The sequence below is a fragment of the Buteo buteo genome, chromosome 15 (genome assembly GCF_964188355.1).
Source record: "Buteo buteo chromosome 15, bButBut1.hap1.1, whole genome shotgun sequence".
In the NCBI taxonomy this organism is placed as follows: domain Eukaryota; kingdom Metazoa; phylum Chordata; class Aves; order Accipitriformes; family Accipitridae; genus Buteo; species Buteo buteo.
The window spans coordinates 30,465,743-30,583,032 of record NC_134185.1 but is presented as its reverse complement, the minus strand read 5'-3'; the positions used below and the strand labels follow the sequence as shown (position 1 = coordinate 30,583,032).

At 43.8% G+C, this 117,290-nt stretch overlaps 1 protein-coding gene across 5 annotated transcripts; it reads right to left on the bottom strand.

Moving 5' to 3' along the window:
• Positions 1 to 18,666: 18,666 nt before the first annotated feature.
• Positions 18,667 to 81,580, bottom strand: RSPO3 (R-spondin 3). Of its 5 annotated transcripts, none has more exons than XM_075046898.1 (6): positions 81,468 to 81,580; positions 45,768 to 45,959; positions 44,150 to 44,296; positions 41,536 to 41,733; positions 21,161 to 21,318; positions 18,667 to 19,718 (listed from the first exon to the last, which is right to left on the bottom strand). In XM_075046898.1, exons 2-6 carry the CDS (start codon positions 45,847 to 45,849, stop codon positions 19,584 to 19,586), a joined length of 720 nt encoding a protein of 239 aa, XP_074902999.1. In that variant the 5' UTR covers positions 45,850 to 45,959; positions 81,468 to 81,580; the 3' UTR covers positions 18,667 to 19,583. The 5 variants fall into 5 exon arrangements, with proteins under 5 accessions (XP_074902999.1, XP_074902996.1, XP_074903000.1 ...); XM_075046895.1 differs by having other exon boundaries at positions 81,258 to 81,523; XM_075046899.1 differs by lacking the exon at positions 81,468 to 81,580 and adding an exon at positions 80,930 to 81,145.
• Positions 81,581 to 117,290: the final 35,710 nt, after the last annotated feature.

Sequence of the window (117,290 nt, the reverse complement as noted above, 5' to 3'; positions counted from 1 at the left end):
ACTTTGCTGTTTGGTGGTTTGTGTTTTTTGCACTCCCTTGGTCTCTCTATGCTTAGACTCTGTGGCTTTCTGGGTGAGAGACCCTTTCATTATGGTGGGCAGTATCATCTGAAGTTTTCATAACAGTTTCTCCCAGTGTCACCAATTTCCACAGTAGCATGAAACATAGCGGAGAAAGACTTGGTGTGCAGGGCTCTCTTCTGCACAACTTCACCCCGCTGTGCCTTTGCTCCCCTCGGTCTTCTCCCCAGAGTTTGGCAGGGTAGTGCTGTTGGCTGGTGTGTCCTTTCTACCCCAGTAGTGGAGAGAATAAAGTGGGATGAAACAGATCTCAGGAGGTAAGGGAGTGAGGACTGGAGCCGTGCTGTGCGTTGTGTAGTCCCCCAGTGCTGCACCTAGGCAGCAAATGAGGAGAAGAGAGTCTCAGACACGCAGCGCTATCCTCCATTACAATCTCCATGGCAGAATGGGAGCCCTCCCAAAGCAGGTCTCAGTTTCCAACCTTGGGGAACACATCAATTTTTGTAGTACTTAAGACCAGCAAGAGAAAATGTTTTTTGAAGGTGTATAGAGCTATGCTACAGAAAAGTGAGAATAAGTAGCTATGGCACCCAAAAGAAGCGTTCGTCTTGGCTGTGTAGTGTGGCAGCGTCTCTTTGTTTCTTGAATGAGGAATAACAACATGATGTAAAGAAAATAACTGGGGTAAATGTTCCCGTTTGAAGTCTAGTCTCTTTCTCTGTACCCTCGCATCTCCCAGTGAGATGCCTATGACGGCTGATGTTACAGAGAATGCAGGATTAGGTCAGACTTGTAATGTGCTTTTCAGCTACGCAGTTGAAGTAGTACTGCTTCTTAATAGTTTTTGAATTTTTAAATGCCAATAACGTAGACTAAATAAAGGTCTGTGAGAAGGAGTTTCTTTCTATGGCTTCACCAGACTTTTCTCCATAAAGAAGGAAAAGAAGATGGAGTTGTTATGACAAAATCTTAGAAGGAAATGAATGTCAATCAATGCTTAAATAATTATTATAATTGCAATTTTAATGACTGTCACCTCTAAGAGCCACACAGGGTGGGACAGTTAATGCAAAGGTGATGTTGCAGATGGAAACATACAGATGTATCACTTGCTTTTGCATCTGTTTTATAAAGTGTTCTCAGGCAATGTGACAGCATAGCACAGAAAAGTGCATTTCTTAGTGGCATGAACTCTGAGCCGATAGGAGTTCACTGAGGATTTGAGGCGCGCATTAATCAGTAACGCTGCACTGCCTGTTATCTCTTAGAGTTTAATTAACAAATTCAGTGAAGGGAAATAGCATCCATAAGCACTGATAAAGGGGTGTTCAGCATAGCTTGCAAAATAACCATCTGAACGTTAATAAAGTCAAAAGTTCATCGTTCCCCCTCACAGTTACCCACACAGCCCCCAAACCAGAACTTATGCACAACCTTATATTTTGCAAGTAGTTTCATTAGATCCAGCAGGATAGACTGCCCAAATGAATATCTGTGTGTGTTTAACTGCCCACTGCCGTGCAATCTGCTTGGCTTGGCCCAGGGCACGTATGAAAGGTTTTATGCCTTCTCCTATAGCAGGGAACAGTGAAGAATTGGAAAACGTAAGAGTGCAATTAACCCCTGTGTAGATCTTCTCCAAGGGGAAGAGAGGGACAACTCTACATCCTGGTTGAGTTCGCTGACAAACGAGTTTAGAAATGGCATGAGCAGGCTGCCCTGCGAGCACCATTTATCAGGAAGAGGTGCTCCAGTAGAAGATAAATGACTTGTAGTCTCGAGAGAAGGGATGCATTCTCTGCAGCCCAGAGTGCAATACCCTTCTGTACGCCTAATGCCTTAACTTCGGCCGTTTCCTGCTCATCCCGTTAGCTCTAGTAGTCCTAATTGTTCTGATGGAGTGCCCATCAGCTCTGTGGATTTCACAGGATGACAAAAATTAGCTGCAGCAACACTGTATTCCCTCTCTGGACCCAAAGGAAGAGAGCAGGCAAAAGAAGGTGGAAAGCAGTGGAAGGAAAGTTCACAAAAGGATTACGGTACCTGTGGGATCCCAAATTCTAATCTCTGCTCTGGCATAAACTTTACCACACCAGTAGTCAACTTATCTACCTGTGAGATGGATTATAATACTTACCAGTTTCACAGGGGCCTTGTGAGGATTCGTTAGTTACAATCCTTTGAAGATGGAAAGTACAAAGTGGTAGTATTCTGCTGACACCATAATCCTCTGCAGGTTCATAATTGTCTTCAGGGGACCCTCTGAGGAAAGAGTTGTTTCCTAACTGTGGTTACTTACCATTTATTGTCTGCTATGTATGCTTGAGTTTATATCTGCTTGGATTTTCTTTACTGCATTTTTTTTTCTCTTTAGTTCAGTTGATAGGATCTCAAGATGAAATTAATTTCTTCAGTTTGTGGTGATGCTACCCTGGGGACGGCTACACCGGAGCCTTAGCCTCTGTGTACATCAGTTCATAATTACTGGTCTCACTGGAATTTAACTGAGATAGAGTGTGCTATTCCAGGGCTTCTTGTTGTGGGAATTAGGTCTCTTGGTACATCTGCAGTGTTAGCTTGGAGTTTGTTTGTGGTTTAGGTCTGTTTTAATAATACTGAAAAGCTTCTGATGTATTAATGCATCATTAATTTGCAAGAAAGCGTATTTTTTTAAAGGGCTAAGGTAAGCAGATTAGGCATTTCATTATTTTATTCTAAGTTCTCACATGAGCTGCGATTTTAGAAGTGTTCTAATTATGTGGAGCATTGAAAGCTGGGGGAAAGAAAAATGGAATAAGGTGTTCTTGTTTCTTGACTTCCAGCGGTGCTGATAAAAGCCGTGAGGGGTTCCTATCAGAAACAGGCGAGGAGTCTCAGTTCACCACCCTTCCTGATTTTGAGTAGGATGTTACTTCAGTCTTAGTTCTGGCCCCTGTTCTTGCTGGGTAGCACTTAACTCTATAATTAGTTTCACTGATTTCAGTTAATTCATTCAGATGCACGATGATCACTTGTTCCACTGTTGTTGTCCTCTTTGCAAGGGAGTTGTCATAAGCTTCTTCAAATTCAGATAAAGAAAATGGCTACACAATTTCCATTAACTTTGAAATGAGCTCTGAAAAATCTCTTCTGCACGTCTCCATTTTGTGTCACCATTCAGCACCGCTGACTTTAGCTGTGTATTGGGTAATGCCACAGGGACACACTCACAGCCAGCATAGCTCAGTGCCATTCTGTGGAGTTCAGCAGACTTTCAGCTGCTCACATCAGCTCTGAATAATGTGAAGCCTTTAAACTACAGAGCGTGTGAACGGCAAGATGACTAGGCTGCATCCATCCCTGGTATAAATTCTTGGATTTATACGAGGGCTGAATTTATGGTATCTATTTACCTGGGGGCTCAAAGCTGCCCCCGTTATTAATTTTGAGCAGGATGCTGCAACTACGTTATTCCACTGATCATGGATTAAATTAATTGCTATTGTAAGAACATGTAACTCCTTGAGTTCCAGTGAAGTGACACTGGGTTACTCCTGCCGCAGATTCATTCATATGGTTTCATCCGAGGCTCTAACACAATTGGATAGTGAAACAAAGTTGAATCAGACTGTAGTGTTTTAAAGAGTGAGCAGGCTAGAAGAGGTAATCAGATATGGATGAATGAATGAACTTACTTCTGATTCATATTATGGATTCCACAAGGCTATAGATTTCAAAGATTAAGCAGTACATTTTATAGGAGGCATAGCACGCTTGCTTTGAGAGAAGATGATGAATGGACCACCTGCACTTTCATTTGCATTTCCATAGCATGGAAGGTATTTATGGGTTTTTAAGGAACGAGTGCAGTTGTATACATCCTTACGTATACAGTTGTAGATGCTTCATGCTTTGTGTTGTGTGGCAAAATTTCTGTGATACTCAGGCACAGCAAAGTAGATATTCTGTGTAGGTTAAGGTAAATTAGCACTGGTGGTTTTGGTTCAGCTTGATGTGATGTCGACTAATGGTGTTGATGGAGCAATTCTTTGCATTGTCTAGCTTATACCTCATCACTCCCACTTCAGTTTCAAGTTTGCTGTAAAATTGCATCAGGAGGGATAAATTACAGAACTCTGCAGGAGGAGCAGAAAGCTTTGCCAGCTCTGCAGAGGAGTATTTGGGACTCACGTTATCTGGACAGGTGTGGTGGACAGTTTGGGATTGCTGGGTACGTGCAGAAGCTGGATATTTCTGCTGAAAAGTTTAGCAGCGGTATGGTTACTTATTCTATAGTTTTACCTGGTATCATCAGGCTTCATTCTTCAGTGAGGTGTATGGTATCTATCATCATTCGTCTTAGATTAGCTGAAAAGCTGCTGAATCTTCTTTAGGAGCCCAGATTCTGTGGCGTTTTTTCATTAAGATTATCTCCAGCAATGGGATAGAAAGCTCTTATAGCTAAAATAAGGGTGTGAGAGAGCCTGCATCTTTACACAGAACAAGAATTTATGAAGGAACATTCTTTAACTGGTCACCCAGCTAAGAGGCGGTAGCAGTCAAGATCTCTATGGTAAATATGAAAGCTCGTATTGGAGAGACGCCTGGGATGATAGTAGACTGAGAAGGGTAGAGAAGGGAGGACTCATATTTTAAACTCATTTAAAATTGTTAACTTGGTTTTGACTAGACACACAGTCCAGTTATGACAGCTTAAGAGCTGATGCTCTTAGTTGAGTGCCCATGACTGTCTTTGTATAAACTTTTAAACCAGAAGGAAGTAGCTCAAAGCTAGGTCACACTGGGTGAGATTCAATAAGAGTCTTCAACACACTTCAGCCTCTATATATAGGTGTCTATAGATATGCCACTCATTTAAGTCTATGGAGATGTAGGTAGGATTCAGGTGCCCATGTACAGGTGTCTCGTGCCTCTTGAGATGCTGTAGGGTTTCTGAGCAGGGCCTTTGGGATACCCGTGTCCCTTTGCAGAGGTAGCTGGACTCCAGGCAGGCTGTCCCGGGGCATCTCGGATGGCACTCCATGCGTTCAGGCAGCTGCACTGAGCTCCCAGGCAGTACAGTCAGAAGAGTCTCTGGATCAATTCAGTTTACCCTAAAGTAGACATCAGAGGTGGGAAACAGTTGCTGTGACATCTAATGCTGTTTCAGAGAGTAGGTGAGACCCATGCATCATTCCAGATATGACACAGGCCCTACAGGAGACCCATGCCGTTTTTGAAGTGCTGTTTGGAAGTCAGATGGGATATAATGGGGAATGTAAAATGGCCCTGGGCACCTGCCTTTGGGCAACTGAATCACCCTCCAGGCTCCACTGGCTGGATTCACCAATTCTCCAAGAGGACTTTAGACACCCAACCTGTGCAGACACCTCCACGGGGATGGTGAAAATTAGGCATGCTCATCTCAGACCGAACCTCATCCTCTCCCTCAGAGCTGAAACAGACAGGTCATGCACAGAAGCTGCCTCGGCCAATGGGTTGTGCTCCAGTAAGTCACCAACTCCTGCTCCTGAGACTGCCCTTTCTTGCTGGGAATTACGCTTGCCCATGCCCAAGTACATGCGTGCTGGTAGAAGCCAAAAGTCTTCAGGGCAGCTGTGAGCAAAAGAGAGGCTGTTGCTAACAGGGCTAGTAGCTGCTGCGCTCGTCAAGGCTGCCAAGGATTTTTTGCCCTGATGGCAGATGCTGAAGGATTGATTGCATCACATGAGCTTACACTTGTGATCTTTTTCATATATAATGAGCTGTATATAAAAATTTCTGCTGCATGATGGCAGTGAGGGGGCTGTACAACGTATACAAAGGACACCACAAAGTTTTCATCTTTCCACTGTCCATCTGTGGATAGTAAGGTGGAATAACACCATATGAGAATAATTACCATAATATTCTTTAACAATGGAAGTCTTGCTGATAGTTGAACATATTTAAATTAGGAGATGCCGTTTCTCATGATGCAGTGAAAGACAGTATTGTTAACTACCAGCACCCATAACTTTACAGGTAATTGCAGCTATGTATGAGCCATGCTCTTGTTTGATTAAATTGGTTTACCCAATAATTGAAGGCTTATTGTAATATAATTGTAATTGTAATATACTGTGTTATTTCTGAACAATAGAGAAGTAAAGGCTAAAGGGTATCCAGTGGAACAAACTACCTCCTGCATGCAAATAAATTATCCAGTTGCTGTTATAAACAAGAAGAATTGTGTTCTGCCAGAATTGCAACAAAGAAATCATTATCTGTCTGGCCTGTGTGTTGAAGAACAATAATCTGTATTTCCAAAATTAAAACCATAATTAAGCTATTATTATGAGTCCACAACGCAAGAATGAAGAAAATGATAGTGTTAGGCCCCTCTGAGTCTCAGATCCCCAATTAGCAACCCCTGAATCAGTGGTTCAAGTTTTTCCCACATAAGGATTGCTTTGCCTGACTCCGTCGGGTATGGAGGCATCACCCCATGGGCCAGCTGAGTGACTGTAATGCTTCTCTCATCACCCACCTGCCAAGCAGAACATTGCCAGGAAAGAAAAAGTCCAGTTGGGATGTACTTCAAATACCCTGGGAGGTGACTTAGGCTCTGTTAGTTCCTGGAAAGCAGAAAACTATACAGCAGCCCTCTAACTAGTAAACAGCGGTCACAGATATGTTTTTTTGAGCTAATAAAAATAGGCTGAAATCACTTCTCATGCCATTCTTCAGGGTTGCATTTCACTGTTCTTTGGGTGTGGCTGGGAGTCTTAGTCTTGGTCATTGTGTCTAAATAGAATAATGGAAAATAGAGTAAAAAAAGACAAAGGTGGTCTTTCAAGGTTTCTACCACAAAGCAGGCCCTCTAAATTACACTTGAGAATATACAGGTGTGTGTATGTATGGATTTGTCCACATTGTTATTATCATGAGATGTTAAGGCCTAGATCTTCATAAATCTTATGTTTCATGTGTGTTATTAATGTGTCATTGAATTTAAAAAGACAACAATTGTTTAGATCATCTGGATGCAGTGACAAATAGTAAAAGTTAGTAAGAAGTCCCTTGGTAGGTCTTCAGTGTTGTCTAAGCTTCTATAGACAATAAATGAGTGAGAATGCTGTAGCTAAGGAATTTGCTACATTATCTAAGATGGCTGATGGTGAAAAACAACTTCAAATTTTGAAATACAAAACTGCAGTGAGTCAGAAAATATAGAGAACAATGTTAACATGACTCACTCACATCTCATCTCCAGGTTTAAGGCTGAAACTGTTTGAGCAAAGAGTTTGGAAACCCCTGCATGGGTAGGATCAAAACAAAAGCAAGATGACTGTTTTTTTTTTTATTTTTGTAATAGAAACTTTGAGGGAAAAACATGATCCAGAGCAAGTAGTAAAGAAGTTCCAGGTAAAATATATTTTACCAGCATATTATCACCAAATTTTCTATCCCATCTGTTAGTCATGTAGCTTCCTTCTTCCTCGGTACTTCCTCCAGCCAAAGAGCTGATAAATATTGAGCTGGGACACTGGCTCTCTCCTGTAATTCATATCCTTCAGTTATGATGTAAGGAAATGTCTTTTGGCAGAGGGTGCATTGCTGGGAAGTTGGTTGTGCTATAGAAGTTGTAAGCTTTTCAAGAGTGCTGTGAAAAGTCAGTGATGGCTCAAGTTCATAAACACGTCCATCCCTCAGCTCCGCTGCCTCAGATTAACACTGTACATTGCCAACATTTATAAGCCTTCGCAGCGAATTGTGAACACAGCCTTGAAAACAGAAACTAGGCTCTTTTTTGCCTCCTGTGGTGCCTTTTAAATGGATTCTTTATCCGCTGCCTTCCTCAAAACTGCTCCTTACTTGTGCATAGATCTGCTCTCCAGCCACAGCCCTTTCTGCCCTGCACACCCGTGTTTTGCCGGTGAGCATACGTAACACTGCTCAGTCACTGAAGCCACCCACGTATCCAAGAGAACTTGAAACGTGTTTGTTTTTTTCAAGTAGGTTTTCCTTTACTTCCTGGCTATGTGATCCTAATTGCTTTAGCATGCCTGGCCTAAACTGGGACAGTCGCACGGTAGGAATGCCACTCTGCTCCCAGCTCTGCTCCAAACTGGGACACTCAGCTGTGAACCCAGCTGTCTACTAGCCAAGTGAAATGTCCTGGATCTTGGTATTTGGAGTAGAGGTGTCTCCCTGTCCCTTTGCATGTGTTTCTTTGACTTCCAGATCACAACATATGCGTGAAATGACATACCTGCTTGGGTGGACGTAGGCATTGATGCACACAGCTGGGGATTCAGTCCCAAAATTTGCTTTTTAATTCTGACTGCATTAGATAGATAGCTCTTTGCTCTGCTCTCTGAGGATCCCTGTACGGACCTTGTTTTCAGGATACACTCTGGGGGTGGGGGGCTATCTGAATATTGGGAAGTGCCATATGTGACAGGGAACGAAGGAGTTGAATTTCTAATCTAGCTCCAAGGCTTTCAAGAAATCCAGGACAGTCCTTCATTTTCATTAATTTTAGATATAATATATATATATGGATATCTTAAGATGGCAGAATCAACAGTTCTCAAAATCTCATCTGTCTACCTAAAGAGGGACTACTGGGGTGGTGCGGCATTGCCATACCCTGTTGGCTCCTCCGCCAAGCAGCACCAGGGGGGTTGCACACAGAACTGGGTGCCCAGGGTTGCTGGTGGAGCGGTGATATCGGTGTGCTCCCTCTCTTGTCTCTTCCATTACGCTGATGCTGGCTGGAGCGACCTGCAGTGCTCAGCTGCCTTCTGCGCACAAGCCCAGGCTGGAGAAGCTTTCCCTGAGCTAGGCAGGGTTGCAGCATGGGTGGCACAAGGTATGGGCAGTTCAGGTCCTTTGGTCATTAACAGGGTCCTCCAGAGACTGCTTTCCTGTTGCTCAATGTGGGAGTAGGCTAGTGTGTAATGTTAGACGGGGCTCTGCTCTTCCAAGCAGTGTTCTTCAGGTGCGACGTAAAGCTGCAATCCTGGCTGCTAACAGGTACCACCGATCCCGTGGGACATATTCGGTATAGAAATAGTACTGTCCTACCAAGGATTTAAGAAATCAGAAGTTGTTTGTCTGCGCCCCTCCTCCCCCCAAAATCATGAAGATGAACTAAAAATTTTAAGTTTACAAAGTAAAACAAGCCGCTCAATGAGCAGCAAAAATAAAGAAGCCAGTTTTCCTGTGGATTTGTGTCTTCAGGCCCCAGCCCCTTTTTCCCCCAGTGACCCTGCCTCTGGTGCATGCTCCCCACAGCACCCTTGCAGACAGGTCTAGAAGTCTGTACCTGCTGACTGGCGGCCCAGGATCTGTCTGTTGAACGCCTACCTTGTACAAACTTAATTTTCTTGGATTTTTTTTTTTTTATTTCTTCCAAATCAGGGTGAAACTGGCCAGCAAGCAGAAAAGTTGCTGGGGCAGCTAGCTGCCAGACGGCCAGCATGACAGCACAGGTTTTGTTCCTCTAAGAAAGATGATAAACTTTATGTTTTGTATTTGTCTTCTGAATATGGAGACTCCAGTGTTTGTGTTACTGGGAAACAAGGAGGGTAAATTTTGTTCAGAAAAGAATAGGAAAGGTGTTATTCTTGTCTAAAAGTATGAATATGGGAGGTAGGAATGCAAGCACTGCGTATCCTGAGAAAGGGTAAAATTATGAACTGGCTGCAGATGGGATGGAAGGGATATTTTGGTTTTACCTACCTATATTTCTCAGTGTGCTTGCCACGTGCTGGGGGTTTTTTTTCCTACCTGCCCTCAGTGAGTGTTATTTTTATTATATCCAGAAAGGGGGAAATTTATCCATATAAAGAATTCCTTAGTTCTGTTTCCTTCAGCTGATTCCTATTTGTGGCCATACCCCTCTCATCCCCGGCAGTGTTGCTGTATGTCTATTATCTGCTTCATAGATACAGTTAGGTGTGGGAACAATTTTCTGGAGATCATTGTTCTGGCGCTTTGACCATTCTCAGTGCTTTTGCCTGAATTATTTCTAGTTAGACCACCTCTTTCTTGAACCGTGGTACTTTAAGGGGACACTGTACTTCAACTGAGACTTCTAGCAGTACTGCGTAGAACAGAAGAATTGCTTCATGTATATTACAGGCTATATTCCTGTGTGTGTGTCGCAGTGTGATGTTTGCTTTCTTTGTGAAATCCTGACACTCTCTGCATTCAGCTGTGAATTACCACTGCTGCCTAAGGGGCCTTTTCTTATGACTCTCTGAATTTGTATATACCTGCCTTTGTGTAGTGCTCTGCATTCTCCCCTTTGAATTTCATCTTGCTGCTTCACAGAAACCCATGGGAACCTTCTCAGCCTTTGGCTGCAGCCTTCTGAGAGACTTGTTCTTGTGCTTAGCTGAGCAAAGAGACTGTGTGAGCCTCAGACCTGCTTCAGCAGAGCTCGTGCAAGGGAACACGTGTTTGTGCCGACAGCTTTATATGGAATTATAAGTCACTGTTATTGCTTACACAAAAAATGATATGTGAAGACACCTTGACTACAGATCTGTGTCACTGTATTAAAAAATCAAGTTAAAAGCTGTTTAAGAAAATACTCAGTGGTGTCCGTGCATCCTCTAAATAAGTCACTTTATCTAGATGTTTTGCATTGCCTGTTGCCTTATAGCAAGCCAAGAATGCCTGCTTTTCAAATTAATATTTAAATTCTTTATGACACTATCAACTATTTTTCAAAACACAGCAGTTATTGCTCTCCCCCAGGGGGAGGCAGCTGAAGGATGATGAGGATGCTTCTGCAGCTCCCACTCATAGCAATAAATAATACAATGCAGGGTGCTGCTAGTGTGATTTTTTATGAAGTAACGTTTCAGTAAAAGCTGGTTACAAAACACACTAAGTATGATTTATAGGCCTGAAATTATGACTATCCAGCATTCCTAAGTGATGACTTACTTATTCTTGTAGTCAGAAGACAAAGCTTTCTATATTGAAAAATAGCTGATACCTCTTTAATTACAGCTTAGGTACAATGTGGACATTGTGCTTTTTAACCACCCACTGACAGTCACTAAAGTGCAGTGGACCTGCATTTCCTAATGTATGAAATTGCTCCTAGGATTCTGCAGGACCCATGAGAAAATTGCAAAGAATTCTTACTTATCCCTGAGCAAATGTGTCTCGGCTGAATAAAACTTCTAGTCTTTCTAAAGGCTTCATTCTTAAGCTCTTATATTGAGATGACCCCCTAAGGGTGTACCAGAATCTCAGCTTAAGGTGCCCAGCTGCCTTTCAAATGCTCCCTTTTAATTGTCATTCTTATCTTTCCCCTGGGATTATTTTTGAAAATGTAAGTCTCAGGGTGCACATGCTTAAGAAATTATCTTATGTTGACATTTCTCCCTTGTATAAAAAAGCAAAACAAACCAAAACAAGAAATTGATCTCAAGCAAGATTTCCACTACCATGAGAATACTTGGTTCTCTTTTCTCCTTCCCTCTAAGCAGCGAGCACAATATGCCTAGACTTCAGTAATGCATTAGGCACAGCAAACGTAAGGTCGTAGGAAAAAGGATAAGAAAAGAAACCACAGATGAGAGATGCTAATTACATCATTTGATGCACTACTGGAGATCAGATAATGCTGGTAAGGTAAAAGGACTCATAAAGAGTAGAATATGTACTTGTACTTAAGATGAACTGGAGAACTATCACCAAAAGATACTACTCCAAAGAGGATTTGTCAAGATGGAAAATAGCGAGTGGCTCAGCCCTCACTATTCATTACCAATAACGTAAACAACTTCATTAACATTCAGAAAGACTGTGCAGTTATTACAGATTCCATTAGGAGTTGAGCTCAGCATCTGTGGTGAGGAGAATGATACAGAAATAACATGGTGTATTACAAACATGTAGAAATGGGCTGAGCCTGTAGCCCAAGAGGTCAGGCTGTGCCTTTGGGACTCGTTTCAGGGATGACTACAAGAGGCTAAGATGCATGCATGCTCCCTCCCAGGCTTTGAAGTTGTTTAAAACTGTAATGGTGCCTCATCTAATGTCTTCCCTTTTTCAGAGGGGTTTGATCCAAAATCCAGTCTTCACCAGTCCTTCCATCCCCGGCCCCAATGCACATACACATGCACGTGGGGCTTCCAAATCATGCGACCCTGTTCTCAGCCAAACTGGGTTAGTTATCCTACGTATGGCCCATCCACTGAACAGAAGGCAGGGGCTGGTGGGTAGACGCGTGTTTCAGAAAGAAGTAGCTAGAATCTGGAAAAAATAGAAGCTCATCTCACTCTAGGAATAGTCAGTCACTCTTCAATGGAAGTGAGACACTGGAAGAGCAGTAGTGTCTCAGATACTTGTAGTGAATAGCATGGCAGCAAGGTGTAAGCATCTGACGTAGAGGCATCGTCACCCAAAGTGACAGCATTGTGCACTTCAGCCACTGTTCAGGAAATCTCCTGGTTTAAAAACAGAGTGAGTGACAACTCCTTGCCCAGCTATTCAGTCTCTTGCTTGCAAAACCAGATGCTCTCCTATCAGCTAGTTGAGGATTAACAGTGGGGAGAAAGGGGTGGTAAAAGGATGACCTTGGTTTTATTTATTATTTTGGACATTACCTTTCCAATAACTAGCAGGGGTACACTAATATCTGTCAGTGTCATGTGGAGATAATTTACCCATTTTTAGTCCCCTCCTGCTGTCTGAAATTGTAAATCCTGTTGCCAGAGAACAGAATTATTAGACTAGCTGTATGACAGATTTCATTGTCATTTACTCACTGGAGGTTTGTTTTATGAACAAAGCATCACAGTGAAATATAACTTTATCACTTTGAAGTATGCTTTTGCTGTAAGATGTTTTTCAAAGTTTGTACCATTGTTCAACTTTGACAGCAGAATAAAACAATGTGTCATTTCTTATAAAAAAGGAACATACCCTTGAGCAAATTATGTTGATTTGCCTAAGAAATTTTATCCACATTTTCCTTTTTCATAGAAGAAAAGAAGACTTTCATAGAAGTCTTTTATAGACTGATGTGTATTTATAAAGTGCATTGATAATATAGTAAGGATCAAACCATTTGTGAAATGGTACTTTGTGCTATAGCATAAAGTTGAAAGGGGGACTGCCCTCCTGTTTTTCAGTCAAAAACCCCCAACAATCAAAACCCAATATCACAAAAGCAGTTCCTTAATCTCAGCTCCGGGAAAATACCTGTTTGACTAGTGCAAGATTCATTGCTGTACGGGCTCCCCCTGGGTAATGGCTGTACGAACATCTATAGAACTTCATTAACCTGCTTAGCTGTAAGTACGCTGGAGTAGACTATGAATGAGCAGAGATTATTTCAGGCATAGATTAAATAATAGTGACAGTATCTTTTTCAGCTTCTTGCTTACTTGCAGCCAGCCATCCCTCTGTTCCCATCTTTGCATTAATTTGTCTCTTCTCTGGCTTCCTCCTAGAGGCACATCAAGAATTAAATAAATTGAAACCTATTGGTTTCATTCTGGGATCATTTATCCTAGTGCTTTATTCCCATTATACAAGAAAAAGCAGTTGCTTTTGCTAGTTTAATTTTGTTCATGTCACCCTTTTGAAGATGGTGGGCCAGCCGACAACTCTTTTCCTTCCTATCCCTGTTATATTGCATCCTATTTTTGTGGTACCTGCAGATTTTCTTCTGCCTCCACAGTGCTGATTACAGAAAAAGTTGTGCTGCCAATTTTATGTGAGAAAGACTGCTTACCCTCCTTTGCCCAGGCTGAGCCTCCTTGATTACAAGCGAGTCTGGTAGTGAGACAGTTTGGTTTGAATTTGCTTCATAGCCTTCATAAGAAGAAAAAACTGAAGTAAGATAAGCAAGGGAAAGGTGTGAAGAGAAGGAAAAAGAGGAGACTCAAAAGTCAAATGCACTCAGTTTGCCACTCAGGTAGCAGTTAGGTTTGTCAGTGAGAATATCCAAGATGGATTAGAAGAAGGAGAGAATGGACATAGTGAAGAAGGAAGGGGGAGGAAAGGAGACTTAGATGGAATGTGGAGAAGACAGGAGGAGAAAGCAAGAATAAAGGTGAATCAGAGACTGCTCTTTCCTCCTATGTGTGACCACAGTGACCAGAGCTTCAAAACTTCAGCTGGAGACAGAAAATTCAGAAGATACGTGTACCTAACTGAAGAAAAGCCAGTCAGAAAGGAGAATGGTTAATGACCCCAAACCAAATGCATATACAGCGTCTATGTGAGCTAAGCAGGACAGAGTAATTGAGACATACGCACAGTGTAAGTGCAGACCTGCGTGTGCACTGAGAGAGGAAGGTGGAGATTACTGTACCTGTTATTAACCTTTCCCTGAACAGCCCAGATTGGATGAGGTAAGGTTGAGATGGAAACAGAGCCACAAGGTGCTGAAATACGTCTTGAGACTTCTAGGAAATACTTAGTAAATTCTAAAAAGCAGCACCACATGGCCAATTTAAAAAATCTTTAAAGGTCCATTTTCTTGCTGACATACTCATGATCATTCTCAGACAGCCTTATATCTAAAAAAATGTTTAACAAATGTTCCTCAGGCAAGGATGCACTTCCAAACAGCCTTCTGCAGGAGTGCAGAGAGTTGATTTTTAAGAAATTGAATGACTGTCTTGTGTATGAGGGATTGATATGGACATTATTAGTACTCTGAAATGCTCTAGAGAACACTATCAACAAAAATTTGATCTACCCATGGAAAACCAGGAATTTCTGTGCCAATCAATGGGTACTCTTTGTTTCTCAAAGGCAATTGCAATTAGCATTCTGGGTCTGAAAAAGCAGGCCTAAATCCCCTAGGAATATCAGTGCTAAGTTAGGAAAGATGTAGGGAACAGACGGGTTATTATAATGGTGAACAAACATGTTGACTGAACTTCTCTTTAAATTATGCCAGTTTATCACAAAATAGTAGGAAAAATCTAATCCACTGTTAACAAGAGGCCATATGGGAGAATTATATGAGGATGCGTAACTGCAGAGTACACTTGCTGCGTAAGAGTGCAAGATCTTTACTGTGTAAGCTTTGTGCTAAGGAATGGCAATGAAGCAGCAGATCTGAGCCTGAAAATGTGACAGCACTGCCCAAGCCCTCCCTGTTGGACTTAGGCAAGCCTGAAACTGCAGCTTCAGCTGCCGCTTGCCGAATGTCACTGCGAAGAGTGGCTCCCGTGATCAGCTATTATGTCATGCCGTGCAGATATTTTTGTTCGAATTCTTGCAGCTTCATGTGAACGATGCGAATGAGACCCAGTGCTGTCTCTGAAAATAACAATGCATAGCAATTAAGTACAAGAGTCATGGTACATTCATGCTGCATCATAAAGTTCAGCCTTCACTAAGTTTCAGAGCCTAAAACCACAGAAACAAAAAATAAATGATGGTGACTCATGAGGGCTACAGAGGAATACTTCTGAATTAGTAACAATATTCATGTGCTGCTTTCCCATCAGCTTATCAACCACAAGTATCCAGAGGCAGTTGGTAGAGGGTATGACACAAGACATTCATTGTGGGGGATGACTGGTGATGGTGATGGTCCCATTCTGCTGATGGGTCCTTCTGCTGCCACTTTACTACAGGGTACAGCAAAACCTGTCATTTACTCAGTGCATTGGTCAGCCTGACAAATCTGCTCTGGTGGCTCAGAATAAAGCCGCTGGGACAATTTCAATGCAGGGTTCAGCAGTTCAGAGCTTAAACTGTTGATGATACCTTAACACTGGATTCCTTTATTCAGGTCTTCACTAACATGGAGCCAAGTGAGAGAATAAGCTACAGCTTGGTCAGACAGATCTGAAGCTGGGTCGTAACAGTTGCTTTCTTGCATTTTTCTACCTCTTTGTTATTGATTGTAATTCCCTGAGCACCTTAACTGTCAGAAATAGCACCTCATTTGTGTATATCTACTGACCATAACTGATATTAGTATTTTATTCCAGAACTGTTCTTTAATAATTAACACACTATGAATTTGGCTGACAATTAACACTTATTCAGTTTAGCTCCCATTTTCAGAAACATTGTTCATAACCCTGCTCTGTTCATAATCCTCCTCTGGAAATTACTTAAAATTGACTCTTAAGGTTTTGAGGTATTTTGTAATGGGGAAGTAATTGTTAGGAAAGAATTTTCACACAAATTTAGTCACACCTACTTGCAGTACTTAATCAGATCCTCTCCAGTAAGGTCATAAGAGTCCCCATTAGCTCTTACTCAGCACGTAAGATCATTGACTCCCGATTTTACATATTTATTGCTGGATGGGCGAGAAGTGTCACTGCAATATATATTTGATCTACAAAGGTCCATATTCTTCTTCAGTTTCTTGGGAGTTCCAATGGAGTAGTTCACGTACCATCAGGGTAGTCTACATTCAGTGCCAGGATTGGAGCAACTTTTAGTTGCCCAGATGAGCTGGGTGTGCTTTTTAGTGCTTCACCATGGCTACAGGAAATATTATCAAACATTATCCTGTGTGGGAGGGAACAATATGACAGCATCTTCCTTGATCATTTCCAGGAAAAGCTGTATCATGTTTTTTCAGGTACTATTGCTATGAATTATTACTGCCACGAGCCAAATTCCTTTTACATTTTTTTCCCTTGCTGAAAAGTGACAGTATTCCAAGTCCTGCTCTTGGTAAGACAAACCGTCTCTCTTGTCACTGCCACTTGCGTAAGCAGGGAGGGACATGCTGGAGTTTGTAATAAAGGTTTATGTGGCAGTGTATAACAAAGCTCACATTCTCTTCTTTTCCTTTCACCCACTTTTTTTCCTTCAATCTGTAGCTCTTGAACTACTTGATGCTGCTTTTCCAGTCTTCTGTCTATCTTTGCCAGATAAATGGCATTCCTTTGACTCCTCCAAGTGTTGTAGTAGAGAATATGAGATCAGGGACGTTCTGGGTTTAGCTCCTTGTTTTGCTTTTTCCTCTTTTTAATTTCCCTCTGAACACTCTTGTTCATTTTTATGGTTTTTGCTTGTGCTTTTATTAAGAGCTGCCTTCCATCTGACACCCCCCCCCCCCTTGCCATTTAACTCCTATACTTAATCAAGACAGAGAAAAGACTCAATCCTACTGGTTAGTTTTAAGAGTTGTGGACAAAGCTTTCCTGGGTTCAGTTATCCATGTGGTCCAGCTGGTGGTCTAGTTTGCTGAATCCAACTAGAGATACTTCATCTGGCCAACAACCTGTCCCTGGAGGAAATAAATTGAACAGTAGATCCTTCCCAAGCAGCTGAACATCCCTGTCTGCCCACCAGCACCCCGGACAGATGGGTGACTGCAGCTGCAAGAGAGGGTTTGAAGCAGTGAGTGTTGCTTTCTGTTGTGATGCCAACCCCTCTCAGCCCAGAACTGCTGCTTGCACCTCATTTTTTGGTACTAACCTCTGAGTCTGGCAGCCCCAGGATTTCTCCCTTCCTCTCTGTGCCTCCCTTCAGCATCACCCAGAGCCTCAGTGCTGAGCACAGGTCCTGCACCCTCCACTTCTCTGAGACCAGCTTCTCCTCAGTCGCTGCTGCCAAGAAGGTGGGAAGCTGTGGGTGGAGGAAGATGACTGCTGCTGCCAGGATCAGTAATGGGAGACTGAGACCAGCTCACTCTGGAGGAGGGTGTACGCAAGTTATGTGATAGAGCTGGGAGCCCACAGATAGCCACCCCCACTCCAGTTTCCCTCTGTTAGGTGCCTCTCACAGGCATTCAGTACACCCTGCTTTTCTCTCTTACCCATTCAGACATACATGAGTATGATGCTCATCTCCGTAAAATTTAGCCATTAGCGTTTAGCTCTTCTCACCAGCAATAATATAGTATATGTCTATAATCAGGGACTGGTTACAGAAAGTTTTGACTAATTCTCCTGAAAGTTGGAGGCAAGCTGTAGGAGCCTTAAACACCCATGTTATTAGACTACTGTATCTATACGAGTATCATTAAGAGATAAAGCTCTTACAAAGCAAAATGTAGGAAACTGTCCTGCATCGCTGTCTGGATGATTAGGATATTCCTGCAAAAGTCACTGAAGCCTGTCACTCAGGCTTCCTCAGCCTGACAGACAGGCTTCAGTGTTGTGCAGAGCCTTTTTTAAGGTCAAACTCACTTTGAAAAACAGAAATAGAGAATAGGGACGGGAACTGGCTGGGAAGGCTTGCCTGCCACGTTTTCTAGTCCATGCACCACACTGGGCAGGCTGCTATCCCTAGGCCAACTGCCCTTGAGGAAAGCACGGCAACAAAACATATGCTATGAAGCATGTTGGTTCCTCAATGTATTTCTGTAAAGGGTAAATCCATTTCTGAGCAACGAGTCAGTGTATAGCATAGCCTGACTTGTGGGTCACTCTAGCCACTAATATAGTCAGAATGGTGCCAACAGGTTTGGTTTGTCCTCTGGGCAGTGGAGATTTCCACCTCTGCTGGTCAGAGAGAAGAACTAGAACAAGAATTTAAGTAAAATTGGACAGAAGTTTGTAATTTCTGTCCTTCGGTAGATTTATTGTTGTGGATACTCTTCCACTAGATGCACATTGTGGGTGTAAGTTGTGTCCTCTTCTGTCTGTGAAGCTATGAAATGATTCCCGCCCCCAGTAGAAAAGGTGACACCATCACTGTGAAAAACACATGCTTACATGATCTATTTTTCTGGGTTTTATTAACTCAACATTGTCTCCTACAAATACGATTTGTCATTCACCAGAAGATTTGAAATGTAGATTTAAGTTACACATAGGTATAAAAAGCATAAAACAGCACACACGGTACCACTGTTTAGACCAGAAAACATCGTGTTGTCCCACAGGTAAGAGTGCTATTCAAGCTCAGCTCTGTCACCTTCTGCCTCAGGGATTCAGTCTTCAAAGCTGCAGATGCTTCTGCTTCTTTTCCCTCAGGTTGTGAAGCCCTGCCGGCTTTCCCCTGGTGTTTCTCACCTGCGTCTGGAGCGTGGACCAGGGAACCACAGGGCAATCCTGTCCTGGTCCACCAAAGGTTATAAAACCTTGGGTTCCTACTGGCTCTTCAGAAACGTTTTCCTCCTTCTCTTAAAATTTATGTACAATATATGAAGGGATACAATTTGCCTCTTTGATTTAGACATATCTCTTGCCTCATACTTAAACAATAGCTTGAAAAATATTTTACAAAGAAAAAGAACATTGTTCATCTGAATGTCATTCATTATTATATTGCTATATTTTATACCCTATTATTAATATATACAAAATTTCTTAATTGCCTTTTACAGATGCATGGAAGCATATAATATAACAGTTTTAAAGTATCCCATTTTTAGATTTTTTTTTTCTTGGCTCATGTCAATCTTTTTAATAAACTATGGTTGCTTGGAGAATATAGGAAGTATTTGGAATGTTGTTTAAAGTTTAATAATAACTGGTAGCATTGTCCATTTGCGGCCTGAACGGTTGGAGCACCTGTCAGGGCGATCTGGTAGAGATAGCAGCATCATAAGACTTAAACAATCATGGAGGGCTGTTAATGTGCAGTGTCGATGGGTGCCAGGTTCTGTTCTTTATTTGGGGCTTTTCTTTTCTTCAGCTGTGTTTTGTTGCTGTTTTCCCTCTGTTCTCGGTTTTGTCTTCGGGCTGCTCGCCCTTTGTTTTCCTGTCTTGTCTCCTTGCTTTCATCTTTGTTGGACTTTTTTCTTTTCTCCTCCCTATTTTTTTTCCCTGCAATAAAAATGATGGCACATTAGAAGATTTGCTCAGCCTATTGCAATTTCTGACTCCCTCACTTTGCCATAGCCTGTAAAACCGGCCCTGGATTAGCACTTCTCATTAGAAGCTGGACACTAGTACTAGTGTTTACAAATGTCCAACTCTTCATCAAACTACTAAATTTGGCCACTGGACTAGCAGTCTGACTCTGAGCAAAGAGCCAAGAACTCCCTGGGGAGTCCCGGTGCTTTAGAGCTGGTACAAATATGTCACACGCTCATAGCCTGTTTCCCACAGACAGGGCACGGCTCCATGTGCTCCACCAAAACACAACTGGTTGGGGGACATCTATGACTGAAGCCAGGTAGCATTAACTATTGACTGGTCTAAATTGGGCTGGGACCCAGAGCATATGGTGAGAGGAAATTAGCCATCATGTTACTCCCCTTCATTGCCAATGCTCAGCATCTACATCTTTTAAAAATCCCTCTCCCCTCCCTTAACCCCCACCACAGCCACATCCCAGGAGATTCTTGGTATTGCAATATGAATCCCATGACAAAGTCTCAGCTCCAGCACAGGTATGTGACCCTCTTCAGAATAAAAAGTGGTGTCCCAAGGCTCAAGTCAAGCTTTAGACCATCATTACAAAATTAGGTATTCAAGTACTTTATGCTTTAAATACTTAGAAAGGTAAAATGTTAAGGATTTTGTTACTGCTACAGACCTCTCCAATAAAGCTTCCTGTCCCCTTAGGAACATTAAAACTTTGTGTATTGGCTGTGGAGATGATATCAGATAGTGCATTTATTCTTGGATATAAGGAAGAAATTCTTTACACTGAGTGTGGTTTGACACTGGAACAGATTGTCCAGAGAAGTTGTGGATGTCCCATCTCTGGCAGTGTTCAAGGCCAGGTTGGATGGGGCTTTGAGCAACCTGGTCTGGTGGAAGGTGTCCCTGCCCATAGCAGGGCGGTTGGAACTAGATGATCTTCAAAGGTCCCTTCCAACCCAAACCATTCTGTGATTCTATGGTTCTATTCCTTCTACTTGCTTTACAAACCAATGTAGGTATGACATTGCATCAAACTTGTATGTATGCAGAAGCCTAAAACAGATTAGATTTGTTCTCTGTGGAACTGGTTCATCTACTGAGCTATGCAGCTGAAATTCACCCGTGGTTAGATGAATCCCAGTGAAGTCTTCAAAAGCAACCTCACTTGAGATTTTTGTCATACAATGTCATACTGACCTGTATGCCTCCTTACATGGAGAAATTTCTGGACAAGTATTGAAAAGCATCTGCCCAAACTCTGTTTTATGCTATCCTGGTAATGATACTAACAAAAATAATCTATCCCTCTTTGTTACAGAAAAAATACTTCTTGCTTTTAAATAGCAACAGAGATAATCCAGGCTTTCCTACACTAATGTTGGGGGAGTTACACAAACCTGGCAATAGCTCTTGCTGTTGAGGGTGCTGAATGCAATGAATTGTGTCCATTCCAGACTCAAACCCAGAGCTGGGAGTTTTTGGTGCCTCGGTGGGCTCTGTGGGAGTAGGTCACAGTGGGGGAGCAGGTGCAGGGGCAGCATCTTGGCTCTGAGAACTGATGACCATCCAAGTAGATCAGATAAAGGAAGAGAGATTCAGAGGAGGTGAAGAGAAGGCAGAAAGCAAGGAGTAAGACTAAAATGTAAGGATATGCTGTATCCTCTTCTTGTTGTGTAGCTCTATGGGCTTATTTTACAGCTTCTCCATTCCTTACCATCACAGTCCGAGATCGCAGAGCAAGGGAAGTTTTAGATACAAGTGTTAAGTCAAGTAGGAGCAAACATCTGCCTTTCTCATCTGTTGTTTCTGAAACATGCAGTAAAGCTTTAAATGTAAAACGGCACCTCAGTTTTTAGGTAACCAGTCAGAGACTACCCCAATATATGCCCACATACCTGCAGAATCTCTCTCTGAATTTGGCAATACCATCTAAGATGCCCAGAGGAGACCTGCAGCATGGGCTTGCGAGGCTCAGCAAGAGCTACCACCACTGGGAGAACTGGGAGAGCTCCATGCAGAAGCGAGCCTGCATCTTACCCCACTGTAATGCTGTCTCTGTACTAATGGATAAATGAGAGTATGGAATTTCGTTCCTGTGATTTGTAAATACAGTTGGCCCAAGATGAAATGTTATTTGAATGGAAACTGTCCAGACATTCAGTGTTTGACATTGTTCACTTGATGATTAGCCAAAATCCTTCAGCTGTGACTTTCTAGCCACAATTCTTTAAGTAAGTTGGAATGACATTTAATGGTTTCCCTTCTAGTCTTGAATCAAGATGTATGCATTTATATGTATGTCTGCAAAGATACTAAGAATACACTATCTCTGTCTAGCTAGAGACTTATCTAGGCATGGCTTTGCTGTTTCTGTTTTAATCAGACTGGTGTCATTATAAGGGACAAGGAAAACTGATCTCTGGAAAGAACTTAAAACTCCATCCTAATTCTCTTCTGCTCTGAGGATAACTAGTTTGGAGTCTTCTGTGCAATTTTATACACGGTTTAATGCCATCATCTGCATGCTGTTGCTATTTGTGAAAGGAACTGCCCTCTAGACCTGTGCTGTTCTGGTAATGCCATAAAGCATAGAAGGGTCATCTTTGTCCAGGCTGGTTGCTGAGCTCCTTTCACCACTATTTTGGCGGTGGTTTTTATATGACAATATAATGCTACTTCCAGTCAGTCCTTGGTTCAGTTTAGACCCAAGGGAAGATTCTACCAGTAATTATCTGCTAGCATTGGGGGATAGCTGGAGCCAAATTCTTGCATGCATCTCTCCCCCTGTTCATATCCCTGCACTCTTCTTCCCAGAGTTTTGTTCCTGAATATTTTTTCTTCTTCTTACTACCTGCTGAAGCCCACTTCATAACAGCACGTTGAGCTGGACACCAGAAGTTGTGGAAATTCATTGGAAATTTGGGCATTTGGCTATCTGTGAAATGGAAAGTGCAAAAATGACGTGGGCCATTATGTTTACAACTTCACCTCTGAACTACTTTGCATTTGAAGAAGAGGAGGCAAGGCCAGCACTCAGACTGAAGCTCACCGACGATGTAACTTAGGAGAAAACGCTCTCCTGAAACTTCCGTTTCCCTCGTGAGGAATGTCGTTGTTAGAAAATCCTTCACGCGTTTGAACATGCAACTTCTCACGCCTCCCTCTCTCTCTCTCTCTCTCGGTGTTTTTTCACGGGGCTGTACCGCACTCACACGCCGGCCCCCCCCAGCCCCAGCCCCGCCCCGGGAAGCGAGCGCCGGGGCCGCCCGCTAGGGGGCGCCGCAGTGCCGCGGCAGGCGCGGGCGTGCGCGGGAGCCGGCGGGGGGAGCCCGGCGGGCGGAGGAGGGTTTTTTTTGGGGGGGGGGAGGCCGGCGGCCCCTCTGCCCTGGGCGGGGGGGGAAACAAACGGCTCCGCATGCGTGGAGGTTTCCTCCTCCTTAGGCTGGAGCTGGTTTTTCGGGAGTTAGCGAGGAGAGTTTCCTGTCCAATTCCCGTCCTCCGCGCTTCTTCTGCCGTTGTGCCTTCTCTCTGCGCTTTATGATAAACCTTTTTTTTTTTGTATGCCAGGAAGAGGATAGAAAAAAAGGCAGCGTGTTGTGCCACAACATGGGAATATTGTTGTTTCCTGATGGGTTATAGAATTCTCTTACAGTGGTGACTAAAGCTACTAACGTTTATGTCCTCTTAAAGGATTCAATAAAACCTTTCAAAATTTAAAAAAAAAAAAGAAAACAGAGGGTAAGTCTTTTTAAATAGGAGATAGTCAAACATTTTCCAAGAGAATGTTTTCCTCATGAAGATGTGGATTCATGAGATTCTAATAGTTCTGTGAAGTAATTATTTGGCATTAAAATAGCTTCTATTCCAGAACCAAAACTGTACAGCCAACTGTTCTGGAAGAATTAGTCTGTAGGCACTGTCCAGTGAATTTTTTTGTGGATAAGGGATACTTCACTACTTCTAATAATAGCGACTTTGTATATTGAAGAAAGTCTACAGACATGCTATAATTTCGAGAAGTGCAGTAGTTCAAATTAAATGCAGACATGAAATTAATTCGGAGAACAGTATAATGACACGTCAAATCAGCTTAAACGTGCTGAGTTCTTGTTAATCTAATTTATAGCCCCTGGTCAAAGAAATCCCTGCGTCAGTATTTATGCAATCCATGTCTGAATACATCTTTAAGTATGCAAGCCAGAGTATTTCGGAGAAGTCTTTGCATTATCGCATCAGATGTGGTGTTTCCACTAGACCTGTAGCTGTATTTTATGGATTAAAGGCAGGAAGGGTTGGTGGTGACTTGGGAGAACTTGGTACTTAAGGGTACCATGTGAGAGAGAGTTACTTACTGAAAAAATCACAGCTGACCTGGATTAACTACTGCAGGTTCCAGATTTCATCTACTTTAGGCATTGTCACTTATTCCCACCCTATTATATGCAGCTGTAATTACTACAGGGAACTCAGAGCAGCGTATTTGTTCACTTGTCCCTTCTGTGGGCACTGAAACCCCAAACCACGGTAGGAAGGCATAAAACCTGACTCTGCAAACTGCTTCACTTTGGTGGGGGAGCTGTCACAGGGTAGGTCTCATGGAAAACCCTAGAGGGATGAGAGTCTGGTGTCAAGCATTTGGGATGATCGTATTTCTTTTGGAGAGATCACTCCCACAGAGAAATTTACCCTGGGAGAGCAGAAGGGGCAAGAGGAGTCACTGAACAGTGCCTGGCGGGTTTGCAGCCACCGACGTAATTGGCCCCTATCTGGGAGGGTCCTGGCACTTCTACTGTGCATGTCACCACGGACCACAAAATCCTCCCCACTACACTGTAGTAAGCTGAAGAGCTATAATAAAAGACCACAAGCCACAGCTGTAACGTGCCACAGTGTTCTTTGACACCCCTCACAGCCTCGGCTGACCTCTCAGCGCTTTCCTAGCTCCTGGAGCACTGTCAGCACTGGTGCTCCAGTACCAGTACCCCAATACCTCCGAAACCCATGAGGTACGGGGATATAACTTGGGGGGTAAGTGCCACCACTCTGTGTCGCCCTCCTTCCCACCTATCTACACCCTTCTCAGAGACTTTTTCTACTCAGTCTGTCACCCTTTCCTCATGATGCGACCTGGACAACAGCAGCATGACAAGTACTGGGCGAAGAGACCAGTAAGAGGAGTGTGCCCCAGGCTCTAAACCCACTTACTACAGCACCATCTACAATACAGTCGTGTTATATTATGCAAACAAGTAGATCACTCTCATTTTCCAGAAGAATGACACATTTTTTTTTCTGGAACACGGGCTGTAGCATGTACTTACACTGCTTGCCAAGATAACAATCCTCCAAACCCCCAACTACCCAGTGATGCAAAGGACATTCTCCTTTCATTCACAAGCCATTAGTGGCTGATTCATCTGGTACGTCTTTTGAAGTTTAAACAGCATAACTTTCTTATCAGCAATCATTGTTTTCCTAGTCAGAGTGGCCCTATTTTATAATCACTAGATTTTCAGGTGACCGGAGTGGTGAGGGTCAACAACTTCAGAATTACCTAGGTGCTACATGGCTCAGTGCATTTCCTGGCCTTACTTTTGAAGATGCACCAACTGCTGAAGTGAATATGGGTAAAAATTTTAAAGGCCCTAAAGTCCAAAGGCATTCAAGGAGCAATTAATTTGGCCAAACCTAGGTTCTCCTGCCATTGAGATGCCTGAGGACAGCCTACCTGGCTGCCACATACCAGTCCAGATGGATACAGGTCTTAAGGCGTGTGTCACATCCACAGTCTTATATAGTGATCTTAGATAACTCAAGATACCGCAAATGATACCGACACTTACGGTTGAGCAACTGCATTAGGGGACTGAGTGACTAGCTCATACTTATGTGCCCTATCTCCTATTGAAAATGGAAATACTTCTCTAGATGTAGACTCTAGGAGCCTGAAACCTACAGAAGTCTTGCTACAAGATTTAGGATCCTTGAGCTTCATTTGCCTCTGAAAATAGGATCTGGACTACTAGATTGCATTCACTTGAAAAATGTTCTTATGTATGTTGTGTGTGCTAGCCTGTCCTTACAAGAAGAGGACAAGGCTGAGGCAGGCATGTTAGGGGGAACGAGAGAGTTGTGTCTAAATACAAGAAGAGATCAGGCCTGTGCAACAGCCATTTGCATAAAGCAGGCAGAGAGGAAAGAGAGGAGGCTGAGCAGATCAGCTATATTGAGACAGGAGATGTCAGGCTCTGCTGCTGTAGCAGATAAAAAGCAAGTAGTATCCCGTTAAGTGTATGGGAGGCAGGAAGGGATCATTCCTGCTTTGGGCTGCTTGGGAAATGACACTGCTACGCTCCTGAGCTCATAAACAAGGCTTATGGAAAGACCCTGTCTTAACTGTCTTGTGATCACCTCTTTGCAATAGAAATGGGTTGGATCTGCCTTTCCTGTGCCATAGAAAAGACATTGCCAGTTCCTGAAAATACAAGAATATCCTCCGATCAAAGCAGCAGCCAGAGGAGGAGGATTTCTATAATGAGTTCTGTTTGCTGTTTGCGGAGACATTTACTGCTGTCTCTTCAAACCAGAGCCTGTGGGGATTTATTTTCTTTGCACTTGTCTGTTGGGACTAAGGGAATTTGTTAGCAGCCTTGTTTTAATCAGGACTAATGTTGTGCTAACAACAGCAATTTTATAATTACATAACAGTTTTCATCTTATAAGAACCCACAGCTTATAAACCCTGAACACAGCTTCCAAAGACAGGAAAGTAATGGCTATTTAGCAGAGCAGAAAACCACTCTGCATTGCTTAGGATGGGAAGTGATATACTTCACGCTGGTATTTAGGAAAGTGACATTTTCTTGCTGAGCTTGCTTTGAGATTTTTAATGGTGGCTTCTGAATGGGATTTGATTTTGACAGCTCTCCTAAAAGTGGCAAAAAGGTAGATGAGTGTCTAAATCCACCTTATAAGCCTCTTTTAAGACTAATAGAATCAGATACCAATACAAAGATTAGTGACAGTAGCAACTGGTACACCAAAACCCTTTACCCTGTTGTTCGAGCATCAGGATATTGGCAGAAATCTATAATAGCTTGTTTTCCTTTTAGGCATCAATAATCCAAGCCCTCCCATTAGCCCGGATTGAGGTCATAAATATAGTCCTTTTTAGAGACTTAGTTCAGCTGGTGCAGGCTTTTGAGCAAACCAGAAATAAAAATGTGATGCTGCATTATGTCAGACCCGCATGTTTAGTCTGCCTCTCTAGAAATAATCAAGAAAAGTTATACATGATAAGAGACAGATGCTAGTGCCTCAGCAGACATTTGAACTCTTTCTAGTACAATAGTAAAAAGGAGAAAACACCCAAAGAAACTTGTTTCTTTAGTACTCAAATTTGTACTTGGAGTGCTCTGAAGGGAGGGATAAACAAGAAAAGACGTTTTCCTTGGCTTTACTTAAACCGAGCGCATTAATGTAACCTGCCAGTTCAGAAGATGCTGATATGACCCCAATGTTTGGATGCATCCGTAAGAATGCCTTTTTCCCTAAGTGACCGTGGCTTGGATCTGGGCTATACAGATGACTGAGTACCGATCCTGGAGGGGATTTGCGAGTGCCGACTCCAACACTTGGGCCAGGCCAGCAGTTCCTGCCACGGTACTAGACACCAGGGCCAGGGAACCCGGGCGTCTTCCACTGTTTCATTTGCTGGGGTAGGTGCAGCTCTATGCTCCCTCTGGAGCCCCCTCCTTACATCTCCTTAAGTTTCCTGATGTGCCAGGAAGGTAAAGGAAGACGAGGAGTCAACAGGATGCACCTCTGGCCCTGCTCTGCACGGTTCACTTCTCCCCTCCGCCCTAAGCGTGGTTTGTTTGCATTCCCACCTGGGGTGACACCGGTGCTGACAGGTAGACGGGAGCCCCTGCGCATCCCACAGGTAACCCAGGCCAGCCTGATGGATGGATCAGCCGGTCGGCTGTAGCAGGGGGACAGCAGCCCCTGATGGATCCACTCAGCAAAACCATCAGCCCAGAGCCAGGGTGCTATTACTTAAATTCGCCAGAAGCCCGATTCTGCCCTCTGTTGTACTTGCTCAAACACTCAGAGGTCACCAAGGTTGGTCTCTGGTGTAAATGAAGGGAGAACTTGCTTTCAAGGATACTTTTCAAAACAAGGTGTTGAAAAATGACTGTTTCTTTCTGTTCTGTGTCTCCAGTGTGTGTGTACTATTTCAGCTGGCCAAAGCATTGATCCTCCCCTCTCTAGGTAGTGCCAATATTTCCAAATACATTTTCATGCTGATTAAAATGACAGGTCAGGTTTCTAAATTTCATACAGATCAGGGACTCCAAAGGTCCCCTTTCAAAAAGGGTGACATGACATTTCACTTTGGCCATCTCCATATGTTTCTGAAGAGATTTTCTCACCTACTGAGAGGATACCTGGCAGTTCACCAGGTAGAGAGCAACTTGTAGAGAAGGGAATTGGGATCACCAAGACTCTTGGGCTGCCTTTGAAAAAGGCTTGGGAAATTTTTATGCCAAAGTGATTCAGAGCTTAGCCCTAGGAAGCTCGGGGAACTCAGGTGACCAGGATGCTGTCAAAGGGATGTCAGGTTTTCAGGCTTTCGAGTCCTTGTCAGCCTGCTGGGTGGGTTGCCAAAGGCCAACCCAACGCACAAGCCGGCAGGATACTAGACAGAAGCGTAACACAAAGGCAAAGTTGTTTCAAAACCTGCCTACTCTCCACTGGGGCTTCATTGAAATCAGCAAGTTTCTGGGAAATGTGATGACTTTGGTAATCTGGTATTTTCCATTCCTTTGGAAAATTCAGCCCTATAAAATATTAAAAAAAGATTTCTAAGTAGGGGTCATGAAGGACATGCATGAAAAAAACTTGAATGCAAATGTTTTAACACTGCCCGTAAGTTTTCAATTTAAAATGAATCACACATAGAAATTGTCCATGTAAATTTTATCCAGTCTGTCTTGTCTTCTTTTTTTTTTTTTTTCTCAAGAATGTGATAAGTTTATTCTTTTGAAATCCCTCTGGGAACAAACTGTGCATTTAGAGCTGTTTGTAGTAACACAGGCTTTGCACACTGAAGTGTGCAAAGCACCCGGCTTTATGAGTAGCTTGAATTGGAATGTGAAAAATGAGTATGCCATGTGACAGTGCATCACTGCAGCTCACTTGAATTAGTATACTTTATAAACTGACCACCATGCCATTCAGATCGGATATGAATGGGTCGCATGGCCCAAAGGTTAGAGGAGATGCAGCCTCTCATGTCAGAGGGCCATCAAGTGCTAAGGAAAGTCTGTAACCCCTTAGCCACCCCACTGGGAGATCTGCCCTGCATCCTACAATGGCAGTTCAGCAGAACTTGCTGTAGGCATGGGGTTTTTTTCTGCTTGGTGCCTGGCTGGTGTCATAAGAGTGCTACAGCAGTGCTGGTAAATTGGTGATGAAGCTTTACACTTGCAGGTGTGCCTGTGGGGTGTGCACAGCCCATATGGCAGGGCTGGTTACAGGAGCTAAATTGTAGGGCTGCAAAAAGGTTCTAGGGAACCCGAAGCAAAAGTTCAGCAAGTGATATTTTCTGTGCTATGATGTATTGCAAGAAGTCAGGACCTTCTCTAGCCTCTGAAAACTGGGACTGTGGGGACCAGCAGTGTCTCTTTCCAGCTGCCTCCTACCTCCAGATGAAGCAGCCCACTGTACACTAGTCAACTAATAGGTTCGTGCTTCACTTTAAAACTAACTAATCACTTTCCTGCCCACTCCAAGAACCTTTACCTTAGTCAAAAGGAGAAACTGCTCACTATTTCTACAGATCTGAGAGCCACCTGCTTTTGCTAGCAACTCCTTAGGCACTCTTTCAGAACATCTGAGACCAACCTTGTAGCCACTAAAACCAATAATATTTTGCAAGCGTCTGGAATGGCATGCTCAGAAACACTTTATAGACTGTCATACAGAAGTGTAGAAATCTCATGGGCAAGAAAACAACAAACAGTTGGTGCACACATACTGTAGTAAGATACTAAAAGGAGCAGGATGCTTTGTCCAGAGAATCCAGACCAAATAGACCCTGACTCCAACCTCAACCAGAGACTCCAAGAAGTTACTTAAAATTGTTCGTGTACTTTTGAAAGTGTTACTTAAGATGTCTCTATGTCAGGGAAGATAATTTATGTGCTCTGAAAGAGTTAGTTGCTTTCAGTTAGAAAACAGAGATTCCATCAACCTTAAGCATGTAGTATTCAGAGGGATTCACAGAGACTCTTCCATCTCCATATTGCATCTTCCACTGTGTCACATTTAAACTTAAGAGATTTATCCATCATAGCTTTTGTTTAATTTAAGACTACTGGGGAAAAAAAATCCAGCAACATAAAATATTCTGTGGCTGGGAATGTGATCCTTTGTCACAGTGACGAACCTTTTTTTTCTTTATAATACAGTCTTCATATGACTTCCTTAGGTTCCGCAACTGTAAAATGGAGATAAGAGTTCCTTAATTTTGGTAAGTGCTTTGGGATCTGTGGATAAAACCCACTACTCCTGCAAATCAGAGCCACTGAAGTGGACAGAGAGTCCTCCTTACTTCAGTTAATGTTTTGAAGGACCAAACATCATGCTTCAATCAAATACGGAGCTCAGGATCCTTCTTTACAGAGTATTGTTTCCTTGCTCATGCTTGAATGTAGCAGGGGCTGGATCACCCACTGGCGTTCCCTCCCACCACCCACATCCGTACAAGAAATAAAGTCACTTCTTCTGCATTTAAACTAAATCCTTCTGGTTTAGCAATGCACATTTCTACTTAAGCAATAAACATCTGTCGTCTGCCATTCATTAATATTAATTATAAATGGTCACTAGCTCATGGGATCCAAGTCCACCAGCTGAGATTTTTCCAACTTTGACCTTGTTAGGGTTTGTATAAAAAGTGTTCAGAAGGGTCCTTCGAAGCTCGAAGCCAACAAGAAGTGCAATTTGCAGAGTACAGCGTTTAGATTATGCACTTAGAACAAGGGCCGTCAGAAGGGGTGATGGGGAGCAGGGGAGGGAGGGAAGGAGGGAATACAGAGCCTGAAACAGCGTTCCTTTAAATGCTTAAGAGTTTTAGACCTTTCTGCAGACTAATGACAGGGAGAGGCATTGTCCATAATGAAACTGGCCCATCCATTAAACATTACTGTAAATGAAAGGTTGCATGAATTAAAGGTTGTTCATCTCATGTTTCAGGAATGTAGCTGTGTTTCATGTCCGAAGCCTGTTTTCCTTTTAAATGGAGTTCTTCAGATGACAAATGAGAGAGAGAATTTCAGAAAGCAAATGGGCAGAAGTAAATACACGCTTAGGAACAAAGCAGAGACATAACTGTAGCTGTAAATCTTTATACTGGGGCTACTGTTTGCCATAGATATTGGGGAGGATTAGATTAGATTTGAGAAATTTCATTACTGGGTCATTTTGCTTGTAAACCAAAAAAACAATAGAAAAATCCCTGCAGTTAATTGTTAAATTCTAGCTTACTATCACCTGTATATGCATTGCTCATGGACCGCTGGTTAATTCTTTTGCTACTATTTTGGATTTCAAGGAACTAAAAAAAGAAAATTTAGGAAATGCAGTGTGGCCACTGCATCTTTAAATGATAAATATTGTGAGGGGGTTTCTCTCCTTTAATTTCTTGCTACTGCAAAATTGCTTCAACAAATATTACTGAAAAATAATATTTGTTTGCATCAATCCTTAAAATTAGCTCATTTTTTTTCAGGCCTAAGCATACAGCATTATACTCCTTGTGGGCCACATCTTCATCTGCTCTTAAAATATTCATAGCTTCATTGGCAGAGAGGTGCTAGCTTACATCTCTGGTGAATTAGTGTAACAAGTTCACTGAAATTTTCTGTAAGAAAATCCAGCCCTATACTCTTCCTATAACATGATTCAAAGCTGCCGAATGCAAAGAGGAACATGAACAGATATCTCAGCAATGCAAATGACTAAACTGGACAAAATGAAAGTTGGTTTCAGTTCTTTGACTCAGGCCCAAATAAAAGTCTGAGCTTGGTAGAGACAGCAGGAGGCCTTATACTGATGTCAATGGACAGAGATACTTGGACTTGTGCTCTGTAAATGTGCAGCACGCTCTCTCTCTCTGTGGAAGTCTTACAGAAAGCAATAAGCAAGAAAAGATTTTGTGGAAATTTTGTAGCAATTTTAGAAACGCTTATCAAAGCATTATATAGTCCCTTACTAGGCTATGAAGCTGCACTACTATACTTAGACTGTCTCTGATAGATGTTTGTCTAACCTCCTTAAAAATCTTCCATGGCAGAGATTCCCACAACCTCTCTCCTGATCTTTACAATCCCTGATAATAACAGTGGATGTTATCATCTCATTGGGAATGTTCTGAAGCTCCTTTGGACCTTTACAAAGGAAAGTTATGGCAGCGAGTGTTTTCTTTTTCAAAGTTAGGAGGTTGGAAGAGGGCTGGGAGGTGGCAGCCTAAGCAGACCAAAGGCTACATCAGGTGTCAGAGCTGGCAGGGAGAGTGAGCTGAGAAGAGACAACAAGGCTGGAGATGCAGAGACCTGGGTGGGGAAAAGCAAACATAGCTGCCTGGGTGGGGAAGAACAGGCAAATATCCAGAAAGATGAGGAGAAACAGCAGCCCAAAAGCGCTCCTTTGTTTTCACTTTGTTACAAAAGAATGCTGAGAAATCCCTTCGTTACGGCTAGGTCCAAAGTACTCTGAAGTCAGTGGGATTTCAGTGGGTCTTGGATCAGGCCCTTTAAAAGAGGGGCAGCTGTAACACAGTGATGACTGAGTGCCATTGCTGTCCACGGCTGGCAGTGTTATAACAGCATTGCTATACATGGAAGTGTTCCACAGCCCAGGATTTAGCTGATTAAACAGTGCTGCATGTGTCACCATTAGACTTGAAACATCCACTGCCTGATTTACTCTGTAGCTCACATACCCCAAATATTTTGCATTCTTGGACTAAATTTGATAGATGTGCCAGCAAACTTCTCTCTTGCATTTTTTCTTCTTTCCAGGGCACATGGGCCAAAATATTGAGGGGTTTAGATCTCCAGGTGGCAAGGGCCGGGTGAGCCCTGCTCTCAGCAGCCACTTCCCTTCACCTTTACTTTGTGGCAATATTGCCCAAAAGTGAGAAAACAGCTTGCCATGGTCTTCTGGAGAGTCAAGAGAAAAAAGTTGTCAAGATACCTTGCTGTGGCACACAGCCTGGAAGAGGCTCATTTCCTTTTCCAGCCGCGATAAAGGTGTCCCTCCCTCAGAAAGAGGTCCTTAAAGCACTAGAAGTTGGGGCAAGGACTTTGGAAGCATCAACTGCGAGAAGTGATAGAAAGACGGGTGTGGAGAGAAAGACGGGTACGTGAGGATGTGCAGGCAGAGCAAGGAATTGATATGGGGTTAAGAGAGAATGATACTCTGCTCTTTCGCACGTGGTCCCTGCCCTGCGCCGAGAGGGGAGAGGAGCCACGGTTTCCTATGTGCATCTCCCTGAAACTTGACAATGTGAAGTCGCTGAAGGTGAAGGTGCCATGGAGAAGTCAAGTACAGCTGTACCAGGGAAGAAGGCCAGAGACCAGGCAGACTCCTGCTTGACTGCAGAGCGTAACTGGTAGTTTGTTTTAGGACTCTGACCCTGCAAGAGCTGTCCCTCTTCCCCAGTCAAATCCGTGATGGAGGGGATAGCCCCAGCTAATTTGGATGCAAGCCAGAAGGTGGCCCTTGGCCTCGGCCAAGGAGCGGAGCTTTGCCTGCTTTTCTTCAGCAGCATAGACATAGCTGCGGATCTTGCCTTCTAAAGCTGGAGCTGCTCCTCTCAATCCCAAACATGTTTATTCAAGAGGGAAGATTTTAGGCAGGTGCTGGGAATTTGGTGCTGGATGAATACCTGATAGGCACTTTGGCAGGGGAAGGAAGAGGGGTTTGTGAGAGGTTTCTATTCCCTCCTGTTTTTCCTACAGAGCTTGGGTATCTAAAAGATAGTCAGCCAGCCAATTCTGGAGCACAAGGAGACATCAGAAGGGAAGATCAGAATGAGAAAAAGAGCTGATTTCTATCCCTTATTTGGTTTAGTGATCTGAGGAGAACAGCTCTCACAGCCTTCACATTTTAATAGAAGAATGCAATCATTTTTTTTCTGATTCACTTCCCTTATGAGAGCAATTGACCACATGCTTCTTTCTCAGCTTTGACACCGTTCCTGTTAATACGAGGTTGATGCTGTGTACCAGCAGTGTGTCCGGCACATTTTTTATAGCATGCTCCAGAGGACCTCAGGGCAGCTGAGCAACCTCCCCTCTGCTCCCAGGCCAGGGAGGAGATGGAAGGCAGCAAGAGAGAAGCTGGCAGCAGGAGAGGAGAACATCTGAGGAGCAGAGACAGCATCAGCCCAGCACCCTGCAAGGCTAAAACCAAATTTTGATACCTGAGGGTCTGACAGGTTGGTGTATAGCCACAGCCATTTTCAGCCTGGCTGTTCATTGAGATGCATATTATTCAGAGAATACAACCTTGGCATGGTACACATGCACACAGTGTGTGCATACGTGTATAGTACCACATGTGCAGAGACACACAGCGTGTCTGTATTACCTGCCTGCATGGTTGATACGTGTCTGTCAGAACTGGGAGGTATGATGAGAATTTAATGCTCACACTAACACAAACAAAGGTACTTGTAGCAAAATGCAATATTACTATTAATTAGTTCAGATTTTAAGGTCTCAGTTTGCAGGTAGCAACCTAATAAGACTCTCAAAACTGCCTGTGATTAAATATTGAAAATGCTATGATTAAAGTTTAAAAATGGCTTTTTCCAACCTTTTCAGCCCTTGAATTGTATAGCCAGTACATCCTCTACTATTAGCTATTTTGGATTCACAAATCGCTCCGACTCATATCAGTTCTATTTTTCCTCTCTTAACGCTTCTCAGCCAGATCTCTTTTCTAGATCATGCCCCTGTCCCTGTGCTCTCCGTGCCCTGCCTCGCTCAAGGTATTCCTGGGACGCCATTTCAATTCATGTTCCAACTAGTGGATTCCCGGTCTCAACAGCCTTACTCTTGGGGGCTGGAAATGTGTTAAAGTTAAAGAGTCAAAACCCCTGCAAGGAAAGGAAATGAGAGGTCCTCTTGGCAGCAACAAACAGAAAATAAACAACCAAACTCTTCACAAGACAGATTCCTCAATTATAGTAACTTGGGCTCACAAAGGCCAGAGTTATGACCCATTGGCGTATGCAGTATGTAAACACGGGGATGCAGTAATTAGCTTTGTGTTCATTTTGAGGCTTCAGAAGTCCTGTGACCTGCCATGGAGTAAGGTCATTAACCATAACCACACTGGTGACCTTCACACAGGACACCCCATGTCTCACAGTTATACGAGCGAACTGTGCACTGTGATGTCTCCCTGGCTCACATGCTCTAGCCCTCTTGTTTTAAATGCCACTGAGCTATACGTGCGGGAGAGGATGTGACTTTTGGGACGAACTGTGATTGGAATATCTTACTTTCCCACATAGCAATGCTTAGGACTTAAATGTGATTAAGTAAAAATACTCAGTACCAAAAATACCCAGATTTTCCCTCAATTCCCTTTTTTTTTTTTTTTAAGTCAGAACAATTTGTTTAAAAATAATACACTCAGGAATTATTGGGCTGGTGTGGGCCTCCATTGCCCTAGGAAGAGACTTTTATCTTTGGTGTGTGGAGTGTGTAGGGACAGACTATTCATAGCTTGTTCTGTAAAGGGTAATTCACCTTTGAATAAGCAGGTGTACAGCCATTACTAGGTGCTTACCAACAAACACAATAAAACACTGCTCTAACCTTGATTTTGCCAACACTAAATGAAATTAGTATTGGGAATGAGTATTTTTCAACTCTACTTTTTGTTTTACTGACTCATGAATCCCCTGAAACACGCTATCTTGCTTACAGAGTCAGCCTGGGTGAACCTTGGTTTAGATTTTGCAGTGTTGCAAAATCACTACCGTGCAGATGGAGAAAATGCACCCTTTAATTTAAAAGTTAGTGGGTAAAAATCCAGATCACTCATACTAGGCTGTCCTTAACAGTCATTGGAAAGAAACAGGCACTTTCAGGAGGCAAATTATTTTGCCCTTCTTAGAATCCATCTTACAGTGTCATGCATCCTCCTCCCCAGGTGCAGTTTTAACCCCTCCAATAAAACGACCTTGCTTTGACAAAAACAACTAATTTTTAGCTGTCCAGCTTATGTGCAGTGAATCCCGTCATGCTCTTGCCAGGCCTATGGAGGCTCAGTGAAGTCCCAGTTTGTCACTCCTTGTCTGAATTCTCAGATAGCAGACCTCTCTCCATGACAATCGCATCCATGTCAAATTCAGATTGTCCAGTGTGACAACAGAGCTCAACAAAATGCACAAGGAACTGTTCCAGAGGCCTGGCAGTCCAGAGTTTTGGGGGAAAAATAGGTATTACCACATGAATAAACAGATTGATGTGGCACATACCTATGCAAGTCTTAAGTGGCTACATAGGAGTTTCTGTGGGTCGTGAAGATCATGAGACCCTGATTTTCTGTGCCGTGATTCAAAACCTATACAAAGAAGTGTTGAAACTCCCACTGATTTCAAACGGTTTCCTTCGCTACTGTACTCCCACATACCTTTTAAAATGTAATGCAACTTACACATCTTTTAATTTAGTAGGGGGTCTCTTCTTTTACTTTCTCCGTTTTGCCTGGGACAGCTTAGCTGACTGTTAATGAAATTAGTGCACTAATGAAATTAGTGATCTCAAATGGAGATCAATTGCAGAAACTTTTCTTTGGGAGAAGGACTAAAGGGACAGCTTAGTTCAGACTCCAGAGCCCTCTGTGCTCCCTTGTTACATGGATCCATATGGCATCAGAGCATGTGCATTAGAGTGGGTAACTCAGTGAGATTAAGTTAAGTGAGTGAAATTAGTTTATTGCCTAATATTTTAAGTTTGTTAGTATTAAGTTACATTGTGTTCAGCTAAAGTAAATTCTTGATTAATGGCTTGGGATTTTTAGCTGAGTGGTGGGTTTGGAAATCTGATGGATACCTGATAGGATTCCTTCCTCACACCATAGCCAACAGAAGACATTTTCAGCCATGATCTAATTAATATGTTTGAAGCATTATGCAGACATATAGCAATAAAGGGGGGAGGAACTAGTTCAAAGAAACAGCAGAGATCACCTGAGTCTCAGTTCTCTCAGCTATTCAGATCAAACCTGGTTTTTTATATTCACATGTACGCAGTTCAGGATAGAAGCATTTCTTTTACTTTATTTCCCCCAAATATATACATTTCCTCATTAAAACTGCTCAACAACAAATCCCGTTCCCTCGGTTCCCTTCTGTTCACCAGTCTGCATCTGGAATTCAGCTCCTCATCAGAAAGACACTGCTTTCTCTCTTATTCTTGTACACTAAAAAGAAATCACAGCATAATGTCTGAATTCTCCTTACAGCACAAACCATTAACTGACAAGCTACCTTGCCTCCAGGGGCTTGCAGTCTTGTGAATTTTGACTACAATTACCCCTCTTCCTTTCATAATGGTATCCTGCTTTCAGATTCTACAAGGTGACAACTCCTACACTCCACAGTGAAAAAGAAATATGCCGTTCTACATTCATCCCACTGTGTCTTCATGTCTAATGCTTGAATTTTTGCCTGTCAGGAACAGGAACTTTCTTTGGTCTGTGTTTGCATGGAACTGGATGCAGTTAACATTAGTTCTCTCCTTTGAACATCTAAATGCCACCAGCATGCAAATGAATCAATATATGAACAAGCAACAACTGAAAAGTATTATTTATTTGTTTACAACAATACAGCTGTGTAACCAATGTAGCCAATCTATTGGCATGCCTAATACCCAGCTTTCTAAGATGTCTTCCTTGTTCATAACTACGCACTTCATCTTTTGGTGAGCTTTTTTAGTCTCTTCAAACTGATCAGAACATGTTCTCTGAAAGCACTTAAAACTGTCTGCTCTCTGGGGGGTTTAGTTGGGTCTCAACAGAAAGTCATATGGTGAATGTTCTCTTCTTGGCAGAATTACTCATGCATGAAAACATGCAATTCCTTCCCCACAAATGCTTTTGTATGCAATTCCGATATTTGTCTTTTGGCCAGTAAAAGTCAATCATCTCACAGATTTGCAGATAGCAGTCCAAAGCGACTTGTGTTTAGCCAGAGCACATTTATTAAGGCAGAGAAATAATATTGATGGATAATGCGCAGTGTTTGAAGAGCTCTGCAAGTTATGCTTTTCCAGTATATCTATTTGCCATTTGCCATTAATGGACATGGCTACATGAAACAAGTGACTCTCAACATATGTCTGTCAGTGAAAGGTAGGAGCCAACAAGATGTTAAGTGTGGGAAGATAAAAGTAACAGTGCACTGCACTGGGGGAGCAAGACAAAAAGTGTGAGGGAAGGAAAGGAAGAAGAAGAAACTGGAACTTAAAATCATATAGCCATGCATACTAAAAAGAATTCACCATCATGGGACTAAAAGAGGATAATTATGACGTAAATTACAGTGAGGTTTGGATGGGACTGAACCTATAAAAGGAGCCTGTATGTAAAACACATGGAAATTACCACCTCAGAACACACTGGGATCAACTAATTTAGTGCTAAAATGAGTAAAAAGAACATTTTAGATTAGTCGGGCTATTTGTATCCTCATTATTCCCATTTGTTTGCATTCATCCTGAAAATATTAGCACCTTCTCTCAGTAAAACTTCATTTTATAGCCAGTGAGGGAAAAAAAAGTTGTAATAGATCTCACCAGCTCTAATGACACACCAGCAGATGGAAACAAAAAAAAACCCCAGCCCTTTTCATCCATTTTATCTTGCTTTGTGTAGCCGTTCCAGAAACATGTCCTTGCTTCTGTGCGATAGCAGCAACTTAACTGACTAACATCCTGTCTCTGACCTCAACTTCTTGAGCAAAGTCGTTGAGGCATCTGTGATGAGCATACCCCGTCATCATGTGGTCTTTGCCCTAACTCCCTTGGCCACAGACATCTATTCAACATGGAATCAGCAGAGGCTGACCAAGCTAACTCTCTCTCCATGGCCATGGAGAAAAGATTAGCAGCAGTGTTGGTAACTGCTGGGTCTGCTGCTAGACTTCAAATGCCAGTGCCGTGAAAGCTAAACTCCAAGGCAATGCCTGAGAGGCAGTGGGGAGTCGTACAATACAGAAGAGCATTTTCAATATTTCTTAACAGTAAATACAAACTTATTTACTTTCCCTTTCCCAAAGTGTTTTTTGTTGTTACCTCCTTCTGCACTCTCTGACTGGATGTAGCTAGCCATAAGAACAGAGCCTGGCTTAGTTTCTCATGCAATTATTCTGTTGTTCAAATGGGAACAGAAGTTTCTCTCTGTTTAATAAGGGACAGTGGCAGCAGGGAAGATAAGTTGCCTGGAGATTAAGTGGGAAAGCTTCATCTCCCCATTCCAGTAGGAACAGAAGGAAAACTTTTAGCTTATTTCCCAGTTTCCTGGCTTGTCACCATAATCCATACCTTAAAGCTATTTTAACCTAATGTTTTGTGTGTGAATTTCCTCAGTTTTATTAAGAATTATCTTTTTAAAAAAGTTTTAAATCCATTTCCCTGGGAAGGTGTATGAAAGTGAATGGGACAGACTTTTGGGGATACTGAGGAGTATATAGTGGTGGATTTCAGAACACTAAAAAAAAATGGCTCACAGACATAGACACACAAATCCCAAGGGCACAGGTAGAGTTCGAACATAGGTTCCATCTGCCTGCATTGGTTTCGAAGGAATTGTCTACTGAGTGTAGAACGGGCTAGAATATAATCTGTGACTTGCTCAAAAGGAGGAAAAAACACACCTTTATGCACATTGCAGAAAAAAAAAAGAAAAAGATTCATGACTGTGAACGAATTCTTGTGGTGTGCAGTATTTTTCAAGTATGGTTTGGCTCAGATCCCATAAAATAAGAATTGACAGTAAAATACGTGAGTAGTTTCTTCTAAAGTACTTACTACACAGGAATGGCAGGCATTTCTCAAAGAGAAATGTCTTGTCCAATCTGAAGAGACTGCCAAATTGCCATAAGCAAAAACACAACATCATTATCACCTCAGAAAAAAATAGCTTCACGGTTCCAGAACTGCAGTTCAGCCCTATATTTTCAGCTCTGGCAAAATAAGCTTTGGTACAAAACAAACCCAAGGACTCTTCCCCAAGTTACAATGGGCTAATGAGAGGCTGTGCTTCAAGTTGTGGCACTGTGCAGGAGCAGAAGCAACCATGGACATTTTGGACGTAGATAAGGGAATCTGGAAATAGCTTGCCTTGACTGCTCCCCTGAGGCAGATATACCTCTCTACCTCTTGAAGGCATTGCCTGACACAAGGAGGAGGAGATGACATCTACCCCATGGGTTCCCATAAATCAGTAGATCTAACCAGTTCTTGGGGGGGGGGGCACCTGTAGCTATCTGGTTCATAAGATCCTCCTTCTAATGTTATTTCCTTTCTCAGGGGAACCAGCCAACCTTCAAAAAGGATTACAAGCTCCAAACCCCTTTAATGTTTCTATAAGTAATCTGCAGCAACCCTAGCGATCATTTAACAAGGAAACGGTAGGTTACTACTTGGTACCAGCAGCTCATGCTGGCTCACAGATGTTTATACAGGGGGGCAGCCGCTCCACGTGTTCCACTCATCCTCAAAAGGGGTGAAACCTTGCTTTTGAGTTGGTAGGGAAGGGGGAAATAGAAGGTATGGGGAAATGGGAAGGATGGGGAAAATGGGAGGGATGGGGAAAAGGAAATATTCCATCGATGCTCCTGTGCCAACCAGAGTAACTGCACCAGGGGCAGAGGAAGTAACTTCCCTGCTGCAAGACGGGCAGAAAAGGGAACAATGGAACAACAGTCTTTACTGGGTGGAATTGGTATAAATTATTATTTCACAGACTTCTTAAGCATCTCGCATTCTTAACATGTGGGATGTCCTTCACTAGGTGCTGTGATGGGGAATAAGTCCAACAAGCTGGCTCACATGGAGGGGTGGTTCTGCTGGCGCTCTTGCTTATTGGGTGAAACCAAGTGGAGTTTCCCTTGGCTGCCACGCAGTGTTGTGGCCTTTCTCCCACACTGGGACTCCATGAGCCAGATGCAGATGGCAGGATCAGGCCACGTCGTTCAGCCAGAGCTAGTAGAAAGAGTTCAGGGTGGGAGAGAGGCCACAGTGCTGCAGTTGCAAGAGTTATGGTCTTACCTGTAGGGAAGCACAAAATAGGAATTGGTTTGGAGGAATCCCATGGCTGAACCATGAAACTTGGCTGCCTGATACCCAACAAACAACTCCCATCATGACAGGTTTTACAATGGATCTTTTTGTTCTGTTCTCCACATGCAACCCCTCATCTTGGCAGCTCTTTCAGCAGAACTGAGAGAGAATGTGCCTTCCCATCCAGCCCACCCTGTCCTCTCTAGATCACGCAAAGCACATTTTTTGAGCAGCGTTAGGACTTTATTTACTCCAGGCAAGGGCACAGTTGTCTCCAGCCCAAAGAACACCACATCAATGGGAGCTTTGGTGAAGTCTGCAATCGAGGCCTGGGAATTCAGATGCAAGTTATTAAACAAGCACAATACCAATCTCATATTATGATGATGATAACATAGTACCTTTTCCTTCCTTCTGACATCTCTTTCTCTGTACAATACATTTTCTGCTCTCGCTTGTAGCTGGGCAAGGATTGCCCCTTGCTGACGGATGCTGTACGATCTCTCTGACCCTTACTTCATTTCCTCTTTTGAAACCACATGTTTTTCCTTTCTTTGTGCAAGGGCTCCATGGACTCCACTCACTAGCTTCACAGTGCACTGCAACAAACATAGGACAAGCTGAGCCTGGCCAATATCTTTTTGTATACACAATGCATGTGGTACATTAATTTCATTATGCATCAGCCAAAAGGTGGCAAAAATTAATGCAATTAATCAGGATTTGCAGCAGTGAATTGACAGAAATTGGACTGCTGAGGATATACTGCACAAAAAATGTCAAATAATTACGTCAGTTACTATTTTGTACTCGCTATTTCATAATTCCATTCCTGAATGGGACAACAACAACACAATTGGTCTCAATGGAATCAGTTACTGGGGCTTGTTCTGAGGTTGCTTTGGTTTTCTGGAGGTATAAATCCTTGTAGCTTCAGTGGAATTAAACTTTGGTCATCCCTATGTGAAAGGAGAGTGAAGTCATTGGGTCAAGCTGCTGCAGCTGGTCTCAAAGGTATTGAATTTGGAAATCAATAGAGTGATAAAGGACCAACTGATATCAAAAGGCATTACATTAACAATCAAGTATCTTCGGTGATCTGATGCTTAGTTTTCAGCTTAAATAGTGAAAGAGCCATCATCTGTAGCATATACAAGCTGTAAGCAGGCAAAGCAGAGGAGAATTTGGGTTGGCGGGGCAGGGGGGTGCAAGCTTTTCAGAAAAGTGCAGGTTATGGTTTCTAAACCACAGTGATATGAATGGGCATCCTGTACTACTGGGAACTCAAAAGGTGTGCAGCTGGACACCTGTCCAAACAGTGTAGACAAAAATGGGAGTAACCTTGGAAGCTTGACAACATGCTCTTAATAACTATCCTTCTTTGGTGCCATCTCCTCAGTATCCTTCTCTTGATAAAAAATAGTAAACATTTATATTTACTTTATGTTCACATGTGCTTAAGACTATAAACCACCGCTGAAGGAGGAAAGACTTCCAGCCCTTCTATAAGAAGGAATTTGTAAGTCAACATTTTTCCAGCTCCAGAATTTACTTCCAAATTTTTCAAAACCTAAAAATATAACTGATCTCAGGCAATCTCTGAGCCTTCCTCCAGTGAATTGTCATGTGGGTCATTTTGTTTTTCATATTACACTGGAGCCCTCCTGTTAAAATAATTGGCCTTCACGTGCACAAAAAGGTTCTGTTTTTCCTCCGTAGCTTTAAATGGCTTTTCCTAGTTGAGACTGACTCATTGTTAAAGCAGCTAAGTCTACAGCACTTGGAAACAGCCATCAAGAAACAAAAACGACTCCTTGAATTTCTTTCAAAGATGAAAGTCTTTGCTTGAAAATAAAACCATAAAAACCATCACTACCACCTGAACTAATATACATTTGAGAAGGAAAATGCCAAACTACTGTACACTATTTTTATTCCTGTGTTACTTCCCCTCCAAAACACGTGATGCCAAGGAGAGCTATGTGCATGATACTGTGGGGGAGGAGATTTCCATCATGGCCAGGCTGTGCCTAAGTGCTCCCTGGTTGCTGGTGGCTGAAGAGGTTACGGCTTCCACCGCAGTTCACAGCCCTCAGCCACCACAATTCACAGCCGGCGGACTAAAATAAGCTGAACCTTGCCGCAGCTTCGGCGTGCCCATGGCAGGGGATGTCAACTGCAGCAGCCCGGAGGCAAATATATCACTCGTTCTGCTTTCAGCTGGAGGGGTGGCAGAGGGATGGAGCAGACAGTTAGGTGTGGTGACCTCCAAAATCGCCCCAGCTTGAATAATTGGAGCTTATGAGTCAGAGGCTGGAAAGATACAAAAGCAGGTCTCTTCTCTGCAGCCAGTGAGTCACAGGACCAGTGTTGCCAATCTCATTCCTTCAGTGACAGTGCCATGCTCTTTGCTGTTTTATTTTAATCCTCAGTTTCTGGAGTCAGGTGATTAAGCACATATACCGTTTGGGGGTTTGGAGGATTGGTGGGGGGCTTGTTGTTTTTTTTTTCCTTAGTGTTTTAGTTTCTAGTCTTCACCTTTGTGAAGGTAAGGTTCAAAATGTTGACACACACATGCTTTGAAGGCTCAGGTAGTACAAAGGAGCTAAAGCAAAGCAGTTAGTATTTTAATCTTTCAACTACATGTAGGGTCTGGCTCAGGATTTTTGAACCTTTGATGTTAGCTGTGCTGCATAACACCGTAACAGAGCAAGTAAGAGATGGATGTCATTCTACCTCAGGGCAGACCAAACAGGCCGTATTTCCGGAGGCAGAATTGCCCTTAGTGTCAAGGCTGTGTTTGTGGGGCACAGCCGAGCTTGTGCCTCTTATGAAATGGCAGACTTGGGAAATACCTTGACTTTGTTGTGCCGGGGAATAAATTTTGTGATGCAGAACATTTCCATGTTAAGTTGCACTTCCCTCATGGTGTAACCGATCTTGCAACTCATGCTCTCCTTAGATCCCCCATCCCCTCTGAGAAATCCGGGCAGGACACAGGGGGACCAGACTTACCGATGCTAGTGCACTCCATCGTGTGATTGTTGGCTTCCAGCCCATCAGGGCACTTTTCAAGGCACTTTCCACTGTATAAGTAAAACCCACTTTTACACTTTGTGCAGAAGTTTCTGGTGAAGCAGGTATCACAGTCAGCTTTACATTCTGAAATGCAAACAGTAAACAATGTTGTCGCTCTTTGCCACAAAACGCCATGGGCTCTTTCACATATACCAGAATAACACAATTCTAGCAATGTTAAACAATCTTCAAAGGAAGCAAATTATATTTAGATCTTCCTGGCCTGTACACACAGTAAGGCCAGCCACAAGTGACCTTGGCATGAGTGAGGATTTAATAGGGATGGCCTGACGCTGAATGGCCTCACACTGCTTGTCTTGCAGACCTATGCAAACAGAAGACAGAGCACAGCACATCAGAATAACAATATACTGCTTCTGCCCTACACTGACACAGCATAGGTACTAATTAACCCCAGAGGGCACAGGTACTGGGCCAGTTCCGCACTATCTATCTCCGTTCATCCAGGAGAAATAAAAATATGCCAGAATTTAGAATCTGCTTAAGACTGTTTTGCATCAAGATCTTTTTCTTTTTTTTAAATGACTCCCTGATGTTCAATCAGAGGTCCTGTAGTATTTCATGAATTCTCTACATGACTACCCAAATTGGCATTAGTGGTATATTTCCCAGTTCTCAGATATTTTTAAATGAAATACATAAAAACTTGTGTATGGCACAGACCATGTCTGATATGCAAGGCCACACACGGCTAAAAAGTGAGCAAATACTTTACAGTGTCAAGTTACTCTGTAGGACTTTACTCTGGGGTCCGTTCATTAAATAACTTTTATTACCAGGTAGAAACTGGGAGAGTTGCTTGGCCGTCGCTCTTATGTTTTTATATCACCTGTGGGATTAAAAACAGTGAATTCAACAACAAAAAGAGGAGTGGGGAGGACAATGTGATCTTTTCCAGTTCATTTATGGTTCAAAATACATAGTGGGCTCAAAATGTGGCCTGAGCGGTAAAGAATACAGTTGGGTTCTCCATCTCCCAGCCTGGAGGCAACAGGAATCAGTAACTTCCCCAAATCAGGCTGAAACCTGGCCAGCTGCTACAGGCATTGAGAGGGCTACACTGAGGGTGAGACAAGCTATCAAGAGACCAGGGCAAACCCCATCTCCAAAGAACGCCACCTGCCCTCTTCTCTCGTTGTCGCAGGGGTGAGGAGGGTAAGGGCAGCGCGTTAAACCGTTCCAGCCACCGAGATTCAGCTCTTCGGAGCTGCCGCCGCTCCCTCTTGCTGCTGGAGGGCAGCGCCTGGTGCCCACCGGGGCTTGCCTTTCACATGGGGGTGTAGAGGAGGAGACCACCGCCTGGGTCCTCGGCAGTCATTCATGCAGAGCTGGGATCCCTGAGCTTTAGGCTGTTTCGTGATCTTTCCCCTTAACTTCTTGCTCGGGCTAGTATTTACTGCGCTACTATAAAAGAACTGAGCAAAGAAAGACATGGCCTGTCCATCTGCTTCGCTGTTGGCTCGACTGCTAAGGGAACACAGCATTCAAGAGAGAACAAACAAATCCATGTGCTTCCCCTTTTCCCAGCACTTACTTGCACACTTATTAATGTCGGGATACCGTGTCCCATAGTATCCGCTTGGACACGAGGAAAGACATACTCCAATCTGTTTCATGCCAATCCTCTCCAGAACAAAAAAGAGCCTGGGCTTACATGACAGGCATCCGTTGTAGTCAGAACATGTAGCACACCCTCCTTGGCAACCCTGGCTCACATTAGGATGCACTGAGAAGACAAGCATTAAAAAAAAGAACAAAAACAGTGAGGGAACAAGATATTAGACAAGACCATGAAATAATGGCTCCTCTGTACTTGGAAGGGTGGACCATCCACCTCTCTGACAGCTCTTAAAGATTGCTTCATTTTTTCTCGTGTCTCTTATGACCTGACATTTCATTTCAGCGATTATTTCATCTGCATAAAAATGAGAAGCTCAGCTGATGTGCTCACATCTTGCAGAAATAGCTAACAGCAAATTGTAGTTGAAATAGATTTTATGGAGCAGCAGCATCCTAGAGAACAGTTATTTTTCTTCTAGTTATTTTCAGTGGTTTTCTGCCTTGTATGCACTTGGCTCAGCAGATAAATACATGTTCACTTATCTTTGCTTTTCCTAGCTGGATCATTAAAAATCAACCTAGTGTATAATTTCCTTCATTGACTAAATACCATTTGATTGAGTTCTGCTGTGCAGGAATATGCCCTGGTAAGATCTGATGCTAATTTGCCTTAATAAAAAGACAGAGGAGAGCCATCCTTCTCACCCTCCTTCTTTCCCTGGAATGTTCTCCCTGGCATGTTTTTAATCTCTAACAATTACAACCTGATGTTCAGACTTAACTGTGGCATTTACCCTGCTCCAGACCCAGCATGGAGCATAGGTAGGATTATATTTGCCTTTCAATTGAATTGTTCTAATTCTTCAGACAAGGAAGGGAAAACTTATTACACTCACTGCTTAAGATTATTCAGTTCTTTTTTAGGGGCTTGGAGGTAGCAGAAAAGAGGATGCTATTGCAGACTCTCTTTTCAGTAGCAGACATTAATCAGTGTATTACTTCTCAGTACTTTAGGGGTTGTTACCTACTTTTACTTCCTTCTCGGTTGCATTCTGAAATAGGAGTTGGATCTGAAAAATAATTAAGCATCAAATAACTCCAGACCCTGTGTCCCCTGTTTTTTGGCCTTCTCTTGTGTGAAAGACCCAGGCATTTTTCTGAGTGTAAGCTTTCATCTCTCAACCTGAGATGTCTGGTTATATTTCGTCTGTAAGAGAAATCCAGTCCTTGTTCACATTTGTAAATCCTATTTGTGAATACTAGTGGCTTCCTGTTCTGCCTTCTCTTTAGGCCAGTGATAATTTTATAAATATGCACGTGCCATACTTTGATTGCCTATTTTAGTGTTTTGATTCTATTTTTGTCTGCAGACACTGCTAAATAGCTTGCATACACAGTGAACTTGCTTTTGTCAGCTCCTTTCTGTAGATCCCTTGGAGGCAGACCAGAAGCCCCTATGACTCCATGGCTTACAGGTTGAAAGCCACCGCTCTCTTCTAGCTGAGGGGAGTTTGCCTGGTGACAGGGAAGTTCAGGAATACCTCTGTACTTTACTCCTTTCCAGTTTTGGCAGAAAAGACATGGCCCGTGAATGGGAAAAGCACTCCTCTATGCTCTGAGGTTTCGATGACCAGTCCCACAATCTGAGAAACCTCAAAGGGAGTTCAAGTTCATTTTTGCTCTTTCATTAATAGAATGAGCAATGAGGGTTGTTTCTCTCAGCAGGGCTGACCACATAGGAGAAGAGCAAATTTTGGCCCTGCTGCGGACAAATGATTTCAAAGAGAATATAAGAACCCAATTCTCTGTGCCCCCAGTGGCACTCGCTTTGTAGAACAACCTGGAGGAAGGTGGTTTTACTACCAAGACACACCACTACTATGAGAATAAATGGCATTCTGCTTATTGGGAAGCTGCAGCCCCCATTCAGTTATCAGACTTGCTTTCACTGGAACCTCAAAATGCTGAGTGCTCAATAAGTATAACATATTTTTTTCTGAGAAGATTCCAAAGATACAGAGTATATTGACTTTGAAATTAAAAGCCTGAAAAATTGGCTTTCTTTTTAAAGTTAAGTAAATTAAAATGTCCTTGTCTGTCTCTCCCCTGTCTTGTGGCTCTCGTATGAAGCTGCTTTCAAAGGCAGATGCAGTAATGTGATCTAAGAAGCTGACATTATTTAAAAACTATCCATGACTTTCCTTCATTAAGTCTGACAGAGGGAAGAAAAAGCAGCTGAAGTACAAAATAATTGTCATCAAAGCTGCTATATAAAATATGGATGATCGCTTTTGACGGGAAACATATTATGTGTGAGCACCTGTGACACGTCATTATGAATAGATTCTCTTGACAGAGAAAACATTATGTGCAACTGCTCTGAGGTCAAGCTGCGTGTGCGAGCCCTTGAGACAGGCAATACTTCATTACCGAAAGATGATAATTCTCTATAGCTAAGATCCATTACATGGCCAATTTCCATCTCCCTTTTAACTCCAGAAGTATTAAGTATAAAATAAAGTGTACTTCTAGCCATTTTCATAATTTCTGCCTCCTTTCATGCATCCCAGATACATTTCATACAACTAACTCGGCAAAAAAAGAAAGCCTGTAGTTCCGAAAGGAGAATCGTATTGTCAGTATTATGGAGCAAGGAATAAGTTAAAATATGTAAGTCAAGCTCCATTTGAAGGCTGATTTAATGCCATGTTATAACTCAACTTGTGAATCAAAACAAGCTCCTGTTCTTGGAAATGCATAGAGCAAAAGTCTCATTGAAAAGTCAGAATTGACATTTTAAATGAAGACAGACTTTTTTTCTCTTAAAAGCTATTACAAGGATCCTTTTTTGATTGTCCCCTATTGTGCTTGGCATTTCTTTGAGCCCTGTATCTGTGTAATGAAACTGTCTCTCATTGTGCTTGTTCTGAATGCTCGGTAGAACCTTATTCTGGCTCAGGCAAGAAGCAAAGCAGGGATAGGCGAGTGCTCCAGAAATTGGTGCTTCTTGAGAGCACAGCACTGGGCTTTGTCACTGAACCTGGGAGAAAATAAAAGGTGGAGGAAAAATACTTGTGTGTAGAAAATGAGATAGCATGTTTGAAATAAGGCATCTCCAAACTCCAGCTGAAGATCTCGTTCTCGTTCCCTCTCAGCCTCCTCCCTCTCTGGTTCAGATCCAGGCACTTGTCTGATCCCTGCCATGCAGGGGCCGGTCCCTCCCTTCCTGCAGAGGCCAAGTGGGGTAGAAGGATTCCAGAAGGAAATGGGGCAAACTCAGGCTCTGAAACATCTCTCTGCCACAGAGAGGGAACTTATCACTGCTGGGTACAGAACTGGCCCTTACTATTCCTCTCTCACTGCAGCAAGATTAGTTAGTGCCTGCAGATCTCAAGCGCTTCGGCAACTGCACGCCATACCCATGAGGAAGCAACCAGAAGTTTTACCTCTTTTTTTCTCCCATATCAAATACTGTGAGCTCAGAGTTTTAAGTGATGTGCCGCAACAAGCTGGGAACATAAACCCCATCTGGTGAAATCTGGCCGCGGTACACCCCGTGTAAGCATTGCTTCAAATTTCTAAACCTGGGTCAACAGTAGAAATGGGTAAGTAATGTATATCCACTTTAAGAAACACTTTGAAGTCTACAGGTGAAAGAGCACTAGGAGAGCGCAGACCACTCCTGTTAGCCCCAAGTTTTAGATGTGGTAAGAGGGACAAAGAGAGGTCCGGTCTCTTGGCAGAGGGGCAGGCCCTGTGGCCTCCTGGGTTAGGCACTGGCTGCAGAACCAGGAGGTCTGGGCTTTAGCGTTGCAAATAGGTGCAAGAAATGCTCTTTCTTGTAACCACTTGGTCTTTGGTGCAACCTGCTCCATTATAAAGACAAATAAAATGAAATAGAAAAAATTCTCCACAACCCTCAGAACTGATTTCGATGAGGATAAAGGATTCTATGCATGGGCTGTTAGGAGCAGTGTCTGCCATTAGAGATGACCCTACTAGCCGTCAAGCAGTCTGCCCTCTTGTATTCAAACACTCTTTGAGCACAGCGAAATCCTAGACTCCCAAGGATGGAAAATACAACACAGCAATGGTCAAAAGCAAGTGGTGGGAGCACAGAGACCCACAGACAAGTTCTTCCCCATCTCTTACACGAGCGTCAGCCAGGCCTGCTGACTCATCAGGTACAAAGTATGTGTGTGCAGGCACGTGACTGGCTTTAGGTCCAGAATCCATCCCTCCGTTTTTCCTTTTATAAAACCTAAATACTGGAGATCAGAGAAGACACTAAGTTAATCTTGAACTATTCTCTTCCCCTGCCTGGCTTTAATCCCTTTTTGGCTTGGAGGCCTTTTTTTGTGCAAACTGTTTGTCCAGATATTAGTTTTAAGCCTCATTAGCAAATGAAATCACTGGGGATTTTCCTTTCTTAGAATATTTTCCAAAGCCCTGCTCTGGAAACAATGAGTTGTGGTCTCTCTGTTAAAAATAGAAAGTTAGGGACAAGGAGCTGAATTTGAGTCTGAACTTTCAATGATGAGACAATAGGAGATTTTGATGGCATGCAGCAAATAAATTCTAAAACCTTTGCAATGAAAATTTTCTATCAGCTTTACTTTATATATAGATTAAAATTTATGGGATCAAAAAATGAAAATAAGAAAATGCAGGAGGGATCCAGGTGGGCATGTGTTCTGACAGCCAAAGGAAAAGCTCAGAGTAGAAGAATAGTCTTTGCCCATTTGCGGCAGCTGAGATGCACTGTCTCATCACCAATCTTCAATGACAAGATGTCCGTTTAGAGGCTTGCTCTTGAAATGGATGTGCTAGACAAATGAAATCCATGCCTGTTAGAGACCTGCTGCTGCTCCTGGTTTCTTGGGCTTGTGCGTTCTCACAGGAAATATTTTCACAGCAGAACTGCTCTGGAATTTGGCCTCCCCAGTTGGGCTGCCCCTCGCTGCGAGACCCAGGACCTACCTCGGCGTTACCCACCCTGCGGCATCCACACGGGCACCAGCCCTTGTGCTGGGGGGAATTTGGGATGGGATATTACGGTTTTTCCTGTCGCTTAATCGCTCCGTGCATTCACTGGTGTTCATTTCTCTGTCTCTCGCCTAGTGCGAAGTAGCTGCCTGTGGCAGTGGCCTGAAAACAATACTTCATGTAAAGCAGAGCTACTCTTAATCATGCGGACCATCCTTTAGGCAAACACAAACAGCATTTGGCAGTGAGCTCTTCTAATGAGAAAGTCATTAAGGAATTCAGTTTGCAAACCACAGCGTATTTCCTCAGACTCTTTCTTGGACAGCATTTCTCTGTGTGGAAATGCGTTAGAAGCGGAACAGACAATGGTGGGGCGAGAACACTGAACCAACGTGTAGGCAACGTGCAGTGAGGAGCAAGGAGAAAGCCCACGAGTGGTGGGACAGCACGGGGACAGCGTGTACACATGGGTTTGATAAGTTTGTATTATCACTGCTAAATAGATTGCCAGCCTGGGCCAAGGTGAAACCTGAGCTCAATCTTGCAGGCTAAGCTCTGCTTGATTACTTGGCCTTAAATCACCCACAGGGAGGGAAGGGACTTGATGTGTCGGGATGGGGCAGCCGCTGGGTTCTGCGGGAAAGATAGACCCAGACGTGGCAATTGCTACATTGGATTGGCCATAAGTTTTCTGGGATGCAACCAAACCAGTAGTGATAGCTGAGGAATGTGGACTCTCTGTCCAGCCTCCCCTGGATCTACAGGAGTCTGAGGCGGCCTTGAAAGGAGAGGCAGCTGCAAAAGGAGCAAAGAGGAAAAACCAGTCTAAAAGTCAACTGTTAAAGGCTTTACATATTCTGTTTCTTTTTGTGATTTGTGCTTCACAAATACTTAAAGTTTTTTTTAAGAGGATGGCAACTCCTCCAGAGATTTGCCTGACTTCAATTTTACTTGAGAGCATTGCTGCCTTCTATGGCACAAAACACATAACAAAGAAGATCCTCAAGTGTCCTCCTGTGTTTTGAAGGAAAAAGATCCCATAAGGACTGAAAAAAAGTTTCCTCGAACATCTGCCTAGCTTGACAAAATATCTTCCTCCTCAAGAGGCACTTCCCATCTGAGGGAAAAGAAACCAACCTATTTTGTTCACCAAGTATCAACAGTTCTAAAGAGCAACAGAAACATAAATATGGGACTGTCCCAGTCTCAGGGAGTATCTGTAACCGTTTTGTAGTGATGTCTACGAGCAAGGAGGCCATCAGCCCAAATGGCCAAGATCTCACTGGGGAATGCCTCATCATTATTAAATACATGTCTGGCAAAGCAATCCTGGAAATTAAGTATACTGGCTGCCAGAACACATTTCCCCTGAATTTGGTTAGAAAGAGCATCAACAGGCTGAAAAATCTCACCAGGGGTGCAGAGTTTTATGCAGTCTCCTAGCATCTTCAGCACAACAGAAATCAGCCACAGCAACCACAAATGGCTCCTTCTCATTCCAGAGAGTTTTGTAAATAAACTGAAAAATTCTTTTCATGGAGGAGAAGGGAAATTGACTTTTTTTTTCCCACGTACTATGGAGCACCACCAAAATTCAGGGATCCAGGAAGTTTAACCAGTATAGAAACCAAAGAGGATCCCTGAGGCAAGTTGCCTTAAGCACTCTGGTAGTGATGGTAAAGGTAGGACCAGGTCATGCAATACGTTCTCACATCAAGTTCTAAATCCTATAAGCAACTACAGATCTTACTTTTAGAGTCAGCTATATTTGTTTCCAAATACCCAGCCATCAAGACTATACATTTTGAATCTTCTCTAAAAATGGAAAGCTGAATTACATTATCTCCTCCTTATTGTCTAGGTAGGAAGACCTGTTCTAGAAGCAAAAGTATGGGATCTATAAAGAGTAGCAACCTAATAGTTGTATAGTCAACGTGTCATGACACTTGTCAGACTCAGCTACTTGCAAATAAAGCATCTGTGCTGAGATGAAAAAAGGAGGCCTGAGTTTTGGAAAGAGGATATATTTGATGCACATATGTTTAGATTATTTTAACACTCTAATCCTGCAAGATGCCGTCATGAAGATCCCCAGTTGATTTTACTCTGTTCATATGCACACAGAACTCTAAAAACAAAGTTGTCAACATCACTGTGACTCCCGTGACTCCCAGTCTTTTCCCGACAAGACGCATACTTCCATCAAGTAAAAAAGCACAGCTGTATATTGCACATGCTCATTCTTTGAAGTATGCAGTCTTTCTGCTTGATTTTCTGCTTGATGCTAGTGTTCCATCTGTCGTTCATGTATTTCTAACAAAACTCATTGGTGCTCAGGTTGTCCTGGTGGCAGCAGAGCCTGCCCCCCCCCCCCCCCCCATTTGCTTCTCCTGTTTTGTTCCTTTAATGTACTGGAGACTTTTATTGTTGCGTATTACACAGATGCTCGTGTACTTCCAAGCTGTATAAGGATCACTCAGCTCATACTGTCAACATTACACAACTACAGTAGCATTTGCAAGTTTCTTGTTTCCCACAGGGTCTTTTGAGACTAGAGTTTTTCTCTCAAAGTTTTGTTTCAGAAACCACAGAAAGAACAGCAGGATGTAACAGATTTTACTTTCCATGCTGGGGACTAGGGAGAAGGGTTTAGACAGCAAAAGCCTGTAATCCCATGTTGAAGCTATGATTTTCTACTACCATGTTTACAGCATTAAAAAATTAATAAGCCAGACAGCAAGCCAGCCCACTGCCTTGGCATTGTTCAGATGTGCCTTTGGTCAATTATTTAATATCCTCCCAATTTTGTATATTTTCCTAAATGGAACTGATCAAAAGTTTGTACTGAATGAAATAATTTTTTCTGTGTAATGATTAAATTCATACCATACTGAAGCTAACTAAAAGCCCCAAAGTATGTTGTTTGCAGTGGAACTGTTCTGGACTGATGCCTGCAAACATTGAAGCATAACCTGTCTCTTTAAATGCAAGTGTCACATCAAGATTTGAACTCAGAGTATAGATACTAAGGAGTAGCACAGTGCTGGAAGGTCTCTAAAAATTATTTTCTACTATTTGTAACAAGGAGAAACTCTGATCTCAAATTTTTGTAAAGGAAAAAGGGTAAATTCTCCAGGCTGACTGGAGCATGCATCTGTCAGTGACACAAAATACTGTCCAAAATTCCAGGTTTAAATTAATGATTAAAATACTAGTCTTAGTGACTGCGTCTCTGCGGTAGTTCTGTGCAGTGATGAATATGCCATCAACTCTCAGCAAATGATGACCCAACTATTTTCACCTTTCCCTCATGCCACTGGCACCCATGCCAGTCTAAAAAAAAGAAGTCAAAGTTTTTTGAGAGCAAAGCGTGAACAGTATGATATGAAATTGAATTCAACTCTGATGGAAAACAGACAAGAGGCTTCATCACCAGTCAGCTTGGACTCACTGACAGAAGTCCTGGCCCACCAAAGCCAATGGCAAAACTCCTGCGAAGAGGCGGGGGTGAGGATTTCACTTATTTGTTAATTGACGTTAGGGTAGTCCATGGTTTGGAGTGCAGTTATCTGATTTTTAGAGGGCAGTGTGATTGGATGGCCTGTTTTGATTGGAGTTAAGTAACAGGACGAGCAAGATTTAAGTAGGCATCTGATTCTTGAGAAACTGACTCAGTTCAACAGCTCCGCGTGCCTGGCTCTTCTTGTGAAGTAACTATGAATGGCACGTAGTTAGGGCTTGTTTCATCATCCCTTCTGTGCACTGCCCTCCCTTTGAAGTCTGAGCCTTCCCCTCCCAACCGGCTTCGCTGCCTCACATGCTGACCCACATGAAAGAAATTTAGCGCTCGCACCAAGCATCATTCACTTCCCCAAAACCGTAATACATCTAACATCACTGCAGTGATACACAGCAGGCAGTTTACAGTCGAGCTAAAACCATGCTAGGAAGTATTTGAGCTGAATTATTGGGGTGCTGGTGATGAAATCAAGGCTATCATCCATTTTGTACTTAAGCAGGGATACAGTTAATTTTTCATGTGATGGGGTACCACCACTTCTCTGAGGATTTGTGCACCAATCAGCTCAGCTGATTGCAAGAGAAAATGAATTAAAATGAATTAAAACTGCTTGGGGTTGGGTGTTTTTTTTAATGTAATATCTGTAAAAGTACGTTCTTCATCCCAAACCAAATTAACAGTATAACACTGACGCATCAAACTTTCCAGATAGTTATATTAATTGAAAACTTATGCACAAGCTGTATTTGAAAATAGAAGTTGCAGACTGTGCGAGGTTGTTAGTGACTGTTGTAGCCAGTGGTTGCACAGACGCGCAGGTAAAAGGCAGGCAGCGCCGTTACGACCGCAGCAGTCAGTAAGCCAGTCGATCACGGCTTTCCCTCTAAACCTAGTTTGCCTGCAGCAATCCTATGGTGTGCATTAGTGGCACTAAGAGGTCCAGGCGGAGGCCAAACCGCCCCGTTGTCCCCTTGCTGCCACCTCTGGCGGAGGAGACACCCACCGCGGATGCTGGGTCAAGGGCGGATGAAGGCAGGTTCCCTCTCACCCGCTTTCACCCACGCTCTTCCCAACAAGAGGAGCCCCATGGCCACCCACCTCCCTTGCAATCTAAGGCTGAAAGCTGCCAGGCTGCTCCAGCCTCTTGAGGATGCCCTGGAGAGGATGTGCAGCAACTGGGAAATCAGTTTAATTGATTAAAGGTCCCTGTGACTGTTTTGCTCTGCTCTGATTTCTGCCTATAAGGATCACACCTATAGGGCATGACGGGAATGCTATTTCGTAAGGATTTTCAAGAGTGGGATGCATGCGAAATTGCCATAAAATGCAAAAATTTATGAAATATTCCACAAAAGGTTAAAAGATAATCTGTTTCACTTTGTTGGGAATACTTGGTTTCAGTTATTTGAAAAAAAAATTGACAAAATTATGTCAAAGCTTTTTTACAAAAAATTTCTAGAACTTCAATTTAAAAGAAAAAAGGAAATTCTAAAGTAAAAAATTAAATAAACAGAGGCCACCTATTGACAATGCTAGGTAAAGAAAAACAAACAAAGTTACATAATTGTGTAGAAACCCAAGAATTAAATAGCTAGGAAATGTAAGGTTAATGTTATGAGTGTTATTAAACATTTTATAATAAGAACTGTAAAGCCAAAGGTTCTGAATCCACTTTAATGTTTTTCTACAACAGCAAAAAAATATGAAAAAAAGTGCCTTATGTGTCTTTAAAACCTGTTTAACCTAACCTGAAGACAAAAACTTTTGGAAAGATTCATAGTTAATCTATAAATTATAACTTTTAGGAATGACTGATTTTTATTTGTCTGATATATTATTTAATTTTACTGTTGCACATCCAAAGTGATATCTGACACTTTTTATTCACAATTGAACAAGTGGTCTTAAAAATATACTTTTGCTAAGGTATTTCACCAATAACAATAGTAGGAGTCACATAATTTAGGCTGGATCACAGCAGCATCCTGAGGGCACATGTTTAACCTTACACTGCACGTGCAAGTACAATTTGTGAGACATCTCTTCCTACCCAATCTGCTGCACAACAAAATGATCCATTTGCTGTTTCGTGGCCTGAGAGAGCTGCTTTGTCGGGTGTCGGATGCCTTAGCCAGCTTGCAAAATATCCTTGGCACTTTGCAACAGTGCTCCGTTGAAGAACATTTTTCTAATAACTACAATAATGAGGAAGAGGACTGTTCAGTTCTGTTTTGTCATGCTGTAAAATAATGAAATTAAGCTGATGCAGAATAAATGATAGAAATAGAACCCGTTACTGCAAATAGAACCATCTAATATAAGCTATACCAACAATTAGTTAGGCTTCGGTGAAAACCAAACATCCCCTAGATATTAGAAAAACATGAAATCACAGCAGTTATTTTTAAAGCATCCAATATGATGAATATTTGGCAGCTTGACTGGTGGCTAGTGGCTTGCGGCACCACGTTGGGCTGCCATGAGACAGGGCTCGGATATGAGATGACCGCAACAACACCACTCCAAATGCCGGGCTGCTGCGGCAAAAATTGTGATAAAAAATGACACAAGCAGATGCCAAAATGGAATAAGTGAAAGGAAAGGTTGAACTGTGCCCTAGCATGCAAACATCCTTCATAACTGAATCCTTGACCTCATAGAGTTGCATGAAGCAAGCCAAGCAATTTGCTGTCACAGAGAGGTAGCAGTTCCCCACAAGGACATGCCCCCAGTGACAGCAAGCAAAATTGTAAATATAGGGGATGCTGTCCTGGGGTAGACTGATGGACCCGGTCATCAAGCTGTAATCTGTAGACCACCAGAGGTCTGCATAATGTTAGAAATGAGGAAAAACGATCATGATGGCATTGGTTCCTCACCCCCAAAGCAAACATATACACAGTCCAGTACAGATAAAAAAGAAACAAACGGTGTGGAAGAAAATAAAAGCAATAGGTGGACTCTCAACATCTAGTTACTTTGTCTTTCCCTATATGTGAACCCCAGCTAACAGCACCACTGGGTAACGTGCTTTTGGAGAAAGCTAGGGGTTCTTGGATTTGAAGGTTGGTGAAGTTGCCTGCTTATGGTCCCCTTCTAGTGTTGGAAAGTTAAAAGTATTAGCATTCACATTTTCAAACCCAGGGCCTCCAGTGAGACAACTAATCTCCTGCTTCATTCCTATGTACATAACCAGATTTTCAGAGTGCCTGTGGAAGATGCAAGATGGTCAGTGGTCTGAAAATGCAGCTATTTATTTGGGAGTCCAATCAAAGGATTGCTGGTTTGCTTCTAGAGCCAAACTTAGAAGTTTTGGCCTTGTCATCTTTGGGTTTCAATTTCTTCATCTGCAAAGGAGAAATGATACCTATCTCTTAGGATTGTTGAGGTGTTTAATTCATGGATGTTTACAGTATGTCCTCAGCTTTGGCCGAAATTCCTGGCTTCTTTGCACATGCAAGACTTCATGTGCAATTCTGTTCCTGGCACTGCATTAAACCTTGCTTTATATGGGATTCTCTCATATACATCAGACTGTTATGAACACAACTACTGAGTCATGGGTGCAAGTGTGGTAACAATTTATTGTAGTCACTCGTACAACCTTTCCATGCACAGATTTCAAAGGCGGACTGAGACAAGTTGAGAAGCCAGTTCTTTTAACTTTCTGATTTCTGCTCTGTGACTGAAGAGATTAGATTATTGGAAAACATGCTATTAGCACTGGCTTGCAGCCAAAGGGTCTGCTATGCATTCTGCAAGGGGTGCTGTACTTGCTGTAAATTAAGGAAAAGAACTGGGTAAGTTACTCCAGCGAGGAATGTTCCCTTTGGGAATTGTCCACAGCAAACGAGAGCTGTGGTTGGTGAGCAAAGAGCAACAGGGAGAAGAAAAATAACAAAAAAGGTCAGAAATTTCAGGGAAATAAAAGGCCCCTTTTCTCCTCTATCCTGAGCACCAAGTTAACAAGCTTTAATGTTTGTTGATCCCTTTTATGCTACTTTCTGCATACCCAGACCCAATTGAAAAAACCCCCGAACAATTACTGTGTAAGCCCATGCTTAAATTTCTCCCCATTCGAAAAAGTACATCAGCATATGGTTACCTTCACACATGTGTTACAGACCCCTTGACTTCAATTAGACTTAAATACCTGATTAAAATTAAGGACACATTCTTGAATAGAGGCTCTTGTGCTTGGAGCAGACACATATCTTCCTGAAGTAGGCAAAGGCCTAACTCTTAACATACTACCTTTGAAAATAACGCCTTCAGCTTCTCAGCCGTTAACTAATTCAAAGTTTAAACTATTTTTCATTTTTTTAACTTTTCAATATTTTTAGGTTATTTTGTAGTAGAGAAAATAAAATATCAAATATTTTCAACACAATGACTTATGTTTTCATGGTGTTCCACAGAGCGCAGCCATTATTCTTTTCTCCTTTTTTTAAAAGATTAAAAAAATAAATTGTCTTCCCTCATTCTGCAGAGAAAAGCATAGCTATGTGAATTCAAAAGGCTTATGAAAGGCTTTTGGTACTACTTTAATTTATTAACTTTTTAAAATTAATGTTCGTGCATTTTAAATCACTGCCATTATATTTGGGAGTAAGATTCCTACCATGCCTGGAGTTAGCAACTCCATTAGCTTGGAGTTACCTGTTTCTTTGTGTCTCAGCAGTAGACCCAACACAGATGATAATTTCATTGCTTTTTTAATATAAAGATTTTCAACTCTGAGATTATTAAATAATTTTATAAGGGGCTACTAAACTATATCCTGATAGGAAGGAAAACATGTTGCTTTGATTTCATTAAGAATCAAACTGGTGTCCTATAAAAGAGAGACTCAAAGTCCGTTCATTAATCTCTAAAGTATCTTTTTCAGCTTAAATCTGCTGTTTACTATGTAATACTTTCCATACCAACAGCATATGTAACACTCCATATGGAAAAAAGCCAGTACAACAAAGGTGTTCTCACAGAAAATTAGAAAGAGGTGTTCAAAGGGAAGCCAAGTGAAAAGGAGGCCAAATGATCCGGGAAAATGATTGCAAAGTTTTTCATGGACATGTGAAAAGGCGAATAAATATAATTATTGCAAACTGTATTGTGATTTCAACCATCATTAAAAAACCCCAAGAACACAATATAATCAAATAGCAACAGCAGCAGTAACAGTAAAACTCCGAATATACGTGCAGTTCTGTAGGACCTTTCACCTTGTGGTCCTCAAGGCACTTCATAGCAATCAAGCAAGATGCAGCTCCATGACGTAAGGAAATGCTTTAGGGGTCATATTACCTTTCTCTTAGGTGACTGCAGCAGCTCTTTAACAACACACGTTTGGAGAAGAAAGGGAATGCACCACTTGTTTGATAGCTGCCATAACCAGTCTGAACTGAGACGTTTGGGGAACCTCTAGCTCTGAAATTGTGTCTCTTACCAGCAAACCCAGCATGGTTGCTATCAGCCTTATTCTGCTCTATGTTGCAAGGAGGAGGCGTAGCCATCCCAATGCCCGTGCTGAAACAATAGTTCAGTACTAGGGATTCAGAAGGGTCAGCACATCATCTCACTGCTGTTTTCTCCCCCCGAAGATACCCAAGATTTGAAGCGCCTGGACGCTACGTAATGCCTGAGAGCTGCTGGTGGCAGTTGGGGCACAGCCATGAGGGCAAGTGGCACTGGGGTGTCTTCATGGTCTTCATGGTCTTCAGTTCCGTCAGGAGCACAGTTGCTCGGTCACAATGCAGGAACAGCACTGTGGTAGACCCTGCTCCAATGCTTCTGTTATGACTTTATAAGCAAAGAACAGCTCCATGGAATTTTAACACTAGAAGAGTTACACTGGCATGGAACAGGGCAGAGATCAGATACATTAAAGCCTTGGTCATGCCTGTTCTTAGAGATAAAAAAAAATAGTAAAAACTGCATCTAGCTTTGTGGAGTGTTTTCTCCAAAACCAGCCTTGCCTGAGGTGCACTCTACAACAGCACCTCTTTTTCAGAGAAAAAAAGTCAGTCTGTAATTAAGTGTTCCCCCTAAAATAACAGATGCTATAAAGCTATCTGCTACTGGAAGTAAAAATACAATGATCAATGGTTGCAAATGGGCATCAGTGAGTCTCAACTGCATTATCCAAGATAAATTTCAGAAAGCCTTGGTAGTTACATCATTGCAACAGTCTGGGGGAGGCAGTAGAATCTCAGTCCCATGTATCCTTCAAATAAGAGGTCAGACACCTTTCTAAAAGCATGCTGTAGTTTAACCATAAATTATCGTGCCCAAGAAAGCAACCATTGAGTGGGTCCTACAGTTTTTGCTAGGCACCTTCAGACATCCCTTGCCGCTGCACCCCTGGCTAGGGGCTGAGCGTGCTGGCGAGCCAGCTGTTTGTTAGCATTTTGCCTTAAGATAGCATCAGCAATACCATCATTTTCTTACTTGCAGTGAGTTGTATTATGGTCATCAATCTGATTCCGATGACATAAAAAAAAGAGAATTAAATAATTGTGGATAAAAGCAAATAAAATTGCCATATTTTTAATATAGGGTGATGATCCAATATTTTCTTTGTGATTTGAGAACTACTTGCTTCACAGGAGTTTTCAGAAATAAAATAAACTTCAGTTTCCTTAAAACAAACTCCACATTGTTGCCTTATGAACAAAATTGGATTTTTATGTCTCATGAGGTTTCAATGTAGCATATCTGCTGGATGAGGCATCAGTGTAAGCAAACAGATGGTAGGAGACTTGTTGATTTTACCACGATATATTTGTGCAGAATAGAGAAGGGGAAAATCTCAAGAAAGTATCCTTTTGATTTCACATGATTTTCTCTTCCTGTGTCTTAGCCACTTGTCTAATGCAGTTTAACATTCATATGAAATTACTGGCAAAACAAAAGAAAATTAACAGTATCTTTTCATTTTTTAAAACCTAAATATGTATCTAAAATTCTTCAGCAATATGGACTCTTCCTCAGTTTGTTTATTTCTTATAGCAGAGGAAATTAAGACAGCACTAATAAATTAGTATTTTAAAGAGGATGTAAAGACGGAATGTTGTTTCATGTAAAAATGGAGTGGAATAATGGAATACTTCTCCTCTTTCAAAAAACAGAAGGAATAAAAAGCCAAGTTATTCACTGTTCCTGTCTTTCCTAACTACAGCATACATTCCACTTTGTTTTTTCAAACCAGCATCTGGGAGGAGATTTTAAGGTGCTGTCTTACACGGAACTTGGAGACACCATTACCTTAACCAGCAGATTCCCTCAGCCAGCATGGCTGTGAACAAAAGAAGAAAAATTACTTTTATTATTATAGCCTCTCTTTTTATACTTTTCTTTTATCCCCATTGCACTGTGGCTCCTGCTCTGGAAGTGTAGGGCTGGATCCCTGCTCCTGCTGATCCCGGGGTATGCATTCACCTCTGGGCTAAGTGGCTGGAAAGTGCTTCTATTCTCAATCAGCAGTTTCACACTCAAATTGCATGTGCCTATGCTGTAACTGACCATATGGCAATAGAATAGGAAATTTTGAGAAACGATTGTTTTCATCGTGATTGTTGCATTGTAAGATAAGAGGGAACGCCTCACAGCATCACAAACTTGAGGGGAAATGACGTCCCAGCAATCCCCCTGAAATGATGTATAATTAAAATGTCTGCTGCACTTGAACATTCAGGCATGGCTCCAGAGTAGGAATTAAGAGCTCTGGAGGTTCAGTTCCCTTTCAACTACATTTTAGCACCTCTGAAAGATTTTTATCTAATTTTAAAAATGAAGGTGCCTGCACTTAGGGACCATCTTCCCCAGTTGTAGGCACTGAAGGTTTGGACGTCCATGATTGACGCAGATGTCCAGGCTCCTCAAGCCTCAACATGGGTCTTACTGGGTTTAACTCTTCTATGGACAGAGAGGGAGAGATCCTCTGGGCTTGGGGACACCAGACTTTGTAGTCATTGGAGGCAAACAGACGCTTCCAGGGCTCAGTCCATCTGAACTATCTTAAACCTCTGCCTAAGGATGGGATGGCCTGGGAATTGCCATGCTAGTCCAATGACTAGCTCACTTGTTGGTGTTTATTCTTTCAATGCCTGCAGTCAAGGGAGATGGTCAGATTATTTATTTGGATCAAATGTCACTGCTCTGTAAAAATCAACAGAGCCCTGCCAAATTATCCAGTGGACAATTTGTTCCTTGAGGTACGTAAGAGGTCTGACCACCTGGAATTCAGCAACATTTGCAAGTAAGTGATCTGTGTGTCTTAAAATGAGATCACTGCTCTTGGCTGGTCTTAGAAGATAACTCATCTGCCTCCTTTTCACTTTTTGAAAAATTATGACAATGCCCTCTTGCAAATCTGTCAAGAGGATTAATATGAGAAATGAACTGGTCTTTGTACAGGTTTTGAAAGGTGCATTCTCGCTGCTGCTTATTATTATTTTAAGGTGAATACAGTCGCTTAGGGGAGTTTTGTGCAGAACAACTCCAGTTGCTCTCAGGTATCCAAGCCCACTAGCTTAGGAACACTCTGTACTAGTTTCTCCTCTTCCTTGAAGAGCCCATCTAGTCTGCCCCTCTGCAGCTTTTCTAGAGCATGAGCATCTCTTCTGCCTGACTTCCTGAAGCTCCCGTATATGCACACATGGAAGTACAGAAGAACATAAATTGCCTTGCATCCTACCTGACATTCATCATCCTTGCCACTGTCAGAAGCTCAGGACAGCTCCTCACCCTCTCCTCCTGCTGGCTACTGGCTCTAGAGGTAGAAAAGTGGCAGCACCTGGCAGCCTATAAACAAGTGCAGAAAGACCAAGGTCTAAAGAAGACTTCACAGCTTTCTGTCTCCTGCTTTTGGACACAAATGTCGTGTGGTGCAAGGCCAGACCCAGACCGTAGCCGTCGTTCTCTGGCAGATGGCTACTGACTTCAGCCAAACATCAGAGCTGGCCCTCCCTCAGCAGCACTTCGAAAAATGCACGGCACCTGCTGGAGTCAGGCACACCTCTGCCTACACTTCGAGTCTGCCTGGTGCTCGGGAACTGGTACTAACAACATGTTACTTCATTTGTGCTGGGTACCAGTTGACCATGCAGAGGGGAAGCTGGAGCACATACTACCTTCTTCACTCTTGACACCAGCCCAAGATCTGAACTAGTGACGAGGCTGTTAGTAACTTCTTTTGCCACCTCCCTTTCTGTTTAACTTGCTGAGGCCTGCTTCAGCTGATCACAAGCATTGTATCTTCCCCTTCTCTTTCTCCGGGAAACCCACAGCACCAAACTTTACCTCAACAAGTTTCATCCTTCTTCCCTGCTGTGACACTGAAGCCAACAACTCCATGAGCCACCAGGATGAGTGATGGGAGTACCCAACAAGTCAGCATGTTCCTGCTCACCAGCTCATACCCAACTCTCCCAGTTGCCCAGCTTGCTTTTATTTGTTTCTTCAGTAAAGATCTGAACTCACATACAGAAAACGTTGACTCTAAGTTTGAGAAGTCAGATGTGGCGATGAAACCGAAATGAAAGGATGAACACAGATAACTCCTTGAGACTATCCAGACATTTTCTTTAAGGTAGCAGGACAGGAAAGGAGAAGGAGGCTGCCAGTTTCAAAAATTAGATATGATGCTAAGAGGTCTGCCTTACGTGCATTATTTCTGAGTACCGAATATTACCCCCCCAGAAAAGCATCACGAGTGACCTGGATAAGCCCCAGGCCTTTTTGCTTGCAGGAGCTAACCAGTGCAAGGTGGACACTGGAGCCAAGTCTTGTGATCCATTTTTTACCCCTTCTGTATTGGAACCAGCACACTCTACTTACTCCAAACTGACAATAAATAATGTAATTAAAATGCAAAAAAATCAGTATCACCAACCTTTGTTGGGATAGAAAGTTCTGCTATGGTATGCACATGCATAGGCATATACCTGCTGTCCACTGTGTTCCTAGAATATCACGTATTTTTTCAGCAAAGAAATTGGCTAGTGTATAGATGCATTTATACATCTTCATTCATCTCAGTTTGTTGTAAATATGGCCTTTTTTATCCTCAGAATTGAGTCCACTGGAAGGTGACTTCTGTCAGCATTACTTCTTAAGCATCTCATCGTCAGCCCCAGAACATTGTTAGCGTTCATCCCTTCTCTGCTACTAATATCACACTGCACAGTGAACATTTAAGACACTGTATAGTCAGGATAATTTTAGAATACAATAAAAGTTACAAATTCCACCAGAGCAGTGCTTGTCTTTTCACCTATAACACATGACGATTCTTGATACATTTTGGGGTGGGAGGGGGCCTTGGGGTTTTGGTGTGGTTTTTTTTTTATATTTTGGGGGCAGACCAGGAAAAGGCAAAGATGTCCAAACTGGGACTCTGAGTACTTTTGCAGCCTGATAGAGATCATTTAAAATACCTTGGTCAGGATAGTGCACTCTACCCATTGCTGTCTAGAAGATTTGCAAGCATGGTGCACACATTACAGAATGCTGTCTCTGCACTGATTATTTATAATGATAACACACTGACACTCGAATTACACTGTGTTCTGGCTGCTGCCTTCCATCTTGCCCTTTCTTACAAGCAGCCTAGGGGTAGAACTTTCATACGCGTTTGTAAAGTGCCTATTGCTGCAAACATTAATAAGAGCTATCACTTCGGAGCAGTTACTTACACTTTGTTTAATCTCTAATGGATTCTTCTAAATATTTGCAGTAGAACAGTTGTCAGACCAAATGCTGGAAATTACTGGCAACTTCCCAGCAGACAAAAAGGAAAGGAAAGGAAAGGAAAGGAAAGGAAAGGAAAGGAAAGGAAAGGAAAGGAAAGGAAAGGAAAGGAAAGGAAAGGAAAGGAAAGGAAAGGAAAGGAAAGGAAAGGAAAGGAAAGGAAAGGAAAGGCGAAAGGAAAGGAAAGGCAAGAGGAAAGGAAAGGAAAGGAAAGGAAAGGAAAGGAAAGGAAAGGAAAGGAAAGGAAAGGAAAGAGGAAAGGAAAGGAAAGGAAAGGAAAGGAAAGGAAAGGAAAGGAAAGGAAAGGAAAGGAAAGGAAAGGAAAGGAAAGGAAAGGAAAGGAAAGGAAAGGAAAGGAAAGAGGAAAGGAAAGGAAAGGAAAGGGGAAAGGAGAGGAAAGGAAAGGAAAGGAAAGGAAAGGAAAGGAAAGGAAAGGAAAGGAAAGGAAAGGAAAGGAAAGGAAAGGAAAGGAAAGGAAAGGAAAGGAAAGGAAAGGAAAGGAAAGGAAAGGAAAGGAAAGGAAAGGAAAGGAAAGGGAAAAGAAAAGAAAGGAAAGGAAAGGAAAGGAAAGGAAAGGAAAGGAAAGGAAAGGGAGGAGAGAAGAGAAGAGAAGAGAAGAGAAGAGAAGAGAAGAGAAGAGAAGAGAAGAGAAGAGAAGAGAAGAGAAGAGAAGAGAAGAGAAGAGAAGAGGAACCCACTCATTGCATTCTTCTGTGGGGTTTTAGTAAGTCAGGTTCTGCATTCTGTAACTTGGTGGCACTAAGCAAGGATAGTCCAGAGAATTGTGCACGCACCGGCCTCGAGTTGTGCTTCAGCCACATAGAACTGCCTCTATTCTTGCTTATCTTGAGGGAAGTGACTGTTTGCTTTGCAGACCCTGAAATAAATAAACTGTCTGGAAGGGCAGCAGCTGCTGCAAGAGGTGGAGGAGCTCCCAAGTGTATGGGGGTGCCAGCATAGGGCACGGTGCTCTTTGCTGTTGTTTGCACTGTGCCCTGCACTTGGGCAGCCTCTTGGCTGTTAGATCTGGAGCCTGCAGTATTCCCCTGTTGTTGTATCTCCCCGGCACAGGCTGACTGCAGGCATACAGACTATAAAAAAAAAAAAAAAGAAATCTAAGCCCGTGAGGCTGAAAGCAAGCCTTTGGTGGGCTTCATCTCCACAGCCTCTGAAGTTGCCTTGGCTCTGATGTGCAAGATGTGCGTGAAGGAGGTGTGGAGGAGGAACAAGAGGGTGGGCAGCGGTGGGAGACTGTGGCTCCTGGGAGGAAACTGCGTGCCAGCAGCAGCTGGCTGGCAGATCACCCACCAGGTTATCCAGCTGTGCCCAACCAGTGGGGGGACGGTGGCTGCATCGCTGCTTTACAGCTGGCAGAGGTGCCGGCTGGCCCATGGGAGGGGGACCTGGGACAGGAGACGCTTGTCTGGCTTGCTGTCTCCCACTGTGACACAGCAGGTCTGTACTTACACAAAAAGGCTTCAGGGATTGTTGTCTTGCTTTGGAAAAATTTCCACTGATTTGAAGCCGAGAGCTTTGCCTGAATAAGGATCTGTGAATTTATCCAGATATAGAAGTTTTCTGTAGTATTTGCTATTGTAAGGGCCTGTCATAATTTTGAGAGATGTGTGTGTGTGTGTGCATGTGTATGTGTGTGAATGCATGCGCGAGAGGGAGAGAAATCTCACTGCCTAAAACTGTTCTGCCAAGATAAACTTTGGAGCATTTTATAAATTAACTCTGCTCTATGTGTTTATTTTTCTTTTGGAGATTCTAAAAGGAGACTGTTCAACTCATCTTATTAGGGGCAGCATATTTTTTTAAAGAGAAAAATAAGTTCCTGCTCTGCACTGGAAAGTATTTGCTATTTTCAGCTAAAAGTATTCTTTCCTCCTGACCCGGCATATTAGATAAGATTTATATTTCTGACCTGACATTAGGTAGTTAAGATTTATTCTTCTATATTAACTTTACTGAGCTTGCAAGCTATTCATTTACAGCATAGGGAATATATTTATGGCAGAAGCAAAGAAAGTTCACTACAAAGTAGTAAAATATGTTATTAGGAGTGTCCCGTAGACTGATGAAAATTGTGAGTACCCTTGCAGCTGGCTCCCTTCTGGCTCTTTTTTCCTTCTTTGTTATTTCAACTTTAAAACTTGAATTTGAAGTCAGTTGCAATGGTGAATAACTTAAAAGAGTCCAGATGATTCTAATATAGCCACATATATATATGTATGTATATGCTGTGATTGAGAGGTGCAGGGAAGGGGATAACAAGTGACTTGAATTCTCTCCACGTTCTGCTGGCAGTGACCCAGGCATAAGTAACGCTGGCCCTCGCTCTCCTGCCAGTATAAATCAGGAGGAACTCCACTGAGGTATAAAGCTGGTGTGTGAGTGAGAGCTGAATCAGATCTAGAGCTTTCCTCTATCCAAAGGTGTGGGCCTGGGCAATCCGTTAATGTCCAATTGACTTAAAGAGGGGAACCGCAGACTATGATGGAAACCTGGAAGCACTTCAAGCCTCTATAGACAGAAAGTTGGAAAGTCAAAGGCCTCCTATTGAAATCGGTGACAAAACCTCCCGTTAACTTCAATAGGAACAGAATCAGGCCCTAGAAATGGCTGGAAGCCAAAGAACTGGATGGCTCAAGAAATAGGTAATAGGAGCTGATGACTTTCACCAATAAATCACCAATGCAAACCTGGCCGTGCTCAGTTTAGACTCAAAATTGCTTTCATCTGATGTTTGTTTGAAACTGTATGCATTGTAAAACCTTCAAGAAGAACTGGCAGTCGTGATAGCTGTCTCAGCAAGAGGCCGGCAGCTGGCCGGGGTGTGGTATCTCCTCCGTCCCCATGTCATCGGAGGGAGTCCATCTTAAAGAGACGCAAGAAGCACTGGCCTGCCTATAGAGAGAGCAGTGCTTGGGCTCTGCTGTTAACCAGCGGTTTTCTATTTCAGAAACTGTCAGACTAACTCTGTAAATCCACTTAGACTGAATATATTGGGGGAGGGGGTTATGGCTTCACAGCAAGCCAAGAGGAGGAGTAGCTATTTCCATTTGTAGACATTATTCAACTGCTGTCACAAGAGAGAATAGAGATGTGCAGAGCTTTGAGGAATTAAATGTGTCAGAGAAAGGGCTTGGCATAGGGAAGGTTAGAACCATCAGGCATTACGAAAGCTGGGAATTGCTTATAGAGTGCAGCAAGCAGTGCTGTGCATTGTGGTTCGGCTGATGAACTCCGCTGCCCATCTCTTCTGCGGCACCACATCGCTCCGCAGCTGAGGAGGGGGATTTCGTAAGTTGTACTATATGGAGGCCAGTTGCCCTGCCATGTATCGTGGCACTCCCTGACAAAGTTGTGGGGAAATGGAAAGCAATACAGAGGGGACTTTCCTCCCCCCAATATTTTTGCAAACAGTGAACTTTTTCTGCCAGTCCCTGAAGGGCCCTGCGCTACTCCTTGGAGAGCAGTAGACAAACTGGGTGAATATTTTGGTATCTGTGCTTGGTGAAACAGCCATAGCCATGTTTGATGTCAACTGACACATTCCGAATAGTTCACCACTTTCCAAACTCCACCTTTCATATTCTTGTATTAGATAGACCTCAGGGCTATGTACTCTATTACAGTATGCAAACTTCTCCAGCTCCTTCCTTACTTCTACCAGGCCACATCTGACAAAGGCTCCAAGGATTCACATCTTTTTGTATATGCAGAGATTCATAGTTTGTTTTTACAAGCTGTCTTTGTAAATCAAAGAAGCTGTTCACTGCTTCTTTTCTCTCACCAACAAACCCACCGCTATCATCAAGTCATCACACCACAGCTCAAGGGTGTCCATTCTCTTTCCACCATTTCTCCTCAAAATCCTGGGCTCAGAACCGTAAGTTGCAGTAACTTGTGGCTTGGCATCAAAAGGGAAAAGTATGCCAAGGAGGAAACTTGCTTATATATACAAGTAGGGGAGTGAGGGAGAGGGAACACTAAGGGAGTGTTCCTTTGAGGTGACACTAAGGAAGAACAGGAATTGATAGGATGATAAGAAAAAAAAATATTTAAAAAATTCATTTGACAAAAGGCACATTATCATATACCCTGCCTAACATTGTTACATGTGAATTCTGGTGTGTCTGCTCTGGTTCACTATATTCACCTGCTAGTTATTGTTTCCAGCAGGCTTGGGTTGGATCCAGGCATCTTATGGCTGGTTAGGAGGAGTTGTACCATGCCTGTATTATATCAGGCAGGTAAATGGAGCTGGTCTAGGGTTCCTTTACCACTTGCTGCTTCAGAAAATGCAGCATTTTGGGTCTATCCCTGTGCTCACTGATTTAACTACTCTGATTTGGTGTATGTTCTCACTCTGCGAATTACTGCAGTCGCTACTTTGAGAAATAGTGCCTGAGTCCAATACCTGTAGGAAGAGAGGGAAGAGGGAAGCTTGACAACTGTAACTGAGCGGATGGCAAAAGTAGGAGAAAGCTCACAAGTACACAGTGCCGGGCAGGGTGAATAAGTACAGCATGGGGAAAGCAGTAAAAGCATCCCTCCCCCACTTCTAAGTGGTAAATTGCAGCTGTTCTCTGACAAAAGACGCTGGAATACCCTCACACCCTTTACCAGCACCTCGCAAAGAGAAGTGCAGATTGCATTGTTGCTCCTTTTCTTGGTAAGCAAGAACAAAAATCCCCCACCAACTGTCATGTTTTTTTAATAGCCTGTATAAACATTTAGGCTGGATTCTGAGCACATGCAAATTTTATGCTGGCAGAGCTCTGTGAGTTATTTGCTTCCTGACATGAGTTGTAACGAGAAGCAGAATCAATCCCTTAACCTTTATGAGATGTTTATTCTGCCTAAACCAACTCCCATTAAAAACAATGCAGAGGCTCTAATGGAAAGCCTCGTGTTAATCCAGCATGTGCCTAATGATCATGATGTTTCTGTTTGTTGATAAAAGAGGGGAATATTAACTCTCCTTGCCGGTTCCTCAGCAGAGCTGGAGGTCCACGCACGCACCCGTACGCACGGACGTCCCCCCAGGAAGGTCAGCAGTGGTGCTGCTGGGTGGTCATGGCGGCAAGGAAAGACTCTTCTTCTCTAGCATCACCGATTTCCTCTGCCCAGACCCCAGCCTAAGGAACATCATTTTCCTCCTCAGTGGCTGAGTAAAATTTCCAGCCTAGCGATACATGTCATAGTGAAAAGCCAGAAAGGTTTTGCCTGTACACATCCAAAAAGGGAAGGGTCAATATAACTTTCTGGTATAGTTTTAAGCATGCTAGGCTCAACAGAAAGAGAAGAGGGTCCCCTACCAAGCCTCCCGTGCAATTTTTTTTTTTTTAATTTAGTGTTACCTTTAGCTTATATAAAACTAATGATTTTGTTTTCTGTGACCAAACAGACCATAAGAACGGTGGGGGAAGAGATGGAGATTTCAGACAAACCAAAACGCTTTGTGTGGCTTGAAACAAAACTTCTTCTGTCTGGGGCTATCAGTATCCTTTTTAGCTATATTCTAAGACAATTTTGAAGTGAAAATACTTCAAGAACACATCAAGACCTTTAATTCTTGCTTGTATCTATGTGAATTTGTGTGTATGTATGTGAATGTGTATATACAGATATAGATATGAATGTGTAGGGGAGAAGGGAGAGATGACTAAATGTATAAGCATTTATATTGGGTTTATTTATTATTTATATGCCTGTTATTTATATTTTTATATTTTATAAAATATTATTATGTTTTCCATTAAAATTATGAATTTTGTCAATATTTTGTGAATGGTTTTAAACACCACCCTGCACTTTTTTTGTAGGTTTACAGTTTTCTGACACTTTTGTCGAGCATTATATATGCTGATGGTCAAAAAGGTCTTTTTAGCAGATCATGGGCACAGACTGTGTAAAGCAGTTTTTCCAACTCTAGGACTACAGCTGTAGGCTTAGGGGTTCCAGGGGATGAAGTACATAAGCCAGAGGAAGCTTATGTAGGAGTCAGGGAGTATGAGATGGAAGATTCTCCTCCTGAATAAGCTCTCTTATATGCAGTACTGCAATTTCTGTGGCTCATCTCTTTTGGACAAGATGTGCCCAAGGCCTCTGCATACTTCCAGATGAAAAACACAGGCCCTTTTTGGTGCACACAGCAGTAACCACAGTGGGTCATGGAACCGGGGTGGAAGGCTCGACCAGCAAGTTCCATAGATGAATAACCTATTTTTCAAAAATTTATGCAAGGCTTCAGAAAGAATTATGGATTGACTTTCATAATGCTTGGTGGTCTTTTAGTGGTAGATATGGTTAGAATCCTCCTTTTTTACATAATCAACGAAGCATGGAAATAAAAGACTACTCTTTTGATTAATCTATTTTATCTGGACTCAGGTGTGATTTATACTGATGAAGAAATGAACTTCTCTGCTCACTGGGTAGCTGGGCAATGATGTGATTTCAGAAAGAGGTGAATAGCAGCCTGTCCTCATCTCGAAAGGGTACAGTTTACAGTTTCCTTCATGGCCAGCCAGATTCTGGCAAATAGGAATAAGACCCTCCAACCCCGGTGACTCCCCACCCACTGCTTCTAACGTCCATAAAGCTTGGAAAGACTTGCGTTCATCAGAATATCCAGCCACAATATGTAGATAAATTGTAAAAGAAAGCCTATGTGAAACCTCCTGCTTAATTTTCACGTCCATGGAATGATTGCACCCACTTTGACCTCTAAGACACCACACAACCATAATATATGTCACCACTTGTTATATTATTTCCTGAAATACACTAAACTCAGAGTTAGTCAGCTAACAGCTTACTTGTTCTAAGACACGCATTTGAAAGAAGCTGGAGGTTTAAAGCGTGATTAGTATCTTGGTGAATTACTCAGATGAAAGAACATGATATCCAGTTATGGAAGAGAATAAGCATTCTCAAATCATACTGATTTTGTAAGTTGTTAGCAGAAATAAATTATGCCAACAGAGAAAGGGAAATATTTTTGCCCACAATCTGTCCAGAGGAACTTTTTTTTAGGTTTACCTGTTTCTCAAAACGACTTTGGTCTTTTCTTTAGAAATAATGTATGACCTAAGCAGCCACGTGGAGGTCCTCTTGCTGACATTCACTCACAACTGAATCCTACTGATAAATTCTTACACCACTGAAGCTTCCCCTCGATGGGTAGCTTAAAGAGCACCTTCATTCCTACAACCAGGGCCTTGGGCTTAAAAATGCTTGTCCAGGACACAGCACAAGTTATAAATTCTACACTCTTGTACAGAATTCTGCTTTTGCTTTTAATACACCCTCAACTCTGAAGCTCCTTGATTGCTCAACTCTTCATAAAACATAAACACAAAAGATGGATGTGTGACTTCATTTTGGACTGCAAAACAGAAGCTGGTATTTTTCAAAAGACCAAATGTTGTAATTTATTTACCTTTCATGCCTTCAAGATCTTGTCTGTTAGATTTTATGACATCTGTGGCCATCGTGCCCAGCACAAGGAGGTCTCATCTTAGTTGACTATTTTCAGGTCTATGTTATACTAAAACTTTCTGCAATCTTCCTCCATCCCTGTGTATTTGCTAAATACACACACTTAACAACTTCGGACTCCCATGTTAAAAAAATATCCTTTGGTCCCACTTGGTTCTATTTTGGAGGGGTAATTCTTCACTCGACAGTGTAACATAAAGTAAAGTAAAACCAGCAACTCCTTATTCAGTGGCATAGAAAAAAGTGAAATTAATTATGAACATTCTAGGAAAAGGAAACAAAGTTATGAAACACTTGCCGACGCTGGTGTTTGTAATCTTCATGAATAAGCAATGCAATAATGCTGGGCAAGTGTGCGTGGGAGGCACACTCTGAAGAAACTGGCTGTTTTCCTCTCTGACCAGTTGAGCTGTTATGAATAAAAAATGCTGTTGCTAAAGAAACCTGTAATAAATCCTGTTGGGAGTATTACATGTGCTGATAACATACATAAACTTTGTAAACATATTAAAGTGTCAGGTTTTAGTAGCTCTGGTTCATGTGGATGTTTGTAAATGTTAGTCGAGAAATGCAACTGAAATCTTGTTCCACCAGCTGGTTGCTCCTACGTTCCTGGTTCACACGAGAGCCTTCTCTTCCTTCTCCTCGGAACAGATCCTTGCTTTGTGGAGGAGATGAGGAAAAAGGGCTCAAGCCCTAACTCTGCTGTAGCTTCCCACCAAAACACTATTACTGGAGAAGCTGCGCACCCGGTGAGTTATTTGGAGAGAAGTGGAGTGGATGAGCTGGTGCTTGATAAAGGATTTATGCTACTCTGAACATCCCTGCTTTGTGTAGCGATGCCCTCCATTGACGCCTCCATCAAAGTACAGTTGGAAGCCCTCGGCCAGGCATCTAAGTTGTCTTTCGGTAGGTGGGAAGAGTTGAGTGCCCCCAAAAGGGATTGACGAAAACCAGCACGCTGAACAAGGGATACTCAGCCTAGTCACAGGGAAATGCTGGGGTCAGAAGCTGTCTCAAATCCTGGCTGTCCAGGGACTTTAGGTGCCCTGGCACTGCTCCCCAGCCCTGCAAGCCAATATATTTTTTAACAAAAGAAAGGACACCTCACTCTTTTCTTTTGAAACACACCAAGAAGGCAGCAGCCGCCTTGCTGCCCTTAATGTATCCAAAACCTCAGCAGCTAAAGTATTCGGCCAGGAATTGAAAATCTAAGTTAAATTAGTTCTTCTGTCGAGCATGACTCTAGCCTGTGTTGACCTGCTCTAATAAACTGGCCGTTTATCCCCTGGATTTGCATGTGAATCTCGGGTCATTTGCTTGCGCCCATTTCAGTGAACACAGAAGAGGGTGTATGGGAGCAGGCGTGCGCGCAACTGTATTCCAGTGTCAGTAAGCGATCGCCTGTTTTATTATTTGTTGTGATTGATTTATTGCCTTTTTTGCCCAGGGTTTCTTTAAGAGAAAATCTCTGAGTCTCTGCAGAAGGGACCCGAGCTCAGAAGCTGCCCCTGCCAGGTGGACGCTCGCTGTCAGGAAGCTGAAGTCTCATGTGAGAAATGACAAAACATCTGAGAAGTGCCCATGCGTCAAGGGTGAGGTGGCAATTAAGCAGGGCTTTGAAGGTGAGGGACGCAGGTGTTTAAATCCTGCCCCAGACACACCTTAGGCACCTAAGTCCCGTTCTTGGATGTGAGCCTTGCTGTGTCTGCCCTTGCACTTTACAGGAAGCCGCAGGAATCACACATCGTTGCTATTCCAACACCCGTCAATGAGCTCCTGTTTTATTTTACAGTGCCCCCAAAATCTGCTCTACCCTGCAGGAAATATCAAACGTCTGAAATCCCATCTAGGACCTTTCAAGTTTAAACATGAAATGTGTCAGGACGTAAAACTGACACGACACACAACAAGAAGCTTGAAAGGAGAAAGTTTATAGCAGCGCACTACCAGGACTTGGTGTAGACCTGTGGTTCGGGGTTTTACTTCCATTTAAAAGCATCACTGTACACATTCCTTTATGTTCGTCCCCCTAATTACTCTGTTGTGTGAAGCCGAGGTATTGGCTCAAGGCTGGGGTGCTGCTCGGAGCGGGCGGGAGCTGGGTGCCGTTGCGGCAGCCAGAGGTGAGATTCCCCTTCACGGCTCTCCTGGCTCAGCTCCGGTCCCCAGAGCTGAGTTCTTCCCTAGCAGCACTGGAGGGAGATAAGTTTTGTGGCTCCTTTGCTTCAGTGGGTGCTATTTTTGACTGCATGAGTAAATAACAGGAACGTTTTAAAATGCATGGTCTATAGCTCATAATTTAGAAATCGGCACACACAAAAATGTTTACTAGTCAGCTATCGTATAACCATAGTACAATCATTCCTTCTTTTTAAGTAGCGTTGCTCATCGCACTGCTCACTGCTAACAACAAAAATGGGGTTAAAGTAATCACTAATAAAATCTGTTGGATTTCATTATGACAAAGGTTCCAATAAGTAATCATTTTGCTATCGCCAGAAACCCAGTTATTCAATTATTTATAAAAAAGTTGTAGCTCTTCTCTTTTTTTTTTTTTTTGAGAGCCATAACATGTTTTGCATGAATAAATATTCTCTGAATATTTTTATCCGCGGCATTGTCTGTGGTAATAGCAGACAGACAGACTTTTGTATAAAAAAGTACATGGTTTCAGCTGCCTTTTGTCATCAGATAAGATTGCTTTGTTCTGAATTACTTTGGTAAAAAATTGGCAAAGCCATTTTGAGTAGTTCAGACTCCAAAATTAGAAATGAGACAAAAATATTATTTTTTTATTAGCTTTTATATCTCCTCCACCAGGCTTTCGCAACTTTTAATTTAATTTCAGGAGCGAACGGGACAATTTACTGCTGGGGAAAAAACTTCTTAAGGATCTCCATAGTTTTAATGGATGAGTTTTCCTAGTAGTGACTGTCTGTAAATGATTGAATATACAATGATAGACAGCTTATTAATGTTAGCGATAAACAGCAGTGGTCAAGCCAGCACACTAGCTTTATTAACCAGAAAGCAAGATGAGCACGCTAAGCAAGAGATAATGAGTAAGTCTGATTTTTAAGTCCTAGCTCAGATTTTATTAGGCGTAACTTCCATTATCTTCAGTGAAAAATTTACAGTAAGAAGAAGCAGCAGACTGGAGATTTGCAAAAGCTTGATACACTAATAACAAAGCTTAAAAGAAGAAATTAATCTCAGAGTTAACTTTATTGACTTCAGTTGGCTCAATAGGTCAAAGTAGTAAAATAGCTGTTCTTTTCATATGCCTAAGAGATTGCCTCCCAGGCAGGCTATATATCATAGTTCTGAAAGGTACAAAGCATTGTTTTTTCCTATATAGGAGTCGTACGTATTTGGATCATGCAATTTTGCAAGTACTCTAGCATAGGAATTCTTCCAAACTCAAAATGTTTCCTGAGGTCCTGCAGAAAAAAAGCCCTCTCCAGCTCCAGTGAAGTCCATGGGACTTTCTCCACTGAAAGCAAAGGAGGCAGGTTCAAGCTCTAAAACCATCTCATTAATAAAAGCAGTATTTTATTCTGCCTGCAAAGAGAAATAGGAGTGTTTATATATTTGCTGATATACCATCCTACATCGAGGTCTTTGAGAAGTTGTGGTAATGTATGCATTTACAGTTTAACATGAATTTTATATAGTATAAGAAATGTCATCATCAGCTGAAAGAAACAAAATTTGAAATTATCACCCTTTCAGATATCAGGTATGAAATGGGAACTGGTCTGTAATGTCCTTTAGTCTCTTGGGATAATAACATGTATCTTTCCACATGCAGCTGGTATACTTCAAGCACAGATCTACATGCACAGAGAGTTATAAAAAACCCAACGCAAGCAGGCTACCCCTATAATACTAGTAACGCTTTCAGCAACGGGAAGTGATTTTCTAGTATTTCATTATTTCAGATATGCTTACAACGAAATACATTCGCAGTTTATGAAAATACCATGAAAAAGTTCTCCATCTGCTTTTGTTTCTAATGACTGCAACAGGAATTTCACAGTCTATTTCGAAACAAACGGGAACTCATCCGAAAATGAGGAATATAGTTTTGTTGCAAAAAAGATGCACTTGTCACTGGGAAAGTATTCACCCTGACAAGGCTAATAGGAAAACATCACAGAAAAAAAAATTATCAGCCGTATACAAACACTTTGAACAAGAACTAACACTGAATAATTTAATCCCACCCAAGGACAGATTCAGCTTACTTGATGGCTGCTTGCTTGGCTAACTTCTGCTTTAAATTATTGCAAAAAAATTGGTAACACCACCTATATTATATATAGAATATGTAGCATTACCATCCCTGCCATGCCAACTCTAAACATACATGTAGATATCAGTAAGAAATATATTGATGGTGAGCTATTAAAAAAATTGCTTCCAAAATGCAGTGTTATTTTAACTAACAAGCAACTCCTCTTTTCTTGTTGACATTTTACCTCCATGTGAACAACACCTTCCACAAGGGTATAAAAAAACTGAAGACATAATTTTACCAGTGTGTGTTTTGTCAGTTCTTTCCTGTTTTGTTTTACTTTATATAGCTGTGTTTTCATACGGACTGTTGCGCATCTGCTTAGTTTTGAATTCAGCAGTAGTTGCATGCAAACCAAGCGGGAGAGGCAGAGCATTTGCAGAGTGGAGCCCTCCCCTCGTGACTGTGACCAGAAGCAGACGCTGGAAGATCTGCAGTCCCGCATCAACAGAGGAACCGACGGAGGAGCGACTGAAGGAACGAACGAACACACACACGCACGCCAGGGTATCACAAAAGTGCCGTTGCAGTGAAAGGCAGGAGGCGACTGCCCACGTCAGATACTGATGGGCTACCGATGATATACATCATGGTAGCTCTACATCCAAATGGCTGTTCCACTAAGTCATACCGATAGTTTTACTCCCAGACGTAGGAGTTGTGGTACAAATGCAGAATTTTCTATCACTTTGCTTACTCTAGCGACTTCCAAATTTAGTCTGTGGCTCACTGGTAGTCAACAGGGTCATGGCAAATGCTCTGCTAGTCATTCACAGACCCGCAGCAAATAATGCTTCATTTCCGTCTGCTAAAAGGTCAATGGGAAAGGTGCATATCTGTCAGTACTAAGTTTTGAGGGTTGGTGGTGGCCTGCAGAGCCAAAATATTTTGGAACTATTGACTTAATCTTACTTTTTTCTAAGCAAACTGTAATCACTGGCAGATACATAGAATTTCTTATTTATTGGTATGCTAGTCTATACTCAGCTGCATTTTAATCTCTCTTGTAGGACCTGAACAAGCAACTTAATTTGTTAATTGCTCTTATCAGAATAAAATCACAAATCTCTTTGCTAATGATATGTTTGCTTTTGAACTTTTATTGATCTTGTGCTATGTCTAGTTATGGTCCCGATCCTCTGCCTGCCCTCCATTGCTGACTTCAGAGGAGTTTTGCCTCTGCACAGCCAACTACGCATTTACTACTGATCATGAGACAGAAATTTAGGATGCTCAAACTAGAAACTTCAGTAGGAGTTTGGGGAGTGAAAGGACTGCAGACCAGACTTTTCTCCTAGTAAAGATTACTTTGTTAATAGGTACAAAACAAGTAATGCTTCAGGGCCAGGTCCTTCTGACGGGGTAAATTAACAAAGAAACTTTGATTTATACCTGCTGAGAGTGTGGCCCAGCACATTCTGAATTAGTCAGATCAGGCTTTGTTATTCCTTTACCTTAAAATGTGGGAGTCAACGATGTAATACATAGAATGGGGGACTCGGGTATTAAACAAATGAAGTAACATGGGCTTGCTGACTGCTCAACGGCAAGTGGTTTGTGCTGTATTTAAAAATGCATAGGTTAAATGGAAATTTGAAAACACTTCCCTAGCAACGGGCTTAGGACTTCTGCTTAAAGGAGACTATCTGGGTGAAAGAAACACAAATCCAGAGAGTCTTCCATGTTGTAGATGAATTTGACAGGTGTCTTCTTTATCCGCACACGATCATTTTTTTCGAGTTCCAGTATTCACTAATAGCAAATCATAGATTTTTAAAGCCGAAATGATCAGTGCAGGTGGTGACCGTAACCTCTTTTATAATAACTTCCATAAACGCTCACGCTCTAATTTTTCCCTCGCACCAAATCTCCACTAGTTACACCAAAGCACGTTGTACGACGCCAAAGCACGTTGTACCACCACCACCAAAGCACGTTATACAACCACCACCACCGAAGCACATCGTACAACCACGCTGTACAACACCAAAGCACGTTGTACAACCGCCACCAAACCACGTTGTACAACCACCACCAAACCACGTTGTACAACCGCCACCCAAGCATGCTGTACAACCACCACCCAAGCACGCTGTACAACACCAAAGCCCGTTTCACAACCAGCCCTCGGCCGGCGGACGTCGCACGCCGTGTCCAGGTGAGGCGTTCCGACCGTTGTTCGCCTTCGCTGCCAAAACCATGAGCCAGATTTCCCTTCTGACCCTTTCTAGCCGGGATCTTTCAGCCACTTGTTGCGCTGTGGATTTAACTCAACTCTTGCACCTTAACCAAAAAAACTTGGAGCAAGTCCTCGTACCTCCACCGCGCTGTACCAGCCGGCTCGCTGTTTGCCGCCAACGCTTCCACCTCGTTTTTTCCCGACAATTCCGCCCGCGGAGCGAGGTTGCCCGAGCCGGACCTCGGTGGGCCGGCGCTGGCGTGAGGACCCCACGCTGGCAAACGGCGCCTGCCCTGCGCCCAACCCCCCCCCCGAACCGAGCCGAACCGAGCCGGGCCGGGCCGAGCCGAGCACCTGCCGCCGCGGGCTGCCCGCCGCGGCACAGGACAGCAGAGGTCGCCGCCGGCCCGGCGCTGGCCCGGCGCGGCGCACAGCAGGTACCGGAGCAAGGAGCGGGTGGATGGGGGGACCCGCTCCGCGACCCTCTCCCACGGGCGGGATGGGTGGGTGGGGGTCCTGCTCCCTCGCACGCCACCACCTCACCCCCGCTGTGCCCCCCCCGACCCGCGGAGGAGCCGGGTGGGCAGCCGCGGCTCGTGGGCTCCGCGCCTGCCAGGGGTTAAAGGAGTGGGTGGGAAGCGATGGAGGCTGCGGAGCCCTCCCTTGCCAAGGATAATAAATCGGATGCCCTGACATGTTTGACTTAGCCCTTAGTGCTCCCTCCGCTGCGCGGCCGTGGGGATGGGAGGGCGGGAGCCCCGGGCTCTCCCGTCCCCGGCTCCGCTTTAGGGGCACTTCAGGTGAATCGGACCTTGTGTGCGGGAGGCAAACCCTACAAAGGAGGCTTTCAAGGGCTAGCCGTGCCAAGCAGGGGAAGGGAGCGAGCGCTGAGCAAAAAAAAAAATTAAAAAAAAAAATTAAAATAACAGCACCCCCCCCTCCGTCCCCTCCCCGAGGAAGCAACTCAGTTACTTCTTGCTGATCAAATGCAGGCTGCCGCGTTTGGTGACATCCCCTCGGTATCTGGGCGGCTGTCGGGGACAGAGGACAGGCAGGAGCAGCCCCTCCGCGGTAGGTGCGCAGAAAATTCCTCCTGCCCCAGAAACGGCGGCGGGGCCGGTGCGGGCGGGCTGCCCAAACGGGACCCGGCCCCCCCCCCCCGCCGCATCCCTCCACCGGCGGCGGCTCTGCCCGGCGGCCCTGCCGGGGACCGGGGACGGGGGTGTCACGGCGGAGCCGGGTGCTCGGCGCTGCCCGGCGGAGCCCCGCGCAGAAGCCGGAGCCCACCCGCCCGTGGCAGCGCCCCGAGACCTGGACAGCGCCTTCCCGGGGCGGGGAGGGGGGGGACACGGACTGGGGGCTGCCTCGCTTTTCTTCCTGCCCCGGTGCCGGGGGGGGTCTCCTTGGCTCTGGTCTCCCATCGCTCCCCAAGGAGGGGCTGCCAGCCTCCCCCCCCCCAATCCCCGGGTACTGGTCCTGGCCCCCCGGCCCTCCCGGCTCCCTCCTGCCGCCACCCGGGAAGCAGGCGGCATCGGTCAGGGGCTGGCTGAGTCGGAAGGGACGAACTCCCTTCATCCCATGGGATTTAAAAAAAAAAAAAAATCAAACCTAAAAAACCCGGGGCCGGTGCCCACGGATGACCAAGGGGCTTCCCGCACGGTGCCACCGACGTGCCCGGGGGCGAGGGGAGGCTGGAAACCAGCGGGCCGGGCAGAGCCGCGACACCCCCGGCCCCCCAGCCCGCATCGCCGGGCGCCAGGCTTCACCCAGAGAGATAAGGTGTCCTGCTGGGTCCTGGGGTGGGGGCTTCTCTCTCTCCGCCCTCCCCCAGGTTGCTAACCGGTGCCCGGGATGGAGAAAGGCGCTTAGGGCATCGCGGCAAAAAGTTACCTGTCGTGGCATCGCGCTTTCCCTTTAGGGAGTGGAAAGAGCTAGGAAAGGACGTTCCCCTTTAGCAGACATTAAGATATAAAGGAGCAGACGCAGGTCTTCCCGGAGCCAGCTCTGCTCATCCCGGTGAGGTGAGAGAGAAGAGCAGAAACAGATGAAAAATCGCCTTCATCCCTCCAACTCAAGGAAACCGCCTGCAACGCGGGCGCGGAACTTACTTCCCAGCGCGCTCGCCCAGGCGCCGGGGGGCACAAGAACCCCCCGGACAGGTGAGGAGCACCACGAGAGGAAGCAGAAGTTATCAAAGTATAAATCTCTTCGCACTTACTTCTTCCCTGTCGCCGTACCCTGGAGGCGTGCTGGCTGCCAATGTATTCCATAAAGTTCAAAGTGATAAAAAACCAAGAAATCAGTCGCAATTGCATAGTAACCCTTTGAGAGTTCGACTTCTCCTTTTCCTTCTTTTTTTCTTTCCTTTAAAAAAAAAAAATAACCCGGGGTGGTAGACGGCAAGGGATGAACACAGCAGCAGAAATACCTGCACTGAGATCCAAGGCTGGGCTTGGCTGGCTTGATGGCTTTTGCCTTTTTTTTTTTTTTTTCCTCCTTTCCTTTTTTTTTTTTTTTTTTTTTCTTCTCCCTTCCCCTCCGCTTTTCCTATTGCACTTTCCAACCGTCCGCCCCGCTACCTGCCGCAAACCTCAGAGGGGAGTCAGGAGCGGAGAGGAGCCGAGCAGCCGCCGCCGGGGTCCATGCCGGCCCGGGGACCGGCAGCATGTTGCGGGGGGGGGATGGCCGGGGGTGCGGACGGCGGATCGCCGTGTGTGCGCCGGGCGGGCGAGGTGCCGACAGGACGGATGGATGGATGGCGGTGGGAGAGGAGTGTGCGGAGGGCGGGAGCACCGGGGGGGGGGGCAGGAGGAGGACCCAGCCCCGCCGCCGCTCCGGAGCAGCCGCCTTCTGCGCTGCGGGCACCGCCGGGCGCAGGTGGGCTGGGTCCGTGTCCCCCCCCCCCCCGTTCCCTTCTTCCCCACCATCACCCCCCCACCGTCACCCCCTCCGGCTCTCCGGGAGCCCCCCCAGCTCCCCAGGGGAGAGACCCCGGGGCGGAGCAGGGAGGGAGGAGGGAGCCCCAGGGCCCCGGTCCGGCGGGGGGAGGCTGGGCGAGCCCCCCCTCGGGGCAGCGAGAGCCCCAGCATCCTCCAGCGGCGGGGACGGGCACGGCGGGGGGGGTGTTTCTCCGTGGGGAGGAGTCCCCCCCACTTTGCCGGTGTGCTCGGTCCCTTCCCCGCTGAGGGGGGGCACAGCGCAGCCCCCCCACCCCCTTGCCTGAATCCGCCTCCCCCCCCCAAGCCCTGCTCAAAATGGAGTTGGGGAGACGGGAGGGGGCTGAGGGGTCTCCAGCCTCTCCCTCTCTCTCTCTCCTCGGGATTTTCTCCGTTGTTGCCTTTCCCCCCGGGACAGGGATTTTCCGGGACGGGGCAGAGCAAAGCCGCTTGTCCCGTCGGGGCCGGGGTCCTCCCCACGGCCGGCTGGCAGCGGGGGGGGGTGCGGGGCAGAGCTGAGCCCAACTGAGCCGGGCCGAGCCGGGCCACAGCGCCCGGGGGTGCCGGCATCCCCCTCCCCACCGGCGGCGGGACCCCCCCAGAGCCCCGGCAGCAAAAGCACAGCGGCCTGTTTGACAGAGGGGGATGGCCTTTTCTTTCTCCGGCAAGGGTTTCTTATTTTTTGGTTTTTTTTTTTTTTTTTTTTTTTTTGGTGAGGGGGACGCACAGGCTAGAAAGGGGGAGATGAGGCTGATTGAGGGGAAGAAGTGCGACTTCACCGAACCTTCCTTGCTTCGCTTCTTATCTCGGTGGCTGTCGCTGGGATGAGAGAGAAAGGCGGATAAAGCGGCGCTGATCGCATCAGGAACCTCAGGCGGTGTGAGGAGCAGCCGCTCTATTTGTAACTGTTTTCCTCGGTCTCTCCCCCCGCTGCCCCTCTCAGAGCTGTTAAATATCTGTACCATAAAATGTGGGGGATTTAAAGGTCTGTGGGAGGCTCCCTTTGAAAAGGACTCTGGGGAAAGTCTTTCTAATCCAGGATACTTGAGCCGGATGGGGTGGGATTGCCAGAGAGGCATAAAATAAAAGTCATTCGGCAGACAAGGCGAGGGGCTACGCCGACATGGAGAAAGCACATTCGTCTCAGCGTTTTGGTTTGTTTTGTTGGTGATTGAGACTTCTCGTGAGCTTGTGCATGTGTGGATATTTCTGAGCGAGCCGGGCGAGTGGCATAAACAAACACGGCTGCGGAGAAAGGATGGGACACGCGTGTGCGCCAACCTGCAGCCAGCCGGCCAGCTCGCTCGAGCAGCGTTAGCACCAGTGGGCAGAGAAAGCATGTCAAAAAATAAACGGTCCGCGAGAAGCATAAGGAAAACATTAAACAAATGGGGAGTGCACTCCCTCTCCTTGCCCTGACAAAGCACGGCTGAGAAACTCCGCTCGCTGCCTCTCCAGCCTCTTCCCTTCCATGTGTCCCCGCTACGGCGGGGATGTGTGGGGCAGAGGTGTCCGGAGACGGTCCCGGGGACCCCATGGGTCACCCAAGAGCCTCGGCAAAACCGACTCGTGGGGTGCGTGCCGACTGGGGGGGCAAGCAGGACAGGGTACGCGTGAGTGACCGGCGGCAGGGGGGGGAAAGGTTGCTTATTTGTGGTGGAAGAGGGGCAGAGGCATAGACCGGGGAGAAAACAAAAGCTGTGCCTTGACTCGAGATGGGATCTGACGAGAGGCAGGGCGAGAGGATGCCGGAGACCCAGGTTACCCCCCCAAAACAGCTCTGTTGGGGGGGCTGTGGGTGGAAAAACACCCAACAATAACAAGCCCAACCCATAAACAGTTACTGCCGCTCTGCGATAAAAGGAGAAGATTTATATTGCTGAAATGTGTGGAAGGAGCTTGTTCCAGAGCAAAACTCTGGCGTGCAATTCCCTGTTTATGTCGCTCATCCCGATGAGATATCGGTGGCAAAGTTCAGGCTGACATCAGCCCTCGGGAGGCCGAGCCGGCCGGGCTGGGCTGCGCAGCTGCGCGTGGGCCTGCGGCCGGTGGACCGCCGGCACTGGGGGGATCGGGCTCCTCGGGGGGGATCGGGATCGCAAAAAAACCCTCCTCTCGCCAGGCCCCAGGGACGTGAGGAGCGAGCCAGCGGCGGCGTATGCGGCCGAGGGAGCTGGACGTAGTATTTCCTTGCCACTGAAGCTAGATGAATCAGAAACGGCTCCCGGGGGGGTTTTGTGCGCCTCTCTGTTTTGGGGTTTATTACAGAGGGTGGGGAGGGGGAGAGTGGCTGATAGTCCGTGTTTTTGCCCGAAAGTCAAAGATGTCGGAGGCCTCTGTTTTGCTGGACTGCATTAAAACCAGCAGCAGGAGCCTGTAAAATCAGCTAGGTATTGTTTTGGTTGTTTTTTTTTTTTTTTTCTTCAATAATCCTTTAGGTCAAAGAGGAATAGTGTGTGGTGGTTTTGCTATTGCAACTCCTGCCCAGCGGTTTCTCTGTGCAACTTTCCATAGCTAGAAAATGTTAATTTTGGTTTCTGAATAGCTAATAAATTGGGGGAAGAGAAGGTGGCCCCAAGATGCTCAGATGATATCCAAAATAAGATAATAATGTTCAATTAATAGCTGATGTTGTGCATGCTTAAAATTGCACTCTGGTCATAAAAACTAGCCGTGTGAACAGGACAGCTGAATGCTAACCCTTTGTCATTCTTCTCTAGACTGGAAATAGTTTGTGTAAGTGAACAAAAGGGTCACTGATTTGCCTTTTCAACTTGGGAAACACAGTAAAGAAATAAAGGCCTTGCATTACTTCTGATACATAACTTGAAAATGAAGCATGCTATGTGCAATATGACATCCTTATTTTTCAGGTGCTGCTCTGGCTGGAGATGACATAGGTCAGACCACGACGGAGGAGGTATCACGGTAGCATCCCCACGGACCGGGGTCAGTAGTGTCTGCTGAAGGGAGCAGGCTTAGAGGACTGGAGCAGGCATCCCGAGTAAAGGTTGCACAATCCAACACATCTACTGTTTGTTAAACACCAACGATATTCTTGGCACTGCACGGGGCCCCAAATCATGGCAGTCTTTGCCCCAGATTTTTCTTTTCCTTTACAAACTAAGAAGTGAGCACAGAGTGGGCAAGGCATGCAGAGAGGCACAAATATGTAAGAAATTACCCAACACACACACACACACATATATATGTAAGTATGTGTGTGTGTCTGTATTACTATTCTTTTCTGTATTTCCCAATCTGACAGTTGTTACATTTCTCTGTGTTTCCTAACATAACCTGTTTGTTCTTAGCTGTATTGCATTTAGGAGGTTAACCTTCTGTAACATCACGAGCATTCTCAAAAGCTGTTAATACCACAAACAGAAGATTATAATTGCATAGTCCAAATAAACCAAAAGAAGGGAGTGAGGAGAAATCCTTTACACACAGTAAGTTGAAACTATGAGAGTATGTGTACGTTTTAAAAAATAAAATGCTTCCTAAAGATCCAGTCCCGGTATCTTTAATAATGTCTTTATGCTTCAGGTATTTAAAAGACGTAATGGCAGAACATTAACAAAATGTGCAGTAAGGAACAATCCTAGACTGGCAACAAATAGACTAGATGACCTAATTGCTTTTTCCCATCTCCGACTTGTGCAATTCTGTCATTGTAATAAATCCCAGTGTAATCAAAGTCTGCAGGATCAGGCCCTAAATTAGCATGTCGGTCGGGACTATCCCTCAGCCTGGGCCAGGTCCAAAGCCTGCTGCTGTCAGCTTGACCCTTCATCAGTCCGAGAGAGGTTTGGATCTCGTCTTCTGGATCACACTGGAAGAGAGCTGGATTATTGTTTTATTGTGCGTAGGAAAAAAAAAAAAGCATATTTGTGGGAAAAACACATGGGCAAATTCTGCAGCGCAAACCTTCCAGATGCAGTTCAGTTAAGAAAGTCCAACAGGAAGGCCTCAAAATGAGAACTTTTTGGCACAGAGGAGGTTTTACCAGTTAATACAAGGATGACCAAATCCTGCTAAGTCATTGTTTCCCTGTATTTGTCTATCAGTTGGTCGTCTCTTGGACTTGGGATCAGATTGTAAAACCTTTGGGATGCAGACCAACTTTTTGTTCTCTGTTTGCAGAATCTGTGCCTAGAGCAACTGTATCTACAAGAAAAAAATCTCAGCATTGCCATTTTGTACTTTAGGTGTAAATACTCAACCTAGAACAGAAGTGGTTAACATAAATGTTTTTGTCATGTATGCTAGGTTGAAAAAAACAAACGCTTTTGGTCTAGACTAATTTTAACCACCCAGAAAGCAGTACCAGAATAACTGCACTGGTTTAAATTTGCGCATCAGTTTGCCCAAGTATACTTGTCCTGTGGTGACAGCCCATAAAGTGGAACTATAACTGGGTAAAGCTGGAGGACGTGAGTAACCACCAACCAAGGTTTCACAGGACTCTGACACATCCGTTTGTCTAGGCACTGACTTCTCTGTGATTTGAGTATTTGGGAGGGCAGTCCACAACACCTAAGTTAGGAGCTGGTTTTTTCACTTTGGCAGTGTTTCCCATGAATTTCTATGGTGGTAATGTCAGCCTAAGTAGATCCCACACTTGCCCAAGTGACTTGCCCGTTCTCACTTCCTGGGCTGTGCTGGTCCAAGCATTAGCAGTCGTACACTGGATTAGGGAACTATCAGGCTGAAAAAATGAAATCCTGGTGAAAAAAAAAAAAGTTTCTTCCCAGCAGATTCAGTTCCCTGATCTGGTTCACCATGAGGACACAGGAATGAAAAGCCTGACATGTGAAACAGTAAGGGCAAGGAGTGTCTCAAAGGGATCACTGAAGCAATCTCACCACTGAAGGTGAAATTACAGATGTAGGGTCCTTTGGAAAGGCAGGGAGTAGAAAAGCAGCCTGGTTCTTAATATGTGTGCTCACCCCCAGCACGGGTGATGGGCATGTTGTCTAGTGTGCCTAGAGGGGAACAGGCGGGCGTGAAGAAGGACGATGGTGCACAGTGTGGATGGAGTCCGTGGGCTGCTCTTCCAGCTACCCTCAACAACCCCATCCCATTGCCAGGAAATCCTGAAGCAGTTCAGCTCCGGTGACCTGAAGGCGTAAGAGGTGCCACAGGGCTGGGAGTAGCTGTAGACGAGGGACTGGGCAGCCACCGTCACAACATGAGGCACAGAGTGGGCAAGCATGGGGTACCCTGCCCTCTGCACCAGGAATCCGGCTGAGCCACACAAAATGGGTCTTGTGTCCCGTGTTAATAAATATAGTGAAACAGCGGCACTGCCCCTCCTAAACAACCACATCAGGGTTGGCACATGAGGAAAAGTTGTCCCACTGGCCGTGCTTTGGGGCACTTAATTAGAATTTTATCAGGTGAAGACAACTATTATGCTATTTAAAATGTTGCAAGAGATGGTCCTTCACTAAACATTGGTAAATGTGTCACCGATACTTATTCTATGAGACATTTCAGTAACATATGATTGTATTAGGCTGATAATGCTGAGCAATCAAGAAACACTTCTGAACTCAAGTGCTCCTGCTGCTTATTTCAAGGTGTAAATTGAAGGTCCTGAAAAACTGCACAATGGTAGTCCTGAAGAAGGATGCTCTCTGCTTGGCTCTGGTGCACCAGAGACATGGTACTCTTGAGAGGAACTTTTAAGCACAAGCCGATGTCAGTCCCTTTGCCTGGAGAGCTTGAAGCAGATGCGTATGTTGCACTGACATCATCAGAACTGAAATTAGCCCTTGCACTTCTCCGAAGAGAGAAGTGTTCTTTCCTCAATCAGAGCCTTACCATTTTTGTGTTCCTTCCAGCATATTTCTGACCACTATTCGTAACTGGAAAGAACCACACTACAGTTTAATTCTGGACCTAGTTCTTTTTCATATGAGGCTGATGGCTGGCAGTAGAATGACAAAGATTTAGTGATGTGGAACTTCTGCTAAGCTAATATCAATGTTTACTACATTGAAAGAGTTACAAACCGGGCATCAGACAGCTACAACTTGAAAGCCAAGATTTAATGAAATATGGAGGCGTCTTCAACTTAGGAGTAACAAATCTTACCTTGTAGGCATATGACTTTGCAAGTGACATCCAACACTCAACAGTGAGATGTCTAAACTCCCCGAATAAACTGCTACCAGAACCAGCATTCATCCTGAATTGAGAGCCAGCAGGAGCTGGCAATAAGGAAACACCCAGCTCAGCTGGAGTTTTCTGCCCAGCTGAATATCCGTCCGTGCCTGATCCAGCCAGCCTCCTCCATCAGGGGAGAAATTCAGATCCTTTCTTTCAACAGAGTCAGCTTTCTCTCTCTTTTTTTTTTTTTCCTTTTCAGAGTCCCCTTCAGTATAACAGCCCAATGGCAATAAACCCTGGCCAGCGTGTGGACCCGTACTCCGCGTGTACCTTCCGTGTGAGTGCAATTCAGGGTGCAATCTCACCCTGCACCCCAGGTTCCCAGCTATGGGATTCTTCAGCTGGGGTCACTCCTCCGGCTGCTTGCCGTGTCTGTGCCACCACATTAGCAAAGGAGACCAGATTCTTGGTGTCAGACCATAAGAAGGAACCAATTTTAAGGCACATGAAAGGAAGTCTTGATTTCTGTCTCTTTTTGTAGAGACTGCTTGCACATTTCACATTAAGCGGAAATTTATGAGCAGAAACTGGTTATCTCCCAGCTGCATATATCCTAACTACTAAGCAAAGGCATGATCATTACCATTTCTCTTTTTCTGTCCCTGTTTTATAAAGAAGCTGTTGCACGCTGCCTGCTGAGAGGGGTCAGGTCCCACTGGTGGCTGGGTCTAGCTCCTCACTGAATTAAGCTCTGCTCCGCTCAGCTTTTGGCCCACAAGCTGCTCCCGCAGGAGTCCTGCCTGGGCTGGCTCTGGGTCTCTGCAGGGGCTGAACTCCCAGGAGCATTCACCCCAAACAAGGAAGGACATTGTGAATTTAATTAGGTGCTTCCAGGCTGAGCTGCTGCTGGAGATGATTCTAGGATCACAGCTTTCTGCAGAGCCATCAAAGTCCCTGTTTGGCTCAAACTTCTTGTACCAACCTGCTTTAATGTGCCTGCGGAGTTACATACAGTAATAACATTCAGGACGTTGCAGGGAAGAGTTTCACGGTTCCTTACATGATACTGCGCCACCAACCCACCATCTAAAAGTGAAATAAAATCTCCAGCTGCTTAATCTCTTAGCTGCTTCTCTTTAATAGTTAACTGTTTGAGGGGGGTTCGGTACCCACAGACCCATAGAAAGGCATCTAGAGTAGCATTTTGTAGCATGACTTAACGATCATTGTTAAGAAATTGTATCTTCCTGGATAAAACTCTTATTTATAACGTGTGGAGTTAAAGAGTATTTTTTATCTGCAACGGTAGCTTCTACAATTGTTACTGGCAGGCTGTTTTAACGGAAGCCAGGCTGTTTAACCGTGGGGTATGGATATAAAGAGCACATGTATATATATTTCAGGAACTAGAAAGCTAATTTTGTAATATGGAGTCAAGCAGGGCATATGGTAGATAACAGTCCCCTTTCACATTCTAACACAGGATTGAGATTTCTTAACAAAGGCAATAGAGTTGCAAAACAGCATGACTTTGTTACAGTTAGTAATTAATGAGGTGCTAAAAGTGCCTAAACAGAGGATCCCAGACAGAGAATGCATGACTCAAGAGGATAAGAAGCCCCCATCATTTCAAACAACAGTGTCATTTAAATAAACAAGCAGCAAGTCCCTGGGCTGGTGGGGTGCGAAGGGGCACTGGCAGCCCCGCTGCAGCAGCACGCACATTGCCAGCGCTTTTCTGCCTGGGAGGAACCAGTTGTGCTTTTCCAAATGCAGCCCTGAGCCTTCAGGTGCGAAACATTTGTTTAATCCATTATTGGGGCGAGAGGGGGGTGGAATCACACACTCCCCCTTGCTGCCGCTTTTCTGGTGGCACGTTAGTCGATTCGACTTAATCAAACAGCACTGACTGCCCTGAAAGCTGTTCCCAGCTACATGCTATGCAGGATGGAGTCTACCTGGCAGCCCCTTTCTTTTTTTTCCTCATAAAAGGCATCATTTCTGTGTTCCCAGATGAGATATAAATCATGAGGTTTATGCTTTTTGATTTTTTCTTTCCTTTTTGCATTTTAACAAGCATGGGAGATTTTGTGTTATTCTGTGCAGCACTCAAGGATTATTTTTTTTTAAGCAAAACCAATTCCATTTCGGGTATTATATGAAAATAGCAAAGGTTTATAAAGCGTTTGTCCTGTAATGTTTACTTTCTTTCCAACCAAACATTTATAAATAGATTGAGAGAAATGTGGCAAAGCACCAAAGTCATCCACTAAAATATTTCATAAGAAACTATAATGTGAAAGGGGAATAAAGGCGCGCTTTTGGAAGTGAAGTTTGTTAGTGAATTCTTTTTTGTGTAGGGGGATATGATGCAATATGTCATGTTGACCCTTTGGAGTCTATGGCATAGTGATCCAAATTTATTCCTGGAGGGACTACAGCACAGTACATGTGTTGTAGTCAGACTGAATTTATCTACACATTTCTGCAGCTAAAAAGATGCCAGGTTTGGGGTTTTTTCCCCTTTCTTTTGTGGCTTTAGAAAACTAGTAACTGAGAATCCATCACATGCTGGGAAGTGATGGAGCTAATTAGTAAGAAATCCAATGTCTCTGTTTTCCAATCCAGGCAGCTACAGTATATTTACACTTTTTTTTTTTCCCCAGGTATCTTTCCATCTTACTGCCTGGCAAAGAGAGAAGAAAAATTGTGCATGTCCCTTATTCCCTCTTTGTTCTTACATATGAAACTTATGGAATGTATTTGATGTTCTGTTTGTTTTTCATTAGAAACATAGATATAAATGCTTTGGAAGACTCCGTGTCTTGTTTCCACTGGGCTCTTTCTGGGAAGTTCAGCTGCTTTTTCTGTGCTACCTCTTCTGTTCCATATCTCACTACGACTTGTAACCCTCTGCGCCCCCCCCGGAGTGAGCGGTGGTGGGAGCACGAGGGGGTGCAGAGCGATGCCGAACGTCGGGGTTCCTTCTTGCGCACAGCGGGACCGAGGGAGCATCACTGAAAGGCTTGTGAAGACCTCGGTAACGACATTGGCACTGCTCGCTCTGAAATAGGGAACTGGCCCTCCTTTTCGAAAAAAAATAGACCTTTGGGATCTGCAGACGTTGCAGCACTGTGGTGAGTTTGGCTGGAGCCCCAAGGGTGCCAGTGAGGGAAGGTCCCGCAGTACGAGAGCTCCCCACGGACCGGGGGCCACCCTCTTCTCACTGTTGCTGCAGACCAAGCGAAAGCTCTCCTACTGCCTTCCCTTGACAAGGACGGGCAGAATTTGGTCCCCTTTCTGGAAAATGTAGGCACGCGCTATTACGGCTCTTTCACCTCTTATTAAAGAAGATCTTCCTTGGTGTCCCGGTCCCAGTGGGGCAGGGAGACGTGCTGGTGGGGGCCGCAGGCAGAGAGCTCTGCTGGGGAGAGCTGCTGGGCACGGGGGGTTATTGCTTTTGGGGAGAAGGACGTGTCGTGGGACTGCCCTGAGAGAGTTTCTGCAACAAAAAAGGAATCTCCTGTGTCGAGCTTTTCCTTAAAAATACTCTAGAGGGAGTCAAATCTAAAAGTTTATTTATCTTTAAAGTATTTCAACTGCAGTTCCTTCTGTTCAAAAGTTCTGTTTGTTTCCTGTTTATTTATTTTAGGCCTGTCTATTAATACAGCATTTTTGTTTGAATGTGTTTGTACATTTTCAGATCAGATATGTGCTAATAGTACTTAAGAGGCATTACTTGCAGTCGTGTGTCACTGTCACAACAAGAAATAGCTCCTGAAACCAGCAAATACCAGTTTTAGTTTTGAAGGAGGCAGAGCCCTAGGAAACAAAAGCAGAAAAGAAATCGAAAGAGTTTCACATCCCAAAGAAATGGAGGTATTGCTTGTACCAAAGATCATTTTCTACAGTGCTTAGTATGACTTCAATATCTAGTGACATGCTAAGTCTATTACATGATAACTTCATGTTAGAAACGTAACTCTGAGTCAGATCTAGCACCCCATCATTTACACACAGTTATCTTGGATGAAGGCTGTGGCCCTATTCTATTTTAAAAAGTCAGTCCCTTTTAACATTGATTTGTGGTTTGAATATGCAACTATCCTTGCTTTGCAGTGGTCACTGGACTGTGTTTTTAAGAATTAAACCTATATCAAGAGGGAGGGCTGTGCCACTTCAAAAATTATTCTGGGTGACAGTCTCTCTTGGAGCAGCGCTTTTTAACCTCACTTTGTGTGCGCATCCAGTGTAGCAGCACACTGGAATTTTTCTGCTTTTCTTTAGCTTCCACTGTTACAGCTGCTAAATGTCTCCTGGCTTTCTGACAACAGCAGAAAACAAGCATTTGTCAGAAAACCATGAAATCAATTTCTTTCCTTAGAGGAGAGAGTGAGCAATGCTCATGAGGTTCCCTTCTAGAGATTCCTCCACAGTCATTGCAGGAATTACGCCCACTGCCTCATGGAAAAGACTATCTGGTATCTGGAAACGCAGAAACTCCACAAATTCCCTGAGGTCTAAACACCCAGCAGAGATAATGAGTGGGAGGCCAGAGCTAGCAGTTGAATTTCAACCTGGTTTCACTCATCCGTGAACACAACCTGGTGCGACTCTGCAAGCAGAGCCCTGCTTGGGCTGAGCCTTGTGCTGTGAGGGGATCCCTATTTTTTCCTGGGGGAAATGGGAAGGATGTGGGAGGAATAGTCATGGGGTTAGAATTGATCTGACCACATATCTGCGTATGAACTTGTAATTTAGACTGCTTTTGTAGTCAGTGGAGAGACACAGGTATTTTATAACTGGTTTATTTGTCTTGTGACAGAAGTCTAAAAAAGCTGAGTTGAACTGTGTCCTAAAATAGGTAAATGCCTGAAGTTAGATGAAATAACTTCCCTTCTGCATTGTTGTGTGTAGACAAAGGAACGCGTAGAGGGAAGGTCAGGCTAACAGTGTTCATCATGTGGACACAGGCTTTTCCAGCCTGTCATCTGCAGCTCACCGTCAAGGCTCTCCCCAGCTTTTGAGCTCCAGAGCAGCACGCTGCTGAGATTGCTCCCACTGCCTGTCTGACTGGCACCGGGGATGGGTGACCAGGTCTCTGCGCAGCAGCTGGGCATCCCTCTCGCGGCAGGCTGGAGGATCAACCTTCTCCTGTGACAGCCTCCCTGCTGGAAAAGTCCTAGCTGATTTGGGAAAAAGGAAGTGATTGATCAGAAATCACCGGTTACAGCAGAGCAGAGCCACCTTGGTAATCCTGTTTGAAGCCAGCAGGGATGGGGTTTGATTTCCAGCTCTCCATATCCTCAGAAGGTGCCCTACCCTACCCTACCTAACCCAATCCAACTGAACCCAGCCCAATGTAATCCAATGGCTTCTATCTGGTCCTGGCAGGAAATTCTCCAAACTTTCCTGATAGTATTAATAAGACCCCCACAACTTCCATGAGAGACTTTAGCTTCATCGCATGCCCTTTTCTTGCAAAGCTGCTAGATTGAAAAACCTAGTTAAATTCCTCAGCAGTATTTTTCCTTTAGCTCTTTCTAACCATAACATTGAGCCTCCCTGAGGAACAACACGGGCCATAGGAACAGTGGATGAACTATGGCTGTGTTTTTCAAAGAAATCAGCTGGATGAAGAGGAAGCCGGGGTTAATATGAAACATTGCCCTACACCTCACATTGGCTCAAAGAACGTATTTTCTTCTCTCTCTCTCTCTTTCTTTCTCTCCTTTCCTTATTTTGCTTTTCATTATTAAATGAGATGGATCAGGTTTTCCAAAGTTCATGAAGAGGAAGTGCATCTCCTGGTGTCATTGTTTATGTACAGAGATGGACTGCCCCCTCTCACATTCAACAACCAGCATCACTAGACCCTTATAAAAGGATATTTTATTTGAATTAGGTGGTTGGCTGCTGCTTGTGCCTCAGCTATGCTTTTATAATTAAATAGAATATTTCACACTTTTCATCTTCAAAGCACTTTATAAGCATTTGCTCATTAGTCTTCACAGTAACCTTGAGAAATATCACTACCGTTATCATGTCCATGAAGGAAGTGGAGACAGAGAGGACCTGACAAAAATCACATTTTCCTTACAAATTGCCCACCGGCAGAACTTCTGTTGTAGTACTGATGATGGGAGATCTGGTGTGGACAAGCCAGCAGCAGCCACCAGCATGGATTGCAAACACTGCAGTCTGCCCTGGGCCACCGTTAGACAATATGGTTGTTGAAATAACAGTGATTAACAGTGTTACAACTACTCCTACCTATTGGTGGAACTGCAGCAGTGGGAACGTTCTTTGGACCAAAATCAGTACAGACACAGCAAAACAGACTTGCCCACAACCAAGCCTATTAGCTATTGCAACATAATTCTTGTGTAAATACTCCCATTAAGTTCAGCTGGAATTATGAACTCTTAACTCAGGATGCTCTCTAAGTCACAGCTAGGTTGTGGAGAGGTGAAAATAGTAGTGCCAGTAATTCAGTTTAAATGGCTTTTCCTGTTTGGTGGTTTTTTGGTTTGTTTTTTTTTTTTTTTTTTTAGTTTTTCTCCCAAAGCAATTGTTGATCTTGAAAGCAGATGCCTCCAAGCCTGTCTTCTCCTTCCTGGAGGAGTGTGTTGCAAACACTCTCACGTGGCAATGGGACCTGCCTCCCACAGGGCCTTGGAGGGGGAAAAAGGCAGAGGGCATGTGGCAAAAACTAGGGATGTTGGGCAGTTCCTGAAGGACAGCGAGGAGCATTAGCCCCATGAGATGCTAATGATCTCATTAATCAGTTAATGATAGAAATGCGATGCTGTCATCAGAAGTACTGTGGCCCAGATTTGTACTCTCAGGTGATCCTGCCTGCAAAGTCTTTCCCATTGTCTGCCTCAGGACAAGAATGTCCACATATATATAAACTTATTTAGGGATAGCTCATCAACTTTAAATTTATAACCAGTCTGCATCCAGATTATTTTGTAATAATCATCAGCCCCCAACATTTTGGCTTCACCTAATTTAGTTAAAGAGGTGAATTCAACCCCACCCAAGCCCCTACATAAATATTTTTATTTAATTTCTTAAAACTAGCTCACTTTAATTCACTTAACAGCTCTTCTTGACAATTAAGAAGGCATTTTAAAAGAGGCAGAACTACCTCACCATTTGGGATTTATGTCAGCTATTAAAACCATGGAGAATGTTGCACTGGGGCAGATTATGTTGCATCTGCCCTCCTGGGGATTCTTGCTCCTGCCTCTGCAGCGCCTTTTCCAAATTATTGCCAAAGAAGACAAACACTGCAGTATTTGCAGATTCAGGGTGGTTATGCCTCTGCTGCACCAGAAGTCCCTGGTTCAGCTAAACCACTTACATCCTAAAAAGAGCCTGTTTCATGCCCAGGCTTAAAGAGGAAAGTTCTCAATTTTTTGCCCTTGCTTTTCTGACTCCTCACAAAAACCACTGAGGAGCTTTCCTGTCCTTTGCAAAATTTCACATGAGTAACATGTCCCCTGGCAGTCAGTGCCTGTGTGAAAGGGAGAAGCACAAGGACATAGAACTAAACTAAACTAAACTCAACTTTCTTGAACTTGCAGGAAGAAGGGAAAAACACTGAAGCGGGGGGGGAAGCATATGCAATCTGAGCTCTTTTGCAAATGCCATTCTTGTGGCATTGACTTTTTATGGTGGACTTCTTTGGTGGCACAGGTCCTGAATGAGTCTAAGATGGGTATTGGACATGATTCTGCAATCTCACCCAGTGTTGGTCAGCATTAACGTCTGCACAGCTATTTGTTAGAGGTATGCAGTTTATGTGGATAGCAGGGTAACTGTGCCGAGGTTAAAGAGAGACATGAGTAAACGCCACGCTAAAGATTTGTAACTCGGGTAATTTCACGAGAATAGGGCTGTACCACCGCCGGCACCTGCTGAGATCCAGAAGCAAAGTAGCTGCTGTGGTTGAGGCTGAACCCCAGACTGGGACAGCCTTCTGGGGCTGGGCTGGTGCTGCGGGGAGCTGGCTCGGAGACCCTCGTGCTGACCTGGGACGTGGGGGAATGGGGGGCTTCGGGCACAAGGTGACATGAAGGCAGATGCTCAGCTGAAGCCTGGCCCTGTGCAAAAGCTCTCGTCTCCTCCCGGGTGCCTGTGTCCTCATGGGGTAGGTGCGTGCAGAGGCAGCTCCAGTTTGGGATGGCTGGCATTGCCCCGCAGGACCCGAGCTGACGCTGTGCTCCGCGTACCCCCGCTCATTTCTGCCTTCCTGTATTACCCCAGACTCACCTGGGGTCCCTGCCCTCCTCAGCCCCCACTCCCCACTCCAGACAACAGAGGGTTAACTGGCGCTGTTGGAGCGGCTGAGCCTAAACCTTCATTTTCTCCTGCAAAAAGAGGCCGCGGAAGAGCCTTTGGTAGAGATTAGTCCAGCTATGAAAAGAGGTGTCCATCTGAAGACTAAGAATAAAAACGCCACCCTAAAATGAAAACCCCGGAAAAGACTGAGGAAACAGGAGAAAAACATCCACTTAACGATGCTCCAGACTGTCTAGGTAGCAGCCTGCTGGGGCAAGTGCCCTGGGTTAATGGAGTAACCTCTCACCCCTGGAAACTAGTTTAAATCTTGCCTTAGGGTAATAAAGGAAAATTGCATCTGATGGTGTCAAATTAGTCCCTAGTGGACTTTTTTCCACATCACAAATTCACCACAAATTTCACACAATTTGTCATGATTGGCAGAATCTGTCGGGGAGAAGTTTAGAACGGGAATAGCTCGGGTTTTGTAGGCTGGCAGTCAGGGGCTTTTAGCAAATGGCTTTAGCACTATCAGGCCTTCGCTGTCAGAACAAAGCCCAGGGACTCAGCCCCACTCTTCAAAGCAAGGGAAACAAATAGAGGAACCGTCATCTCATGGCAGAATTGAACCATTATTCACCTCTAGAGCTGAGGAGGTTTGTCAGAGACAGATCTGACCCATCCCAGATTGACAGTGATGTCTCATTCGGTGAAGTTATTTGGGGTTTACATCAGTCTAAATGAGATAAAAAAAAAATCTTTATTTATTTATCTTTAAAATAATCAAGTATTTTAAATGGTAGTGGCCTTGGCATAAATAAAACTGCAGATTGTGATGAAATTTGGCCATTTCACACGGACCACGGTGTGTGAAATACCAGTTTGGAGACTCTCGCTGCTCAAGTCTGCAGGCGTACATCTGCTTCGTGCCCAGGCACACATCTGAGTCTCACACTTGCTCTGTACTCACGGGATTTGAGGATAAATGACTTAAAAAGCATATCCTGTGCATTAGAATTTTGAACAAATGATTCCTAAGGAAATAAAAGACTCTTTTAGGAGGCTTCAAGGAAGAATTACGAGGATAAGGGAAGAAACAGGGGAAAAAAAAATTATGTAAAAAAGCAGCAGGAAGGTGGGGTCTGGATTCATTCTCATTGCTGATGGAACGTCAGGTCCCTCTCCTCTCAGTTCTGGTACCTGAGCAAAACCACCTCTGATGGAGCTGGGAGCCTGCTAAGAAATGGACTGGAGAATTTAGCCCAAAGTCACTTCATTCAACAGTGTAATGTGAGAAATAAAGTCCTTATCTCTGGATGCTGTGAGAAAGAGCGAGCGTGCTGGCCCACGTAGGGTGTTGGAGTAGTAACGCTGCCTACTGACACAGCCTGGTGTTCCTGTGCGTCGCCCTTGAAGGCATCACAGCCCTTTTCGTGTTAGTACTGGAAGTCCTTACTGCAAGTCGTGGGACTTGTCAAACGGCCGCTTTCCAGGTTTATTGACTTTGCTTGCATCCTGCTGAATTGGACATTAATGTCTTTGAACACGAACCTTAAGCGCTTTGCAAAGATTAGCTGAAAGGAGCGGCAGCAACACGTGCATTCTCTTTTAAACAGCAGGCAGAACCCCTCTGCCTGTTTTCTATGAACAGGCTCTCTTGACAAAACGTACTTTAGAAGCTTTGAGCTACCCTGTCCCGCTGGTCATTTTGGCTGGTACCCACTGACCTTTTCTCAGTGATGGCCAAGGATGAAGGCGGCGGCGCTCGCTGTGGGGCCGTGCAGGTGGAAGGGCATGGCCGAGGGTAAGACTGCAATGGAAAAGGGCTCGAAGCCCTTGCTTGAGAAGTTAGAGCCGTATCTGGGGGTCTGGGAGCATGAATCCAGCCCTTGGCTCGTTAGGTGCCCCCCCAGGAGGGCGGTTTCTCAGGGCGTTCTGTCTCGCCGCCCCTCCTGCCTGTTCTTCTTGCCCGGCCCGATGGGCGTTTCGTGGAGACCCCTCAGCGCAGTGCCCGTACCTGCTGCTGGGGGTGGCCGCTGCATGACGCAAATGAACGCTATGTTGCACAACCTAAACGAAAACTTTTTTTTCAGTATATTCATATAAAATATATAAGTTTTCTACATAACTAAATTACAAAAAAATGCAAATCAGATAAACCTTAGAAGCTCTGGCTGAAAAGTAAAATTCTTATGTCCGTTCCTACCTGTTCATACCCTTAGCAGCTCCCTTCGAATGATTAATATCGCAACTTTTGCATCAAGCTTTTCTTTAGCATAGTCTGTTGTATTGCAGATCCCTGTCCAGCTCGCTAATACGAGCAAGTGCTAACATTTAAACAAAATAAATCTATTTTGTGGTGGAAGCCATTAGGTGGATCAAGCTTTGAATGAAGTGAGCTTTTATAGCTCTAAAGGCCAACTACAAAGCTGAGTTAAGAAGTGCATGAAGGTGAAATACATGGTTCAAGTCCTCCTTCGGTACTGGGAAGGTGAGGAAAGGAGAGCAGACTCAGAACTGAAATATATTTAAATTGTTTATAAAAAATTAGTCTTTTTCTAAAGTACTTTCTCATTTCCTGTTTTTCTGAAGGAAAAAAAAAAAAATTCCCCAGAGCGCACCGACTCACAAAACCTCCTACACCATTTGCCAATACTTAGGAGTAAAGTTGACTTGAAATTCAACTTCAGCTCAACTTCATATTCCATATAAGCAAAAAAGCAAATGACACTCAGCACGCGCACAGATCAATACGGACATGTCTATCCCCTGTCACACATAACTCGTCTCAACCTGTTCAAGTAATACTTTCATCAAAAACTCCTGATAGAGGGGAAGGTCATGGGGTATGATGTACAATGGGTAGCTGAGGAGAACCAGAGATGGTGTCACAGGCAAGAGCTGACAGCAGAGGAAGGATACAGATCTACACTTACATTAGTCATGGTTTCTGTACAAATCTGTGTAGAATTTTTTTTTTCCTTCAAAAAAATACATCCCTTAACTGTTTTAATCTAAAACAGCACTCCGTTAGCTAGTAAAAACAGTGAGGTCTCATCTTTTTGCTGGCTACTTGCTAACAGCATAAATTAGACTTAGAAAATTCTTTCTGCTGTGGATGTCTGAGGCATAAATAACACCATATGTTCAGCAGCAGTTTAAATAAAATATCATTCTTACCTTGACAATGACACTCTAATTTAGGAGCCGTGGCCGTAATCAAAATGCAAACACTGAAGTGTTCTGCTTAATCTTTGTAAAATGCTATATTCCTTTTGCACTGCCCTTAAACTACATAAAACACTGTATTAGATTTGCAAGGGGAAATCCCCATCACCTTCTAGCTCTGTGCTGCCAATATATACCAATCAGAAAATCTAAATGTCATCAGAAATGACCCACAGAGTGAAAAACTTGTTCCTAAGAACATACAGACCCCACTGGCCTCAGGAAATATTTGAAGAGTGCACATACATTTTGTCAAGATTTTTGAAATCCCAGGGGGAAAGGAAGGAATGAAAACGTGACAGAGTAATTTAAAATGGCAGGTATTGCACTTTTCTTGTTCAACGCTGGAAATCAGAAACCAAATATTAATAGAAGTCATTATTTTTATTACTCCTATTAAAGAGGCTAACACCTGCCATCTCCCCGATTTCTAAGGGTGGTTTAATTTTTCCTTCCTCTCTGCAGTAGTGGTTATATTGCTCCGGGCGGGGGCAAACGCCATTACTTTAAAGACTGGCATCTATTTTATCTTCCCAGGAGACTGTACCTGTACCTGCTTTCCCCTTAGCTCTTCTGCTCTCCCACAGCCTGACTTTGGGAAAGTCATTCGCCTCCTGTGTTTCCCTCCGCCCTTAGGGGGATTACTTAGGGATAAATAAGGAGGGATGATCTCCTTTTCCTATTCAGGGCTGAACAGCTTTTTTAACCCATTTCCGTAAAAAAAAGTGGAAACCACTTGCAATTGATGTCAGGTGGTTGAATTCCTCCTCTTCCTCAGTACATTTCACTGCCCGCTCCAGCCACTTTGCCTGCTCATTGGTCCCACATTCCCAGGGCCCTGCTGGAGAAGAATTCATTTTACTTCCAAAGTCCTGGAAAAACACTTTTAAATACTTCAGTCCTGCACTTAAAGTGTCCTTTTCAAGGCTAAATATAATCATCTCTCTTTTTTTTTTTTCCCTGGTAGGACAGACTTTATAAACACAGATAAACTTTTTAACCTTCTGACTATATGCAAAAGCGATTTGGGGAGTCTGATATAAGGTCTGATACCAGGCAATTTTTGCAGTTGTTGCTCTGCTGTTGCAGTAGTCTCTCAGCACAGGCAGGTAGCCACATAGGATGGTGGTGAGAAATTTTCTACCAACCCTCAACCGCAGGATTTTCAAAGGCACTGCACATATTTTTCAGGCTACTGCATGAAACATTCCCTTGAGAGCACAGAGGGCTTGGATTTACTGCCGCTGGCACAGGGTACGTGTTGCACTCATCTAGTTAGAGTTTTCCCCATAAATCACGTGCAAGTTACCTACTTTTGCCTTTGCAGCAAAGGAATGAGAAGCCTGCCCCTGGTGATGTATGGCTTAATATTGGATGCTTTATAGTAGCGTGTAGCTGAAATATTGCAAAGTTGGAACATTGTACAGAGATGAGTTTGCTGCGCTGGCATTCAATGCCACAAAACGCTGCCACTGCTTCCGAATTTCTCAGAGGTTTTCTCAGCTTATTTTCCCTCGGGTTCAAGGGCGCATGAGTCATGTTCCCATCAACAGGGGAAAGCAAGCTTTGGTGGTGGAGTCCACTCCAAGACTGCTGCTTCATCTGGGCTTCTTGTGCGGTCACTGGGTTCCTCAGAGAGGCACTAAACCAGTAAGGCTCTCCCACAGGTGATGTTTAAGTATATCCTTTCAACTTTCAGGCCTTTACAACTGCCCAGCCCCTCTGGGGACGTGTTTTGTGGTATAACAGTGCTGAGCATCTCACAGGGCACAGACGCATTTTCAGTGGGTGTCGCGGAGAAAAGAATCTGCCTTGGCAAAATGAATGTGTGCTATTAAAACCCCAGAGATAAGAAATAGGAGCTGCTGAGATAGACCAGGCTGGCAGAGGTTTTCAGTGGCCATACTGGTTGCTGGTGCTGCTGTGTGTGGAAGCAGACCAAACAGTCAGCCTTGCAAACCCCATGAGCAAATGACGCTGGTGCCACTTGCAGGTGGCTTTGTGCCTATATGAGAATATCTGGCCAGCATATGCTGGGAGAAGGGAGAAGCGGTGAAGAAGAAATATGAGAGACATTAACAGACAAGAACCTTCACTGTGTGCATTGAACTCCAGGTTCAGAGACGCGAGTCCAACTTCAGCCCTTCCGTGGGGGCCAGTGGTTAACCCTCCCTAGTTTTTAGTGAACACATAAGTCGTAAAGGGAATTAGAAACGTGGACTGGTAATTACCATTCATAAATTTCACAGTTAACGCAACTCTGTGTGATGAGATTCAGTGCCAGATGTCTGGGCTGGCGCTGGATGAGGTTGCTCCAGGAACAGAAACAGTGTCACCACATCGGTATGGCACGGGACCCGAGCAAATGGTCCGTGCGGGGAGAAGCTGCTCACTGCGCCGTTTATCTTGCTTCTGGCGTTGTCGCTCATCTCTTTGCATGGTGCTGTGTGGTGCCATGTGGCAACGAGAATGTGCTCTAGGGTAATGTAAGGACATAAGGTCTGGCTGGAAGGTGCCATTCCCAGAGCGGAGCTGTGGAGGAAACAGCCCTCGTTGCTGCCGGTGCAAAATCAGCAGGGGACTTTAAACAATCTTTGCTGCAGGACGCAGAGGGATTTGTTTCCTTTGTCTTCTGGTATTCCCTTTCATTAGGCAAACCCCAAATCTTTATTTAGTAAGCTTTTGCTTTTCAGTATTGCTCTACCATGTAGAGCAGGGATGCTCAGCTAGAGGCTTGCAGGCAGAATCCAGCCTGTAGGTTTGATTCGCCTCCCAGAAGAAGAGTGTAAACAGAGCCAACACAGCATGTGCCAAAGTAATCCTTTCCTTTTTCTCAGGGAAGAGGTGTGGCTGGAGAGGAAGCATGTGCTGCCTGGCTGCCTATTCCCACTCAACCTCTTTCTCCAGCATGCCAAAGACATTGCACCACGTGCTGCACACGCCTGCACTAGAAATGCAGGAGACTGGGGAAGGGAGAGGAAATATCAAGAAACTGATGACTAGGAAGGTAGAGATAGCAGATATTTGAACTGTGTGACCTCGTCAGTCTTTATCTATGGATGGTTTATCTAAGCTATTAATTAGCCATGCCACCGGTGCAGAAACCCCAGAGCAGACCCACGCATCACTATTTCCAATTTAGTAAGATTTATTAAGTCAGGCCGCGCAATATGTAAGTCAGCTATGCTACTTCCAAGGCCACTCAGCCACTTTCCAATGTCGTCCAGGCTAATAAACCCTGAAAAGCTTATTCAGATTCCACACAGGGGCAAAATGATCAACCTTGCTAGTGAATAAACTCATTTTGCTAGTACCAATTTGCTGAGTTGATTGCACTGGCTTATCTTTCCATCAGTGAGGTTTATGTGACTCAGGCATTGTCAGTCCGGTGGTTTCTACCTTGGAAGCACAAAGTTAACAAATTTTAAATAATGTGCTCCAGTTCATGGGTTGGAAGAAGGGTTTTGCATACCCACATTGTGTCCAGATCAAACGTTTGTATCTGGATCAGCTGGGAGGGCTCAGATCTCGTGTTATCATTGTGGACCCTTGGCCAGGCACAGCAGGAGCTTGGACGGGAGCGGAGAAGGAGGAGCTGGCTCCAGTTCTAGGCAGACACCATGGTCTGGTCTGCTCAGTGCTGCTCACTCTGCTGGCTCTCCACCTTAGTCAGTCATTAGCTGGGGAAATTCCAGCCTCACAATCACCCTGTGACACCCCTTGTGAAAAAACACTGACACCAAAGCATAATAAAAATAGCTGCTTCTGTATTACGTGGTAGTTCTCCCACAATGAAAACCCACTCCCCAGATGTTGGATTCCCCATAGAACAGTAACAGTCCTCAACAGCAGAGAAGTGGTTATGAAGGTGGGAAGAAGACTCCAGAGATATAATGCTATTTATATCAAAGATCACTTCCCATATGAACGAAGGCTTCTTGCTGGCTCACAAATCCAATCCAAAAACTTCCAAAGCCTTTGATTGTTTTCTCTGCAGATTGTCTGAAAGCACGTTGGACGAGGATGGTTTGCACTCTTCCTGCAGTTGCTGTAGCATGCATAAATTCTGCTTTATGATAGGACTGGTCAGCATGCACGTGATTTTAGGAGGTGGGTGGCAAGAACACCCAGCATACGTGCACTGTTGCTGTACAGGTGATAGACTACTGGGGTGATGACAGCACTGGATTTTCTTTCTGCTGGCTTAAAATTTATTTCACATATGTTTCACTTTCTGCTTTAACCAGATGATGATTTCATTGATTTGATCGCTGTCTTATGAACCCCATATCATCTTATATCACCATGACTGCCTACAATGAAACAGCTCTCCCACATGAGAAACAAAATGCCAAGTCAACTTGTATGCATACTGGTGATAGTGTTATGTGCCCTACTGACAAATAGCAGAAGAGAATAAAACAGTGTGAGTTTTATAACACTCCTAGAGTGACTAGGAGTGTTTCCAATGGTCAGGCAACCATGTTTCAAAAGTCCCAGAGCTTATCTTGATCAGTTGCCTTTATTGTCATGACTCATAGTACAATTTTTGTCAAAGTTTCACAGTAGCAGATTCCTGGTCTACATGTCTTGCCTAAGAAAAGGTAAAATCAGTTGAGATTAGACCTTCATATTATACTTGCATATGCAAACTAACAACTCTCTTTTCTATATTTGAGAATCTTGGATTTAATTAATCGTGCAGCTTTCTGCAACTTTTGATTCTTGTGTGATTTTAAACCAGATCTTTTTAGTCTCCAAAAAAGCAACTGTATGTCTTCCAGCTGAACCTCCACAACACAGAACTCTCAGCCTAGTAAAATACCACTGACGACAATGCTGTTACATCCTTTCACCCATGAGGTGAGATTTGCTTCTGTTCTTCAGGGGGAGAGGTTTTTCTTTGTCAGTCTATAGATCTGGAACAGTGGGTTTGAAGCAGCCCATGGTGATGTGCTCATCTCACTAAGCTACATTTCAGAATAGGTATGGTTTTTCACGGCCAGTTGGTATTAGCATCTGCAGGAAAACTTGGATGACTGGAGCTAGCCCCCAGGGCACCATATTCCCCTTCCAGCTGGTTAAGGTAATGCAGTGGGCTTTTTCCTTATTAACCTACTCCTCCTGAAACAAGGGCACACCAGGGAGCAATCACAAGGTGAAAGGGGCTGATATTTTGGCAGGTACCCCATTTACTTTGGACTAGCCCTGGAAATAGTACCTGCTCAATTTAGCATAGGTGGGACTAAATTCTGCCTTTTGTTTAGCACAGACTTTGGTACTGAAGTTGCTGGGAACTGAACGCACTCCCAGCAAAAGGGTTTTTTGCAGAAGGTCCATCATTGCCTTTGTCTGGCCGAAGCAAGCAAGGCTGACATGATCAAGGGGCTTCACAGACCCCAGCTTTTTGCTGGAAAAGCCCAATTCACAGCTGTGAAGTATGCAGCCGGCTTCAGATAGCCCCAGCCGAGGCACTGCCGTGGGGTCGGTGTGTGCCAGGAGGCAGTGCCGCCGCGGCCGCAGCAGGGACGCGAGGCTGTCGCCTCTGCTGCCGGCAGCATGGGAGCTGGTGCGCAGTGCTGTGGATCCACAAAACCTGTCACTGGGAGGGATGAGCAGGCAAGTCAGCCAGCACAGAAACTTGCCGTCAAGGAGAAATCCTTGCCAGCACTTGCCCATCAACAAAGTGGCTCTGTTCCCATCAGCCCTAATATCCTGCCTCCTCTTGCCGGAGCGCTGCTGTCAGGGATGCTCAGGGGAGAGCAGGGAGCTTCAGTTCCTTCATCCTCTTGCAGGCTGGAATTTCTGATCCGCGTCTTGCTCTTTCCTATTGCTGGCAGGCAGGACAGCTTTGTGTTTCTGAAGCTGTAAGAAAGGAGTTGATTCAGCAATAAGCATAGTCTCTGCTGATTTGGTTTTGCAGTGGCTGTGAGCAATGGGTATTACTCATGCCGTAGCTCCAGGATCATTTGGAATCTGGTATAAATCTAATCTGCTGCTGAAAGCGGTGGTCTCGTCCTGTCCTGTGGGCTCAGTCTTTCACTCCCACAGCCCTCCCTTGTGCTGTTACAAGCACTTATGTGGGCCTGTGGTGAGCTGGATCAAAGAGGGCATCCCACTGCAAACTAAACTCTCTCACCCAGTCTTTTGACCATGAAAAACTCCATACTGATCTAAGCAAGTGCTACCTCGGAAGTGCTCGATCTGTCTCTGTTAGGAGTTTGCCTCCCATAAATGGCTCAGGATACCAAGGGAGGAAATTAAAGTGGCAGGAAGCAACTTCTTGTTGCTTTCCAGCAGTCATGACATTTGTGTTATACTTGCTTTTAGACTCTCTCCAAATGCCAAAATGGGATAAGACAGATCAAAACTAACTTGGATAACTCAAAACACTTGTGAATTCACAACACCTCTGCATAGAGGCCATGAAAGTTGCACCTGCTTAGTCCATGCTGCATTATTTTGTTTCATGTAGTGCTTCAACATTCCCTGCTATTTGAGAAAACTATACTTAAAGTGCCAGGAAACCTGATTGAAAATATGTTCAATAAACTCCCCAGGGCAGTTTGTGAAAAAGACAGTGTAGTTCAAGTAGCATCACACATGTTTAAAATTGCAACAGACACTTTGAAACCATGTGTTGTGTAATGCTCAGGGTGCTAAATCATGTGTCAAAGCTGAGGGATCTGGTTTCTCTGAAAAGTGCTAATGTTTTTTGATGCCGAGTAGAAGCTGTGTTTAAAAGAAATGATCAGAAAGCACAAGCCAGTTTATGAGAGCATTAGTGCTTCAGATGTGGTTTATCTACTTAGCAGCAAACCCAGCCTGCAGCAAACATATTTTGGACATACGAAACGAATCACCCTATCTGCACACAAACCTCACATAACAGTTTGCCTTGGTAGTAAAAGTAACCAGTGATTAAATTGCTGCAACAGTGAAATTGGTAAAAAGTGATGTGTCAGAGAGAACGTTGTTTAATAGTAGGTGCCCTTCTGTTGAAAATGAAGGCTTAATGCTGCTTCTTGGCCAAATCTGAAACGCATTAGTCATTTCAGTGATTTGAACTTCATCCAAGACTTTCTCAGAAGTGTTCCTAATAATCTGTCTGCACTGTCTTGCACTTGGAGTTGCCCCAGTACGTCCCTGCAAATCTGTTGCACCTGACATTCGTGGTGTCCGTAAGCCCGACCAGTGTTTTCATCTGGTAGCTCGCTAAGAACCTGTCTATACTGGACCAATTGCTTACCACTTCCCCATGAAGAAAGACCATTTTCATTCTGAAAAATGGCAGCTACTAAAACTCAGCTAGGAGCAGAAAGACAAGAAGAGCTGGAGCAGGCATTAGCAGCTTTGGGGCCATAGGGAAGTAAGCAGCTACAACCCAACTGGGATTCGTTGACGTCTGTGAGGATAAGAGGGAAGACCAGACTGGAGAGGACAACAGAGAAAAGCCGGCCACACAGCAACCCAGAGACTGCCCTCTTTAGTCTTACTGTGGGGCCATTAGCTGGTCCAGCTTTGGCCTAGTACTGACAAACCACTTATTCAAGTGTAAAATACTCCCTGAGCTAAAGTGAGGGTTTTCACATAAAGCTTTACTTGAGGGCAGGACCTCCATGTTCTTTATTTCACTTTTGGTCCCTAGCAGATGTGACTCAGGACACCCTCTAAGCAGAGAAACCACATTGTCAAGTATGTAGAAAGTGGTTTACGTTATCAAATGGAGCACAATGCAGGCAGTAGTGATAGAAATGCAGCAATTCCTGCAAGTGAAATTTCAGGACGCACGAGCATAGGTATATTGATCCATATGGAGTTTTTACCTCACTTGAGTTTTCAGAGGAAATCTGGGTTGGAAGCCCAGTGTGTAACTTCAGTCTACTGGCTGACCTGAGCTCATTTTAAGCCCCAAGCACTTGCAAAGGGCACAGATGCCACAGCAGCTTGCAGCGAACAGGAATCCTGCAGCCTCACTTGGCATCCTGTTCCTATTAGCCCAATTTTCAATGCCTGCCTGCACAGTGGTGCAGGGCAATTTCTTTTGTAGTAGAAATTTCAAGGCAGTGTGTTGGAGAATGAACTTCTAGAATTTTCTTGTAACACACAAATTTCCCCAGTCTTCAGTGTACTCTGTCGCCAAAGCTTAAAAGAGGTCCACAAACACGGGCAGATACTCTCCTACCAAGGTCCTACTCCTTAGCTAAGTTCAGCTCTTCCAGTGCCACCTCAGCCTCATAATACATTAGCACTATAGGCTAATCAGAGATTATTAGCCTACAGTATCTCCTGTCTCTTCCTTCACAACGTCCAGGTCAACAAACTAGATGGAAGCCCAGATATTTGATTTGTTTGAGGATTTCAGGAATTTTAGAAGTCTTCAACAGCACCAATACCGCAGCAATAGCTCACCTTTCATTACAATTCCCGCAACTGGCAGCATTAAACTGTTGTAAACCACAAACCTTCAGCCATTTAAAAGCCAGTTTATAGGGAGATGTTTAATAACAGCCCATTTCTGGCTTCCTAGGGTCCTTCTGATTTGTGTGTCTCTATTTGGGTTGGAGCACGTCCCTCATGCCCTTTCTCAAAGGCTAACCCAGAAAGCATGGTGATACAGTCCTGCCACTCTGTTCCAGTATTGACAATCAGCACAAGGAAATGCTGTAGTTATTAAAACCTGCTGTATCCACTTGTAATCCGTGTGATCTCCTTAACAAAGCCAAGCTGCCTTCCTTGGATGCCAGGTTGCTCTTCTGTACACCTCACGTCACAAAATCTGCTGTGGGGCTACGAAATGAAAGCTGGATTAATGTCAACAGCTAGAGCAGGTCTGCAGAGTCTGTGTCTTGCCATCTGTTAGAATAAAAATCCCAGACAGAAATATGGAGCATAACAAATAGGAAGGAAGTGTTGCTGGGTTGGTGGGCTGCGAGCACATCAGCGTAGGCATCTGGAAAGGAACAGGGTCTCTCCTAACACATAATGAAAACAACTCAGAGTAGTGCCACTTCATACAGCGCTGCGAGTCACAGGATACGTCCTTATCAGTCCTAGCACCTCATACGAGAGGTGTGCACATCTGGATGCAGTAATGAGAGGATGGCCTTCTGCTGTAGCTCTTCACATCCACACTCAGCTCACCCAGATACCAGGGAGCACCTGAATTAAATTCACCAGGGGTGGCATATTCCGAAACACTCCGTGAAGACGTGAAACTCTTAAGATTTACTCTCCACCCTTGAAAAACCTGCTACACGACCTCTGTTTAAGCAGTAGGACACGTGGTCTAAGTCAGTGTTGAGGATGAAGATCTGGATTCAGGGACCAAAACAAAGTCAGTAGCCAAAAGCCAAGCTGAAGGTCAGCTGAAGGGCTAGCAATGACCAGCTTCACTTGTCAGCCAGCCCAGGAGCAACTGCAAGTTCTGGCTGCTCTCTCCAGCCAGTAACCCGGGGTTACTTTAGCATGACCCAAAGCAGTTGCTTATTCAGTCATTCCTGCCAGGCCTCACTGGCAGGGAGGTCTGGTCCGAACCTAGGACCCAGAAACAACGCGCTTGGTTTTATCTGAGAAAATAAACAGAGCTAGAGTTTCAAACTGTGGGTGTTAAATGCCCATGAAGAACTTGCACGGTACAGGTCATTCTCCCTCCTCGGCTTGAAATACTCCACATGAAAATCTGGCAGACCATATCTAAGCAACAAACACATTTGTCCTGCTGTGGGATCTATTTTGAGACAATACTTAACCAAAGAAGGGCTCAGCCTGAGGAAAACATTTTTCCCAGTCACTAGTAACTTGCAGAAGCAGTTTTCAAACATGCTTAACGTTGGACAAAGTCTGCTATTAAAGTGAATGTCTAAATTCATGGCCATCAACAGAAGCCAATTAAGAGCAGACAGAAAACATTTTTGACAGTCTACCCCATATAAGTCCCTGTGTTGGAAACACTGTGGGAAGATTAATATCCAATGAAGTTAATATGAAGAAATAAAGAAAGCAATCACACTTTCAGCTTCTTGCATTTGTGTAATTCTCTTCTTGCAAATGTTAATCCTGTCAAATGTCATGACAGTTTTGTAATTTTGTTTTTTTTATATGACAGGATACTTTAATGGCCATTACTAATATCTCTTGGTATGCAGAGCATGACCATGATACAATGCAGGAAAACTTCACAATTCAGAGAGCAAAATGATTAAATGCAAGCCTCAAAAATCTTTTCCACTTGTGTATAGATTTGTATGAATATATTTTTCAGAAGAGACTTGCAGATTGTGGACAGTATTTTTACGTTCCGCATGAGTGAAAATTGAGTGATGATATCAATTGCATCACAATGCAACTTCTTTGGAAAGCTAAAGCAATTTGATTGACTCTAACTGGAAACATTCCGGATTTGTGGTAATGTATCTGAGAACAGAGCTCAGTATTTATCTTTCCTTTAATCAGTGAAGTAGCTCCCAGTCTTATAGGAAGTCTCACTGAAGCTGATGAAGTATCTATTTGTCGTGTATGGCACAACTGATTTATTAGGTTTACACAAATTACAGATGCCACTTAGGTTTGCCATGTGTTGCCTAACCCCAGGTTTTAGTAAAGATTTAAAAAATTGTTGCATTTCTGATCTGAAGTTTTGCCATGCTGACAAAAGAAGTATCACAACATTTTTAAAAAATTGCATTTCATAGGAAATGGAAAAATACATTTGTTGCATTTCTAAATTAAAGCTAGTAGCATTAGCTTCTGTATTTTTTATAAAGCAGAAATACTAATTTTTTCTCAGCTTTATTCATTAGAGCAAAAATGGGAGTACTTTAGAACAGGTGATTCCAAGTATTCCAGAAAGTTTTGTGTGGATTTACTTGTAGCTCTGGAAATCCTCAAGAGAATGGAACTGAAAATAACAACACAAACAACAGCTTCTTCAGAGAATTTTTAAGGATCTCTGAAATGTATAGTTAGAATATGGTATTTCCTCAGGACAGTTACACAGACAACAACTTTGATGGCAATGCCAGTGTACACATACTCTGGACTTCCTTTCCCCGCACCTATTACCTCACTACACCTTCTCATCCTGCCCTGCAGCTCACAATTCTTTCAAGTAGGCCAGGGAAAGCTGCTGGTGGGTCCACACTATAAACCAAGCTACTGTGATGTTAACTCAATTAAAAAAAAATAAATTGCTTAATAAGGAAAAAAACCACCAAAATTCTCACAGACATGTGACTGCTTTCTTCCGTAAGACGCTTGTTAAAGAAGATACTGGGAGTTCTAGGTAAAGTTCCAGTTTTTCCCTTTCTCTTTCATTTCATTTCATTTCATTTCATTTCATTTCATTTCATTTCATTGTTTCATTTTTCCTCTTTCCTTTCCTCCCCATTTTGCTAAACCAGATCAAGAGGTTAAGCAGGCTGTCATATACATGCTGAGATTGAAACAGAATCATATGGTAAGAACATAGATTTTATCCGTCGGGGTTCCTGGCTTCTTTGCTGCAGAATGTGACAAGTTTGTAGTGAACAAGGCAGGGAATTGCAAGGAAGGGACAATCTCACAGGAAAGGAAGCCAAGTGCTCTCCCAGAGAACCCTGATTCCATCACAGCACACGTTCCCGTGCAGAAATTTGCAAAACTTATCCATATCATAATTCATTACATGTGAAGATGGCGTATTTCCTTGTAAGCTTTACATTATTTGGGGCTTCTCATGGGTACGGAGTCCAGACACTAATACAGAGAAGAAGGAAATCTAAGCCTTTCATAAATATCTTTCCATATTTTGTCTGGAGTTTTTTTGGGGGAAGTATAGTGAGATCTTATTTCCTGGAAGCTTTTTTCCATGTCTATAGTTTGGAAGTATTCAGAAAGCCACAGTCTAGCTGACAAATACACTATAGGTTTCCAATGTATTCTCTGCTGTTTGGCTACTAAACCTGCCATAGTAGCTTTAATTCTGTTTACTAGTGTGACCCTAGTCCTCTCCAGCAAATATGATTCCAGTAAGCACAGGCAGGCTTTGCTGTCTTTGGATGATTTTCTAGGCAATCTGCTAAGGTACTGTAGTATTGATAGCAATGGAAATACTCTTACTTTTTCATTTAAGTGTCAGTACTTTTTTCAGCATCCAAATATAAACATGGGATTTATTTATACTTTGTGTTAATGCAGTTTAATTTATTAGTCTCTATTTTCTTAACTTATTTACATAAACCATCACTCTTCAGCTCTTCCTTCTTGCTAGAAAGCAGTCTGTTATATGGCAAAATCTTCCCTGGCACTTCTGCTTTCTGTTGCATGCAGGACATAATTTTGGTTGTTTTCTTGCTGATTTTTCCAGTCAAAAATATTTTTTCTGTCTCATGCTATTTTACTGTTAGCATCTCAAAGTTCATCTCTCAGAATACTCAGTCTGTAAGCATTTGTGGGGAAGAGCTATTTGCTTCCATGAATTTTTTCTTTGCTGTTTTAAACTCAAGCAACTAATTGCTTATTCTTAGAATATGGATAGAGCTGATGCCAAGGAATTTCCCCAGAGCAGGGAAACTTTGCTTCTTTGGCCAGACTTGTAGCACATCCAAATTGATATAAATTCATTTGAGACAATTACATATTACTAATTTATATGGTGATAATCTAATGCTTTTTAGTTTAATTATTTTATAACATGTAGAAGGTTGGTCTGTATGTATCATTTTGATCAATTCATATGTCTCATGTTAAATATCTAAGAAAGAGGGACCCAGGAATAAACTTAGAGGTGTCAAAAACTGTAGTCTTACAGTTATTTATCTTGGGAAATGTAGATGGAAGGTTGGTTACCATATAAGATTCTTTTCTGCACAAAAGCATTTCTTCTACCTCAGCATCAACAGGTCTCTGTTTTGCTTTATGGTTGCTAAATTCAATCCTTATCTAAAGGTTTTTTAGGAGGCCTTGATGTTGGAAAAAAACGGGCAATAATAGTAATCTATATAAAATGGAAAACTAAAGAAAAAAATTTCCCAACCCTTTGATAGAAAGATTATTAATGATATTCATATAATCTGTTATTCATATTGCTGTGCACATGGTTCTGATTAAATCCATTTTTTCTTGCCACTTCACACGTCTGATGAACGAAATGGCACGTTAATTTGGCATTTGCAGGACAGAAGAATCGTCACCAGGATTTTCTGAAGTTAGCTTTGCTCTTTTCATATATCCTTTTCCAGTTTTGCCAGTAAAGAAAGAAACCTCAGCAAACTTGAACACAACTTTGCAATCTGTCTGTTGAGGGCTGTGCCAGCGTACTGACTTGTGTGCTTCTTTTAAGGAGCGTGGATTTGCTAAAAGCAATTATAACCACATGGGAACATTCAAGGCAGGCAAGGGAGAGAATGAATTAAAAGTGAAAGAACCTGGAAAAGTGTCTTGCAAAGAATCAATGTCAAGAGCCACTAGTGTTTTGTAGGAATGAAATCATGCAGATATTACCCAAACGGCCACAGTGAGAAAGGACAGTAGGTGACATTGCCATACAGGTGATGTGGAAAGGAGTCCAGCTAAATGACAATTCCTGGTTAAAGCCAGCAGTAGATACAACCGTGTGGTGCTGGGCTGTGCTGTGGCAACCTGTCACCCTCATTATGTATATATTTTTTGTTCTCTTTAGTTACAAGCTAGGATGACTCAGAACACCTAATTTTTTTTTTTTTAATTTGCTTTAGGCATTTGCTGCTTTTTCAGAGCTGAGATTGACCATATGTCCAAGGCTACCCAGGTGGCATGGGAGGAAGCGGCGACCTGGGCACAGATGAAGAAACATGGGCCTGCCCTCCCTTTTGAGACTGGTGCTGATCCAGGCAACAGCTGGATCGTTCCACACCTGGGAGCTCGAGCATTTTCAGCATCAGAGGATGGACTGGAAATACTCCAGTGCCTGCCACCATTGTGAAAAGGGAAACACTATGGGGAGGGTATGTGTCCTCAGAAAATCAGAAAGCCCAGAAAGCCCAAGTGACTGATGCTTTGAGTGATCCTGGGATCCACAGGCTGGATGTTGCTTTGCCTTCCTCACCCGCGGATGAGAAAATGCTGACAAAAAACAGGTCGGTGCAGGGCAGTGCTGTTAGCCATTCCCCCTCACGACAACTGGAAGAGGTAAGGGTCCTTCTCAACCTTTTCAGAGAACGTGCTGTGGGAGACAGCATTCAAGAAACGAGAGCATTACTGAATACCCTCCTGCCCCTGAGAAAGTTCTCACTCTCTGTCACCGAGGGAGAGGCACTAAACCACAGAGATGCACTCACACTGGTTCCTTCTTACCACGTTCATGAATATTTCATTCCTAAAATGAAAAGTTAATCCACTGCAGCTAAAGGGAAATGATATGTTGCATTCCCCTCATTAGTTCCCCAAAATGAAACAATTGCAGGAACACGGGAGATGTGGTGTGACGTTTTTTCAGCCAGGGAAAGAAACCAAACCCAGGCGGACACCTGTGCCGCAGCGGTGCCGAGGAGAGAGCCCAGCGGGGAGAGAGAAGGAGCATTTCAAGTATTCTCCTGTTTTCCACATTTCATAGTAGTTGCAGTGGGCACGTCTGTGTGGAACAAACTGGCTTCTCCGAATTCCCTGAAGATCTCCCTTATTCCCTTTGTAGCTGTAGACTGGTGGAGCCTGGGAGCTTCACTTCAGGCTGTCAGCTGGGAGTAGGAGGAACTGGCAGCATAAAAAAAGCTGATAGGCAGCATAAAGACCACATAGACTTGGAGAGCCAATCTTTGATCTCATTAAGGTTTAGTTACCCATCTGTAAGATAACTCATTTTTAACTCTCAGACCAATCAGTGGAAATATCTCTTGTTAAAGACAGTGAGAAACAGAAAGGAAGCCTTATGCTTACAGAAATACTTATATTTGTACAGATCTCTTTTCAAACGGAATTGTGCTTGCAGTACTAGGAAGACAACAATAGCTTTTATGGCAGCTGGAAATTCCTCAAATAGCATTGAGGACTTTTAGAATTAGCAAAAAATCTCCTTAGACACTACAGATAAAAGCCTGGCTCCTGGAATTCAGTGGGAGTTTCATCATCAGTTTCAGTGGAGTCTGGATTTCAACACACAAGTATGAAGTCATACAAATTAGAGATGGAAAAAGCTGCTTAACCATTCAGACCAGACCCAACCCCTCCTTTTTTAAAAATTTTTGGTTTTTTCCCCACTTCTTCTTTGGCATCTGAGAACATTTTGCAGATGCTTTTGTTCTGGAATGTTCTTTTCCTTACTTCCTAAACATCTCAGACCCCTTATTTAGCTGGAGAGCTGAGGAGAAGGGCAAGAAACTTGGAGCTCCTGATGTTCCTGACCAATGGGTCCATCTCCCTTCTCCCTTCTATTACCAGCCCCAATATCCCCTTGTGCTCCCAGAAGGATGGGAAAGAGCTTCTGTCCCTCCACTTCACCTGTAGGATGCTTTCCTGCTGTAATGTACACATGAAAATCCCTGCCAGCTGAATAACCCACAGCAGCCTCCAGGAGTCCATCTTTGGCTACTATGACTTTAATCTGTGCTAGTTCAGCATCATAAGCTGCAAGGGAGCTTCTCCATCCTTTGTAGGCTTTACACACCTGATATTTTACATGGTCTAAAAAAATCTCTGTTAAGGTATACCCTAACCTTAGCAATCAGGGTGCAAAAGCAAGAGGAAACAAGATTGTGTTCTCCAAGTGGGAGGAAGATGACACCTACTCATAAAATATTGTTTGAAAGCTGAGCAGATTTGGTCTATATAATTTCAATTAATATCTTCAGTCAGGCAGCTCTCCTAAAAGGGGAAGATAAGTCAGAGAGGGAGTGAGCATGAGAGTCAGGTCATCTTTATTCATATCTTGGTAACTTTGTGGAAAGCAGTAATCTAGTGGTGCTTCACAGGAGATCTTGGGAAGAGAGTTGAGCAGGTGCATTAGCACGGTTAAGGAAGGTGGAGGAAAGTGCCAGATATCTGAAGTCATTAAAGTAGCTAAAGCAGCAGATGAACTGCAGGGATATTTGCAGAAGTGTCAGGGGACCTCACACCTTTTGATCACAACCAGGTCTGGGAATCCATGCGTGTGCTGTGTGTCCACCGCATTATGCCTTTGATGGTCAGGATTGAAGACACTGGAGAAAATGGCTGTAAGTAATGAGCTGCTTCTCTTTTATGCCTGTTGAGAGTTCGCTGTTAGGAAGCTTTAGGAAACTTTTTCTTTTCCCTTATACTTATTCTGTCTGTTCTTATTTGTACTTCATTATTTCTAGCTATATGTCTTAGCCCAGTCTTCTTGACCCCTGGAGATGTAAGGTGCTGAAACACAAGATTGATGCAGGAGGGATGGTGAAAAGGGGCTTCTAGGCATGGGTGCAAGCACAGGACGTGGCAGTGGCTCCTGCAAGGCCCCATGGCTGCATTACAATGAGATGGGATGCTGGTACCCTCTGGTCTCCTTCTTCCCACATTCGGAGATCGGGTGGTCCCAGCAGTCCGCAGGCAAGCTCAGTCTTATTGCCACTCAGCTGATGTAAATAAAGCTGGGCAATCCCAGCACATCAGGAAAACTTTGTTTTCTTTCTTGGTATTTATGATGCTGAAGAATGTGAAGAAGGGCTTGTGTAACAGCTTAACCAGGCTGTATTAATGTGTTAGCATTTCTACTCTTTCCTCATGGGTTGTCCTTCTCACTTCCAGTTTTTAAACTTGGTTGTGTTTCATTAGCCCTGTGGGTTAGCAGGCAAGGTGTGTGCGATATCTGCAATGCAGATGTCTACATGGGGGCTAGTTCTCTAGCTTCTCTTTATTGTCAATCTCAAAAAAAAAAAAAAAAAGGCATTTTTAGGGTGTGATTAACAGATCTACTTTAGAAATCTACTTCAGGAAGAGATGAGCAGGGCCTTACAGGAGCCTCTTCTTCTAACTGGAAGAAGAGCTTAGAGGACCAGCTCAGATGTACACATTTACACTGCTGACACACACATGAAGTAACAGGAAGCCCAACTAGGTACCTATTAAGACAACTATATGTCTGGATGACATTTTCATTTGGAGGTGCTGAAATCAAGTCTTACAAACCTAAATAAACTAAAAGCTTGAAATGGATTTATGGGTTCTAGACTTTCAAATGTGAAAATTGGGCCTTTCAAGTTTGCAGCGAAGAAATGTATTCATCTTTTCACCATATTCTAGTTTCTCTAAGACAAAATCCTATAGTTTTATCCCTACAGGGCTACATCCTATATCTGCAGATCAAGACCTAAGGATCTGGTGATCTGGACATCTGTAAAATCTTAGGTAGGGTCTAGAAGATGCAAACCATATGTTTGTCATGCCCATTAAATCCTGGAATTAGACTCATCTGTAGATCTGTGTTCTATCTACTGCTGTATGGGAGGGGTAGAAAGTATAGACGAAGATACAGGTTTAGGTAGAGATGAAGAGTACCTGGTAAGAGCACTTTGCATTGGAAAAGGAATGCATTAGTGAATACATTGCTTGCTCTTTACGGTGGATATGTGCATTACATCTTGCATGCACTAATCTAAGAGCCTGAAGTGCAGCCCAGTAAATAATTTCCCACTTTTCCTCTCTTCTTATCAACAGTTGTGTTCTATGGAGCTTTATAGTTTAATGTGTGATCATCAGAGAGGCAGATCACA

What these genes read in the sequence shown, in the direction of transcription:
- RSPO3 (XM_075046895.1), bottom strand. Translation starts at nt 81,354, where the DNA reads ATGCAATTGCGACTGATTTCTTGGTTTTTTATCACTTTGAACTTTATG. An exon ending in GGTACGGCGACAGGGAAGAA is followed by an intron (nt 45,960 to 81,257) that starts GTAAGTGCGAAG and finishes TTGTCTTCTCAG; the next exon opens with TGCATCCTAATGTGAGCCAG. An exon ending in ACAGCAAGAGCTATTGCCAG is followed by an intron (nt 19,719 to 21,160) that starts GTTTGTGTAACT and finishes TTTTTATTGCAG; the next exon opens with GGAAAAAAAATAGGGAGGAG.